The following is a 127,125-nucleotide window of genomic DNA, read 5'->3' on the forward strand; positions in this document are numbered from 1 at the left end:
AAGTTACAATATACAAAACAGAAAATACATAATAAAAATAATCAAAACGATTAACAATACAAATGTATAGACACTCATAAACACTCCCCAATGAAAGCCCCTGAACAGTTCTCCAGCCCACAAATCCAAATCCAAATTAACATGTAACATTTAACAACAATTTTAAACAACCTAACCCTCCAAATAAAACAGCACCCACCCAAGTTTTAAAAACCCCATCTCCTTTAAGACAATAATTTTAACACAAGGGGGTTGGCCCATGCCCTTGTTCCTCTCCTGAAGGGCCTCCACCAAAAGGACAACACCCCTTTAGTGTTGTCCTTTGCGGGTAGCGCTGCCCCAGCAGCTGCTGCATGCCTAGCTGGGGCAGCAGATGTCCCCAATGCTGCTTGCCTGGTGTTCTCAGGCTGAAAATCTTACTGACAAACACACCTGCACACAGAAAACAGAAAACAGTAGCTGTGGGGGCCATCACAAAAGGTAAAGGGGCTGGGCCCCCTCTGTCATTTAAACCCCACTCCAACAGACAGTTTGGGAGCATGTTTTAATGTTTCCTGATCCGATTTCCATATACAGTGGTACCACTGGTTAAGTACTTAATTCGTTCCAGAGGTCCATTCTTAACCTGAAACTGTTCTTAACCTGAAGCACCACTTTAGCTAATGGGGCCTCCTGCTGCCACCGTGCCACCGGAGCACGATTTCTGTTCTCGCCCTGAAGCAAAGATTTTAACCTGAAGCACTATTTCTGGGTTAGCGGAGTCTGTAACCTGAAGCGTATGTAACCCGAGGTACAACTGTATGTGCATCCTGTTTTCCCTTTCTGGAATAGAACTTGCTTCCAAAGTTACGTTAAAGTTACAAGTATTACGTACTAAAAACCCCAAAACAATGAGTCATACTGTCATTACATCTATGACGAAAAGGAAACAGGAAATATAGCTATCCTGAAACTGATTTATTTTTTTGAAATATACTGCTGCCTGTTCAATTTTTCTCCTAAGTAACCTTTCTTTCCCCTGCTTAAAAGGTCACCCAAAACTGCAGCAGGAACTATAGCTCAACGCAATCTGTACTGCAAGAAGAAACCAGTTAATGCAGTATGAGCTTGTCTCTCAGGACTGACGGCTGCCAACCAGAGCTTGTGACGGCACACCACTCAGTAGCAGTGCCATTGTTGAGTCCCTGCGTATCACAGAAGTGATCTTCGTTGGATTACTGTGGTGAGGGAGGCCACAATCAATGCTTGGAGAAGTGCCACAGGTTCATTCGTACCTACTTAAGCATGTCAGAATGATACCTGTGAGGGGCAGGTGTGGGAAAAACTGGGTCGCAGCAGCATTTCTACCCCTGGGAACTTTGATGGGGGGGGGAAGAGGCGAGAGCATGACTCTCTTTTTTATATAATATATTTTTATTGGTTTTCTAATACAAAAACAAATTTATACATTCCATACATCTTAATTACATCTTACTTCTCTTTTTTGACTTCCCTCAATTTGTCTGAAATTCCTTCCCTTTATTACTTTTTACACATTTCTGCCGTTTTAACCATTTCCCCTCACAGAGCTTCCTTAAAACTTACAAACGTAATTTGATTATCACTCAGGAGAGCATGACTCTCTGTTTAGACACCACTCTGTGCTCATCTCTCTGATGACTCCTATTACTTGTAACCTAGCTAGGCATAAACACTTTCTGAAAACTTTAAAAAATAAGATTTCTGTTAATAATGAACATTTATAGTATTCAGGTTTGAGGTGTATGTGTGTCCCTCCCCACCCCATGCATGCTGCTGAGGCAAGCAAATTGGCTCAAATTGCTTTCGTTTTCTCAGACAGCCTTACCACAGCCCTGTAAAATAGGCAGTGGTACCTCGGGTTACATATGCTTCAGGTTACTCTGCTAACACAGAAATAGTGCTTCAGGTTAAGAACTTTGCTTCAGGATAAGAACAGAAATCGTGCTCCGGCGTCATGGCAGCAGCAGGAGGCCCCATTAGCTGAAGTGGTGCTTCAGGTTAAGAACAGTTTCAGGTTAAGAACAGACCTCTGGAACAAATTAAGTACTTAACCCGAGGTACCACTGTGCTCTTATTGGTATGTTGCCAGAGTGGGGACATTTCTGAGGGATAGAAATGGCAAGCATAGCTAAAGCCCGCTAGAGAATTCATGGCCGATGTAAAATTTAAAGCAAAGCCTTCCCAGCACATATCTTCATCTTCACTTATACACCAGTGTTTCTGTTTTGCAGGGTATTCACACCTGAGGCATCCAATGTTTTCTGAATTAAGATTAGAGGCACATTTCACCAATGGGATTTACTTTTAGAGAGGCCCAGTGGTCAAGAATATGAACAGGACCATACCAGCTGGGTCACAGATTCCAGAGCTAGCAGCCACCCATTCTAGAACCAGGTCTAATTCTAGAACCAGGTCTAAAAACAAGCAGCCAACACTTAACCAGCAATCTAGTCATACAAAAATGGTGCCATTTATTCCCTTCCATGACACCACAACATCCCCATTGCAGTGGTTTTTATTTTATGGTTGAAAAGATGCTGAAGGGAGCTCCAGCTTTGTTGCCTGAAAGACAAAATGCATCCCATTAAATTTAAGACACTGTTGAGTCTTGGTTGGGGATGAACACTTGCCTCCGTGTTCCAAGTCGTTCATTTCCTTGGCCTTTGGTGTTTTGTAGCTTTCAATACACCTCAAGGAAATGAGAGCAATAAAGGAACGCCATAAACCTTCCAACAAGCTGCTAAGAATCAGGTGCTGGTGGGCTTTCTCCCCTCCCCTGAAATGACCTTTTGGTGGCCAGAGCACAGATGCCTCCCAGGAAGGACATCTTTTCCACCCACTCACTTCCAAGCCCAGCATGCTCCAACCACCATCAACACACCGTTGCAAAGGGAAATTTGCTTCTGCTGGGCAGTGGGGATGAATGGGCACCAGTACAAAGAAGGAGATCATGTGCTCATTCATGCATCAGCTGATGCTTTGATTTCCCTAAAAAGGTAAAGGTAATAGACCCCTGACAGTTAAGTCCACTCACCAATGACTCTGGGGTTGCAGCGCTCATCTTGCTTTACTGGCCGAGGGAGCCGGTATTTGTCTGCAGACAGTTTTTCCGGGTCATGTGGCCAGCATGACTAAGCCGCTTCTAGCGAACCAGAGCAGCGCATGGAAACACTGTTTAGCTTCCCACCAAAGCGGTACCTATTTATCTACTTGCACTTTGACGTGCTTTCGAACTGCTAGGTTGGCAGGAGCAGGGACCGATCAACGGGAGTTCACCTCGTCGTGGGGATTCGAACTGCCAACCTTCTGATCGGCAAGCCCAAGGCTCAGTGGTTTAGACCGGTATAGGGTGGGCGTCACCTAATAAGTCCTTTCAGCAGAAACCCTGCATATGGAGATTTGCTTGTGAAATGGAGTGTCTTCCCTTCTCTTCCCCGCTGCCCCCTGCCTGTGTGTTCCCACAAAATGGCTCTGGGAGGGTCAGGAGAACCCCCGGAAAAGCATGCTGGGATGGAGTCTCAGAGAGGAGGGACTGTTCCATCTGGCAAGTTGAGCCACTTGCGCTGACAGAACATTCAATAATAAGACAACACTGAATTGCTCCCATAGGGTGTACACAATCTCAAGAAGAAATTTTCAGACAAAAATGTTTAATAGCTCTAGAACGTGTGGATTACAGGCAACTGCCCATTTGCATGGGGGTTGCGTTCTGGGTCTTCATGCCTGTTGATGGACCCTGTTCCCCCCCCAACCCCAACCCCCCACCCTGCCCCTGTCTCGTTCCACCCCCTTTTTGGGCCACTTCAAGGTCCACAGAGATGAGTGTTTGACGGTCACACCTCAATCAGATGCACGTAAAATAGTCGCTGCCTGTACGTTTAAAACCACACACCAGCACTCAGGCACCATTGATTCTAGACTAAAATGTGTGTATGCAGTATCAAGCGTCTGGAGTGAGAAGCAACTGCTGTCCTTTTCAGCTGTGCCCCAGATTGCAGCCTGTTTATTTTGTTCCATAGAATTCAATGGAGGCCACTGAGTCCCAGGCATGGACGTAGCCAGGATTTTTGTTGGGGGGGAAGACTTTTGTTAGGGAGGGCATAACCTCAGTTAGTTAAGTATTTTTATTGATTTAGGGGGGCACCTGCCCCCTGCCCCCTTGGCTAGGCCCATGGTCCCTAGCCAGCCCCTCTCCCCATAGCTTTTCCCTCAGCCCTTTTTCACCACGGTGGTCACTTGAGAGTATGATGCGTTAATAAATGCCAAGAAGTGATGAGCATGCCTCCCCAATCCAACATATTCAACAGCAATCCTAAAAACATGAAGGTGTAAGGCCCATAGAATATACCAGGACTAATTTCTGAGTAAACACACACCTGTTTGCAGGTTTATTCAAGTGTGGGTCAAGATGAAATGGCGAGGGAGTCACCTTAATAATAAGATGATGAAAGGAACAGTGTGAAACACACTTATTTATTTCCAGAATGTATGAATGTGGGAAGAAAATACTAATTCCTCACCAAAGCCCTGCAATCATTGCATACTGAAAATGAAAACATTTACACCCACTGTATTAATGCTGCAAGGGACTTTTTATGTGTCATTATGACAGGTGGTGGAAGGAGCGAGCCGCATTCCATTGAGTGAGCCTGTCCCTGGCTATGCTACTGGTGTTGGCCCTCTCACTGGTCAGAGCTGAAGGAGTTAAGGGGCAGAGGGATTAGGAGAGAGACCCGGCTGGGGAAGAGGAAACAGGTTTGTAAACATAACTGAAACTTTAGGTTAATTTTTTTAAGTAAACAAAGGGATTTTACTCTACTGAAACATTACTGTTTACAACTTCAGAAAGAGGTACATGTAATTTTCACCTGTGAGCCTATATATATAATGTATCTGTATCTGTCTAAAAAGTGTTAGGAGAGGCAATAATTTTGAAATCAAACGGAAACAGAAAGAAACTAGAAGACCAAAGAAGAATTAATCCTAATCAAAGAGGGACAGTCAATTGTGGACAAAAGATGGACTTTGAGAAAGTCCCCAAAAGAAAGCTCAGCCAAGCAAAATCTAAACTGAACACTCAGAAAAATACCAAGATGAAGAATTTAATGATAATCACCAAAACAAAAAACACCACATGACAACTAGAGAAGCCAAGAGAAAATGAAGGAATATGAAGGGGGTAAATCAAGTTTTGCTTATTTTTCAAACTAACTAGTCTTTGGATGTAAAAAGGAGCACATGAAAGCACATAGATGGATATGAAGTTTGCTTAAAGGACAGTGAAAAATGGGTAGGGGAAATGGAAAGTTTTTCTTTTAAAAGGCAGCTGGAGAAGCCATCTGATGTTAGGGAAAGTGTGAGGTTTTCATTGCTGAAGCTAGAAAAGCCAAGATTGGGAAGACTTTAGCACAGGAAAGACTTAGAAGTAAGAAATGTTGGTGGATCCAGGCTGATGAAGTGTAGCTGGTAACACAATAACTGAAAGCCCTTTGCAATGTTCTTAGTACATGTAATACTTTGATAATAAGTTTTTTACTGAAGCCAGAAATAGGAGAGATGAGAAGGGAGGGATTTTGGGAGCATACTGACTTCTTGTCTCTTGCTAGAAAGTCTGGAAAGTCCTTGTGTGGACTACCTTCCGGAGGTTATAATAATAATATTATTATAACTTATTATTTATAATAACTTATTATTTATACCCCACCCATCTGGGTTTCCCCAGCCACTCTGGGCGGCTCCCAAATATTTAATATTTATTTATTTTAACATACTATAAGTTCTTTGTTTTTCATCTAGCCCTGAGAGTGGCATCTAGCATCTGTAACCCTCCCTTAGAATGAGTGTGCCAAGATTTTGGTGGCTAGCAAGTGCCGCAGGTAGCGGCAACAGAAGCACCAGCAAAACGCACTCGTCACAGATCAGAATATTTTACCTAATTGGAATCTATGGGGTGACGTGTCGATTCCAGTGTGGAAAAGCAAAGAAGGCATTTTGAGGATGAAGCTGCTGGGGGGGAAAATATAAGGTAGAAAAGGCATTTATCCTGCAATATCAAGTGTAATTTGGACCGTAATTTGGATCTGGAAATAGAGTCAAAGGCCGATTTCAGGTCCATAAAGGCCACAAATAGTTTTCCCTGTAAAGGTTTTAGTATACTTCTCAGCTAGGAGGGACGGCGCTAGGCAATGGTCTGATGTTGAGTGATTGTCGTAAAAGGCGGCCTGAGCTTCAGATATTATGTTATTGTCATTCAGAAAAGTTGTCAGTTTGATACAGAGAAAGCGGGCATACAGCTTTCCTATTATAGAGAGCAAACCTATAATTAGAAGGCATGTTTGACTGACCTTTCTTAAAAATTGGGACAACTATTGCATGTTTCCAACTGATCCGTACTTTGCCTGAATTGTTAACTGCTGTAAAAAGTGCCGCAAGAAGATGGGCCCACCAGTGCTGGTTTGATGTGATCAACTCATCTGGAATAAAGTCGTCTCCCGGAGCCTTCAGGTTCCTAATTAATGCGTAGGCCTCTTCTACTGTAACTGGGTTCCATCATGGGAGCAATGACATTTCTGCAGAATCTTCATCATAAAAGCAGGGGAGGAGTTCAAATTGTCTGTAAATATTTTTCTGAAATGGTTTTCCCATACTTGGGCTGGGATGGCATAGCTAGGGGCTGGGGAACTGTTACTTAGCATACCGGATACCAATTGCCAGAAGAGTTTGACTTCATTATTTGGTGAAGCGTTCAGTAACAGGGACCAGGAATTTTGTTCAAACTGCCTTTTTTGTGGCCAAAAGGGTTTTGTACTCTTTTCTGATATTTAAATAAGTTGGAGGTAGATAATTTAAACCAGTGTTTCTATAAGCCAAATAAGAGTCCCTTAAGGCTTTCTTCTTCATGTGGCACCCTTGGTCAAACCAGTTGCTTTAACAATGTTGGGCTTCCTGGCTAGATTTGTGTTCACTGAGACCACATCCTGCAAGTACTCAATGAGATTTCCGTAAGCCGCCAGGGAAGAATCTATTGAAAGAGCATTAATTATAGTTGATCTTAAACTAATTGCAGTTTGCGAATTCAGTCTGGTCTCGGCTAAGATAGCCAGCTCAGGGGTCCATTTTTTCCTACGCTTTGCTGACCCTTTAGCTTGACCGTTTATCTCTTGTTCTATGTGTGACCTCCAATTGAGTTTTGGCCTAAGATGGAGAGAATCAGAGGGAGACGATCACTCTCAGTTCTGTTATCAATATTAAAGTTTTTGATTGATTTAAAGGTCTTCCTGTTTGTGAGACAATAGTCTACTGTGCTGGCTCCATTAATATTTATGAATGTAAACTCTCCTTCGCTGCCCAAAGGAAACACCCCATTTACAATCATAAGGTAAAGACTTACTGTATCTCAAGTAGTTCTCAATGCCAGCTGATGATGAGGGCTTGGATTGATTGGAGTCACTCCGACTGCACAGACAATTCGGCAGCAAAGGCTTTAATTCTGTGTCTTCAAAAACATGCCTCAAGATAATTATATAATCCTGTAGGCAGGTCTTGTATTTCAGAAGTAGTTTTGGAGTAACTGAATCAGAGTGTGATAATAAAAGTCTAGAATGCTGAGAGTCCGATGAAAGCAGGTTTACCGTGGTAAGATTGTCACGCTGGATGTTTAGCAACAGTTTGGAATTTCGCTTTGCACTTGCGATTGAATTCCAGAAAGGGAGCAGACCATTAAAAGGGTAAACATCGAGAACTACTTGAGAGCTTTGCAGGATTAGTTTGCTGTTTTCATGTTTGTTATTCTTTCTGTAAGAGGTTTTACGGGTTCTGGCACAAGAACAGCTACACCCCTGAGTTTGAAGATCTTGTTAAGAGCGCTGTGGCCAGACTCTTGGGTGGCAATAGGACTGTTCTGGGTCGCCAACAGCGCCAACTCAGCCAGGAGGGACACTACCTTTTCTAATTTGAGGTTAATTTCCTCTACCATTCTTGCTGTTAACAAACAGTGGTCCGCAAGTACAGTACTTCAGCATAAGGTGGTACACCCTCAGCTGTTTTGTTTGTTTGTTTGTTTGTTTAATCTCATTTTCTGTAATATTGGTGGAAGGTGACTGGGGACAAACTAGTGATTCTAGATGTCTCTCTTCTGCCCCTCTAGATTAATGGCTCATCCAGATTCAAATAAAATGGTGGTCAAAATGGTATTCCATGACTGAAGGACATTTAGGTGAGTATCCCTTGGTTGGCCAGGGTGAAAATCTCTGTTGTGTTCCGTCTGCAACTCATTGTTCTAAGACTCTTTCAGGTTGCAGTGACTGAGTTGTCAGAAGAGGGCCTATTCCATGTCATCACAATGAGGTTCACCTGCAGGTAGGAGAAGACTGCTTCTTTTGTTCCAGCCCTTCTCTCCTTTTGTTCCAGCTCGTCTTTCCGTCAGGTTTCTCAGAGTATCCCTTACATGTCTAGGGGGAAATCTCTATTGTGTTCCATCTGCAACTCATTGGGCTAAGACTCTTTCAGGTTGGGGTGACTGAGTCGTCAGAAGAGGCCCTGTTCCGTGTCATCACGATGAGGCTCACCTGCAGGTAGGAGAAGACTTCTTTTCTTCCAGCTCTTCTTTCCTTCAGGCTTTGCAGAGTTCCGTGTACCTGAAGTGAGAGTCGCCTACACTTGGACAGTGCTGCTTTAGGTAAGTTCACATTGCACCACTCAGTCGTCTGTTTTCAAAACAATGTCTTTTGTATTGGTCTCTCCTTTTCCTCCTTTTCTTTTCTGCTGCTCTCTCCACAGGTCTCTCCAAAGAGCTCTTCTTAATATCTTAAGGTTTTCTTTTTCCTGAGAGAACATTCACAGAATGTTCTCTCAGGTTTTGCTTTTCCCCTTGTTGCATTGCTCAGAAAAAAAGCAAAAGACACTGGTGGTCGGTGCTCCTGGTTCCCAGGACGGGGTTCAAATCCCTGCGGTGTCCATGCTTACTTCCAATGCAACTGCCATCTCTCTCTATTCCTCTCTATCCCTCTCTGTCTCTCTATCCCTCTCTATCCCACACTGCTGAAATAACAATTGGCTCCCTTTTTCTTAAGCCAAAGTGTTAGCAGGGGAGGGTGGTGACTTCAGTGGCTGAGCTTGATTCTTAACTCCACCATTGCACCAAAGGACCATTTCAAGCGTCACTTTCCTGGCAATGTGCTGTTGCTGGGAAGATGCTCACTTGATGCATCGCTGGTTGTGTGTCTCGGTCGGCTGGATCAGGTGGCTGCTTCCCCTCCTAGCGTTCCCAGTCACTGGTGTGAGAAGCCTCTCCATGGATCTGGTCTGCCTGCATTCCAGACTCTACTGGAGGAGCAATTCTCCCTGCAAAGGTAACAGACAAGGTGGCCTTATGGGGAAAACATGCTGGGGAGCTTGCTATGTAGGGTGGTGTTTCTGTTTTTTAACAATTCATGATCAATAGCTTCCCAATCTTCTGTCAGTAAATGGTGGATCATGAAGCAAGGAGAATTGGGAGGAGACCTGGGCAAGGTGTGAGGCAGGTGCAGATGCATCTTTGATTACAGGTGTTCTGGCAACTTAGAAAGCTCAGTGTCTATGTTTGCTTGCTTTCAGATTGGCAGGGACAACCAAACTATGGTGCAAGGAGGCCTCTCTTTCAAGGCCAGATGTGATGTGCTTTCTCATAACGGTGAGTCTGTTTTTGGAGGTCACATGGCAAGCCTGTAAATTAAAAAGATATTTTTGAAATAAAAAGTGTCAACAGAGAGATTTCCAGTGCAACCCTATGCATGTCTACTCAGGAGTAAACCTACTTGGGTTCAAAGGGACTTATTCCCAGCTAAGTGTGTGTAGGATTGTATCCTTTATGATGCATCAGACTTGGTCTAAATCTGCTTTTAAGGGGACTTAAAAATACTTGAGTAAATATAGGATGCAAAGATTTTTAATAAACTTGAGGCATGAACCGTCCAAAGGTAAGTAAGCACTTTTGCATCTCATTCGCTTTAGTGAGAGAAAGTCAAGAAGGTGTTTAATTCTTCCATGGACACACACTGCTTACATTGACCTGGATTGGGCCCTTGCATTTTTCAAATAATTACTGACAAGCCCAGGAAGTCCCCAAGAATGGTGTCATTTAGTCACGATGGAGAATGATTGGCTTTTTAAAAAGCAGGGTAAAGGGAGGTTAACTGTAAGCGTTACAGCAAATGTTCACTTATAGCCCTTGCCATAAAACTAATTAACAACACCATCTAATAATAAATCAGGTTTTAAAATCCTGAGTCCTAGTGTGATCTTCCCAGAGCATCCCTGTGATCCATCATTGGCTCCAGGCAGAGGACAATTGACCTTTCGAGAGTCGAAGAGATGAGGCAATCAGGGATGACTATGACAGGAGCGCAGGAAACGGAATCTGAAGCAGAAAATTGCTCTCACCATATTACTAACACATCTAATTTGAGGACATCCTGGCACAATCAAATTCACACAGAGAGACATGCAGGAAAGGGATAGAAAACTGAGGAAGATCTGGTTGTTTGCGGGAAGACTTCCTGGGACTCTGTGTGTGTGTGTGAGAGAGAGAGAAATGGACCCACAGGTCTTGCGAGGGGCCAGACCTGGTGATTAAGGCTTTGGTATTTTATAGTGCCCCAAACTCCAGCCTGGGAGCCAGCAAGGCAGCGGTCCTGTTGGTTATGTGTATCTGCCTGTCTGTCACCCTGGCAACGAGGCCTAGCTCTAACCTTTTCCCCTCTCCGGCCTGCCTAGCTGATAGCTATTCAATCAAACTTAAGTACCCATAAATACTTTGGAGGGAACTAGTCAGATTACTCCAGGAATGTAGGTGTATAATTTTATCCTTCCAGGCCTGACTAGTGGTTTAGCACTATTTTAAGCAAACCTTCATTAGCAAAGAGAATGGAACCCTAGTCAAGAACAATTATTTGGGCACAAGCTAGCAGTTCGAAAGCACATCAAAGTGCAAGTAGATAAATAGGTACCGCTCCGGTGGGAAGGTAAACAGCGTTTCCGTGCGCTGCTCTGGTTCGCCAGAAGCGGCTTAGTCATGCTGGCCACATCACCCAGGAAAACTGTCTGCAGACAAACGCCGGCTCCCTTGGCCAGTAAAGCGAGACGAGCGCCGCAACCCCCGAGTCGTCCGCGACTGGACCTAATGGTCGGGTCCCTCTACCTTTACCTTTATACAAATGGAAGACTGGGAAAAACTATGGGAAGTAAATTTAAAATTTACTAATTGTATAATTCTGAAAGAGAATTATATGAAAATGATGTATTGATGGTATATAACTCCTGTGAAAATTGCTAAAATGTATAGAAGAAGTTCTAATAAGTGCTGGAAGTGCAAAGAGAAAGAAGGCACTTTTTACCGTATGTGGTGGAATTGTAAAGTAATCAAAAACTACGTACTGGGAAATAATTTATAATGAAATGAAAAAGATGTTTAAAATAACGTTTGTTTAAAAAACCTAGAAACTTTTTTGTTTGGCATTACAGGACAGAACTTGCCAAAAGAGTGGAAGAAGCTATTCATGTATGCTACAACAGCAGCTAGGAGTTTACTAGCCCAAAAATGGAAGAACGGCAAGCAAAACTGATGGACTATGCCGAAATGCCGAAGCTTATGGGAAAACTCAGAGACAAGGACAATTAAGACTTTTTAAAAGACTGGGAACCGTTTATTGTAAAGAAGTGGACTCACTAGCAGGGTTTGAGTAAACACTTACAATTAAGGGGGAAAGTGTATAAGTTAAGGAGCGATCATTGGGGAAATAATAAAATGTAAGATGTAATTTGGAAAGACATGGTACAAAATGATAAGAATATAATAATATTTTGTTGAAAGATTTTAAAATTAAGGTAAATAAAACAACCAGAAGTAGCAAATATTTAAAGAACCAGAAGAGGAGGTTGGGGGAAGTCAAGGGAGGGGGACAGAATCTGGATTTATGAATTTTCTATTGTGCTTACATTGATTGTGTTGAATATAAACCTAATAAAGCTCATAAAAAAGAACAATTATTATTATTTATTATTATTTTATTTATACCCTGCCCATTGTGTTGGGTTGCCCCGGCCACTCTGAGTGGCTTCTAACATACAAATAATAATAAAACATCAAATATTAATAGTAACTATCAGATCCTATATAAAAAGTCACATTAACTTTAAAATAAACAACTTATACCAAATAAAACAATATGCTCTTTCTCTTCTCCCTGGTTAATAGCTGCTCACAAAGCTCCTATGTTCTGGAATCTGGTTTTGGATGCCTAGAATTTTGTAAGTCAAGCACCTGTATCCTATGACCCCTAAGAGTGTTGGTCTTCAAGCACCCACAATTGGGTTGCAACATGATCCAAGGTGGGTTGAAACACGAGCACTACCACCATGAAAACAAAGGGTAAATATTAAGAAATGGCTCCCCAAATGCATGTTTGAGTTTAAAATGGGTCCTGGATCTGCAAAGGTTGAAGAGGCATTTCCATGAGTAACCTACCGGTAATTATCAGTTTAGATAATATAAGCTGCTGTATAAATTACTATACAAATTATCCAATTAACTACTTGTATCAACTGCATGAATGTGACAGTGGATTTAAACTTGTGGGCCTAACTTTGCAATCAGTCATTTTGCTATGTGCTATCCTTGGGGACGCGGGTGGCGCTGTGGGTTAAACCACAGAAGCCTAGGACTAGCCGATCAGAAGGTCGGCTGTTCGAATCCCCGTGACGGGGTGAGCTCCCGTTGCTCGGTCCCTGCTCCTGCCCACCTAGCAGTTCGAAAGCACGTCAAAGTGCAAGTAGATAAATAGGTACTGCTCCGGCGGGAAGGTAAACAGCATTTCCGTGTGCTGCTCTGGTTCGCCAGAAGCGGCTTAGTCATCCTGGCCACATGGCCCGGAAGCTGTACACCGGCTCCCTCAGCCAATAAAGCGAGATGAGCGCCGCAACCCCAGAGTCGGCCACGACTGGACCCAATGGTCAGGGGTCCCTTTACCCTTTACCTTTATATGCAACCACATATTTGAAATGAGAAACTGAGGAAACCCAAAATGGTTCATAGAGGACTATGAACTGTCTAGTTTGTGATGGTGACAAACAATAATCACTGTTTTGACTAGCATCTTTATTTCATTGCTTTTTTAAAAAAGTAAATAATTTTTTATTGATTTTTTTTGTGATGGGAAAGAAAACAAAACACAGACCACAAACTGGTAACAAATTACAAAACAATGGTACTGTACAGGTAAAGCATGGAATACAGAGTGAATTGAAACACAGAGATGGGTAACAGGTGTGTGGGAGAAATACTAACCAAGGAACAAGCTGGGAGCATAATTATGAGACCAGGTTGATAAAATAAACCAACACTGCTTGGCCCCAGAAGTTGCATGTGAACTACAGTGGTACCTCGGGTTACAGACGCTTCAGGTTACAGACTCCGCTAAGCCAGAAATATTACCTCGGGTTAAGAACTTTGCTTCAGGATGAGAACAGAAATCGCACGGTGGCAGCGGGAGGCCCCATTAGCTAAAGTGGTACCTCAAGGTTAAGAACAGTTTCAGGTTAAGAATGGACCTCCAGAATGAATTAAGCTCTTAACCTGAGGTACCAGTGTAGTATTCTGCTGCAGGTGAGGAGATGTAATACACTGTTAGGCATGTTAAGATTGGAATTGTGGTTCCCCAGTGACCTTTGATGGCCTGAGACTTGCTTTTAAAAGTGTGGCATATTTTATGGAGAAGTGCTGGAGCTGATTCACAACCTGCACAGGGAACCCCAGATCTGCCACAGAGGCTGGAGACTGATCATAGTTAAGAGATAGAGAGGGAGAGCGCTACAGTTCGGAGCATCATTAACAAACTACAGAAGCATCTGTCGTCATGGTGCACACACAATTAAGTTGCCTCATCCTCACTGTTTTTGGATTTCTCAAAAGGGGTTACCCATTCTGTTTCCTAAAGGTGAGCGTGGGATTAGTATTCACACCACAAACACAGGTACGCCTTCCAAGCCACCTTCAACTTTCATCTCTCCCAAGCAGCTCTGGCTCCCAGGTGACTGTTACCTGTGTGATAACCCTGATTTGTCATAATCACATCGTGCAATTGTGGGTGTACTATATATATATACAGTGGTATCTCAGGTTACATACGCTTCAGGTTACATACGCTTCAGGTTATAGACTCCGCTAACCCAGAAATAGTGCTTCAGGTTAAGAACTTTGCTTCAGGATAAGAACAGAAATCGTGCTCCAGCGGCGCGGCGGCAGCAGGAGGCCCCATTAGCTAAAGTGGTGCTTCAGGTTAAGAACAGTTTCAGGTTAAGAACGGACCTCCGGAACAAATTAAGTACTTAACCTGAGGTACCACTGTGTGTGTGTGTGTGTGTGTGTGTAGTGAAGATCTTATTTTTCACATTGTAACATTTATTCTGAATCATTCTTGTGGCCTTTTCTTGAACCGTTACAAATATTTCCATTCTTGGCATCCCTCCGCCCCCGTTTTCCTTTTATATTGCTCAGGAAGTCAGAGTTGCCATCTGGCTAATTTGAAAGCAATTGTTTTTTATGGCCTTACCAGTTGTTGGCTTGCAGGCTCTTTTGGATGCTCAGGTTTATTTATTTTTCTAGGTTGTTTTTCCTCTCTCTGCGGGTGCCCAGAGAAATCCTAAAAGTGCATGAATGTTAAGGTCAGGAGGACAGACAGTTAAAGGGGACCACACACCATCTTTTCTCTCTAACCCTTTCCTTTTTGAAAACCCAGCTACAAACAGACAGTAATAAAACATTGTGATAGGCAAATCCCTGAAAATCGGTCTCACTGGTGCCAACACACGACCATTTATTTTTGTGCTGCCTTAACATCTCTGTCCTGCCTCCTAGATCTAATGTCTTCCCCCAAATGAATAGATATAAATGCAAAAACCCAGACAATCCTTAATGAACATACACAGCAGCCGATCACACAATTATTCATTTATTATTACGTTTATAACCTTCCTTTACTCCCAAAAAAATCATCCAGTGGTGCAGAAGTCCCCAAATTAACAGGAAAGTCCCCAAGTTAACTATCCAAGTGGGATATCCTGAAGGAATTCCACAGCAGAAAAAGTATTGGCCCTTGCGTCATCTGTCTTTCTTAAGATAACATTAGGGAGCACAGAGTCTCCCCAGCATATCACAGGCCTAGTAGTTAATAAGGTAGAAAACCTGTGTTTGGACTGTACTTTTTCAACTGCAGGTGGGTATACCCTCCCTCACGAGGAAAAAAAATATTCTTATGCATAGAAGACAATTGTGTCAGGGAGATGGGTGGTAAGAATCATTCAGCTGATACTGAGTTTTCTATATGGCGAAACATCCAGTCACATAAGCTACAACATGCATTCTGAAGTGGCTACGTCCACTTCAGCCCAGCTGGATGATTGATTGATTGATTGATTGATTGATTGATTGATTGATATGCTGGCCATCTAACTGGGTTCCCCCAACCACTCCAGGTGACTCCCAACAAATCAAAACACAGTTAGACACCAAACATTTAAAAACTTCCCTATAAAGGGTTGCCTTCAGATGTCTTCTAAAAGTCAGGTCATTGTTATTTCCGTTACATCTGACGGGAAGATGTTCCACAGGGTGGGCACAACTACTGAGAATTCCCTCTTCTCTGGTGCCCTGTGGACACCTAGTCCACAACAACGTTATAGTCCAGATACAGGTTTACCACTGCTGGAAAAAGTAGGGCTTAGGGTACAAAGGGACTCTTATCTCAGGGATTCCGAGACTTGCTAAGCTTCTTGTTCCACTTGGGCTGCTAATCAAAGTAGGGAAGTACCAGGCATTTCCTGTGTGCTGTAGCTGTCCATGCCCTACCTGGTCTGGGAAGTCAGGTGATGCTGGAGGACCATTCTCATGGACGGTCTTTCCTCTGATCAGCCAGTTGCTTAGGGAGATCACCTGGTGCTTTAGCCTGTGTCTTTATCCCCACTGTCTGCACCTTCCAAGGTATCTTCCTACATTTAGCCTGAGGTGTAATGCATTCCTCCAGTTATTCTGGACCAGGAAGTAAACAATCCACACTAGGATTTTGAACTGGGCCCCTGGGTACCAAATGGGAGTCTCTGCCTTGTGATCAAAACATCAACTGCACCTGTGTGCCTGGTCTTTGAAGGCTGCCCTATAAGAGCATTGTGTGATGGATATCACTGCTTGGGAGCAAACTGAAGAACCAGACTACCTAGTCATGGATGCTTTCGCTGAGATCCCTACATTGCAGGGGATTGGACAAGATAAGCCATGGGATCCCTTCCAACTCTACCATTCTATGATTCTATGATCTTAGACGGAGGACCGGCCTTGGGGCCAAGCCTGTAGACTCTGTTCTTCTGTTGTAATGTATGCTTGTCATTGGATCTGAACAGCTTTATTCCTCATGCTATGAGAAGCCATAAAAATGAAGGACTGAAGCTCATGATGGCCGTACATCCATCAGCTTTAGAGATGCAAAGTGGCATTTCCGTGAGTAACCCAATTATCAGTTTAGATCATATAAGCTGCTATATATAATTAGCAGCCACAGTCTAGGGCATCGACTGCAGATGGCCCACAATTGTTGTCTGAGCTCATTGACAATCAAATTATTTGCACTTCCAGATTTCTGTTGAGGAAAGGTTCAAGTCACTCACCCACCCCCGTACAAATGATGGTGGAAGCACCTTTCGTTCTGGCCTTCATTGCTTCTGATATATTAGATGATGAAGCAGAAGCGAGACATTTTATAACCCAATGTGCTGCTCTGGCTTCCATCATTTTCAGTGGTTAATATCTCCTTAGAGAGTAGGGCTTTTCCAGTCAAGACGCTGGAACTTCAGAATGCACTTCCTTCGGAGATTGGTCTGGTTTCCTCCAGATGTTGTTTGACTACAAGGACCATCGTCCCTGATCATTGGCTGTGCTTGCTAGGGCTGATGGGAGTCAGAGTCCAACAACACCTAGGCTACCCCTGGAGTAGATGATGGGGACGACGACAATATGCTGTGCCTGAGGCGCAGATCCACACCATACATTTGAAGTACTTCCTGTACACATACCTTCCCCAAAGAGTTTTGGGAGATGTAGTCTTCCCCACACAGAGATACAAACTACAGCTCCCAGGATTCTTTGAGGGAAATCATGTGTGCGTTGGATGTGCTTTAAATACCGTATTTACACGAATCTAATGTGCCATCGAATCTTACGTGCACCTCAATTTTCAAAGCCTTGAAACCAAAAATGTATTTCTATGTTTATCAAGCTTGCAATCTCATCTAATGCACCATAAAATATAATGTGCATCCTAATTTTTGTGACGTAATTTGCCCATAAAATGTGCATATTACATTTGAGTAAATACGGTATGTGGCGTGGATCTGATCGCAACAGTGTCGTAGTCAGTCAGAGGAGATAATATTCTGAGCTGGGTGGATATATAGACTAAGCTGGCATGAGGCAGTTTCTTATGACCCCTGGCGACCTGCCCCTCATTGAGGGGTCCCCAGTGTGTGAGCATGCATGCTTATGTGATGTGTCTCTGGTAAAGAGTACACACACACACACACACAGGTCCTTGCATTGCAAGCCCTCCCTCCATATCTTTCCTCCCTGTCATAATTCCATTACAGATGGAAAAATATGTTTCAAAGAGGTTTTAACGCTCCAAAACACGACCAACCATTCCAAGTCTTATTGACAAAGTGATGTAGAGTTTCTGCACAAATAATCTGCATGGAAAAGGCAAAAACCAATTTAAGAGCGACTTGTGAGCATGATTTAAATTTAACGTGACTTGTGAAGAAATTGTAAAACAGGAGGGCTGCAATTTATCCCCCCACAACACCCCCCTGCCCTCTTTTTAATTCTCTTCCTTGCATAATTTCCCCCTTTGCTTTCCCAGACAGACTTCATTAGCATCTCCCTCAATTACTATCGGTGTACCCTGCAGAGATGCTATTAACATCCCCACTTTGCTTGGGGACTTGAGTTTTATTTAACAGTTGCTTCCGTAGTCACAGGAGAATTTCGCTAGGCTGCTCAATGTCTTAGAGGGCTTTGCTGGTGGTTGTGATAATGCGAGTCTCGAATAATTCAGGCAGATGAAATCCAGAGGGCATAGTCATGACAACAACAACTACTACAGAGGCCAGGGAGCAGGCCCCAGCTGGAGAGAGGGGACTGAGGTTGCCAACCCAACTGTAATGTGTGTAGAGGATCTAACACAGTTTAGGACAGCCCCTTCCCATTTGCAAACTCAGCCATCTTTCAACAGCTGCAATAGAAGCACCATCACGTTTCAAATGGTGGACAGGCTATGAGGCTGAGATAGGATGGAAGCTGGTCTTAGGCCATCGTGAGTTCAAGGTTAAAGCGAGATTTGAATGGATGGGGGCTTTCCCCCCACCCCCAGCATACTTGGCAACGCTACAGCAGTTCTCTTGGCGTGCAGATATTAATTCAGATCACATTGCTGAGGGCAAAAGAACCACGTCTATCAATTCTAGAGTGGCTCTGGGATTTACAACCAGCCTCTAATTTGACTGGAGCTGAAGCTGTAAAATTGGAGCTGCACTTCCAGTGCTCAGAAATAAATTCTACTGAAATTGGGGGCGGGGTGGTGGTGGTGTCCAAGTAAATGCATTCGGGCTGAGCTGCCAGTCAGCCGAGATCCGAGCCCTTGACTGTGAATCAGGTTGACAATTACAAACGGCGTACATTTCTCTGCCTTAATTCAAGGGATCTATTGACATTTCATCATACAAATCTTTGCCAGCCTTGACAATTCATTTCCCCCGGAATCCCTTCCTTGATTGCCTCCCTGGCGGCAGCGATATAATAGGCAGCTCTTTGGATTAGCTGCGAAGGAAATGAATTGCCCTTAAGAGTAGCTTTCCGTCCCTTATAGAGGGTTCCTTCGGGGCAAATAAAAACACCTCTTCCTGCTTTTTTAAGACTTTGGGCAAAGACAGGAAGAGTATTTAGGGACATACGCTTAGGGTAGCATAACCTGAAACATTTCTCTGATGAAAATAGGGATGTCCCATTCCACAATATTTAAACCCCATACATCTTAATGGGTTGCCCCAGCCACTCTGGGCAGCTTCCAACATAAATAAAAACATAATAAAAAAATTAAACATTTAAAAAAACCCTTCCCTGTACAGGATTGCCTTCGGACAGCTCGGGGGTTGGATAACTCCATACCCTCCAACATTTCTCCAATGAAAATGTTGTTGTTGTTTAGTCGTTTAGTCGTGTCCGACTCTTCGTGACCCCATGGACCAGAGCACGCCAGGCACTCCTGTCTTCCACTGCCTCCCTCCCGCAGTTTGGTTAGACTCATGCTGGTAGCTTTGAGAACACTCTCCAACCATCTCGTCCTCTGCCGTCCCCTTCTCCTTGTGCCCTCCATCTTTCCCAACATCAGGGTCTTTTCCAGGGAGACTTTTCTTCTCATGAGGGGGCCAAAGTATTGGAGCCTCAGCTTCAGGATCTGTCCTTCCAGTGAACACTCAGGGCTGATTTCCTTAAGAATGGATAGGTTTGATCTTGCAGTCCATGGGACTCTCAAGAGTCTCCTCCAGCACCATAACCGGCAAGCCACTCCAGTATCCCTGCCAAGAAAACTCCATGGACAAAGACAACAGGCCAATGAAAATAGGGACATCCTAAGGAAAAGAGGGACATTCTGGGATCAAATCGGAAACAGGGATGACTTCTCAGAATCAGGGACGTCCCTGGAAAATAGGGACACTTTGGGGTCTGTGGTAGTTAAAGCCCCTTTTATTGATGGAAGCTGCTGCCCCCTGATCTCTGTAGCTGGACCTTTTTTGTGGCACTTCAGCACTTTTGCAGACAAAGTTTAAAAAAAGGCATTTCCTTTGCACAAATTACCGCCTGAACTCCAAAGACTGCTAACCTTCTGCTTCCTTTGCTGCTCAGGGTTTTACAGCCTTTTGAGCAGGATGACCTTTCGAAAGCCTTTTTCTCAGCCTTTGGTATCTAAGGGAATTCCTTACAAAATCCTGTTGGTGGAGCGGGGGGGGGGGGACAGCTGTAGAGAGTGTGTCTCCCAGCGGTCCCGCTCTAGGAGCCTTTCTGCACCTGAGGCAGGAGGAGGTGGTAGAATTATGGCCTCCACCTTCAGACTTCTGGCTGGGCAGCAGAGTGCATGTATCACCACCATTCCTCCAGAGAACTCCTTACATGTCACAGGTGAGCACATCAGGAAGAAGCCCCTGCAAGAGTAAAAAGAAAGAAAGAAGCAGGGATTTTTTGTTGTTGTTGTTATGTATTCAGACTGGCTGCAGTTCTCACTCTGGGCCACCAGTATGCAAATGAAGGATTGAGAGTTGATTTCACTGATTGGGTAGTTAGTTGGAATTCATTACTGTTAACTGAGAATGATAACTGATTACTGTTAAGATGTGGGTGAACATATCAGACGACACAGCGATTCTTCAAACAGCTCTTGTTTATTCCCAGGCCAGAACAGAACTGAACTGAAAGGTTCAGCCAGCCTCCTTATATAGAGCTCCACTACAACGCAACAGTAACAACTTTCTGTAACTATCCAATCACTGAACGTCACTTTCAATTCCTTATTTGCATATGCGGACCTGAGTGAAAACTATCTACAGTATCCACCTGCTGGCCCAGAGTGAAAACTTCTGTACATAACAATTACATTATTTGGGCAGTCTGGCGATTCCTTTGTAATGGTAAATACTCAGTTCCTGAGTCCAGGTCACAGGCATGCCCTATTAAATGTGCCCTTAAAGACAGGATTTGTAAAAGAGACAATGGGGAGATTTCCCATTTCCTTCGACCTTGCAGAGAAATATTCGAGGTCATTTTGGGAGAGAGAAAACGGTTTCAGGACTTTTCTGTGGGTTTCAGACATGCAGTTCACATATTTGTATGTGTTTGCCTGGTACATTTATGAACATCTATTTTATATATGAGACGCGGGTGGTGCTGTGGGTTAAACCACAGAGCCTAGGACTTGCCGATCAGAAGGTCGGCGGTTCGAATCCCTGTGACGGGGTGGGCTCCCGTTGCTCGGTCCCTGCTCCTGCCAACCTAGCAGTTCGAAAGCACATCACAGTGCAAGTAGATAAATAGGTACCACTCTGGCAGGAAGGTAAACGGCGTTTCCATGCACTGCTCTGGTTCGCCAGAAGCGGCTTAGTGATGCTGGCCACATGACCCGGAAGCTGTCTGCGGACAAATGCCGGCTCCCTCGGCCAATAAAGCGAGATGAGCCCCGCAACCCCAGAGTCGGTCACGACTGGACCTAATGGTCAGGGGTCCCTTTACCCTTTATTTTATATATATAAGACCTTAAAATTCTTATAACAATGTGCCTATGGATTTTGACTGAAGAGATGCAAAGTGATAAGTTCACAAATATCTGGGCTTGTTTCCAGTCTCGGCCTAGTTGAGGGAAAAGAGATTACAGCGCCATTGGGGGAGCTTTAAACAAGGACGAATGAGGAGGTGACCCTGCTCCTATTTGCCATTCCACCTACACACACACCCCGCAAATGCCCCCAACCCCATATTATTCTGCCATGGTAAAAGCACAGTTGGGCGACTGCCTTAAGCAGTATCTGATATATATATTCCTTCTATCACATACTCCATCAAAGTTATCTGCTGCCAAAATTAGATTAGTTCTGCTTCCGATCCTTTCGGGGAAATTTGCTGTGTTCTGCTGGAGTCACAGAAATGTTTCTCAGGAATGCTGAGCGCTGCGTAAAAATCCAGCGGCTCTTGTGTAGTGCATGCAAGCACTCCCAGTCACTGACATCCCAATAGATCAGTCAGTAGAGCATGAGTCTCTTAATCTCAGGGCTGTGGGTTCAAGTCCCATGTTGGGCAAAAGATTTCTGCATTGCAGGGGGTTGGACTAGATGATTCTCCTGTTCCCTTCCAGCTCTACAATTCTGTGATGCAGTGTCCCCTGACGTGTAAGATACGCATGCAGTTTTGCAACAATGGCATACTGTATTGTGTGATCTGTAGTATTCGCAATATGGAACCCCTGAATCATCATGTGGCAAGCAGATGCATGAGTATGTTTCAAGTGCAGCACAAGAGCTTTAGTGGAAAAGTAATTTAAAACATGGGATGCGGGTGGCGCTGTGGTCTAAACCACAGAGCCTAGGACTTGCTGATAAGAAGGTCGGCGGTTTGAATCCCCGTGACGGGGTGAGCTCCTGCTGCTCGGTCCCTGCTCCTGCCAACCTAGCAGTTCGAAAGCACCTCAAAGTGCAAGTAGATAAATAGGCGGGAAGGTAAATGTGTTTCCGTGCGCTGCTCTGGTTCGCCAGAAGTGGCTTAGTCATGCTGGCCACATGACCCGGAAGCTGTACTCCGGCTCCCTCGGCCAATAAAGCGAGATGAACACCGCAACCCCAGAGTCAGTCATGACTGGACCTAATGGTCAGGGGTCCCTTTACCTTTACCTAATTTAAAACATGTGAATGAGCTGACATAACAAGACAAGAGGATATCTAGTTTTAGACATATTCATGGGGGCAAGGTCCATCCATTATTGTTTTCCAGTAATTAAATGGAGCCTCCAAGTTCAGAGGCAGTATATCTGTGAGTCCTGGATACATTCTGGCAATACATAGTGGAATAATCTTATCAAGGATTTGAATTATAACACATTAGGGTTTCCATGGGCAAAAATGTACAGTCGAACTTTTAATAGAAGCTTTATATAGGGATGTGGGTGGCGCTGTGGGTTAAACCACAGAGCCTAGGACTTGCCGATCAGAAGGTTGGCGGTTCGAATCCCCACAATGGGGTGAGCTCCCATTGCTCGGTCCCTGCTCCTGCCAACCTAGCAGTTCAAAAGCACCTCAAAGTGCAAGTAGATAAATAGGTACCGCTCCGGCGGGAAGGTAAACGGTGTTTCCGTGCGCTGCTCTGGTTTGCCAGAAGCGGCTTAGTCATGCTGGCCACATGACCTGGAAGCTGTACGCCTGCTCCCTCGGCCAATAAAGCGAGATGAGCGCCACAACCCCAGAGTCGGTCACAACTGGACCTAATGGTCAGGGGTCCTTTTACCTTTACCTTATATAGGGTTGCCATATTTCAAAAAATACAAACCAGGAGGACACCCCAAAAGTTGTTGAGCTTTGACTTGCCAAAGATCCAGGACAAAGCGCCGCCTATCAGAAATTCCCCCTGGATGTCACTTCCACCTTTGAAATCCTGGTAATGTCCAGGAAAATCTGGACATATGGCAGCCCTACTTTATAAAAAGTTATGGTGGGCAAGAAGGAGGAGGAGGAGAAGGAGGGGGAGGAAGTAATTTCAGAATTGTGCTGTTCTTTTATTTCTTGTATTATATTTTTATTGTACAGACAAAGGACCATATGCCAGAGTGGCTAAAAAAATAATACAAAGGCCTTTACAAATTTTAAAAACCACACAAATCATGTGAGTGAAAGTATGGGCCAGAGGGAGATCCAATATGACACTGCCAGAATAATGTGGTGAGGCTGATCTCCCCTGGCTAAGATTCTTGCTCAGACAGAAACTGTGCAATTCCTTAGGGTGGGATATTTCATTAAAATAATAACAATAAAGAAATGGTGCAATTCCTTGGTGGCTTTGTCAGCTGGCAGATGCCATCGTGCCCTTTCGCTTGTTTCCACATTCCTGGGGCGTGTGGCCATTTGGAGCAGAGTTCTGACAGGGAGTGAGAAGCAAGCATGATCTGCCTTGCGCAACCTAGCCTGCAATCCTAACCCCACTTACCTGGGAGTAAGCCCCATTGAATTCAGTGGGATTTGCTGCTGAGTAGATACAGTTAGCCTTGCAGCCTTGGCAAGGAAGCCTTCTTCAGTAACCAAGTTTATATTAACCTAGGGGTGGGGAACCTCAGGTCAGGGAGCTCAATGCGGCCCTCGAGGCCTTTCTGTCTGGCCCTTAGAACTGTCCTCAGGCCACCCCAATCATTGTCCCTGCTTTGCATCCAGAGTTTTTGCCTGGCTGGAGTGTGTTGCTGAACTTTGTTCATGCCTCCTCCTTGCCTGGATAAAAGGTGTGTGTGTGTGTGTGTGTGTGTGTGTGTGTGTGTGTATACACACACACAAACTATCCCAGCATCCAAAGTTAAGATTTGCATTGGTTACTCTGCCTTCTTTTACCTCTTGCTGCCCACAACAGGCCCAACCCCATTTATTCCCTCCTGTGGGGGTTTCACTATCTCCATGTCAAAGGCCCGAAAGGGTCAAGTCCAGGCAAGAACTGCTGGTCCAACCTCAGCGGAGTCAAGTTTGGGATGAGAAAAATGCAAGTGTTTGCATGACTATGTAATATTGATTGAGGCAGGGTGCTTTTGGGTGTCATCAAACTTCCCTGGGATAAACAGCAGGCAGCAGGACAATTTTGCAAGGTCCATATTCACCAAGCACATGGCAAGATGATGGCAGAGGTGATCAGGTTCACTTTGTAAGAAGAAAAGAAAAGAGCGATGAACTTTGCTACCAGCTCCTTCGTTGTTCTTGAGATGTCTGTTTTGGGAAAATGCATCAGGAATATCTTTTCTCCACCCCCCCCACTCCTACGGCAAAACTAAATCTACTCAAGGTAAAGGTAAAGGTAAAGGTAAAGGTACCCCTGCCCGTACGGGCCAGTCTTGACAGACTCTAGGGTTGTGCGCTCATCTCACTCTATAGGCTGGGAGCCAGCGCTGTCCGCAGACACTTCCGGGTCACGTGGCCAGCGTGACAAGTTGCATCTGGCAAGCCAGCGCAGCACACAGAACGCCGTTTACCTTCCCGCTGGTAAGCGGTCCCTATTTATCTACTTGCACCCGGAGGTGCTTTCGAACTGCTAAGTGGGCAGGCGCTGGGACCGAACGACGGGAGCGCACCCTGCCGCGAGGGTTCGAACCGCCGACCGTGTGATCGGCAAGTCCTAGGCGCTGAGGTTTTACCCACAGCGCCCCCCGCGTCCCTAAATCTACTCAAAGGATCTGCCAAAGTGAAGGTAGGAGTGCATACCCAGAGATCAGAGCTCACTGCCCACCCACTCCTGCCCCACATTTGCAGCTTGAGCTGGCCTCCTTCCACACTTCCAGAGAATGTTTGATGGACAATCTGGTCTTTCTTCACATGCCCCACGCTTCTCATGACCCACATTCCTCCACCTTTTCACAAATGTATCTTGAAAGGAATTTGGTAGGTTTCTGCAACCATGTCCCTTGTTGCCTTATATCTGAAAACAACAATATTGGGATCATTCTTTTTTAAAAAAATTGAAATGAAATTGAAAAGTGATATGAGCTGGTGGTGAGATGTGAGAACTTAGCTGGTCACTATGGCTCAGAGTCAGCTTCTGCTGCAGACAAGCGGAACCAGTTTTCCCAGAGCTCAAGTCTGAACAGAATTAGGTATGTCTGTTGAAAGTGGGGCAATGCACTTCCAGAGTGCAGCGACTCCCTTGTTTATTTATTACTAAATTTTGGTTAATGTCAGAGTGATGTGGCTTCTAGGAACTGGCAAAAAGCTCCTTGTTCTACCACTAACATCTCCCATACCTTCTTCTTCTTCTTCATATCCCGCCCATCAGACTGGGTTGGCTCAGCCACTCTGAGCAGCTTCCAACATATACAAAAACATAATAAAACATTAAAAAACTTCAGCCTTCAGATGCCTTGGGTATTGGATAACTCCAAACCCTCCAACATTTCTCCAATGACAATAGGGACGTCCTAAGGAAAACCAGGGCATTCCGGGATCAAATCTGAAACCGGGACGTCTTCTGTAAATCTGAGACGTGTCCCTGGAAAATAGAAACCGTTGGAGGGTGTAATCTCCTCCCATCTGCTCTGGGTGCTGCTGCAGTAGCTATCACAGCTACAGAGGTTTTTTTAGATCAAATGTTGGCCAAAGGCAGAGACAGGGTAGATTAGGTTGTATTGGCCCACTCAAGAACAGAAGCGGGCAGAATCTAGGCAGATCACAGCTGAGGATCATGAATCGGTAGCTCCAAAAGTGAACTCAGTGACAGAATATATTTTCCTGGTTGGCTCTCAAGAGCTTGATTTTAAATACAGTGGTACCTCTGGTTACAAACTTAATTTCTTCTGGAGTTTGAGAACCAAGGTACCACTGTATATAAAAGCTATCGTGGTACATATTAAATCTATATACATCTATATGCTTTCGCTTCAGACTGGAAGTTCAACAGGTTCCTATTCATTATAGATTTGTGAGCGATGTGGCTCTCCCTTCTCATACGCACCTTTCTTTACTTTCCCTGAGAGACTGATGAGAACTCTGTGCACACTATAATTACTAGGTGCGGAAAGGAACCTCCTTGCTTTGTGAAATTTCAGTACGAATCCCCGATGTAATTACTATTTATGGTGTACGAGAGAGTAACACATCACTGTGGCAAACCACGTGACTTCCTAAAACCTAACTGCTATGAATCGACCTGAACTTTCCCATCGCCTCAACAGAGTCAAAGTCGCTCCCTCGGGGAAAAAGAACGCAAGCTAGCTTATGACAGAAGTTGCAGAACAGGTGCTGAAAACATTCTCACGCGCTCCGAGGTTAATAAGACAAGGCCTCAGCATGAGATCAGGCTTTCTTCAAAGCGATAGCTGACATTTCTGTAAGGTTTGTGTGTTTATGTGTTTGTTCTGCTCTCCAAACGAAGACATATATATTGTGGGTTCAGGTCAGGAATAGCAAGGACGATAAAAAATGCACAGACACCCAGCAATTTCAGGTTTCACTTAAATCTAACCTGGCAATTAAACGTTAAGTAATGTAATATTATCTATACTGCCAGATAAGCATAGATTCTCTGCTCCTCAGAAATCCTGACTGCTTCATTTCCGTGAAAATATTTACTAAATTATGTCTTCATCCGCACACGCCTAATTCTGTTTTTTCAGTGTTTCAGGCTTTGAGCCAAAGAGTTATTTAGCTCTTGATGTTTGGCTTACACGCACCTAGCCAGGCAGCTCCCCAAATAAGAACCTAGAAGTATTCTTTTACTGGCTTCCTCACTATAGTCTCTAGCCAGACATCTGAGAAATATCTCGGTTTGTAGCAGCTGCAGAAACAAGGGTCGTGAAGCTCAACACTGAATGCTTGAATGCAGCCAACATTAAGTATTTTTAAGGACCAGTGATTTTACGGGGAGACATCTAAGTATTTGGATTGTGTCCCTGTTTGGCCTCTATCCATCGTTACTTTCTACAAAAAAGATGTGCCAGTTCAGAAGCCTGCCACGAAGCCATGCCCTTTCCAGATGTCAAAATCCTTTGGAAGGTCAGTTCACATGGGCTTTCGTGTGCTCATGTGATTCAGTCTCCTCATTCATGAACGAAGTGCCGCCTAGGACTGAGTGTGCCTTTAAAGTGAAATTAAGGTATTAAAAATGTATTGGGCAACATGACATCTTAATTAAATAATGCAATAGGAAGATCATCTTATCCAGGGAGTTTTTGGTGAGAAGCCAGAAGTACAGATTATTCAGTCCCACGTTCAAATCTCTCTTCTGACAAACTCTGAAAGCGCAGAGACCTCTGGGGTGTTTTGTTTTGAATGATTACTGTGTCTCAGCTTAGGTCCAAATTAAAGATAACAGGAAATGTGCGTATTTTGTGTATATATATTTTTCTTGGTTAAATAGCAGCAAATCAGGACAATTGAGCGGGGGAAACGGATGGTTGTGGGCAACTCTATCCTAGAGTGTGGTGGTCCTGGTGAAAGCCTGTCTCCTCCAGGAGTGAGTTGCCATTAGCCCCATACTGGCAAGAAATTGGGAAGCAATCTACTTAATTTGGGTGGATGTGGACTAGGCAAAATTGGCATCATAAGGCATCAATGAAATAAACAATAAGAAGATTTATTCAGTCTCAGGTTCAAATTTTCTTCTTATTTTATAGGACAGTACTTTAAAATATTAATGATTAAGTGGTATACAATAAAATGCAAGACCAACAAATATAACCACTCAGCAGTGGGGGGGTTTTATGGACAACCCAAAGTTGTTGTGCTTTCTTTACGGGGGGAGCTAAAGATGTTTTAGGTGGGAAACAAAAACACTTTTTTTGTGGGGGGAAACTTCTCCTCCCAATTGCCACGCCGCCGGCATGGCTGCGGCCCCATTACAACGTTGCCTCCGTCGCGCTGCCCGAAGCCTGACACTACAGCTACAAAAGAGGTGGCGGAACTCAGTTCTGGCTGAAAAAAACACCACCCTGCCAATCAGTAAAGTATTATAAATACTATTTAATACGACTAGAATAGACTGGAAAAAGTCGAGCTACTATCCTAACCATGCCCCATGGAATTCAGTTGCTTTTACTCCCAGGTAAGTGGCGTTTGGACTGTAGTATCTAAGCCAGGAATGCTGAGAATTTTAGAAACGTGCATCGAAAAGTAAAGATTGGCGACACATGACTGATGTCAGGGCGGAAGTTACGCGACAGATGAAAGGGCCAAGTCCTCCCCGCCTCACCCGCTTCCCACTTCACTGGAAGCGGCTTTTTCCTGTTTAAAAAAGGTGACGATGTACCAATTCGGGCCTCTCATTTCTACCGGAGAAGCGCCCCGCCAAGTGCGCGCGCCCGTTAGAAAGCCAGAAATAACCCCAAACCCGGAGCCAGGATGTGCGCGCAGCTGAGGCCGCGACCCGGCGCTGCTTTCCACGGAAAACAAGAAGGGCTTTCCTAAGAAACTTGACGCAGCAGCAAACAAACGAACCAAGTGCTTCTCGGATGACAGAGAAAGCCAGGAAGCGGCCCCTTGAATTGTTTGGGTGGTTCCCTATCGCCGCCGCCCCTGCGCGCTCGGCTTCCCATTCACAAAGCCTGGGGCCGCCGCCAGTAGAACGCGCCTCCTTCCTTTCCCTCCCGCCCCTCCTCCTCCTCTATTATTATTATGAATGGAACGCGCGCACAAGCGCCGGGGCCGCGTTCGATCCCTCCCATTGTGACGTCGCGCGTTCCATTCAAGGCGAGCGGAGGCAAGAATGGGGCCCGGCGGCGGGGAGAGGGAAAGCCGAGCCGGGAGGGCGGGGCGAGGTAGTAAAAGCGACCCTCCCACGCGCTCCGGAGGGCGCGCGGCCAGCACCGCCGTCGCCACCAGCGGCAGCAGCAGCTGCGCTTCCTTCTCCGCGGCCGCGCTAGGGCTGCGCGCAAGAGGAGCGCGCTAAGGCCCGTGTCCCGCAGCAGCAGCAGCAGGAGGGAGAGGGAGGGAGGCTGGGCGGCGGCGGCCATGGCGGAGCTGCGCGAGATGGAGTGCGTGGGGCTGCAGCGCCTCCTGCACGGCGGGGGCTCCGGCCAGGGCGGCAAGTGCCTCCTCTTGGACTGCAGACCTTTCCTGGCGCACAGCGCGGGCCACATCCGCGGCGCGCTCAACGTGCGCTGCAACACCATCGTCCGGCGCAGGGCCAAGGGCTCCGTCAGCCTGGAGCAGATCCTGCCGGCCGACGACGAGGCGCGCGCCCGCCTCCGCTCGGGGCTCTACTCGGCCGTGGTGGTGTACGACGAGCGCAGCGGGCGGGCGGACGCGCTGCGGGAGGACAGCACCGTGGCGCTGGTGGTGCGGGCGCTGCGCCGGGACGCGCAGCACGCCGACATCTGCCTGCTGAAAGGTGAGCGGGCGGGCACCTTCCTTAATTGGCTCGGGATTTTATTTATGTTAAGTGGCGAATTAATAGGTTGAATTTCATAATGGGAAGATCTAAGGATGTTTAAGTTAAATTTTATAAGAACTGTGATTTGGGAAACCGTTAAAATCCAACCAAGGAAGTCACTTAACAATGTTAATAAGTGTACTTTTTTAATAAGGCTATGACTTATGTTTGTCTTATGTGTTTCTTTGTTTATAATGTTGTGAAAACCAATAAAAAATTTTGGGGGGAAAATGAAAGGTGAGTGGGGGGTGGCCCAAGACCTCCGGGGAGAAGGAGGAGTTGCGTGGACCCAGCCAAGGGCGCGCAAGGATGGGTCACGGCTGTTAACCAGAAGGTTGGTGGTTCGAGACTACCCAGGGGTGGCTGTGAGCAGGATTCCTGCAATGCAGGGGGTCGGACTAGATGACCCTCGGGGTCCCTTCCAACGCTACGATTCTGTGAATCATGCCTGCGCACTTCTGTGTTGCCCGCTCGTGTAGTGTTTAGACGGGAGCGCCTCTTAGGGCAATGTGTGTCTCCCACCACTTGCGACTCCCATTTCAAGCCCTGAGAGTGGGAGCTTCCCAACCTGGCTTGAACCCCGGGAACAACACTCTCTTGTTAAGTTATTGGAGGAAGGGCTCGGATTGGCTCCCCAGCCCTCGCCTACTCCCTTCCCTCCCCGCCAAACTGCGCGGGCGATCCCTTCCCCATGCAGGCAGCTCCACCTAGTAGGAAGAGATTTCTTTCGGCAAGAGACAGCCTTGATTCTGTCCTTTGTGCAGCGCCGTGCACTCTGCGTGTGCCATGCATTAGTGGCGCAGGCTCTGTCACCGTGAGGTTTCACACCCATTCTCCTTCCCTCAGATGTGCTTCTTAAATACTATGCAATACTCAGGAAAAAAAGAGGGAGTTATTATCACCCTTTGCAACCTCCTTCACATCCGTCGCAGCCAGGGAGTGCGGGTAGCGGGGGTCTCTTCCACGGTCCCTCCTGGTGTGGTCTTTGGAAATAGTAAACTGAATTGTATCCGGAGGTTGCTTCCTGCCCATCTGACCTGTCATCTGGGCTGTGTGTGTGTGTGTGTGCACGCGCATGTGTGTGTGCATGAAGGCTGCTGGTGACCTTTTGAACTGCAAAAGCTCTGGGTGGGTGGAAAGATCCTGCTTTATTGTCCCGGGAACGGCCTCTCCCTTCTCGGGACTTAGGAATGCGTCCTCAAGGATAAAAAAAAGGAACAAAGCAACACACAGCCTTGATGCCATGCCTGGGTATATGTCTTCATGTGCCCTGGAAGGATATTTGCACCAGTTTCTGTAGAAAAAACGCTTTTGGTGGCACCATCTCCTGAGAACGATGTAGATTCCAAGCTAGTGGAGGGTTTTTCTTATTTTGCAAATGTGCGAAGCTGCATTTATAACCCTGGTCAGGGCCTAACCTTTTAATGAAGGCCATGTTTTGAGTTCTGCAAGGGCTGAGAATCATCCACAGATAGCATAGGTTGTCTATGGCTGATGAGTCTTTTGCCTCCTCTTCCTACAGCAGAGGCAGAGGGAGGAGCTGATCTTCTCCCCTTGGGGCATCTCAGCTGCTCCCTCCCAGTTGCCTGTGCCTTGGGGACCTCTGCTGCTTACTCACATGCGGCATGGTTTGGGGACTAAGATGGATTTGCAGGCAGGAGGTATTCTGGAGGGCTGGTGATTTGGCCTCCTTGTGCCTATCCCTGATCTGTTCTGTCAGATACAGTGTGGTCCATTCAGCCGAATATTGTTGCCTTTTGACCAGGCCTTTGGCCCAGGTATTTCCTGGAAAGGTATGAGCCATGGTCTCTCTCTGTGTTTCAAGTCGCTTTTGAGAGTGAGGTTGGCTCAGAAATAAACAAATACAGTACTTGGTTGTGATCTTAAGCCAGTGGTTTGCAAAGGTTGTGCTGAATGTTGCTGCTCTGGCAGTCTGTGAAGAACAAGCAGTATCTTCTTCCTTTCTGCCTTACCCCATGATGCTTGAAAAAATTCTGACTACATCCTTATGGTCTAAATCAGGCATAGGCAAACTCTGGCCCTCCAGATGTTTTGGAACTACAATTCCCATCATCCCTAGCTAACAGGACCAGTGGTCAGGGATGATGGGAATTGTAGTCTCAAAAATATCTGGAGGGCCAGAGTTTGCCTATGCCTGGTCTAAATATTTCTGGAATTTAGTTGTTGCAGAAAACATATCACGTAAGTTACAGGTCTATGGGACAGGTAGATCCACATAATTTCTCTTCAGTATGGTGGGATTTTATTTCATATAGTTTTGTTTTAGATTTACACGTGTCTCGCCACGTGACATCTAGAGAAATATGGTTGTCATGATTTTCGATTGAGTTGCTATTTAATATGTTTAGGTTTGGTATGCAGTGCTTTTAGTTGGAGACATTATTTAACTTTTGCTCTTGTTTACCTGTCTCTGTGGTTCCATAATAATTTGAAAATGAATAAAAAATACATGAAAAAGAAGATACCGATTTAAAACTATGATGCCATATATCCAGATTATTGGTTTCTTTTGGGGCTTTCACTGCATCAACTTTTACTGCTGAAGAGGCAAGCTGCTGTTCCGTTTTATATTTTAGCATTTGTTTTAATTGCTGTGTTGGGGACCGCCTCAGTGTATACTGGGGGCTAGTGATTGGGTAATTGACTGCTCCGAAAGAGTGGGTCAAACAAAATAACAAAAGATCCTTTGCAATTTCAATTGGGCTCAAGGACACATTTGGATTTTGAGTGAGTGCTGTGGGCACCACACTCTCCTTCCCTCTGTTATCACCTCCCCTCCTCTCCCGGAAAACTCATGCTCACACACATAACTTTTCTCTCTTTGCAATTCCAAGTGATCTTGGTAAATATCTGATCTGGTAGCTTAATCTGAGTCTTGAAAAGCAGGAAGAACAGAGAGAGGAAGTGGGAAAGAACGGCACTCTTTTGACTTCCCCTTTCAGCTCTATGTACTATTCAGAGGAGAAAGAGATAACCGCCTATCACCAAGTGGAGAGGGGGGGCTCTGAGACTTTGCTGGTGGGAGACTTTAAAGCTGTGTTCACAGATTCCCCATTGGCAACCCCAATTGGTTTGGTACAGAGGCCAAAACAAGCTTGCCTGTCACGGCGAAACAAGAAACCATATTCCAACAAATACAATGAATTATCACAATTTTTAGCGATGTTAGGGACTGTTTCTGTGAACGATTCTCTTTTTCAGTTTGCCTTTTGCTTTTAGCCTTAAAAATTACGGTCAAACTAGAGTTACAAAAGTAGGGAAAGAGGGAAAAATAGAAATAAGTTGTATTATACACAAACAAAAGTCAGCTTTGAAAGGCATTTGTGCGGAGATTAATTTCTCAAGCATGATGGCACCTTTGGATATTTGACAGTGAAGAAATAATCAACAGACAATATTTGATCAGCCAAGTGACCTGTGTGCAAATCTCGGGTGATCATCCAGATTGCTGTTTAAGTTTTGGTGTCTTAGGGCGATGGATTTGTCACTTAACCCGTGAATCAGCTGAGTGGCTGTTGCTCTGAAGCTCCATGGAATTCCTGTCTTTCCTTTGACTCAGTAGGAAACAAAGTCTTGCAGAGTGACCATGTGCCGGCGATTGCTGGAAAATTGTGACACCGCCATGAATGGGTGAAAAATCATGGAAAAGCTTGTGATTGCAACAGTTGTACGCAAGTGCAATTAAAACGTTTTGGGTGTTGATAAGACCAGATCTGGGATAGATCAAGTGCAGAGTGGTTTGAAAATCCCCAAATATTTCAGAGTAATTTATATTAACAGCAGCACACAGAGTCCTGCCTCCGCACAATTCATGCTTCACAGCGGTATAAAGTTTAAAGTGAGTGTTCTCTCAACCGAAGCAGATAATTAAATGAGTCTTTAAAAATTTGATACATATCACAAGGAATATATTTTAGCTTGTTCACTTATCATTATCTGTAGTTTGGCAATGATGCTCTAGTAGTGACATGTCCCAATCTTAAATGCTGTTGTACATTTTGAAGCTAAGAATAAACCAACTGAGATTAGTATTTTTTTAAATATATGGTTGCCACCAAGTTTAAAATCTTGGAAACTAGAGAGGTGCATGAATAAGTGTTTGAGTGGTTTCTTCAGAAACTTTGCGTCTTGTGGGCAGGGACTAAAAGCATTGGAAATACAGTAATGTTCAAATTTGCACAGTTCACATAATTTATTCAGGACACTGAAATTGGTTCAGCTTGCCTGGGTACAGAATTTGATCTTTAAGTATGCAACAGTACACACAATCCTGTTTATATCTGCCCAAGTTAAAGGGCTTTTTTTAAATTGGAGAGTAGTAAATGGAGCAAATAGAGTCTCTTGTTAAGGGACGTGGGTGGTGCTGTGGGTTAAACCACAGAGCCTAGGATTTGCCGATCAGAAGGTCGGCGGTTCGAATCCCTGCAACGGGGTGAGCTCCCGTTGCTCGGTCCCTGCTCCTGCCAACCTAGCAGTTCGAAAGCACCTCAAATTGCAAGTAGATAAATAGGTACCGCTCTGGCGGGAAGGTAAACAGCGTTTCCGTGCGCTGCTCTGGTTCACCAAAGCGGCTTAGTCATGCTGGCCACATGACCCGGAAGCTGTACGCCGGCTCCCTCGGCCAATAAAGCGAGATGAGCGCCGCAACCCCAGAGTTGGTCACGACTGGACCTAATGGTCAGGGGTCCCTTTACCTTTAGAGTCTTTTGAACATCATACTGAATAAATCTTCCTTACTCAGGCTGGTGCATTTTGTTTGTTACTTGGTTAGCCAGTTCAACAGTCACACAAAGTCCTTCTGTTTCCAGTCATGCAATCCTTTGTATGTTTGGTACCTAGTTAGATCACCCTTGGAGAATCATCCCTCCACCCCCCAATTTTTTTTAATTTAATTTAAAAATTCAGTGGAAAAATGAAACGAAGGGGAAAACCCAAAAGAAAAAAGTGCTTGTAGCTGATAACAATACAATAAATGTGTATATTAGTAGTAGGACTATTCCAAGGAATGTAAAATTATTAACAAGTCATTCTAATTTTTATAAATGCATTCCAAATATCATTATATTTATCCATACACAATCTGCATCTAAAAGCAATCTTGTTTGTATGTTGAGAGAGTTATCGTATCTTCTATTCATTGATCAAAGGAGGCCATAGTATTATCTCCAATGAATCGATATCAGTCTTTTGGCTGCTGTCAAACCTCACTTTGTTGGTATGTGGTTTAGGATAACACTACCTTTGGAGAATCATGTGTTCATGAGAGTCATGAGACCATTGGATTGCAGTTCTCTACACAGAAAGGTTCGTGTAACCCAAGTACTGAGTGCGCTCATTTGCATGCAGAATGCCAAGCAAGAAATTGATGGTTAGTTTTTGCATGGCGAGACCCAGAGCACCACCCCATGTCTTTGATAATGAAACATAGAGACACCAATATTTGGGGTTAATGGGATAAATAAAGCCACAACTTTATTGGTTACAGATGTGAGCGGTATTGGCCTAGGCATTGGAACCGAACCAGCTGTATCTGACTCCTACCCATCATGCAGGTAGTCTCATAAGGGTCAACCAGTAGTAGCGGGAGCCCTGTTGATGTACATCAACTGCGAGCTCCCCCAGGGTCCCCGATGGGGTCGTGGCATGGCCCTAGCCCATACCCGGGCTTCGGACAGGATCCACACCCCCGGATCCCTTTAAGGGAATAACCTTAAAGAGGAGGTCAGGTGAAGGACACAACCTCCCCTCCCATCAACCAGGTGTACCAGTGCCTAACCGCCAAATGCAGTTGATGCGGGTGGCGCTGTGGGTTAAACCACAGAGCCTAGGACTTGTTTATCAGAATGGTCGGCGGTTTGAATGCCCGCGACGGGGGGAGCTCCTGTTGCTCGGTCCCAGCTTCTGCCAACCTAGCAGTTCGAAAGCACATCAAAGTGCAAGTAGATAAATAGGTACCACTCTGGCGGGAAGGTAAACGGCGTTTCCGTGCACTGCTCTGGTTCACCAGAAGCAGCTTTATCATGCTGGCCACATGACCCGGAAGTTGTACGCCGGCTCCCTCGGCCAATAAAGCGAGATGAGCGCCGCAACCCCAGAGTTGGCCACAACTGGACCTAATGGACCCTTTACCTTTAACCGCCAAACCTTACAAAGTTGTGACGATTGCTACAAGACAGGCGAAAACCACATGGCTGGTACCAATTTGCCAAGTGGGAAAATTCCTACTGGGCCCCCTCAACCGGCGACCAACCGTAGTCCATAGCAAGGCCAAGATGGCGAATGCATGAAAATAGGGTGGGAGGGTGGGAGATCCGATGCAGGAGCCTTGTGGTGGTTTAAATCCGGTAAGCCATGCCGCATGGTCTACCTGATTGGTCGGCCATGGGGTGTGATGTGGGCAGCATCGCCACCCCCACCCCCCGCTGTACATGGGGAGGACTTGTGGCCAGCCTGCAACTCCGGCCCCTTGGGAAGGTGAGCGGTTTTCCCAGAACAAAGTTTCTGATCTTTGTGGGAACGAAGGATGTTGAGGGCTTGGCAAAAGAGGAATGCGTGAAGAGTGGGGACAGACTGGAAGAAGACATTTCTATGGTAGAAGTATTGAGGGTCAAGGGCTGCAAGAAAGTGTTGAATGGAAAGAAAGAAACAACAACAACAATCTTTACAAAGCAAATCGTTACAAAGCAATACACAATTCATACAGCCTACCTCCAGGTTAAACAATCATTTTGGTCAGAATATAGGGATCATTGGTTCTTGTTGAATGGAATTTGCAGGATCCTTTGGAATGTGTTGGCTGGATCCAGTTCCCCAACCCTCTACACCAATAGTGGGAGGTATGTTGCAGCAAGGGAGACCAGGACATCTTTTCAATGGGACCTCAATGTTTTTTAAAAGGGGGGGCTTTAAACAATGATTTGGGAACCTCCAAATTTGGATAAGGAACTTGTTTGTTTGTGTGTGTGTGTGTGCATGCAATATTTGTATACCGCTTTTCAACAACGAAGCTTAAAGCAGTTTATAGAATGGTAATTTTAAATGCCTATTAAAAACCATCAATGAATCTTTATTACGGTCCAGAGACCCAACAAATCATTACAAATCAATACACAATTCATACAGCCTACCTCCAGGTTAGACAAGTATTTTGTTTAGAATATAGGGCTCATTTGTTCTTGCAACCACCAATAAAAACTTTGCCACTGCTAACGTTCTAGCATTTGTCCGGTCTTCCAGCAGGAACCTGACATAGTGAGCCTCTGATTTTCCCGGGAAAGGTACCAGCAAGGGTAGTATCAGTTCAGCCCTGGCTTGCTCATATTTTGCACAATGCAACAAAATATGTTTTATGGAATCGATGTCTTGAGCACACGAGCAAAGTCTGTCCTGGTAGGGAACTCCTCTCAACCTGCCATCCAACACTGCAGAAGGCTATTAAAAATAAATAAAACTTCAGAACATATCAAAACAAACCAGCAAAAGGGAAGTCCCTGAAGGAAAAAGTGTAGATACTTGAAAGGGCCTCGTGTGGTTTGTGAGTCAGATGAATGCAGAATACCAGCCAGATAGGACCCTGATAAGTGCAGTGTTTGTACCTGTTTGAAATGGCAAGAATAGAGAGATTCCTCGGCACTCCATCAATCAGGCTATGCAGCTCTTGTGATACTGGGCTGATGAGCTAATGAAGTCACATATCGTGACTGTCTTGCACTGTGATCGAAGTGGGCCTTCTGCCCCTGCTCCAAAAATATCCAGGGGTGGTACTAATCAAGGAATGTGAGCATTTTTGCCCGAGGGCTAGGTTTGTGAGTGTGCTAAAAAAGTTCGGATTGACAGATTGCGAGTTGGCATGCTAGCCAGCCAGCCTTTGTGCTTGTCACTGAGCCCCATCGCCTTCCTCAAGTCCTCTGGCAGCTGCAGAGAACTCTGAAAATGGGTGAGTGAGACAATGGTCTCCCTCCTCCCAGGTTCTCTTGCATGCTGCTGCTTCTTCTTTGGCAATCACACGTAGCTGATTGGGAAAGAAGGAATTGGCAACAGCAACCAGAACGGAATTTTACTTTTGACTATAGAGTGGTACCTCAGGTTAAGTACTTAATTTGTTCTGGAGGTCCATTCTTAACCTGAAACTGTTCTTAACCTGAAGCACCACTTTAGCTAATGGGGCCTCCTGCTGCCGCCACACTGCCAGAGCATGATTTCTGTTCTCATCCTGAAGCAAAGTTCTTAACCTGAAGCACTATTTCTGGGTTAGCAGAGTCTGTAACCTGAAGCATATGTAACCTGAAGCGTATGTAACCTGAGTTACCACTGTACATGCAGCGCACAACTTTGTTACAGTGGTATCTCTGGTTAAGAACTTAATTCATTCCGGAAGTCCGTTCTTCACCTGAAACTGTTCTTAACCTGAAGCACCACTTTAGCTAATGGGGCCTCCCGCTACCACCATGCAATTTCTGTTCTCATCCTGAGGTAAAGTTCTTAACCCAAGGTACTATTTCTGGGCTAGCGGAGTCTATAACCTGAAGCGTCTGTAAACTGAAGCGTCTGTAACCCGAGGTACCACTGTATTACCAACACAGACTTTTGACAAAAAATAAAACATAATGGAAGCATCCCCAGTCGAACCACTGGCACCTTTTAGACTATGTCATTATCCAAGCTAAAGATCACTGTGATGTGGTCCTTACCAGAGCTATTATGAGTGCTGATGACTGCTGAACAGATTGATACGTTCCACGGCGGCTATTAAGATCTTGCATGCACCATAGAACTGAGCCCAAATTCATGCAGGGCTTTGGGGACAAAGCAACAACCAACAAACCTATGGTCACGTAAAGCATACTCAATAAACACATGAGACGTAACCGGCTGTGTTCTTGGATAAATAAGATATACGATTCATAGTATCAAATTGTAAATTTCAACAGAAGTAACTCAAAGTTCAACCAACGAACAAAGCAGAAGACCCAGTGGATCAGATCATTCTATAGTCAGTTCATTTGGGGCTATCACTGCTTTTCTCTTCTTCAAATCCAAAGCAAGGTCTTCCTGTGCTCTCTGCATGTGCTGCAGAAGACAGCCAGGGCACAAATTCCTCCCGCCCCAAGTTACCGTATTTTTCGCTCCATAAGATGCACTTTTTCCTCTTGAAAACTAGGGGGAAATGTCTGTGTGTCTTATGGCGTGAATGTGTGGTCCCTGGGGCTGGGGGGGTGGGCCTCCCCCGCCAGCCCCACAAGCTCCAGGAGTGGAGGCAAGGCTGCACGCAACCTTGCCGCCGCTCCCCGACCTGTTCTGGGGGCTGGGGTCGGGGGAAGCTCAGGCTTCCCCCGCCCCAGCCCCACGGCTAAAAACAAAGCCAAGGCAGCGAACAGGATCCATCCCGCTCGCTGCCTTGGCTGCTGCCAAAGCCGCACATAGCCTCTCTCGGCTGGAGAGGTTGCGCACGGCTAAAAACGAAGCCAAGACAGCGAGCGGGATCCATCCAACCCGGACAGATTTCTTTTCTTGATTCCCCCCCCCAAAAAAAACCTAGGTGTGCCTTATGGTCCGTTGCGCCCTATGGAGCGAAAAGTATGGTAACTTCCCGTTTGCAGTAAAACGCCATGTGCTGGGCCAAGCAGGGGTGGACCGGGGCGCTCCAGGTGCCATTCCAAAAGGGGGAGGGCCAAAATGCCGACCCCCCGATCAGCGGCACCCCCGGGGCATGCAGCGTTCACCCTGCACCCCCCCAGCCAGTGCACCACGCCCCCTGGGATGCGCGCCATGCCCCCTGGAACGAGTGCCGCTCCAGGTACCAGAGCAGGTTCCTTCATTTCTGGGGCCAAGCCCTTTGAATGCAGCAGAATCAGTCCCCAGAGGGGAGAGAGGAGCTGTTGGCCACCTGGCAGCTGGATTTGTGGGCCTCTCAGCAGGTGACCTGTGGATGTGGAGAAAACAGCACTTTTTGTTAAAAGATGGATAGCATTGGAGACCTCCTGGTCTGTAGGAAACTATGAAGTCATCCGTAGTAAATAGAGCTTGGACAATATTTGAAAATGCAACGTTGGATTCAGTGTTAGAAATTAGCCAGGCGCCAGGAGCGTTTTGCGACTGCCATGGGTCCCATTGCAAGCGCATGGAGATCTCTGGCAACTGACACCTCCAGCTCCTCCTGCTTTCTTAAGCAGGTAAACAGAAGAACTTATTTATTGCATTTATAGGCAACCTTTTACTCCAAGAAATACATGGTTCACCCCCCTCTGCAGTTAATCCCTACAACGACCCTGTGAGGCAGGTTAAGAGGCTGCGATTGGCGCAAGGTCACCCAGTAAGCTTCATGACCGATTGGGGGTTTGAACCCTGCTCTCCCAGGTCCAACACTCTTTTAACACTGGGATGTTGCTTATCTTTCAGGCGGCTATGAGAGATTTCACTCGGAATATCCAGAATTCTGTGCAAAGACAAAATCTCCGACTGCTGTGTCCGTTGTGGCGACTGCAGAGTACCTTGAGCACAGCTGCAGCTCCTGTGGGACACCGCAACACGATCAGGTTGGCTTTCCTGAGCTTATTGCCGTTTAAACCCTCGCCCTGTCTGAATTGTCAATATGAATTCAGTCTCCTGGGTTGGTGTATTATCCGTAAGAATGAAAGACAACCTGTCTGTCTTTAAAACAACAGAAGTCTGTTTTTGCACTTTAAACAGGATCTCTGAGCCCTGGAGAAATTGGAATATTTTAGAAGTGGGGAAATGGCCTGGCCTAATTTGGATAGTATGAGAACATGGATCAGGCCCATGCAGTCCAGCCCCTGGTTCTCACAGTGGCCAGTTGGATACCATTGAGAAACCAGTGAGCAAGACCTGACTATACGTTGTGTGTGGCCGGACTAGTTCTCCCCATTCTTACTTTGTAAAAAGATGCCACTCTAATGTGGTGGTGTCAAAGTAATGCAGATGTGCACCTGGCCATGTGTCTTTCAGTCCAGCAAGGAGAATGTCCAGGAACCTGCTTCTCTATATAGATCTTCCTTGCTGGGAGAAGGTGTACACCTGTTGTTTGCTGAACAATGAAGATGTTTTGGTACACTGTTTGGATGCAGTGGCTTCTAGTCTAGCAGGCCATGGAGCCATAAGGTTGCATCCAACCAACCAAGTTATACTTGGCGTAGACCTACTATAATTAGGGAGCCTAAGTTAGTCATGTCCATTAATTTCTAGCTCCCAAGGGTGACTAACATGGGAGACAGTCAATAGCTATTGTTATTTCTTGTGTGGGTGTTACTGTCATGCTGGCTGACACACAGTTGTAATTCAAGAATGAATGGTGTAGGGATTTGAACTTGGTGGCCTTCCTTTGCTTAGGAGTAGAGCAGGGATAGTCTAGCCAACACCCGCCAGATATTGTAGGTTATACCTCCCATCAACTCCAGCCACCATCCCCAGTCGTCAAGGACAGATGATGGAAAATGCAATTCACAACATCTGGAGTTCTTTGGAGTGGAATCTCCCAGGCCTTCCGGGACTAAAATTTTGTGGAAATGAACAAAGAACCCGCAAGTGTACAGTGGTGCCCCGCAAGACGAATGCCTCGCAAGACGAAAAACCCGCAAGACGAAAGGGTTTTTTGGTTTTTGCGTGGCTTCGCTAGACGAATTTCCCTATGGGCTTGCTTCGCAAGAAGAAAGCCCATAGGGAAATCTCCGGGGACCTCTTTTAAATGCTGGCGGTGGGGAGCAAAGCCTTTCCCCCCCCTCCGGCCTTCAGAAAAGGTCCAGGAAGGCCGGCGGGGGCCGGAAGGCTTTGCTCCCCACCGCCAGCATTTTAAAAGCGGTCCGGGATAGCAGGGAAGCGCTTCCCGCTATCCCGGACGGCTTTTGAAGGCAGGCGGGGGGGAGCAAAGACTTTCGCCCCCCGCCGGCCTTCAGAAGAGGTCCTGGACCTCTTCTGAAGGCCGGCGGGGGGCGAAAGTCTTTGCTCCCCCCTGCCTGCCTTCCCGGGAGAGCGGAAAAACGCGCTGCGATTCTCCGCTCTCCCCGACGGCTTTTGAAGGCAGGCAGGGGGGAGCAAAGACTTTCGCCTCCCGCCGGCCTTCAGAAGAGGTCCTGGACATTCTCCGCTGTCCCGGGGCGATTTAAAAGCCCCCGGGAAGGCAGGCAGGGGGGACAAAGACTTTTGCCCCCCGCCAGCCTTCAGAAGAGGTCCAGGCTGGCGGGGGGCAAAAGTCTTTGTCCCCCCTGCCTGCCTTCCCGGGGGCTTTTAAATCGCCCCGGGACAGCGGAGAATGTCCCGGGGTTTTTTAGAATGCTGGCGGGCGGCAGCGAAGGCTTCGCTGCCGCCCGCCAGCATTTTTAAAAACCCCGGGACAGCAGAGGCTGTCCGGGGCGGTTTTAAAGTGCTGGCAGGCGGCAGCGCTGCCGCCCGCCAGCATTTTAAAAAACCTCGGGACAGCGGAGAAGTCCTCTGCTGTCCCGGGGTTTTTTTAAAATGCTGGGGGTGGGTAGAAAAGCCCTTATCCGCCCCCCCCCAGCCTTCAGAAGAGGTCGGGGGACAGACTGTCCCCGGACCTGGTCTGAAGGCAGTTTCCATAGGAACGCATTGATTGATTTTCAATGCATTCCTATGGGAAACCGTGCTTCGCAAGACGAAAAACTCGCAAGACGAAAGAACTTGCGGAACGAATTAATTTCGCCTTGCGAGGCACCACTGTAGTTGCATGAATCAAAAGGGCTAGGTTTTATTAGGAGAGTTCAGATTTTCAATGAAGAGCGAAGTTTCAGAATGGGCATCTTGGCAAACTATTATTAAGTGACTCCAAAGCCAGTTAACCTTGCTGCAGGCGTGCTGTCGGCAAGTGATACAGAGTCTTGTTTGGGATAGCGGCATAATGCTCTCAAGAGAGACAGATGCCCAAGACCTGATTAGAACTTGTGTGCTCACCATTACTCAGCAAGCTAAATTGCATCACTAAATGCAATTCAGAGTGATATTCCTGCTGCACCCTTTTTGTTTTGTGTTTTTGCTCAGTCACTGTAAGCCTACAGAATATATAACACCACATGGTATAGCCAATTCCATTTCAAACCCCACAGGTTTGAGGGGGAAAGCTGGGGTCCCACAGCTTTAAGATCAGAAAGCATCGAACATAATGCTATTGTGATTCTCTGGCAACGATTGAGAATCACTAGAGAATTGTGAATGGGGACAGTTGCTTATTTGTCCCCTTTGTGAGTCGAGTAATGTCACTGTCATTCGCCAGATGTGTTTTGTGGAGCTCATGAATTCTGTGAGCATCACACTTCTCTGCCGGTTCCTTTTCCTGTTGGGACTCCTCTTCTCCCTCTCTCAGTGATAGTGATCCCTCTCTTTTATCCTTTCTCGCTTCCCCTTCCGGAGAGCAGGGTGGCCCCGTGGAAATCCTTCCCTTCCTCTTCCTTGGCAGCGCTCATCACGCCGCCCGGAGAGACATGCTGGATGCCTTGAGGATCACCGCCTTGTTGAATGTTTCCTCGGACTGCCCAAACCACTTTGAAGGACATTTTCAATACAAATGCATCCCAGTTGAAGACAACCACAAAACCGACATCAGCTCCTGGTTCATGGAAGCGATTGAATTCATAGGTACGTTCATCTTGGCAGGTTGGGTGGTGAGGTAGAGGAGATAGTGGGACACAGGCTTCAAAACCGAAGCTTGTGGGTCCAGCTCCAAACAGTGGAGCAAATGTTCAGGTCTCTAGCTGCTAGAGTAAACTAGAGGAAAATCTGAGCAGGCCTCAAGCCACGTTTTGTGGTCCACTTGAGGGGCCATGAAGGGACGCGGGTGGCGCTGTGGGTTAAACCACAGAGCCTAGGACTTGCCGATCAGAAGGTTGGCGGTTCGAATCCCCGCAACGGGTTGAGCTCCCGTTGCTCGGTCCCTGCTCCTGCCAACCTAGCAGTTCGAAAGCACCTAAAAGTGCAAGTAGATAAATAGGTACCACTCCGGCGGGAAGGTAAACGGCAGCTATCAAGATTATAGGTACCACTCCGGAGGTCCATACTTAACCTGAAACTGTTCTTAACCTGGAGCACACTTTAGCTAATGGGGCCTCCCGCTGCTGTTACGCTGCCGGAGCACAATTTCTGTTCTCATCCTGAAGCAAAGTTCTTAACCTGAGGTACTATTTCTGGGTTAGCAGAGTCTGTAACCTGAAGCGTATGTAACCTGAAGCGTATGTAACCCGAGGTACCACTGTAATATGTTAAAAACTTACATAACCTTGCACAGTCCTGGGTGTCGAAGGATTCTTGCCTGTTGAGATTGCTTCCTCCGTGTTCTGACCCTTCTGCTCTGCTCCCCCCAGACTCCGTGAAGGCCTGTCACGGCCGCGTCCTAGTGCACTGCCAAGCAGGCATTTCCCGATCGGCGACCATCTGCCTGGCCTACCTGATCATGAAGAAGCGGGTGAAGCTGGAGGAAGCCTTTGAGTTTGTCAAGCAACGCCGCAGTATCATCTCCCCCAACTTCAGCTTCATGGGACAGCTCCTCCAGTTCGAGTCCCAGGTTCTGGCTACGTCGTGCGCCGCCGAGGCCGCCAGCCCGTCGGGGACGCTGAGGGAAAGGGGGAAGAGCTCCTCCACGCCCACCTCCCAGTTCGTCTTCAGTTTCCCGGTCTCGGTGGCTGTGCACTCCACTGCCGTCAGCCTCCCGTACCTGCACAGCCCCATCACCACTTCTCCCACTTGCTAGAGGCGGCCTCTGTGGGTTGTGCCCAGGGGTAACCCGAGGACAGAAAGCCAGGCAGCCCCGTTGGCTACCGATAATGGCAATAACGTACTCTGCCCACCCAGCAGCCAATCAGAGTCCACCCAGAGACAGAGCAATAATAGCTATCCTCGCAGCTGGAATATTCGGGTGGGGAGAGGGCTGCAGCATGTCTTTTTGTGGCAAGATGACTTACCTCATTTTTTAAAAGTATATATATATAATATATAAAAACGTTTGAAATTGTGAAATCGTCACGTTCTGGTGTGTGGGGAAGAGTGAGGGAGACGCACGCCTTGAGACAGGAGGGACTTCACTGTGTTGCCAATGTTCCTCTTGGTGTATTTCCCCAGCTGGTTCCTGATGGCGTATATGAGGCCTACAGCATGGGGTTTGAGGCCACAGCTTCTCAAAGTGCCTGGTTTTTGGTTGCTGCTATTATTATTTCTTCTTATTATTATTTATTAAGAGGCCCAGGGTGGTTTTGAAGTAGGAGAAAGGGGTGGCTATTACCTCACAAAGCCGTTTTTGGATTCCACCGAAGCAGCTCTGTGTAAAAATAATCGGATCGAAAATGCCTTCTGTTTTGGCCAAGAGTAACAAACACAGTTGTTTAGGAAATGTTGGTGTGGAGCTGGAATCAGGACACCCCACCCACCATATTCAGTGTGGGATTTCCTCATGGTTGGCACTTTCGGTTACTTGCCTAAGCAGTGCCCTTCCTGCATGCATTGGAAGGAAAATGACCCTGGTTTGGATTTTGGGTGTCCTGTTTATATGGACCACTCTGTGGTTCTAGAGGGGAATAAGCTACCAGCCTTGGCAAACCTGGTCCCTCCAGATGTTGCGACTGCACTCCCCATTATCCCCAGCCAATGTGGCCAAGTTGGGGATGATGGGAGTTGTAGTTCAGCAACACCTGGAGAGTGCCAACTTGGTGAAGGCTCAGCTAGCTTATGTGGCCTCTTCTCCCTGGGTACTGCATGGCCCGATCCAATATTGGTTTCACCAGCATCTAGGGTCTCCCCAAACCTGAAATCTATGCCCTTTAAAAATAATCCTAATGGTTTTTCAAAAAAGCAGTTGGTCTAGAAGCGAAACATTCTAATCAGCTATATTGCTACACGTAAGCAGCAGCAAAATTGAGCAATACCTGTGTGCATCAGACTAGCCCTCCAGTAGAGATGGAGAGGAAGACCACCTCTTGGAGGGGTAGGCAGAGTAAGATGCCCAACAATAAAAAGGCAACTTCACATTGATTTTTTGGCTCTCGGATTTCTTGATGTTTACCTTCTGTGAGGTGCAGGCAAATATGGAATCACCCCTTTACAAAAGGAGCAGGGAAGAGCCGATTCACAGAGAACCTCAGTACAGATCCAGTGCGGGGACCCTGCAGATGTTGCTGCATTGGGAAGGGTTGTTGGAAATTGTGGTTCAGCAATGTCCAAAGACCAACGTTTCCACACTTGGTACAGATGGACCGAGTATTGTGCTGTACTGTTTAGTTACCTTCTGTCCAGAGAGGGGAGAGTTGCAGCAAGATCTCCAGCAGCTTTAAGCCTGGTCCTTCCTACTACTGACATGTGGAAGAAAATTTCACAAATCAGGGCCTTTCTCAAGCAAGATGTGTTTTTTTAAGTTTGATGGGTTTCCTCTGAGGTTTGCGTGTTGCAACTTCAAATATTGAGGCACTATTTTATTATGTGGGGCAGAAGAACAGTGTGGATGTGTTGGTTTAATTGGATAAAATAGCAAGGAACTTTCTTCTGTATCTGACCACATGGTAGTGTTGGAAGAAGCTGTGCTGTGAAGGAATATCCTGCAGTGAAAACTCCTAGGGCATAGAATCATTCAACCCCTGGCAGTGCAGGAACCTGGCTTAATGTGGGGCTCAAATCCACAACCCCCAGATTAAGAGTCTCATGCTCTACCGGGTTTGAGGCTATTTGGTAGAAGAAAATTCAGTAGTCGAAAATTTCAAAATCCAGTTGGATTTTGAAATTTTATTGGAACGAGCATAACTTCACAGCTGATAAGCAAGTTCTCTAGAAGTCATTGTCAGAATTTACAGGGATATTTACAGGGATATTCAAGATGGCGACCGGCACTCTACTAATGTGAGCCCGTTGATTTTATCTTTTTATCTTTTTATTCTCTCTTACCCCTTTTAAAGACTATTTTAAAGACTATCTTATTTCTTTTAAAGACTCCTTTTAAAGATTATTTTAATGAACATTGAGCCCAGATAAATTTAAGCACCTCACCGCGAAGAGTTTACAGGAAGATTCATGGGCTGTTCTCACCACAAGTTTGGAGGCACAGACGGAGCATAATTTAGTGTTATGCCGATAACCTTTGGCACACTACTCTTCCTTGAATAGGATACTTTCAAGGAAAATACTCCCTCGACTCTTTGAAAAACCTAGGGAAGATAGAAGAGCGAGGTAAAGGGAGAGATGACTCAGCAATTCAACAGCCCTGCTGAAGCGAGGAGGGGGGTTGGAAAACGCTGCAGAGAATCTGAGGATTTAGAGGAAATGGCATGTTTGCCCCTCACCAAGCAAACCAAAATCAGCGAATTCTTTCATGGAAAAACAAAGGATACTTTTAATATTCCAACCTCGAATAGCTTCTCTCCATTAGCAGAGATAATAGATAAGGAAACTACACCGAAGGAACTTTCCGCTAAACAACCCACTGACCCCCTAAACAACACCATCATGAGACCAAAAGGTCCCAAAAAGGTTCCAACTATTCAGGCGGAAGACTGCATCAGAGAACAAGAAAACCATCTCTCTGAATTACTACTTGAACACTCTACCACGCTAGACCTTGTGGCTAAAACCGTGGACTGTATCTTTAAGTACATAAGAGACATCAAAGGCTCTTTAGAGAAGATCATATCCTTTGTATCCCCAAAAGTTAAGGTCAGCCCCGTAGACGTTTTACCGGAGGATAGGGCCGAACCAACACCCAGAGTACCTGCCCTACTGCGCTCAACTCCGCAGACTGGCTGCAAATTTGAAAATGAACAAACTATGGAAGATCTACACACCACATCTTCCTACAATCTTTCACTACAAGCCACTAGACTTTGTTTAATTATCCTCCCCTTCAAAGGTCAGGTTGTTAACTGGTCGTCTATACATGTCGCAAGAAGGCATCTAGCTGAGCTCTTGGGCATAAATCCCCTTTCCATCGATCTAGAATCCACTGTCCACATTTACAGCAAGCCACACATGCAGAGGATACTGCTCACCTTCAAATCTAAAAAGTTTCCAACTTATATGATGTCCCTACGAAGCTCCCTGACTAATTTTGGAATTTTTATTACAAGAGTTTTTATCAACACTAAGATTTGCCCTCTTATACCCTACCTTCCAGCTAAAAGGAAAGCAATTAAAAATGAGGGCACCCCACCTACTACGAGCTCTACCTCTCCACCCTCAGACTTAATTAGTTGGACAGAGACCCCCATGCCCCTCCTATCAAAGGCTACTCATCTAGAGAATTCGATGGAGCAGGAGTTACTTGTTTCCTTCTCCCATCTCCCAAAAGCCGAACAAACAGAGATAACGGACAGACTAGATGAGTTATTACTCTATCTTCGCAACCCTGAAGACCTAGCGCCCATAAAAGAGGCAAACACTCCACCTAACTTGGAGCGAAAAATGGAATATGAATCTCCTCAGGTCACGTCAGAACACCCCCCCCTACTCTGCCCAACTGAAATCCACGCCGAAATCGCTGTGGCGCCCCTAACCACATTACCGGAGCCTTCACCACCCAATGGCTGCATCTTCCACGACTCCGGGAAAGTCCTAGATGCTATTGAAGAGACAAAATGACTCTCACCTCTATTACTATCCTGGAACGTTGCTGGGTGGCAATCGAAAACAATGGACAAAGACGTTCTAAGCTACGTATCACAGTTTAAGATCATCCTGCTCCAAGAAACCTGGATGCAAAATCCTTTCGATCTACACAATTATTTTGCTTTCCACTCCTGTGCCTCAATTGGCCCCAAAGGCGGAAGACCGGCGGGTGGTCTGAGCACCTTCGTATCGATAGATCTAGGAACCTCCCCCACCCAATTGAAAATCGATAAAAAATGGATTTTGGCTGTGAAAATATTCTCTACCCACTTTAAGATCATATGCATCAATGTTTATATTCCCCCACTCATGAAACAAACTGATCTTAAAAACATCTGGAACGAACTGGAAGACTGCATTCTCCTTGTCTCAAATAAGTTTCCCTCTGCCTCCCTAATCATTGGTGGGGACTTTAATGCAAGGCTAGGTCATTCAGACGAACAACTAATCAACGAAAGTGGAATGGGTCCCCTAAATGCTAATGACGAACACTGGCCCCTATTCAGGTGTCATTCACTTGACCCAGTTACCAATTTCGCTGGTACATGTCTCTTTCTAATGGCACTTAGATTAAACCTTGTTATTTTAAACGGCCTCTCCTCGGGAGACTGTCCTGGCCAATTTACTTATTGGTCAGGCTTAAGGCATTCTGTTATTGACTACATCCTTGTCTCCCAAGAACTCTTTGATGAATATATTGAATTCACTGTAGATATAAGAACCGAAAGTGACCATCTCCCTCTAAATCTTAAAAGGACTGAATTTTGGGAACCCTCTAGTTGTGGGCTCACCCCACAGACCTCTGATCCTAATGTTCTACAACAAATAGGCAGATCCAGAATCAAATGGTCCCCTTATGTTAATAACAATTTCAGCATTTGGACACAATCAATGGAAGGTCAACTCCTCTGGGCTGATCTGACCTCCAACGATACTGAAGAGCCCTCCCCAATTGGCCATTATAACACATTAATCCGAAAACTCCAACCGCTATTGTCAAGACTCGGGAGATCTAGCCACAATGCGTCCCCTACCAACAAAAAATGGTTTGACCGCGAATGCATCCAGGCAAAACTTATACTCAGGGAATGCTTTAAGGTCTTCCAGCAAAATCCTAACCCTATCACTAAATTAGAGTTACAACTTAAAAAAAAGAACTACAAAGAGTTACTAAAAACCAAAAAAAGAACCGCAGACTCTCTCACCTGGCAGGCCCTCATAAAAGCGTCAATAGAAAAAGACAATACCAACTTCTGGAAAATTATTTCCAGCCAAACCAAAGCTCCTAACGAGGGCACAATAATCCCTGCAAACTCATGGGAAGAGCACTATAAAGTGCTGTTTAGAGAACATCGACCTTCTGCGCTGCTTAACATCCCCTTAGACAATGATACATCATGGCCCCCAACATCTGAAACTGAAATCACTTCGTTAATTCTACAAATGAAATCTGGCAAAGCCCCAGGAAGTGATTTCATTGTTGCTGAACTTCTGAAAGCGCAAATAAACTGGTGGGCCCCGGTTCTTGCAAATCTATTTTCACATATAGATAAGACAACTGAAATCCCTAAAGATTGGGGACTGGCTATAATTGTGCCTATATTTAAAAAGGGTAACCCCTCTGACCCATCTAATTATAGACCAATTAGTCTTCTGAATGTGATCTGCAAACTTTATACAAAACATCTATGCCTAAAATTATGTGAATGGTTAGATCATAATGATTTACTAGAAATTGAACAAGCAGGGTTTACATCTGGACGTTCCACTATTGATCACTGCTTAGTGTTAGATTATTTTGTCTATAAGTATGTGAAACATTGGAAAAAGTCACTGTATGCAGCCTTTGTGGACCTAAAGGCAGCATTTGATTCGGTATCCAGGGGTAGGCTCTGGGCCAAATTGGCCAATATGGGTATTAACAGAAGGTTATTACTTCTGATGATTAAGCTTCATGAGAACAACACCCTCCAGATAAGACTTGCACAGGACGGCAGACTCTCTAGAGAAATCCCAGTCCAAAGAGGAGTTAGACAAGGATGCCTATTAGCCCCATTTTTATTTAACATCTATGTTAACTCCCTGGTCACATGCTGCCGTGAAATCGAAACCCACCCCCCCGTGTTCTCTAACGGCAGAAAAGTACCAGTTTTAATGTATGCGGATGACGCTGTTCTTCTCTCTCAAACCAAAGTGGGTCTGAAACGTGCCTTAGGAAAGTTTAGTGACCAATGTAACACTGAACTGTTAACAATTAACTTTGCCAAAACCAAAATTGTACATTTTAACCGCTCCTTCAGGAAAGATAATTGGAGCGTAAAGGGAAACGCCATTGAACAGACTAAGACCTTCCAATACTTAGGCATTACTTTCTCTTACAATGCCAAATTGTCAACACACCTGACCACATCAGCTATATCAGCAGGAAGAAGTGCAAATGCCATCCTTAGATTATTCAGAAGGAAAGGAGCTGGCTTTCTACCGATGGCCCTAAAAGTTTTTCAGGAAAAATCTTTAGCCCAACTCCTATATGGCACTCAAATTAGCCCCTCTGTCAACCTTAAGACCCTTGAAACAGTACAATCAAAATTCTTAAGATCACTATTTGCCACCCCAAAGTGTACACCTAATGCAGTCTTAAGGCAAGAGGCAGGACTACCCAGAGTGGAATTAAAAGTCTGGGAGCAAGCAATATCCCTCTGGCTGAAAATCCATTACAATCCTAAGGGACTGTTACCTTGCTTCCTGGCCGCAGTTCCCTATCCTCCTTGGCTTATGCAAATAACTAACAAGATCAAACAAATTGGCCTAAACCCTGAAAATCTCTTTCTTGGAACTCAGAACAAGGCAAAGGCAATTATCACTCAGAGACTTTACGATGTCGAATTACAACAAGAAGACGCCCTACTCCCGGAGACATACAGATGTTTAAAAGCTTGGCCTAACTTTACAGCTGCCCCTTATTTAACTAACATCACTAACGAAGCTTATAGATGGGCTTTCTCCAGAGCCCGCTTTGAGACAATGCCCTCAGCAGTGCTGTACGGCAAATTCACGCGGGTACCGATCCATGCACGCCTCTGCCCCTGTATGTCTGATAGGGTAGAATCTGTTACACACATCCTTCTGTCCTGCAGATTTTATAGTGAAGAGCGAGCTCGACTTATCTTGCCGCTTTTGTCAAAATTCGTACCCCTACGGCATTATTTGGAATCCTCCCCCAAAATTCTAAGAAAATACCTTCTGGAAGATTCCTCGGGCTCAATATCATATGAGGTGGCCAAATTTTGCGCTTTAGCAATCAGGAAGCGTAGATTTCTGCTGTTGAATGGCACATAGCGAAGTTCCCTTGTGTAATCTTTTTTCTTCTTCTTCTTGATGTTCTTGTGGATCTCCTTTTTGTTTGACCTTGTGATGTTTGGTGTCGCTGGCTTTTGCCGCAACAAAACTTGGTAAACTTGGTAAACCTGGACTTCTGAAGCCCACCCCATATTGCTGTGTTAACCGATCTTTTAATTTTTCTTATAAATTTTTACTCACCCATTATCTATGCCTAATTAAGTATTCTATGTATATGTTTGGTTCTTGCTCTTATTTATTTAATAATTATTCACTTAGATTCATACTGTTATGCTACTTATTTAGATGTTTTGCTTATGCTGGTCTATGACCGTAATAAAGAACTTGACTTGACATTGTCAGGCTGGATGCTGAAGCTTATCCCCTTTTTTTAAAAAAACCAACATAAAGCCCTGCTGTTACTCAGCTCTTTCTTGTGTCTTCAAAATTCTAAAAAAAATACGTTGCATACTTTTAAAAGGAGCTTGCAGATCACATATTTTTCCGTTGCTGCTGCTTCATGTAGTGTGGGAACATCCACAGATGATGATTTATTGATTGATTTTATATACCACCCTATACCTGCAGGTCTCAGGTGGTTTGCAGTGTTTCCCAACCTTGGGTCTTCAACTGTTTTTGGACTACAGTTCCCATCACCCCTGACCACTGATCTTGCTAGCTAGGGATGATGGGAGTTGGAGTCTAGAAATAGGTGGAGACCCAAGGTTGGGAAACACTGGTTTACAGAATAGAATCAAAATATAAAGCCACAAAATCCATCAGCAAAATAAAAACAACAATCCAACAATGCCCCCCAAAATCCCCACATTTTAAAAGGGCATAGGACAAAGGATCTGCGACGCTGACAGATGCCCTGTGTCTCACCACTTCATAGTGTTCATATCAACAGGCATGGTGGAGGGGCACTAAGCTACTAATCGAACAAAGAAACATGTCAAATATGTCTATTATCCTAAGGCTGAACTTCACCAAACTTGTATACTGCAGGGTGTAAAAGGCAGGAAGCACGGCTTGATCAGGGGTTAGCTGTGCTCACTGTGATTCTCTGAAGGATTCAGACCAGCCCTTCTTTGCCCTCAATATATCCGCTCCCTAAACATGGGGACTCAGTTTCACCCGTCACTCACTCATGGCTCCAGCATTGTGTCCAGGAGTGCTTCTTTTCGTCAGTCCGGAACCTGCTCCTGATCAATTTCAACTGCACAAAGGCTTTCAGTAATACTTGCAATTAAGCCATTTATTTCTGAGAGTTGATAAACATCGGCCTACTTCTCCCTTTTTTCCCTCCCCTCCCCCCTTTAAATATCCTATTCCCCTTTTCATTTCCCGAACCGCTTATTTTCCTTGTGCTGCAGAAAATTTTATACTTCAATTCCACCGATTGTTTTTTATTTCAATGGGACTTTCGTGCAGAAATCTAGTACACTGTGGGGCGTTTGTTGTTCCACCACATCACCTAAAGAGCAGCCTCCTCTGTATTCCAGAGAGGAGGCAACCGGAAGTAGGCCAGATCCGTAGCTGTTTTGTTGTTTCAGATGTGGTAGCCAGCTGCTGCCCTTTACCACTAGAGTGTCAAGGCCGTCAAACAAGGAACTCCCTCCCTGGGGGCGCTCTGAAAGAATCTGTTGCTGCTGCTTCCCTTTTGCACCAGCCTAGCAGAAAGCCCACTTTCTATATCCTATAGCAGACCAAAGAGGAGAGAGACAAAGTTAACTTCAGTCCCAGTGCACAGGACTCTGGAATTGTGTGACTGTGTTGTTCTTGTTCATAAGACAAAAGTCCAGGCAGAAGGAGGTGTGTCACAGAAGGAAATGGAAGCATAGGAAGAAGCTACCGCGGTGCATGTTTTCTGCTCCTTGCTAGGTGACCATTCTCTTCAAAATACTGTATTTTTCGCTCTATAAGACGCACCAGACCACAAGACGCACCTAATTTTTGGAGGAGGAAAACAAGAAAAAAAAATCTGAATCTCAGAAGCCAGAACAGCAAGAGGGATCGCTGCGCAGTGAAAGCAGCAATCCCTCTTGCTGTTCTGGCTTCTGGGATAGCTGCGCAGCCTGCATTCGCTCCACAAGACGCACACACATTTCCCCTTACTTTTTAGGAGGAAAAAAGTGAGTCTTACAGAGCAAAAAATACGGTACTACACCATATACAACTCCAATCTGTTGCTTAAAGTGGGGTGGGGTGAGGGGAAAGGCTTTTTTCCCCCCAATGGGATTTAGGCAATGTTAGAAAGGGGTGGAAATGCTCCCTTGCAGATTGTGTGATGGCTCAAATAAAACCTGCTGGGCTTCCCTTGGTTCCTCACATCCGTACATTCTGCTGCTACGAATGCTTCACCCCAAGTGCAAAAGCCAATTTACAGCCCCCAACCACATGTGTCCCCCTGCAAGCAAGCCTTAAGTGAGAAAGCAAATTGGCCTGTGCCCTCTCTTCTCAGCTCATCTAAGTATGGAATGATTACACTGAAGTCTTCAATTTTCAGTCCCAACGCTTTAAATCAGACTTACACTCATGCCTCCTAGCTATGCTACTTGCACAGGCACTGCCTAGCTTGTTCTCTCCGTGGCCAAAGGATAGGAAGCAAAGATACCTCCTTGAAAGCAGGTGGCTCAGTCCACTCACCTTTATGAATGAGCTTTTGATACACCTCCCACCAGTGCAATAGCCCAAACTCCCACCTCTATATTTTTATGTATAGGCTGTCTCAAATGCATGTGTGTGTTTTAGGTTTTCAAGTGTTTAATTTATTGTCTGACAATAATCATTCGAAATAAATTTCCAGTAATGGTCTCCTTTCATACAAAGTAATAAGAGGCTCTTTGGTCCTGCTTGGGTATGGTCTTGGAGAGGAAAAATGGCAATAGTGAACCAGCTGGTTTATTTGAAAGGAATTTGCTATTCCTCATTTTATCAATGAACCCTAGCCGACACTGGAACACAGTTTAAGGGGGATGGAATGAGGCTAAAGTGGAGAGGTGTAAAAATTTGCACCATAAAACAAAAGGCCCTTACATTATTTCTTCTGCACTTAATGTATAAACAGAAAGACCATTTACCCAGATAGTACAAAGCTGAGCTATGCTGCAGAATGAGTGTCAGGAAAACCAGGCACTGACTAAACTGTACAATGAGGTGGATCAACCCTATCAGCTTTAGAACTCCTGTACCTTTTAGATATCTGCTTTACTGCATATGTAATTTTCACTAAAAATAGCTGCACCTGTCATAATTCCTTCACAGTCACTATTGCAGATTAAAGATCCTTGAAGTTGGATGACTGCATTATTATATCAGCAATTACCCGTGCAATATTTTACTACTTTATTCTGTTTTTTTTCTTTTTGGCTAGTCCTAGGGAGAGGCAAGGAGCCACACAAGACAAACCCTCCCACTAGCTTCTTACAGATTTATCTCTTCCTGTCTTCTGAGATTTCAGAAAGCGTTGCTCACGCTGTAGAATAAGCTGTAAGAACCAGAAAGTTTAAAAGAAATGAAGTGAGCTTCTGCATCCCATGCCACACATTGCGGCAATGTGGAAAGAATAGTGAGGTACACACAGCTCTGGCAACAACCAGCCTTTGGAGTAATCAATTGAAGAAAGTGGTACAACCTTTGGTGCCTCTTAACACATGATAAAAACCGCCTAAAACGTTTTTAAAAAGTGTGTTTATTGAATCTTAATCTGTCACAAGTACTTATAGGTCAGACATTAAGTTAAAGCACAGTAAGATCTAAGTTGTTACATTGGCTTTATGCAAAATTCCATCACATTGGTTAAGTTAAGAGACTCTAAGATCCTCTTTTAGCAAGAGGGGGGGAAATAAACATCCCAGTTCCAGGTCACAAACAATGAAAGGCCATTTTGGGATTTCATATGTTCTTCTATGGCCAACAGGTATCAAGAACACAAGGCTAGCTATGCAAGCAAGTTATACAAGGGGGGTTTTTTTTGTTTCGTTTTTCAATGCAAAGCTAGTAGTTGGTAGTGCCTATGGAAATAACTAGGTGTTAAAGTTGTTAGGAGGGTTGTATACACAGGTTGATGGCTACTGCAAAGTTGCCAATTGCAAAAAAAGGGAAAAGAAAGTTGAGATTGCATTGTAACAGACAAGCTTTTAAACCCTTTAACCAGTAATACTTTGAACTGAACCAGCACACACACAAATCTACCTTCTGGTTGATCAGTAAGCTACAAACACAAATGAATATTCACCGCCATAGACACATTTCAACTTCAATGCATAATTAGTCTTCTTTCTCCACCTTCACAGCAACAAACCACAAGGACCATGATAGGAAGTGAAGGTGAAAATATTACCGTCCTCTGTGATCACAGCCATATTTTCCTCCAATAAAAACATTCTTTTTATTAATATGAAGAAAACCCAACTCTGTGCTTCACAAAACCTCTAAGCAGACATGGTGGTAACCTGGGTGAGATTCCATTCTAAAAAAATTAAAATTCTGCATCCAGTTTCTGCAGTTTGTCTAAATTACCATATATACTCGCGTATAAGCTGACCTTTTCAGCACATTTTTTTATGCTGAAAAAGCCCCCCACGGCTTATACTCAAGTGAGGGTCCTTTCGGGCTGCTTGTTCTTCCTCCGCCGCTGCCACCACCACCAGGTTTGTGGTGTGGTGATCCGCCTTATACTCGAGTCATTAAGTTTTCCCAGTTTTTTGTGGTAAAATTAGGTGCCTCGTCTTATATTTGAGTCGGCTTATACACTAGTATATACGGTATGTACTAAGCAAATATGCATGATCTTATTTCCCATGTGTTAACTATTTCATGTAATTCTACAATTTTCCATTATTTGTTCTACCTTTGTATTAGGGAATAGCAAGGAGCTATGAAGGATACTGAAGTCCTAGCCTCAATTTATGGAAATTTTATTCAACCAGCCCTCTGACTTCAGCAGACTACCGTATTTTTCGCTCTATAAGACGCACCAGACCACAAGACGGACCTAGTTTTTGGAGGAGGAAAACAAGAAAAAAAATATTCTGAATCTCAGAAGCCAGAACAGCAAGAGGGATCGCTGCACAGTGAAAGCAGCAATCCCTCTTGCTGTTCTGGCTTCTGGGATAGCTGCGCAGCCTGCATTCGCTCCATAAGGCGCACACATATTTCCCCTTACTTTTTAGGAGGGAAAAAGTGAGTCTTATAGAGCAAAAAATACGGTAATTGCCCACACAGTATAAAGCACCAGAAAACTGTGTTTTGGTGCAGGTGAGGTTAGCAGGAATCCTACACCCAATACTATCCTGCAACTTTTTTCAGTGCTACTGAAGAATCACAGAATACATGTAGCTTTGCTCCTACTGGGTACAATCCTGGGGAGCCATTTCTACATATGCAAGGAACCCAACTTTAGGAGAATTCCTTTGAGAACAGTTGAAGGCTTCTGTCCCTGACATTGGCTGTTGCAGCAATAACTACGAATCTAGTTCCACTTGCATGCATGAAACCAGCTGGGAATGGGAGATTTATACTTGGGAGTGTCAGAAAGCACCAGAAGTGGTATTGATATTAGTATGCACAATAATCAGATGTATGGTGGGTGGAAACATTAGAGCTCATATTCATATGGACATTTTAACATTTGAGACCAGGATTGCTGCCAGCATAAAATGCAGCAGTCTTCAGCCACCAATTTCATGGGATCTATTCACATTCACAGCAGCCCACACACCATCGCCTGGGGAGCAGGGAAGGCTAGGCTTCTCTCGCAGCAATTTTGTTTGCAATGCGAACTTCAGCGGCCATGGAGACAGCTCTCACATTCAAATACTAAGGCTTCCATGTGACAGAACCTGACTGCAGCCTCTGCCCATGCTGAGAAGGCTACTGTAAATGTGAACTAAGGGAACAAACCAGCTCCATTTTATCCATCAGCCCCACAAACATGGCATTTTAATTTTTCCAGTCATTATTTAATACGTTATTAAAATGCTGCCAAGTATACTACTAAATTAAGCAGATTAACAGCACTGAAAACAGCACCCAAAGTTCCCCCCATGACGGGCTGTAATTCAGTATCCTGGCAGACGCTTTGATGTGCAAGGCCGGAAATTCAACACCCTCCCCATCCACGGTGGTAAAAATATTGACTAGCTGGTGATTCGCTATCCTTTAAGTGGTACACCAAAATCTCCTCCGCTTAATGGTAGCCCTGCTAGCAGATCCTCCTGCCAATCTCTTAAGAGCTGGGACATATACAGGCATCCCACTACTTAATGCATGTCCTACTTGCAAGTGGCCATGTATAGGTGCAGCGCTGGGTAATAATTAAATCGTAGAATTCTAGAGATGGAAGGGACCCTGAGGATCATCTATTCCAACCCCTTGGAATGCAAGAATATTCAGCTGTCCCAAAAGGGTGACCGAACCTGCAACCTTGGCGATATCAGCACCACAATCGAACCAACTGTGCTGCCCAGGCTCTTTAAATAAGTCAATTAATTAAATAATTCAATTCAAACCTGGGAATGATGGGAGTAGGAGAGACCTCGTGGCTCGCAAGGAGACTCTCCCCGGAGCCTGAAGAGGACGTCAGTGAAAGCAGAGGAAGCCCTGAAGAGACTGGAGACCCAGCGGGGCTTTGTTTACGCTGCTCAGCCGCGCAGGTTAGCACAGCAGCAGCAGCAGCAGCAGCAGCAGCAGCAGTAGCTTTCCCTTGCGTGCTCGAGCCTCTTGCCAGTGCCAGAGGTTCAATTCTAGTTGTGGATATTTTTGGATACAGTATTTTTGGCATGGATTGAAGAGACAGCAGCAGAGAGGGCATTTAAAGGGTGTTTAGAGGGCGCTGCCCACTTCACGCAATTTCACTTATGCGCATTGGGCCCCGGAATGTAACCCATGTGTAAGTGGGAAGTTGCCTGTATAAGGAAGATCCAGTACCTGATCTACTCTCCTTCTTTTGCTTTAAAGTAGGATTTTTCCCCATCCTTCTTTTTGGGTCATTCCATTGCTCTAAACTGTCCTGTGGACCCGCAATAAAAAACACAACCCCTACAACAGAGGCACATGTTGCTTTATTCCTGCTGCTGGACTTACAGCAGCTGGGGAGAGGCACAATTTAGAGTTGGAAACAGCACAGTACAGTTCCCGGCAGCACCGTTGCTTCTATCAAAATCAGAATCTCCTATGACTGGTTTAAAGCAAACAAAAAATGCATACACATCTTCAGGAGTTCAAATCATAGCTCGTGGAATATTCATGTTTTGCCCCAAGATCATGAGGCCCAGATAATTTAGCCAGAAAAGAGGGACTTGCCATCTTTTATTATCCCACCCTCTTCAAAAAAAAAAAAAACCTGCTACAATTTGTCAGGTTTCCCTGGAAAGAGGAAACAGCTATTCTTAAGAGACTTCATTGAAAACATTTTTTTTTAATGGTGCAGATCTCTTTTCTACCAAATATTCAACGTGACATTAAAAAAAGGCAAATTCTACAAATGACGTTTTGTTTCTTGCAAACCCCATTTTCGGCAAACAAATTAACCTTGCTGCTGTAGCAGCAACATACCAGTCACTGAAATGGTGTGACTTGAGGCATCCAAAAATAATCACCATGGGCTTTGTCACACATTTACATCTGCAGCTATATACTAAAAAATGTAGAATGCAATGTGATAAATGTCTCGTTCGCCAAGACATGCAACATACAAGTACACCTGTCAGGGATCTGCAGATAATGCAATGGCATTATATAATGTTGTGTTTCTATAATGTTGTGACTGAGGTCTGTTAACTAAATTCTGAGGTCTCTCAACCCAGTGAGTCAGCCCTCACTCTCGTGAACTAGTAGCCCTCGTTCCCAGGGTAGGATGAAGCTAATAAATTGTGCAATGTTTATAGCATTTTCTTGATCCATCCTGTAAGGAGTGGTTTTTTGGGTTTTTTACCCAATGGCCAAGGAGATACTGCATTTATTTAAATATAACACAATTCTTGTTACTTCGACTTCACAGTTGGAAGGAAGGAGTGTGCTTATGCCCAAAGCTCTTACCAGGCCTTCTCCCCAGAGCAAGTAAGATGTTGTACTGAAATAATTACTATGGAATTTATTCTGAAATAAGAGGGTTTAGGAATCCAGTCTGTGAGTTCTTTGGGGCAATACCAGCTCCTGTATGAGAGAAAGGTGGCTATCATTTTCTTCTGAAGGACAGTAAACACCAGGTGTGCCTTTCATTTTTCTAAGACTATCCATGTTAGGCTTTGAGATCTCTGAAGACTTGGAGCAAACATGCAATGCGTATTTTTCAAGGTCCGACCAAGAAAGGGTTAACAGAATCACGTAACTACAAGACAAAAGCCACTGCAAATGGAATTCCTCCTACAGCACCTTTTACTCTGCACAAAACATCAGTTACAAAACACGGGCAGTTTAAAAGATCGGGGCCATAGTTTGAGAATCTGGCTGTTAGGACTGAAGATGAAATCTAAAACATCCATTAGGTGAACTCGCACATTGGAGGAGAAAGACAACCACAGAACTGGGACTTCTCTCTCCCGAGAGAAAGGAACACTGAACTTCCACATCCAAGTTAACCATTTAACTTAACTATGAAGTACGGCTGGGTTACGACTAAACAACTACGTGAAGCTGGCGGAAAAGTCTTTTAGCTTGCAATGCAGTTGCCATATCCCCCCAGCTATGCTTAAAAGCATAAATCCCAACATGAATGGTAATCAGAATGCTAACAGTGAAGCCCAACATGCCTTCTTAATTAAAAGAAAAACTATTTTGGTCAGCTTTGGCCTTCAAAGTCCTACTACACTGTAAGCCAACAAACCCAACGAGACTTAAGTGGCCATGGACAACAGAAGCAAAGGGAAAGGTTCACAGTTGTCAAAGATTGTTTCATCTGGTCTCTCTTAATATTAGAAGTCATTTCGTCAGCTTGAATCAAGTACTGATCTTGACCAATGTCAAAGTCTACATGATTATTATTGGCAAAGACATTTTTTCCAAAAGGTTTTTTGGGTTTTGTTCTTGTGCTTGCTGTGTCAGCAGGTAAGATTTTTTTTGCCACCATTTCCAAGCAGATGCCAGTATATGTTGTAAAATAATTGCCACAGTCTGCTGTTGTTACTCTAAAGAAATAATCATAATAAAATCTTTAATGGAAGAACTGTAATTTGAGCAATTCAACCTTCTTTGGCTGTTGACCTCCTCAGACTAAAGATTTTACAAGGTTATATTTCTACAACAAACACTGCAATCTCTCTGTTACATATCCTATTTATAAACCTCTATTGCTACTTAATTTTCAACCTCTTCCTTTCTCCCCTAAAGCTATTTTGCATTGTTTTGTTTTTTTTTTTAAAAAGTTGCTTCTCTTGGAAAAATTATTTTTTTGTGTGGCTAGACCTCTGAAAATAGACAGGTGGGTCACAAAGAGGCTTCTTCACATACAAACAAGATTTATGGGGACAAATTTAATGGAGGGAAAATAACTGTCAGGCTTCTGGGATTAGATAAATGCAAATACGCTACTTGATCAATTGGTGCTTTAAAAAAAAAAACCCAGCACAATTTGCACGTCAGAAGACAGAACATGACTGAGACCGTCGGCAATGTAACAGTTTAGAATTTATTCTGGTTGTAAGCTTAAGGACAATTTTCACTTTCTCACAGCTCCTGTGTGGGAAAGATTTTTCTCTCTTGGATTGTACCAATGGCGGGCTCCTGGCTCACCCCTCCCCCCCCCCTTACTGGTTTGTTTTCATGGAGAGAACTACATGAGATGTCCAGTTCAAACAACCACTGGGGCTTTTGTTCACTTGCTCATTTCTCCCTGTGTTGTTAAGCGCTGGGATGGGCAGAATGAGCAGTATCAAGGTCCATTGCTTGACCTCTTTCCAGAGAGAAAGCGATGACTGAAACATGCCATTAAACACAGGTTCCTCTGGCAGATTTATCCGTTTGTGTTCATCCTAGCAAAGTAACTCATACATTTCAAGGACAGGGGTGTTTTTAAAATGAGGTTGCTACATGAATACTAGTATGAACTCCTCTTATCGAAAGAGGAACTCAAGAAGGTCAAAAGGACAGGTTTCTACCCTGAAACTACGCTTCTAGTAACATAAAAAAAAGAAGAGTTCATAAAAAGTGCAAAAAGAATCCCAAACCAAAGAACTAGATCTCTAACACCTTCTTGGACAAGAAATTCCTATTGCATTGTTCATTGATTTTAGTCAATTTGACTTTGTGCAAAATATATCCTCAAGAAGGGCCTGGCTCATTTTCGTAACACAGTGGGCAGGGGGGTGGGGGGAGTAAAATAAATAGCCAACTAAGGACTTTTCGAAAAGACAACCAACTCTGAAAAGGCGACATGGGTTCAATACAAGCTATGCACACATCACACAACCAGAGCAGTGGCGTCAGAATTTATTTTTAAAAATATGGTCTTGACCTAGCCCTGCTTGTTAAATAATGTTCCCAAACACCCAGATTGAAGCAATGATGTCGTCACACACATGGCAACTGCAGGGAAAGTGAGCCTGAGATATGTTGTTAAAAGGCAAACCTTTGTAAACATTTCCTCAAAAGGAATAGTAGCAATTGAGTACGTATCCGTTACTCACATCTGTTTATAGAGCAATGCTTTATAAAACACATACAGCTTAGTTCCAGGGTGACAAGCATTTCATAAAACGTTGATGTTTTGAAACTAATGTCATCCATCCAGTCCGTAAGTTATTAAAGTCATCTGATTTTTTTCACCAAAACAGCATTTACTAGGTCTTCTGCTCTGCGGCCGTTGCTGTCTGTGAGGGAGTATCTGGCTTTACAATTTGGTATGTAATCAGATACTCGGGGTAAGCCTAAGAACAAGAAGATAAATACAAATACAGATAAATTATGCATTTCAGAGGTTCAGAAAGAAATCACATTTCAGCCCACTTATTCCACCCCTCCCTATGATGATGATGATGTATTACTTGTAACCTGCACATCTGGCTGGGTTGCCTCAGCCACTCTAGGTGGCTTCCAACATCCATATATATATGGATATCTATCTATCTATCTATCTATCTATCTATCTATCTATCTATCTATCTATCTATCTATCCTGGCCAACCAAGACAGCAAACTATAAATGTGCTGCAGGAAACAGCATTGTCACTCTGACAGTACACTCAGTGGATGAGCATGAGGCAGCCCAGATGGACGTTAGTGACACGTAGGCAGTGCGCATCAGTTGACTGGTACAGTCAATTAGCACATCAATCACCCAGCTGTACAGAAGCCCCACGTACACTGCTTACCTGTTCTCCTCTATAGATAACATACTCAGCATATGCAAGTCCATTGACGCTTGGCCGGCCAATGACTGAATGATGCCCAGGAGGGGCATGGGCCATTTTCATGGTGCTAAACTGCAAGAAGGATTTCCCCAGCGTCACACGACAAAAGAGCATTTGCCTGAAAGGGGGAGGAAAACAAGATGAACAAAGCAATGTCACTAGCAGGAAAGAAGGAATGCTTGGGATGAGGAGGAGGAGGAGGAGGAGGAGGAGGAGGAGGAGGAGGAGGAGGAGAAGAAGAATAGTAGTAGTAGTAGTAGTAGTAGTAGTAGTAGTAGTTTGGATTTGATATCCCACCTTTCACTCCCCTTAAGGAGTCTCAAAGCGGCTAACATTCTCCTTTCCCTTCCTCCCCCACAACAAACACTCTGTGAGGTGAGTGGGGCTGAGAGACTTCAGAGAAGTGTGACTGGCCCAAGGTCACCCAGCAGCTGCATGTGGAGGAGCGGAGACGCGAACTCGGTTCACCAGATTACGAGTCTACCGCTCTTAACCACTACACCACACTGGCTCCAGTGTGCAGCTACCTGAAACTTTTTAAGCTATTTACTTCGAATGCCCAAAGTTCTTAGAGCAGTCAAAAGTTGTATTTTAGGCTGCATTTATACAGGCTTTCTGGCTTACTATAGGTTATCTAGAAATGGCAACACGCTCTCACATGCTGCCCAATTGCTTTGTGTGAAAAGCCACAACTAGCAAGCTAACAATAATCCATGGCTTCAGAGTGGTTAGCCAACGACACATCATGACTAAATTTTTACTGAGGTGAAAAAGAATTCAGATTTCCCCTGTTTCAGGATTCATGATTAAGGGAGAAATAAGATGGCTAACCTAGGAAAGCAGGCATGGCTAAGGAGCAGATCTGATGAAAGTCCTGTGTCAATAACTAGCTCCCCAAGCTGTGTCTACTTGCATGTTGGACTACGGCCAAAGTGGCAGTGAAGCCAAAACTTTGTTATCAGCGGTTTTATTTAGTACACAGAATTTGTCAGTGTGCACAACAGAAACATTTCTCCGGGTGAAAGACCTGACAAGTTTAAAGCATTTCCTATTTCCAGTTTGATGCTCAACCAGCACTTTTCCTCCCAAGAACTCTTAAAGAAAAAACAACAACATTACATTTGGCTGACGGGGTGATACAGGTCACCAGAAACCCACCTGTGGCAGATGTAGCAAGATCTGTCTTTATGCGTGGGGCAACCTGTGCCTCCACCAATTCCATATACGTATTGGTTACTTTTAGAGGAATTTTCTGCAAAGTAAATCCCAGCTCCAAACATGCCTCCAATGTATGCGTGCCTTTCATCAAATCCTTTGTGAATAATAGCATTAATAAAAGGGGACCCTGGAACAGAACGTAAAACACGTTGCTTATGCATGTGGTATACAGCCTCCATGTTCAAATGCAAATTAATTAAATCAAATTCGGAAGCAATGTACAAATGGGTAAGAAACTGCACTGGAGATTTTTCAAGTACATATTTATGATTTCCATATATATGAGGAAACGGTAAGCTTCCGTACTTCAAATTTTGCTTTGTAAGCCATTCTCTGGGATTAGATAGCACCGTCACTTACAGCCAGAGTTCTGAATTTCTACTGATTAAGTTGTTGGACAAACCACCAGTGTTGGAAAGAGTTTGGGCTTGTTTGCAAAGAAAGAAGGAAGGCTCTTCTCCCCCTCCCCCCACACTTGTACAATAGAAATATAGTCATTCATACTACATGGCTAATACTAAGGCTCAACCAATCTCTTTCTCTGATAGAGACTGCCAGGGGCGTATAGGAAATCTCTGAACACCACCAGCACCAACATGGACTTCTGATCCTTTTCAACATCTGCCACCAATGAGCAATAGCATTTGTTAAACTCTCCAGAATCTTTGGCAAGCTCCTTTGACTCCAGTGGTAGGGTGCCTCTTCCATCATTTTCCCTGGCACCCTACTTTTAACTAACAGAGGAAGAACTGGGGGTGAAGAAATGATGTCAAAACAGAAAACTAATGTCCATTAATTTCAATGGGCATGCTGTGTGTGTGACTAACACTGGATACAACCCAAAGGGAACAAAAAACACAATTTATGGATTGAAGTTACAAGAAAGGAAATTCTGATGAAACATCAGGAAGAACTTTCTGCAATAAGAGCTGTTTGACAGTGGAACAGACTCCTGCGAGAGGTGGAGGTTTTTAACCACCTGTCATATATGAAGTAGCTCAGATTCCTGCATTTCAGGGGGTTGGTCTAGATCAGGCTTCCTCAAACTCAGCCGGCCAGATGTTTTGAGACTACAATTCCCATCATCCCTGACCACTAGTCCTGCTAGCTAGGGATCATGGGAGTTGTAGGCCAAAAACATCTGGAGGACCGAGTTTGAGGAAGCCTGGACTAGATGACTAGATGAGGCAAGGCTACTCACCATGAAATAACATGCGTTCATTGTGGTGGTTATGGTTTTCTTCTGAGACCTCTTTCTGTCTATGACAGAATCTCTCCCTCAGCTTCTTATTCACCACCTTTTGAATCTTTAAAAGGATAAAAGATAAGCAATAACTGAATCAGAGAAACAGAACTCCGGAGAAAATGTTTACATATAAACTGACATTTTAAAAGTATGTGGGATTACCTTAAATAAAAGAAAACAGTATTACTAAACATAAGGGAGATCTTAGGGCTGGCTCTCTTTGTATGACACTCCACTGAATGAAAGAGAGGAGAGGTCATTTTTCCTGCAATCCCATGAAAAGGCGCTCCAGAGAATTGGGGGATCCTTCAGAAAAGGAAGGGGAATTGGTACTCAGAGCTGCAGCAGGAACTGGTGAAAACTGCATTCCCCCCCCCTCCTCCAGTGGGAGCCCCTGTTGAATTTGGGTCATGTGCACAAACAAAGGGAGGCATCATGTTCACAGAATGTAAATCTGGATCCAACCCATAGACTACTATATCACTGCAAAAATAATAATAATTATTATTATCCCCTTTTGTAGCTGCAGCTTCACCCTCCAGAATAGAAATACTTAACACTCTCTGGAGAATATATGTTAGTAGATTAAGTACAATGTAGTATAATTCAGAGAAGTAATGTCTTGGACCAAAACACATTTGGCCCCAAGGAGAAAAGGCATTTGGCAACATTATTCCACCGGGTTTCAAAGGCTGCTGTGGCACTCTTTCTAAACTGGAAAAGCGGTGGGTGCTGCTGCAGGTCTCTTACCTTTAAAGTGGATAAAGGCAGGAGCAACAAGCACTCTGATATGGAAAATGAGCACCATTGAACTGGTTTCTCCCAACCTTGAAGGGTCATAAGCAGGCATCCCCAACCTGCGGCCCTCCAAAAGTTTTGGCCCACAGCTCCCATGATCCCTAGCTAACAGGACCAGTAGTCAGGGATGATGGGAATTGTAGTCCAAAACACCTGGAGGGCCGAAGGTTGGGGGTGCCTGGTCATAAGACGCAAGTGAAATAAGGTCAGGAGGAGCACTGGGCGTGATTACTTACGAAGATCCTGAACTGGAAATATATTAGCCTCGTGAATATATGGCTAAACTAAACCACCTGCTTGTGCTCCCTTTTCACCTGCTTCCTTAATTATGGCCCCCAGTCTAAAAGGTCAGTATAAACAGTAATGTTAAGGCTTTCTGTTCAAAGCTGCTGCTCAAATTCTCAACAGTACTCCATCCATTCCTACGATCGCTTTATTTAGAGGACCTAAGGGTCCTCTATCCTGCCAGGCAAGGATTTCTTTATCAGCAAAATTGGTAGCTGTTTCATACAAAGGCTTTCAAAGTCATTGACACTTACCCTGATGACATTATACCTGTTGAAGATCCCCCCTGCATTGCCACCATCTCTGTGTTCCCTGATGGTACTCTGCATCTGTAAAACAGTCAAGTGGTATACAGTAAGACACTCAGAAATACTGCCTGCATCTTAATCTGGTGTTTACATCTATTGCCTTTTACGTTCTGTGACTGTGTGGAGGGGGAGCAAATACAGAAGCCGTGTTTATCTCCCCAGCCCAGAGAGGAAAGCTCTGAATAAACCTTTCTTACTCTTCTCCCTATCCTTCTGAGGAAGGAGGCAGCAATGGAAAAGAGAAAGGTGGGCATTTCTGCAATTTTTTTCTTCAGTAAAAGAATGAGTAAGAGATAATGATGCCCACAGTCTTGTTTGTTACAGAGAAGGAACTTTCCCATTCACCTGCTCCATGCCCAGTATAATGTGGAAAGGAGGCATGTTTCTGAGTTGCTCCCATCCTCATTTCATGCACCTCCTTCAATTAATATAAGCTCCTATCTGCTCCCAACAAGGTTCAACCCCTCGTGGGGCTGTAAGGGCATCTAACCAGATGAGCACAGCAGATAAAGGGTTGAATACTGTTTCCCTTTAGTGAATGAGAACTTGAACTGAGTTACGGGCACTGAGAAACCTATCAGGCTTACCACTACTTGCTCCCCTGTAACCTTGTTGAGAGCGGGTAGATAAACTTTTACTCACTGAAGGAATTCTTTCTTTTTCATATCTAGAGACCATCTTGGCTGTGAGTCCTGGAAGACCTGCTTCCTACCTGGCAGGGCTTTTTCTACCTGGCCTAGGAGGGCAGGGCCCTGACTGACTCCAGCTACAAATGTATTAACAACAACAAGTTATCCAGCAGCCTTAGCATTTGGAGCATTTAAAACATAAGACGTAGTAATTAGGAATGCTCATTTTATCTCTAGAGGGTGAGAAACACGAAGCATTCAACATAGCCCTAAGCCACGGCATGTTTAAAGTACAACTACACAGGTTTTGGAAACAAGATGTACAAAATTAACCCTGGGATATTTTGCAACTCTATCAGCACAATACAAACTGTATTTACAAACACAGATAGGCTCCTGTCTGCCAATGGAATTTTCCTCCAGGAAAAGATGGATTCAAGTGTATAAAGGGAGAAACAAAATTTCACGCCACAACCTTCCATCTCCATGTATTGCTCTGTGTTAGACTACTTGTGTCTTTCAGGAAATTATTTTGCGTCCCACATTGCAACAGACAGGTATAAAGTACCTATTTCAGAAGGTTTAGGTAATTAGTAAATTAAATTACTAGTCCCTCTACTGAACGATCGGGTGATCGCCAACTTTCAGTTCTCTATATGGTGTGGAAGCACCCTTAAGAAGTTTAATACATTCACGAATGAGTCAGTCCCAAATGTCTTTACAGATGTAATTACCTCTTCTTCCACAGATTGATACTCTTTGTCGTCAGGAGCAAGGTCTATCAGGATAGTTCCCTGGCTGACACAGTGAAAAGTCAAATAAGGATTGGTGCCTGAAATACAGAACATGCACATTGAAATACTGCATCCATTCTACAAGTAATTTATATTCCACAGCCCTCAATTCTCTTGATAATACATACTGAACAAGACCTTAGCCAAGTGCATGTAACATGCTGACTCCCTGACCGCCGTTAAGAGAAAGGGCTTTGGAAATAGGTTGGCAGGGTGGTTCCTTGGGACCATAAGAGGAATTGCTGTTTAGAAGGGGCATGGGAGGGTTTGGTGACAAGCGGCGCTTCCAACACTGTGGCAATAGGAATAGCTTGATTTTGTGTGAGATTGGTGTCATGACTTAGGCATGAAGATAAAACCCTCTCATTTCATTTGCATTTTTTAAAAGAGGTTTATATTTTATTCTGGTGCTCTTTTCCTTGTTGCCTTCAAGTCCATCAGGCAAAACTGCTGTGCTCAAGCCTAATAGAGATTAGGCTACAAGAATGAATAGATAGAGTTGCCCAGATCGCTCATTACCTAAGGACCTTCCTGAAAGATTTCTATAGCATATTAAGGATGGCGCTTACTGTCTGTAGACAAAGCTCCAATTGATTTTGATGCAGGATGCTTTAGCAGACTCACCTTGCTGCCCACCTAGAAGTCTCTCTACACCTTTTATCAACTTATGACGATGCCCATAGGCATTGATGCCAATTTCTTTCAGCTCCTCGTGTCCCATGTCTGCCAGTACATCCAACGTAATCTGAGAAGCACAGAAAAGAACAAAAATAAGTATTTTATGTTAGGACAGGGATCTGTCTTTTTGACTGATTTACCCCTACTGAAATGAATGGGAAAGTAAAACTACCAATGCCTATGCTGATTGGAAACTAAAGTCCAAAGGCCCCTGCACAAACAAAACTAGCTGCATCAGTTCCTCCAATCTTAGACAGTATCTCCTACTATTCTAGGTGTATTATAAGACTAAAAAATAGTGGAGCACTACTTTGGAGTGAGCAGGATCTTACCTGTTCTGTTTCAAAGATATCCCGAAGATGTTCCAGACCAAGACTCTTCAGGAACTGACTGATGTTCATGTCAAGTCCAACAACTACAATAAGAGACACAGCAGTGTGTTTTTCACAAAAGGATGCAAACACATACTGAACAATGTACCAGACATCAATTGCAAAATGCAATTTTTAAATGCAAAAACTAATCCATCTTTGAGAAAACTTTCATTGAAAGTAGATTGAGGGGGAGAAACCTAAATATGAAGAATTATTAAGGAATTCAGATGAAGACTAGGTGTATTTCTGCTGAGGCGTTTTTTTCTACAAAGTGGATTCCAAAAGCAGGTTCAGAAACTTTGATTCACAGTTTGTGACATTTAAACTGTTAAGTGTAGGTTAATGCTACAGAATACTTTTGAAAGAAAACTAAGCAACTGCTTCTTTTATAAGGAATTGCATGTTCAATGCTTCCTGCCTGCTTTTCTATCAGTATCACCCTATGATATTGCATGAGGAGGCCACTCATAACTGTCAATAGTTAAACTACACGAATGTATTAATCCCCTCTTAACGATCACCACTATTTCTAAAGCCTTACAACTTTGGTTATATTTTCATGTATTCCTTTCTACAAGTCAAACTTCCACTATAGGCCGAAACAAACAAACAAGCAAACAAACAGAACACATCTTTCACTAATTAGAAATATATAAAAAAACACCCAGGAATCAATTGCTAACAAAAAGTCAGGAAGATTATTGATTCAAAATGAAATTTCATTTGATTAAAGCAAATCCTTGGACTCTGTAATTTATTTTACAGCTGGACCAAATAACGAAGCAAATTTATTAGGATAATGTGAGAGATTACAGTAGTCACAGTGCAATCCTACATATATTTGTTTTTACTGTTGTAAACTGCTTTGATACATTTTTGTGATACAGCGATATATAAATATTTTTATGAATAAATATAAATAAGTCCCACTAGGTACCAGGGGGCTCACTCCCTAGTCAGTGTGCACAGGATTGCAGCCGCTGAGTGTTTCGCGCTGTCAGCAAACTTACCTTCTCCTTCTTTTCTTTCTGTTCCTGCTGCTCCATCACCAGCATTGGACGCCCCTCCCACTGCTATTTCTGCCAGAGGTCCTGCAAGGTTGTCTATGCTGCTGGCAGCAGAGAGGCAGGATGGAGTTGATGCTGGCGAAATGATAGAGGCACTAACAACAGTAGCCTGAGGTTTAAAGCAGGTTGGCAAGGCCTCTGGGGGCATCGCATCTATCAGCAAGGCTCGAATATCATCAGCCTGAAAACATGAAAATCACATATACAAAAAAATAATAGTTAGAACCAGCGTTCAATTGTTTCTTGAAGACGTACCCCGATTAGATAATTTTTATTTCAATATTCGAGCTGTTCTTTAAACTGGCATTGCTTGTGAATGTTAAATACCATCAGCCCTGGACACCAAATTTGGAAGCATTAAGTTCTGCTGTTTCAAAACAGTGAGATTATTTTTACGCATGTTCACATTTCAGGTGCCATCACTTGGTTTTTAAAGTTGAATATAAAGGTTCAAGGAGCAGGGTCAAAATCTAATTTACGGTGGAAAGCAATCGTTCAATAGTAACCAAATGAATGAACACATCGTGAATTTGCCTGGACGAAATGTTGGGTTTACAAACAAAGATGCAGAATCTGTATAAGATTCATAGTTCTGCCTGCTCTTCATGTAAAACAAGAGAATTGTAGTATAATGAATCATGTGCTGGATTTGGGCTGGAGAGAAGTAGGCCCATGTCCCTACTTAGTCTTGAAACTCACTATGAGGTCTACCTGACCTTGCAAGGTTGTTTGAGGGGATAAAATTGGGCCTACTTTACATATGCCACCCTGAGCTCCTTAACAGAAAGGTCAGGATATGTGGCTGATTACCGTATTTTTCGCTTCATAAGACGCACTTTTTCCCTCCTAAAAAGTAAGAAGAAATTTTGTGTGCGTCTTATGGAGCGAATGCAGGTGGGAGGCAGGCGGGAAAAGCCCACAAGAGCCACACACACGATCTGCGCGGCTCTTGCAGGCTTTTGCGGGAGACGGGGGGATTCCCCCACCTCGTAGAAAAGCTCACAGGAACCGTGCACCCTTTAAAGAGCGTGCAGCTCTTGGGGGCTTTTCCCCAAGGAGGGAGAAGGAAAAGCCCCCAAGAGCTGCACACACACTCCATGCGCTCTTTAAAGGGAGAACGGCTCTTGGGGGAGGCTGCGTGCAGCTAAGCCAGAAGCCAGGACAGCCAGCAGGATCACTGTGCTGCGATCCCGTTGGCTGTCCTGGTTTCTGGGATTCAGAATATTTTTTTTCTTGTTTTCCTCTTCCAAAAACTAGGTGCGTCTTATGGTCTGGTGCGTCTTCGAGGGTGAAAAATACGGTAAGTGAAAAGCATGCTACTGTACTAGTTAGTGATCTGCAGCATAGAAATAGCTGCTGTTGCTTTTTCAGAATGGACTTACTGTAGCTAAATCCAAAGGTGTCTGGCCTTCTTGGTTCTTCATCGTTGGATCTGCTCCATGAGCTAGAAGTAGGGCACACAGCTGCGTCCTTCCTTTTTGTGCTGCTTCATGCAATGGTGTAAATGCCCATTTATCTGTGGCATTTACACAGGTATTGTACTTAATCAGCAAAGCAGCTATATCCACATGCTGCCGGCGGGGCGAGAGAGAGAGAGATAAAAAAAAAGAGAGTAGAATAGCAAGCAGGCATTACCCATAAAGGAAGTGCAAAAGAAAGCATTCTTAAATGATGGGTTATGCATTTATAAGTCTTGGATGGATGGACGTATTAAGTGCTGGAAGCTCCTTAACATACTTGCAGTATACTGAGGCTCCTGCAGTTCTTCAGTTACCTGGAGTTTCCCTAAAGTGGGCTTTTCTTAGTTGCAATCAATAAGCAAGCCTTTTCCCATTGCTACATAGGAAGATGGGAACAGAAGAAATTGAAAAAGGCTTGCTTATTGATTGCATATATGAAACAAAGGGAGCAGGATAAGGTGGAAACTAGGAACTTGTCCTCCCCTAAGACTTTGATCTGGATTTCACCAGTCCACTGGCAAATACTGATGACTATTTATCAAGGGGTAACTTAGCATGGTAGTCATGTGATCACTAGAAAACAGTCATGTGCATTTTTCTGCCACGTCGTGCAAAGAATCAACATTCCCCTGCTGATCAGATTTTTGGCCAGGTGAAAATTCTCACCCCCAGCTTATCAGATAGCTATATGCATGCAAGGAACAGTTTCGGTAAAAATGATCTATTCACCCTATTTCAATTAAAAGTCCTGGAAAGATATTTCTGTTTCCCATCTGACAGGCTTTCCACTTAAAGGGAAAACTGCAGTAATTAGAAGCTACCGATATACTCTACACCTATACCAGTTTTAGCAAGCTTTTATAGTATATTGCTGCTGCACCTTCTCTGGGGGTATAGATTGTGTTCTTCATTATTTATTGCTGTTATTATTACTTGCTGGGGGTTTTTTTCTTTCTTTGTTTTGCATTGTAAGGTGCCTTGATAATTCTACAGAACGGGGGAATAAGAGTCTTGAAAAATCTATACATTAATGAATAATGCTTACCCCATAGGATGCTGCGTTATGTAGTGGAATTAATCCTCCTTTATCTTGAGCGTTGACATCAGCACCGTGCTCCAGAAGATACTCAGCAACTTCCAAATTATTGTAACCGGCTTTATGAAGAAAAACAAAGCATCAACGGAACATCCAGCGGTTAATAGAAAAATCGCTTGTATTTTTAATGGAGAACCTCTCACTTCTTGCTGCATTCATGTATGATTCTTTAAATAGCTGGGACTGTTTCCAAGACAATTTTTGGGTGAATAAATTATGTGGCTGTGATAAAGGAAGCCTGACAAACCACTTACCAGCAAGATGCAGCGGAGTTGAGTTTCGTCCCTGGGTATCTCGGCAATTGATGTTTTCTGGAGAACACAATTTCTGAACTCGCGCCAGGCAGCCCTTCTTGGCAGCGTCTAACAAAGCTGCGTCACCTCGCAGCAGGTCCTGTATATCTGTGTCTCCCTCCTTCACGAGGTCTAGAGGTGTGTTGCCATCTCTGTTCTTTTTTGTTGGATCTGCTCCATGCTATAAACAACATTTCTACTGTTTACTAGCAGAAATAAAATGCAGGGTGGCTAAGATTCTGATTCCTTCACCCTCCCCACAGGACCCCAAAAGCAGAATAGTATATACTGTTTACAGTTTAATATTTCTAGATAAGTAAAACCAAAACAGGTCTACTCAAGAGTGCAACTCACAGTGTATACCCCTCTAATACTATATTAAAGTAATGCAGTACCAAAAGAAAGAATATATAAATACCAGCAGGTGTTACTTAAAACAGACCCTAATGTATTTAATAGTATATGCCAGTAGAGAATACGTAGGCAAACGTATTTTAACATATACCACACATTCAAGATAAAGAGATGCATTTTCCCTCACTACTCAATAAATTATTCTGTTATTCATTTCTTAAGCCTAAGATTAGCACTGTGTGTTACGTTGAGTGTTACGTTATTCTGCCTTGAAGCTCATAAACTCTGTGAAATCTCCAATCAATAATTATCCCACACACCGCTCCCTCTTTCAGAAGAACCATAGGAAAACCTTAAAATCCAAAACTCAATCCACTACTGTTCTTCTTATCTTCTCAATATTCCCTCTTACAAACACATATCCTTATAAACACCCAAATACCCTTTGTTGGAAGATCTAAGTATTCACTTCCTTGTGTTTTATCACAGCACAAGCGAAGAGAATCTCCTTTCAATACCGTACTTAAACCGTGAGATTCTGGTGGCTTGAAATGTGTTCACTGCAACAGAACTAAATCTGCTTTCTCTTCCTTAATCCATTTACTTATTTTACATCTTTTAACCAGATTAAATAGCTCATTAGGATGAAAATGAATTGGTCCAGGCTGCAGCTCTAGTTATACTTCATTGCATGTGACTAGTCAGCCCCAAATGAAGGTGTGCATCAAGAACCAAGCAAAATGTCCAGTTGGGAGAACTTTGACCCCTGAGCAGTTGATGACAAGCCAAAGCTCTGGCAGCAACTTGATAATACTCTTTCAAATCAGTCTTTGGACAAGTCTAACAATACCACTGGTCTATCATCTTTCTACAGGGAGGCAGGTGGTGCTGTGGGTTAAACCACAGAGCCTAGGACTTGCCAATCAGAAGGTCGGCGGTTCGAATCCCTGCGACGGGATAAGCTCCCATTGCTCAGTCCCTGCTCCTGCCCACCTAGCAGTTTGAAAGCACGTCAAAGTGCAAGTAGATAAATAGATACCGCTCTGGTGGAAAGGTAAAAGGCGTTTCCGTGCGCTGCTCTGGTTCACCAGAAGCAGCTTGCCATACTGGCCACATGACCCGGAAGCTGTAGGCCGGCTCCTGCGGCCAATAAAGTGAGATGAGCACCACAACCCCAGAGTCGGTCACGACTGGACCTAATAGTCAGGGGTCCCTTTACCTTTTACCATCTTTCTGGTGATAAGATGCCCTGATGTCTTTCTATATTGCCTCTCAGGGAGATCTCCAAGCCAAGGACCCCCCCCCAAAAAAAATCCCTCTTCTCAGGGCAAGTCAGACAAGCTGGGAGGAAGGCAAGGCAAACAGAATAAAATGAGAAATAGAAAACGGTGGAAGGTACAAACATTGCCTGAGACTGTCTCCAGGAGTAGGCAGGACTGAAAACTGGGAGGGTGCTCTCTCTCTCTCTCGGTAAATTACATAGCCCTGCCTTCTGAAGTGAGTGGGAGGTGCAACCCAAACACAGATATCCCTCCACCATTTCAGGAAAATAGCATTATGCTAAGAGTCCTTACAAGATGAATATCTTCACTAAATGGTTTGTTCCACATATAACTCAAAGAAAAGGAAGGAGGAAAGAGAAAAGAAGAAAAGGTTTTGTAATTATTTTGATTGCTTCTTCTTTAAAATTATCAATTCTCCTCAAATAGGCCCAGTAGTAAAAGCAGATTTTATAATTTTCATACTAGCTTCCTGAAGACGTCCCTTTAAAAATACAAAAAAAGAAAGGCTTGTGGGTAGAGACTTTCCAGAACAGAAATGCTGATACCATGGAAACTGTGAGAAGCCCATGAAAGAATATTAATCAGTTAGCCACAAGTCTGACTACAGGTGTTGTGATTTTTCAAAGAGAAAATCCTGCCCTTGCCCTGAAATTGCTTCACAGCAGTGCAGAACTAGAGGTTGACAGCTGCAGGCACAACTTCATATTGTAAATAATTATCTTGATAATTTGATGGAGGAGGACCAGGAAGAGACACTCCTTCCCCCACTAAGCTGGTTCCTCCTGCAGAAATAGACTGCAAAATTCCTCCTGCAAAAATAGCCCCAAATAGATGTTCATTACAAGCACCTAAGTCTGCTCTTCCAAAAGCTGTGGGGGTAACAGAAAGATGTAGAACCCATTCACATGGTCAGCAATACAGCAATACTATATAACTGGTGCAGGGCGGGTGACACCCCTTTCTTTGCTGAGAAAAAAACTAGAGAAGGGGTATTAGTGCCCTTCTTTAAGCTCCCCAGAATAATATGGATGACCACTGTTGGAATGTCAAAATGGTGGTCTGGATTAAAGAATTGTTCCAATTGTTCTCAAGGCAGAGAATCCAGTAAATAGAGAGTCTATGCTTTGAACATTTTAAAAATGCTTAGACAAGAGTCAAATGGCTTCCCACAAGATGCAAGTGGAAGAAACCATTTGAAGCAAAATGGTGGACTTGCACATGCTCACTTTAATACAGTGAAGCCAAAGTTGTGACAGTAAGTTTACCAAAAGGAAATTTTAACAGTCTGGAGGGAAGGCTTTGATGCAATGCATATCTTTCTGCAGACATAAGGAGCAATTTCCTTTTAAGTCCAGAGTCAAACCTATGAAACACCAGTTAGGGACTCAAATTGTTTTCACAATGGTGGCAATTTGAGTGATACATGACCTTTATCAGATAAAGGAGGGTGAGGGGGAAGAAAGGGAGAAAAATGTAACTAAGTTGTAGAAGGAACCACTTCTGTTAAGAGCATAAACACAAATACTACATTTAGAAATTTAATATGCTGCCTCTCTGGCCCCAACAGATTTACTTCGAAAATTTGTCCTAATTATTGCAGCTAACATTCAATGAATTAGAAACCAGAAATTATGAGTTCAGATTTTTCCATGGCATGCTGCACATACAAACTACTGATTTTATTTGCAAAGGTATGCCAGTTTGCAGAGATACTATACAGGCAGCCCCATGTGTGACTGTGTATACACGCATTGCGCTGAACCCAGAAGTGACCTGGAAACGTCATAAAGACGCCACTGAACCATCACTAAATGAGTGAAATGGTAGAGGACCAAGGTGAATCAGGGTGTTTGCAGGCTTTTTCAATGGGTATGAATTATGTTTGATTTCATCAATGCGCACAGGGCCTTGGAACGTAACCCCCGCATAAACGGGGGGGGGGGCTGCCTGTAAATCTGAAAAAGAGTACCATGTCTAACCTATAAGTACAAATACAATTGCATTCATTATGTAATTTTAATTATCCTTTCTGATCTTATTTTCATAGAATCATGAAATCATAAAATCCTCGAGTTGGAAGGGACCACAAGGTCATCTAGTCCAACCGCCTGCTAGACCTGAGTGATTTATCACCCAGGAGCAGTATGAGGAACAGACCATGATGTTGGTTTCACTCAGTGGTATATCGCTGGTGAAACCACCACTGCTCCCGAGTCCCTCTGCTAGCAACATCCACTGGAGGGACTCAAGAATTCCTTCCTCAAACAGGCACTGCTAAAAGAGGGACTCAGGAGTGGCGATGGTTTCACCGGCGATATATCGGCGGTGAAACCGCCATCCCACTCTGCTCTCATACGATGGAGAGGGAGAAACAAGCTGTATCGGTGAGGTACCGATACACCTTGTTCCTCCTTCTGCATCTTTAAACTGCTCAGCTGAGGAGCGTGCAGCTGTCCTTGCCTCAGTCGAGCAGTGAAAGGAGCCCTCAGTCCTGCGCTGGCTCCCGGAAGTCGACGGTGGGGTGGGGGCTCTGTGAAACTGCTTGGCTGAGAGGAACACGGTGGCTACTCCCCGCAGCAAGCAGTTAAAGGAGCTCTGATGCTCTGCCCACTCACAGGCAAGCGGGGAGAGCACTGGGGCTGTCTCAGCTGGAGTGGGGAATGTTCCGTCCTCCCAGCTTAGCTGCGCAAACAAGCTGCATTGTCCCAGCCCACGAGCCTGGATGAAACTACCTCAGCTTTCAAGGTGAGAGCTGGGGCAGTTTCACCCGGTGTCTCGCGGGCAGAGGCCAATGCATCTTGTTTTTTCAACGTTGCAGTATATCGTCAAACCACAATGTTTGGCTGGCGACACACCACAACGTGGCAAAGCTGGTATCACCCAGCCCTACCCCTTGCAATGCAGGAATCTGTTGCCCAACATGTGGGCAACCCTCAGATTAAGAGGCTCATGTTCTACCAACTGAACTATTGTCTAGCTCAGAAACGTTGCATGCGGTACCACGTGCCACAGGTTTCATTAGATGAAGGCTCTTTAGTAGAAGAAAATTCAATAGTTGGAAAATTTCAAAATCCAGTTGGATTTTGAAATTTGATTAGAACAGACAAAATGTCACAACTGGTAAGCACGTTCTCTAGTACTCATCGTTAGGCTAGATGTTGAAGCTGATCCCCATTTCTTAAAAAATAAAGCCCTGCTGTTACTCAGCTCTTTCTCACGTCTCCAAAAGTCTAAAGAAATTGTAAGTTGCATACTTTTAAAAGGAGCTTGCAGATTTCATATTTCCCCTTTGCTGCTGCTTCATGTAGCGGTGTGAACTTCCACAGATCGGCGACGTTGACAGATGCCCCGTGTCTCACCAATAACTCTGCCACTTCGTAGTGTCCATATGAACAGGCATTGTGGAGGGGCACTAAGCCACTAATCAAAGAAAGAAACATGTCAGCTTTTAACATGTCAGGATCTAGAAGTAAAAATTGTAGTTATCCTTCAAGATAAATCAGCATTCCAAATGATGGCATCAACTGTCTCTGACAAGTGATGGACCTCCAAACCTTAAAAATTATATACATTTAGTAAAAAGGTAAAGGTAAAATAGGTAAATGGCCCCTGGTCGGTTAAGTCCAGTCAAAGGCGACTATGTGGTACGTCGCTCATCTCGCTTTTCAGGTTGAGGGAGCCGGAATTTGTCCACAGACAGGTATCATCAGAACATTGATGAAACGCAACCCCTTTTCCTCATGAGATCCAGAAGGAGAAATCTGGTTCCAAAAAAACCAGCATCTGGCAGTAGTGGACAGGGCAAACAGGTTGAAATTTAATCAAGAGTTTGCCTTTGTTGGCTGCTAAACTGGAGGATATAAATAGAACCCCTGGACTGTGGCCATACAGCTGAAGAATAAGGTACTGAAAAGCACAGAAGCAAAAGGACTTGGAAAGCAAGAAGCTATTCTATTCAGACACAAAACCGTAAATTGAATCCCAGGTTACCCTTTATCCTTTGCATGCACATCCGCTCCGTGATGAAGCAAGTACTCCACGACTGACACTCGGTTATAACCTGCAGCGAAGTGCAATGGGGTTGAATGACGCCCCTCCAGATCCCTGCAGTTCACATTCTGAGGACTGCAAAGTTGCTGTGAAACGAAAATTGAAAGAGAAAAACATCCATAAAGGAACTCGTGAAAGAGACCTTTTCAAGCAGTTACCACCTTCTCAAAGTGTAAAAATGAGAGGAGGTTTCATTGCCGCTGCTTATCTTTTCCTTTTCTTTTTTTGCCTCAGTGGCTACTGCCATGTCCTGCCTTACAGATGCAAATTCCTGAATTGCTTATTTAAGTTTTAAACCATGAAGTGACTCTTTTGCAATAAAGAACACCAATTCAAAATGTTTTTGAGTAAGACAGGATTTTTAAGTCTACTCACAATATGCCATGGGTTTATCGTGATATCCAAGCTGGTCTGTGAGTCATAACTGTCTTACTGTGCTCTGTTTGCAATTGTGATTGATTTAATCCCACTGATTCTAAAGCAGTCAAACGCACCTGCCCACCAGCAAGCGGCATTATCATGCACCCAAAATGGAATCATCACACACGAAAGGTAGGGCTGATTTTGATGGTGCCAAATACTTCCTCCTATCTTTTTAGGCAGATCACACAAGCAATGACAGTAATACAGTGGTACCTCGGTTTACAAACTTAATCCATTCTGGAAGTCCATTGTTAAACCTTCCCTAACGAGGCCTCCCGCCGCCCTTCCACCATTGAGATTCCATTCTTAGACCGAGACTACTTCCGGTTTTGCAGAGTTCGTAAACCAAATCGTTCATAAACAGGACTGTTCTTAAACCAAGGTACCACTGTATAGAGGAACACACTGGGTGTTATTTGCTCCAACGTACCTTCACAGTTTCCAAGTCTCCAGCTTTAGAGGCTTCCAACAGTCTGTAATCCACATCAGATGTATGTACAGGAGTGCTCTCTACACAAGAGACAAAAAAATTATAAACAGGTTGAATTTATAGAAACAACTTTTAAGAAAAAATATGAACTGCAAACCAGGACGAGACTCTTGATCTCAGTGGGTTCAAACCCCACATTGGGCATCACAGGGGGATGCACTAAATGACCCCCGAGGTACATTCCCACTTTACAATTCTATAAATCCCACCTTCCCCATGAGTTCAATGGATCAACCTAGACAAGTAATTACATGTCAGCTGCAGTCCCCATATGAGGAACATACTGGGGCATACCACGGGGTTGGAGCAACTCTCTAATTAGAAAATGTTATAACATTTGAGGATTTCTAGCTTAGGGGGGAAAGTGAGCAATGACTGACTGATGGATTGGATTTCTATGCTGCTTTTCATTCAAATGAATCTCAAAGCGGCTTACAAACAATACAGAACAATAACAGAACACCGCCAATACAACATAAAATATATAAAATAATCCACAAATCATCAACAAAACAATTATAATATATAAAACACTATTAACAAAACAGCAACTAAAAAAGAAGCCGAACATCACCCAATTACAGCATAATATTGTATGAATAATCAATCAATATGGCATTTATAATCTATAAAGCATTAACAAAATAGCAATAACAATAAAATAAGCTAAGCACTGTTGAGTTCATGGACTCTCCATGCCTCATTTATGCTTCCCAGCTACTGGCAGAGCACAGTTGTGCTCAAGTCTTGCCTGAGGGCTTCTTGTAAGCATCTAGTTGGCCACTGTGAAAACAGGATGCTCAACCAGATGGGCCCAGGGTCTGATCCAGCCTAGCTGATCTTATGGAGCTGTAAGAATTAGCAACAGTAAAGCACTTTGTAATGTGTTCACTGTTTCTGATATTGAATTTCAGATTGTTGCAACCCATCATTGCATCTGCCGGTGAAGTTCGGGTAACTAATGCTAATTATTTCATGGAAGTGACAAAGGGAGATGTTTGTTTTGTTTACCACCTTCAATCCGTAGATCTCAGAACGGTTCACATAATAAATATACTACATAGAAAAACACAAAAGACATAAAAACAAGAACAAAAAGAAAAGAAAACCCAAGAAATCTAATGGTGTCTGTCTTCTGGCAGGCTGGACACTACTGGCACATATAGATTCCCCTTCCACAGATTTCAGGGGGATGAAGGGGAAGGAAGAGGAAGGAAAGTTCCACTACATGATCTGAAGTCTGATTGCATGATTGTGGACATTGCACAAAATAATGTGCTGGCTGGAATTTTAAATATATGGATATAAAAGGTTAATTGGCTTTTGGTGTGGTAAACTGGATATTTCTTATAACATACTTATTTTCTTAAAGGGATATGTTTCTCTGAAAAGAATAATAAAGCATTCAAGTGGAGCTGCAGCTTTTATTACTAGAAGCTATGATTTTAAAGCGTTTATGTCCTGATCTGAACAGCTGGGCAGGGTTGTTGCATTTACCATTCCTCTCTCTGATCCCCCAGCCAGAACTGTGCATATGAAGATTCTTTGTTGTTATAAAAGCTAAAAACCCCAAGATTGGTCATTCATATTTCCAGCTGTTAAATAATCCCAGTTCCATATGATCTGTGGTCTTAGAATCACTTTGGCTTTGGAACATCAAAAGCAGCTCTCAAAAATTCACCTAATGAGTTAACTAACTGGGAAGTTTCCCATTTGCCTAGCCCAAGGGCAAGTAGGTACATGATGCATGTAAAAGATTCAAAACAAGCTCAGTAAAGGAAATCATAAAAAAGAGTCTGGGAGGCAGGAGGAGGAGAGGGAGAGGGAGTGGGTGACTAAAGTATCAAGAAAATTGACATAATTAAACATTGGAAAGAGTTCCCAGGTCTGAAATTAGCTCATGCAGAGCTTGTCATCCCGTTTACAGTGACTTTTTAACAGTCATTGTAAATAGAGTCACATTGTTTCAGTGTGTCATTTTGTTTATCCTTTTCAGTCGCTGCCTTGAGCCTCATTTGCAAAGCAATTTTATTTTAATTAAAATAAGAACCAATCAGCCTTTCCTGCAAATTACAAATGCACATCATTGGTTATCATTATCGTCTGAAAGAACACCCACCATTCAGTATCTGCTGCACTGCTTCGTTGCCCATCTGCGCTGCTGTAAAACCTTGTAAGGAGATGATGGAGGGGTCCGAACCATAATTCAGCAGGAGGCGACATGTCTGCAGGTGACCTGCCATAGCAGCCCTATGCAAAGCTGTTTGTCCAAGTGTGTCTAGTGCATTCATCTGAGGGGGAAAATATATATATATGTGCTTAACCCAAGCAGAGCTTATAAATGCTTTACAATCTACCTTACCTCACAATCTGTGGATGGAAGGGAAAAAGTTAACCAAGACTACAAGACACTAATTTCATTACCCCTCCTGCTGTGTTTAAACAGTAACACAGCAGGACAATAAAGGATCAATTAAGTCCTTCCACGTTCCTTTGAAGGCACATTTATTTCATAGGAAGTAGGTGATTAACGGAAATTGTTACCAAGGTAAAAAAATTAATGGGGCTACCATAAATTTAAATGTACAATAAGCACATTTATTTAACTGTAAAATAAATACATGCTTTCCAATTCTGCTGACAAATTAAATAATATCCAGTTACTGTAACAAATGGAAACATAAATGCTAGATTTATATGTGAAAATGTGTTTTGGGAGAGTAAGGGGGCAGCTAGCATTTAAATAGGGTTTCGGTCTGACGAACCAGTCTACGTTTTTGTGCCTAGAGGAAGGACTCTCCCCTGTAGTCAAAATAATCAATCTGAGAGTACAAGAACCTGTCTGGCTCAGAAAAGGGGGGAAAACTGAAGAGCAGATCAAAGTATTGTACATACAGTAGTACGTAGCAAAACACTAACTCGAGTTGCTGAATATTCTTCAAACAACACACATAACCCAACTCCCAGCTCTCCTACCACTTAAGATGAACAATTTGCCCAGATATGAAGGGAACTTAAGCAGAAAGGGGATCCCTGTAGATAATTGATTCTCCCCTCTAGGCATATACGTCTGGCTATAATATACAGACCTCCGTATGTAGGAGCAGATTCACTAAGGGTGGGTTTGGCTACCCTGCTTCCCTTGAGAAGAGCAGAACTTCACAGGTAAATTCAGAATTTCTCAAGGGGAGGGCAACAAGCAGTGCATCCAGGGTCAGAAATCCAACAGCCGTGAACCATTTGACATCATCCCAGCTATGTGAATAAGGACACATCCTGCAAAGCTGTCTTGGAGTTGTCAAGCTCTTTCATGGTATCTGAGGTGTTATAGCTAGCAGTCTTGGGCCAATTAACACTTATACCTGATTTTCCAGATTACTCTTGGAAGAAGAGGTTATGGCAGGGAAGTACAAAGTTAACAGCATGGCTAATCTGCCTTCTGGGCATCAACTGGTTCTCCTCCTACCTGAAAACGTATGCTGAACCTCAACAACCTTGTTGGAAGAAGAGGTAAAAAGACAGATGATCAGTCCTCAGAACTGAATCAGATCTGATCAAATATCTTTGGGCTAAAGGCTTACTCCACTGGGGTTAACCAAGCCAATCTGGATGAAGGTTAAAAATGAACCTTTTCCAGTGTTTTTCCCCTTGTGGGCAGATGGGTGTTTACATAAGAGAATAGTTTCCTTCCTTCAGGACTGATTTTTATCAACTACCACTCTATCTGTGACATATGCATTTTAGCTGCCATACTGTCTGTCCTAACCAGCACACACTGCATTCCTCATTTATGGGAAATGAGAGCTAAATTGATAGCTCCAAGTTCCCCAAGTGTAGGTAGAGGTGGCTTCTTAGAGACCTTGGCCAGAAGGCCCTCACCATGCAGACCCAAATTTCTTGCCTGAAGTATCTGGTTCCTCCATATTAAATTTATATCAAGCAAAACAAAAACAAAAACCCTTCAAACATATCAATTCAGCACCCTGCAAATTTCAAAATCTGTAGTTCACCAAAATTCCAACTGACCTAAGTAGAACTGGCTGAGAGCTAACATACCAAAATGACTATTTGCCTGGTATGGAATGAAAGCTTCATTCATCAGCCCACTGCTGGCTTCCCAACGATATATACACTTAAAAGTTACACTGCTCACTAAAGCTACACCAACCCCTCCCCAAAAAACTGTGGCCGTCACATTGATTGTTGTTGTGCATGTTATGTTGATGCAGTGATGAATTGCGCTGCAGACTGTGAAGAGCTCTTTCAGCTTACAAAGTGACAGGTCTATCAGCTCCACCAGACAGACATCAGCGCAGACCTGATAGTCACATGTTTTAAACCTGCTAAAATAAGCAATGCTAACATCACTTTCAAAGTCATGTTGCCCAGGTCTATCAAGCAAGAGTTTGCCATTGGAATGAATTTTTTTCACTACATCCAAGTCCCTTCCCTATGTGAAATGTTACTGAAAGTCAACATGGATGTATGTCATTGTTCAACGAGCAATTATTTTTTACTTCAGCACTTTTTACTGCTCCTGTGTGGCAATGCAGCACTCGCACCTATAACTGTCCTATGTTTTGCCAATCATCTGTAATAGCTCAGCAACTGAAGACTATTTTGACAGGGCCTCTTATTACTGATTTCCTTCCTGTTTTGAATTCTCAGTGTTTCCTAAATCCTTACTTTCTAGAGGTAGAGGATAGAAAGGTAGAACATTTGGACGTACATTTCTCATCTATTCTCTCCAATGTATGGTTAGGAGCTGTGGGTGAAGGCTTCTTTACTGGGTTCAAAAGACCCTGTTACTCAAATAATCTCATTTTCCTGTAACCCATTGGCCAGATACATTATTTTAATCAACAAACAGGATCCCCACTTCTGAAATTTTATTAGATGGCAATTTGGGGAAGTCATTTAATTAGCAGCCTGAGTAAACAATTTTGCCATTTCAGTGAGCACAAAGGCTCTTCTCTAAAATGTTTCCCCACAGAAAAAAGGTAACAGCTGGTTCAAAATTCTGGAACATAACACACTACACATTCACGATTCGGTATATCACTGTATTTTATGATCCTATTAAACCTGCTTGGAACAAATACAGAAAAAGAGGTCTGGAGAATAGCACTTCTATATAATAGATTCCTAAATTAAAACGCATCTGTCTGACATAATTGAAGAATTGTTGATATATGTTATATCTCTCTAATAAGATATAATAAAGAAGATGTACTTAACTGTTTGGGGGTTTGAATGGAAACCACAAACTCTCTCTCTTCCCCTCCTCCACACTCAAGGTCCCCTTAATCCAGGCCATACAACAGCCGCCAAGAAGCCTCAAAGGTTGCACTTAAGAACTGCAAATCTGGACCCAACTCATTTAAGAACAGGAGTCACCATTGCTACTATTGCAAGGCCTGGTACTTATTGCAAAGCTATGGACTTTCCAGCTTCCTGAAGCCTTGGTACCCTTGGGCCTTAGCGACTTCATTCACCTGTGCCAACAAGGCAACCACTTGTGAACTGCAACCAAGATCTCTTTATCTGAACTTCTCTATTTAATACTCTCAAATAATAAACTGACCATACCTCAGCCCAAAGTATGTCACCATATTTCCAGAAAAGACTCTGAAGAACCCCAAACACACAGAATCAGAAGTATAATTCACCATTCAGGAGTTCAGTGATTCCCAGGATTTTCTGCCCATGGACCACTTGAAAATTACTGATTGTCTTGGTGGGCAACTTAAAGGTTTGTTTTTTAACCTGTTAAAGAAATTGTAATGCACGATGCTAGATCTTTATTTGTATTTTTATGGCTTCGTTTATTTCTTATATTGTATTGCATTCTGAATGCCACAGAAATACAAAATGTGGTACAATACAAAAAAAAAAGAAGCAATAGAAGACAATTAAAAATCAATATGAATGTGGACATGCAGCATGCCAGTTGAACAAATCTCATGGGTTGGGGACCCCTGGCAACATATATGAAATCCTCACTTTATAAGCAGTCTTGAACCTTGCACTTTAAAGAAGACATAAAACAAGTTAAACTAACAAGAGTCTATACTCAAGTAAGAAAGAAGTATATGTAACAACATTTATACATTAATTTATGAAATTGCACCTCTGTGTTTTAAAGAAACAGAAAAAGGAACTTGAAAAGGACAGCTAATGAAAGAGCCTCAATGACAATAATTTACCCAATAGGCTTTGAAAAACATTATTTTATCTTTGAAAAATATGTAAACATTACATGCGCCCAAGCACTCTGGATATCAGGAGCAATTTGAATTAGCATTTTTATTTGATTATACACTGGTTGGTTGGAACAAAAAGATGTAAATTTAGACCAGACAAAAGTGGGTAGATTACGAGTTTTGTGGCCCAGCTGCAGCTAGGGCATTAGTGCCAAACAATTAAATGGGCGAAATGTAGCTGTGATGGTTCAGTGCAGAGATAGTTAACAGGTGTGCTGAAAAAAGGCATATTGCAGCTCTCCTTATTCCATAATACTCAGTATTATCATGGTCTGAGCTGCAGACTTCAGATGTGAAAGCACCCTATGATTTCCTGTCTAATATCAAAGCTCTCATCCAAATTGAATCTTTAAAAGCTTGGCAGGAAATTATACAAGGAGAACATTTTATCCCGGTAAATTCTTCAAAGGCAAGGCAGACTTTTACCAGGATCATATCAAGCAGAGATTACAAAGCCAAAGAACTTATGACAAACAAGCTTCTTCCAAAACCTCATGCTAGCAGATCCAGACTTCTGTTCAGATGTCTGGAAAGGAAATGCGTGCAAATAATTACTTCCAACTATCAAAGTTGGTATCAATGAAAATGTAACGACTACATTTGTTTGTGTGAAAAGAGGCAAAGAGTTGAACCCCCACTGTTTCCATAGAGCCACAAAGAAATATCAGAGCAAATGTTTCCCTAATTTTTCACACCTGTAGGACTAGCACACAAGACCACAGGTATAATACAGTGTGTGGAAAATTAGGCATAATCCAATATTTACCTTTGCTCCATGTTTATGAAGAACTTCCATAACATCGTTGTGAGCTCGTTCAGCAGCAAAATGCAAAGGTGTCATGAAACTAGTTTGGAAAAGAAAGATACAAATAAATAAGTTTCAGAATGCGTCCATTTCATCTAAACACAAATCTTGCTGTTTTAAAGAAGAAAACATACTCTTTATTCTTCTCATTGACATTCGCTCCTTTCCGAAGCAGTAACTCAGTGACTTGTTTCCGTTTGGGGTGAAGGGAAGCCACAGCACAGTGCTGCAAAAAAGGCAATGTAGGAAAACTTAAGCCAAGGGTTAGAACATGGAAAACTGAAGGACATGCTGGAAATACAAGATGAGAAGGCTGCAGTTAACCTGTATAAATCGTAATAGTGTACAACAAGGAATTTGCTTCTTAGGATGTAGGACTGGTTCAGGGATTCAAAATGGAACTGTATGCAAGTGATTGAAGTTCAAGTAGCCCTTCAGGCGCCAGAGTAATTCCCTGTGCCAAAGATGCAATCTGCTACTTAAATGGAATCACGGCTTGCTTCTTCTGCAGGAACCGCCACAACAAATTGACAAGCAGAGCTCCAGCAATGTCCATAGTTCCATATGCATGTATCCTTTCTGTGGACACCATGTAATATATAAAATACAGTGCACATACTGTACTATCATATTTTGAACTTGTTCTCATGTGAAAATCTTAGTACAAAAAAGTGCACTTAGAACCTCTAACAGCTTTTTTTGGGGGGGGGTGCTGAGGTGTAATGCAATAATTTGGGGGCATCAATCGTTTTCCATTTCCCTGGAGTAAACATGAACTGTTGCTTCTACTCCATATGCATTTAGTACAAAACTATAATAGAAAGCACAAGATGTTCTGGGATAGGTTTTACGTATCCCAGAGATTGGCAGGGATGGCCCACCGCGCTTTGCCACCTGAGCCAAAACAGGAAGGTGCCATGCGTCCCCACGCCAAAGCCTCACTTATTAGGGTTGTGTGGCTGTGGCTTCCAGCAAGATCTTGCAAGAGCCCAGGGGGACTTTGTGGAGCTCTTGCAAGGTCTTATCAGAACGTGGAAGCCTTCAAAGGTACTTCTCCGATATTGAGGGAGGGTGAACCTTGAGTTCTGCCACCTGAGGCATGGACGGGCTGGTCCTGGGAGAAAGAGAACTTGTGGCCCTACAGATGTTACTGAATTGCAACTCCATCATTCCTGACCACTGGCCATGCTGGCTGTGGCTGGTGGACGTCTAACTTTATCAGGAGGGCTACAGGTTCATTATCCCTAGGTTACAAGATCACACACTTCTTTGGTGATGCAAGCGTAGCCCTTAATCATAGCAAACAGTGGCAAGGGAATTCGAGCACCAATGAGGAGGGGCTGGTGAGAAGGACAGTATGATCCCTCATCTTAACCTCAGCACGGTCGCTGTTAGAGGACATACTATGATATATTTGAACTGGCGCTCTACAGTCGTGTCTTTCCAACTGTGGAAGTATGAAACTGTTTCAACCATTTTGTCTATTGTTTTTGGGTTATAAAATGGCTGCTTTTCGCTCTCTGTTCTATAACCAGGCAAGCTCAGAAGTTCACTGCATGAAGCAAACACGTGAGGTGCAAATGAAACCTAAACATGAATAAGACGAAATCATGGAAAAGAGAATCTCAAGCAGAATTCTACTGCCCTTCTGACTGGTCACCTGAAATAATGTGTGTAAGTAAAGCTAGCAAATGGAGTTTAGAAAGACACAGTGCTGGTGAAATAGGAAAGAGCTGGACTCAAAAGAAGGAAGCTAAAGGACAGCTACACATCCAGATTCCAGGAACAGAAGATGCTGAACAATGAGAGAGATGGACACTGCCTGGTAAAAGTATCAACTTGGGTAGGGAAATAATCTGGACTAGATGAACGTGTTTTCCTATTTATTTTCATTTTATTTTCTTTGCTCAAACTGTTTCAAATCATTACTGTTGAATAAAGACCTTCATGATTATTTTTTACATTGCCGCCTTACAAAATCTTTCACAAAATCTAAATTTGGGTTAAACGTGTAAGAGGCATTGTAGTTCACACCATACTAATTGCCTTACCACACTACTTGATATAGAAAGTTCGCTGGGCCACTAAATAAATTCCAGGCGTTAAGGACTGTTTTAGTGGAGGCAGGCAGGTTATCCACACTTGGTGGCAGCAGTAAGGATAAAGGGAGGAGCTAAATTAGTTGGTTTGCTTGCCTCCCTTGCCTCTCACAGCACAGGCTACATACAGCTTGTGCCATCGTGCCTACAGATATGCAACCTTTTTTTTTTTTTACTCTAGCAGGTTTTGAAAGCTGCTGAAGCAATTACAGTTGTAAAAATACACGATGTACTGAGGGATCAAACTATTCATTTCAAAGCAGACAACTGAAAAAAAACATTTAATTCTGAATGGCAGAATTCTCAGATCCCTGCTAAAATGGTGTAAACATGAAAGAAGATGCTTACTACAGGTTCTTCCTTAGCTCAGCATTAAGTCAATGGCAGGTCAAGCATCATTAGCTATGTGATGGGCTGAACTAGATTTACCTTGAAAACGCCAGTCTTAACTATGGGATAACTTCAGCCACAATTATGTATACAAAACCTTACATGCTGCCTAAAGCAAGCAGAGTGACTCTTATGCTCTCACCAGTGCTGTCTCATGGGACTGTGGCTGCTTGAAATTAATGACCTCCAAGGCAAGTGTCTTCTTTACTTTGGCTAAGTCAGCTTCTCTTGCTGCTTGTAGTAAGGAATGTCCTTTGAATTCATCTGCAGGGGAATAAACAATATTCATGACTGTCAGAATTATACAGCATTAGCTTAGGAAAGCCAAACAACAGTTAAGAGGGACAATATAATTCCACATAGTTCACCAAGAACTGTCCTATTGCGTTCTCTCAAGTGAAGATTGTGAAGACAAAATAACATTCTTGGGCTGAGCGGTAAAAGGGGGGTTTCTATTTCAATGCTACTCAGCCTAAATGCAAAATTAGTTTAGATGCCCAGTAACTTGTATAAATGCTGCCTAAAGGACACACACACACACACACACACACACACACACAACCACACTTCTGATCTGCCAAATATGTTGATAAGAGAAGATTAACAAGAAAAAAGGTTGCAGGGAAAGGCTTCTGAACTGACATTTAATGCCTGAAATAAATTAGAATGTTGTCCCAAAATGACCCAAATTTTGTGACACTAGCGAAATCTATTAACACATATGAAGCAGATATTGTAAGGGCAGTAATTAAGTAAATATTACACAACAACTAGCATGGTTATTCTCAGTTTGCATGATTTATTACATAATTTTCATTATTTCGAACAATGTATTCTGCTTCTGCTGGTCATGATGAAGGATGCGAAGGAACCCCAGGCCCTACCCTATGACTGCTCAAAATGTTACACAGCAATCCCTCTGAGATTTCACCAAAAATGCCCACATCAAAATGATCTTTGCAACTATCTTTGCAAAGATAAAAAAAGAAAGTTGAGGTTTCCAGGGAGTTGAATTCTGTGATCAATATCACACTCTGTAGAGCACAAAGAGCCCTTTCTAGATGTGAAATACAGTATTTTGCACCCTAGTGATACCTACAGGTAAGCCTCTCTTTCAGCTCAGGTGTTGGGGCCATGTCAACAGCACTCTTTCCATGACAGTTGACCAACGTTGGATCTGCACCATGGCTGAGTAACAAAGAACAAACTTCCACACGATTCTTAGAAGCGGCTTCATGTAATGGGGTAAACTGCCAAAGATCCATTGCATTAACACAGGCACCGTGCTAAGTAAGGAAAGAATAAGAGTTAAACTGTACAAGTCCTTCTATGTAGTGTCAGTACCACAGTTAACTTTCAGTGCTAAACAGAATAGGTGTTATCTAATTAAACCTTTGATTATAATGAATTGATATTTTAATACATGTTCAAATAATATGTACTTGATAGAAAGAATGTGCTCCAGGTTTGTTGCTTGCAAATGTTTATTGAAAGCCCAGAGTCTCTCTCAGAATATGATGAGATTACAGAGTTAAAAAAATAAATAAATGTCAGTTTCAGTAAGACTTGGTGTAGCATAGCAGGTAAAAAACATCCTATGTTGAATCTCGACTAGCCATAAACAGTGGTTGGCTTGGGGCAAGTAATAGGTTGTATCTAATTTAAGATTATTGCCTTATTTCCACTTCCACAACAGAACTTCCTCCTCCAACTCTCCAAATCTGCTTGGGGTGTCTCTCCCAAACCTTCTGGAGCAGATATATATGGGGCTGTGAGGGGGCATCATAGAAGGAGAAGTTCCATTGTGTGAGCAGAAGTCACTGCAATCACGTAATAATTTAGCTAGACGTAACCCAGTTGCTGTAATATGGTGGAAATACTCTCCTATGTGTGGAATGTGGACCAGGTCTAGTTATTTTCCCTTAGTTTTTAATAAGATGGCATAATAGAAAATATTATGGACTTCAGTAAAAAGGCCCCCATTGATTTAGCAAATTTATGTGTTATGGATGGCATAACACCTAATTTTTACAGTGTATTATTCAGAGGTGTAACATTTCAGAGGTGTGACAAATATGTCACAATCACACACAAATTCAGTTAATCATATGCTATTGTTTGAAAAATGGCCTCATTGATGAGAAATGTGTGTCCCTCAAACATTGTTCTTTCGTTTGTTTGATCACACAGAAAGACCCCCACAAGCCATACCGTATTTCCATACATATGCTTTACACAGCAGCTAAGGACATTTATATTGCTATTGCCATGTTTAGTTCACAGGATCTGCAAGGCTGCTTACACAATTTAACTTAAAAATACAAATAACCATACAATAAAGAACAACACACAAATAGTAAACACGACAGCACACTACATGTTAATTATTTCCTTCAATTAATTACGTGACATTAAGGAATTACTTCTCTTTAACGTTACCTTCAACAGCAGTTCTGTAACTTCATAATGTCCATAGGAACATGCATTGTGGAGGGGCACAAGTCCACTGCAATAAATAAAGCATTAAAATGACATTACCTAAAAAGCTAATAATTAGGCAACTTAGAACCAAATTGGCTGCAGCAAGAGAGACATTTAAAGATGTAAAATGTAATTTAACCTCAATAACATTATTATTCAAACAGATGCTTGGTCATAGATTCTAGCCAGGTGCAGGATTTTATGAAAATCTGAGCATGTAACAAAAGCAACACTGCACTGGCCAGTTTCATGCAGGGTATCAGTCACGTGATTCAGGCCTGCACAAGTGGGAATTCTGATGCACAGATGAGAAGATTGCTTGAACTCATCCAGGGAGGTGGCACAGCAGCTGTTCCACACGACCAACTTTTAAAATCCTTTCTGAGCCCTAGGTGAAGCCACTTTTTAAAGCACTTTGCTATATCTTATTCCAGCATTTGAAATGCGCCTCTTCCTTGCCTTCGTACAAAGGTTCCAACTACTTCACAAGCAAGGGGAGAGGAGCTTTAAAAAAAATACAATTCCTGAATGCAAAAATGAGGTCAGAGCACAAAGGAAAGCTTTAGAAGAACAGAAAATTGTTACAATAATCTAACAGACTAATTTGTAAAGGTGTGACAAATAAAAATATGGCGTGGAAACACCCCGACCACACTAGAAAAAAATGCAGTAGGAGATATGAAAAAGTCTTAAGATATTTCTGAATTATTCTACAGCATTGTTGTTTATCTCCCTTCACTTTCCACATGGACATATCTGTCAAGTAACCACTATACCTCTCCCAGAATGCAATTTGAAAACGACTGCTCTAAGGCATTGGGGGGGGGGCTGCAGCATGTGATACTTAATCAATTCTGTGATCTCAAAACTATACTCCAAATGTACATCATTGTAACATCTACAAGATTTGAAATGCTTGGGAGACTAATCAAGGTTTTACTGTTGCCCAAAGGATAAGCCTTTGTTAAAAAGGTAAAGGGACCCCGACCATTAGGTCCAGTCGTGACCGACTCTGGGGTTGTGGCGCTCATCTCGCTTTATTGGCCGAGGTACCCTTTATTGGCATACAGCTTCCAGGTCATGCGGCCAGCACGACTAAGCTGCTTCTGCCGAACCAGAGCAGCGCACGGAAATGCCATTTACCTTCCCGCCGGAGCGGTACCTATTTATCTACTTGCACTTTGAGGTGCTTTTGAACTGGTAAGTTGGCAGGAGCAGGGACCAAGCAACGGGAGCTCACCCCGTTGCTGGGATTCGAACCCCCAACCTTCTGATTGGCAAGCCCTAGGCTCAGTGGTTTAACCCACAGCGCCACCCGCATCCCTCCAAGCCTTTTTTAGGTACCACTATTTAAGAGGCCCTTTCACTAGTATCCACCTGCTTTACGAGCGCTAAAAAAGCCAGTGAGTTCATTATACTGTCTTACATACCCCTTATCCTTCGCATGGACATCAGCACCATGCTGAAGCAAAAGCTGGACTATCCGGACTCTGTTGTATCCTGCAGCCAAATGTAACGGAGTAGACTGTAAGAAAAGGCAGAAACAAAAAGAATGAAATTAAGACTCTTTCCTTGGGTAAGGCAAGTTTCCACACAGACAGATACTGCAGGCAGAAATGGCAACTCTGGCTAGGGAGCAATTACAAAGCACCTTCTATGTTCTGCACAGATTTCCTATGGGACCCACCTCACATGAGCATCAGCCACAAAACACCAGAACAGCTTGCATGCATAAGCTACTTGAGGTGGGCATAGAGATAAACGTATCCTCAATAATATACCCCTCTCCTCTGTTTTCTCTTCCCAGTCGATTAAAAAAATTCTTCTGGCTACTGCCTTCTCTGTAGCTCCCTATTAATCTATCAAAAGTGCATCCTTTACCCACTATTTAACCATTAAAATACGGTCTCCATTTTGAGTGTGTTCATTTGCTTTCTTTCACAACAAAAGAGAAACTGGCTACTTTCATCTTAGACAGAAAAAAACATTTACAAATGTTTGATCAGTTTATACGTTTAGTTTAAAAGGCTACATCACAGATCCTGTTATAACATCATTATATATAACATATGCATTTTATCAACAGACTGAATATTTCCAGTGACATATCTAGCTACCACTACCCAAGAGATCAAGTTTTTTAAAACTGATGTCAAAGGTATTTAATCTGTTGAACAGATGAATTGATTAAAAGTGGTTGCCCTACTTTCAACTTCTCTCACTGACTGCAAATACCAAATCCAAGTCTCAACTTAATTAGCATTCTCTAGGTTAAATCAGTCTAGCTTCCCCCAAATTAATGAAAAACGCTTCTTGCATTCCAGCTTTGGGGAAATTAGCCCAGACTGTTTAAGTGACCCTGCTGTCCCATCATGGTCCTCTCAGCAACCAGGAAGTACAATTACAGTTGCCATGGCAAGCAAGAGTTTATATCTGGTGAACAGAATTAGGGTGTAGTTTCTGGCCAGTTTAAGTCCCAGGAGTCTTCTTCACACACTGAAGGTGCATCATGTGATTAGCATGTCTGCACTGAAGAAATTAAGAATGAGCAGCTGCCATGTGTAAGCTCCTTCTGTGCCTTGCATGCAGTGCTAGCCTTTGGCATTTACCGTATTTTTCGCTCTATAAGATGCACCAGACCATAAGACGCACCTAGTTTTTGGAGGAGGAAAACAAGAAAAAAATATTCTGAATCTCAGAAGCCAGAACAGCAAGAGGGATCGCTGCGCAGTGAAAGCAGCAATCCCTCTTGCTGTTCTGGCTTCTGGGATAGCTGCGCAGCCTGCATTCGCTCTATTTCCCCTTACTTTCTAGGAGGGAAAAAGTGACGTCTTATAGAGCAAAAAATACGGTATTTATTTTTCTTTAAATTGTCAGCATTCTCCCTGCCGGCAGCTGTGTTACATTTCCACGCCAGCTCCTGCTTCTGGGAGCGGCATTTTAAAACCTCTTTTTTTACTTCCCTCCATTTTTTTATTTCCCATTTCTGTATTTGCCTTCATCTGCCACTCTTCCCTGTGACTTCACCTCAGCATAATTTTTCTCCCGTCTCTTTGGCAGCATCTACAGCAGAGGTACACTCAGAGCAGGACTCTCCCTCACACCTCACTCCAGAAAGGGGGAAACAGTTTTAAGCAAATTGTTTAAAGATAAACACCAAGGATGAAGATTCCCTGCCGGTTTCATGCAGGAAAACTGAGGTGCTCTTAGGGAATAGCAGGTCACCAGAAAACCTGGAGTGGACATCTTCTGTGGAGGGAAATATGGCGATCGTAGCCTTTTTAGCTTTGGTGTTGAAAACAGTGCTCTGCCTATGGAAAGAGAACTGCAGAAGGGAGAAAGTATTTTGATTGTAAAGCGTTTATACCACGACACCACCAGTCAGTTTCCAATAGATGCAAACTGGGTATCCTAGCACATCTAATCTGTATCAGAATCAGATGCAAAAAAAAAAACATTCTGGCAAGAGCTCCATAAGAGAAGCAACCAAATATATTACACCTGTGTTCAAGAACACACATTGCTCATCAACCTCAGGGGCTCAAAAAAGGTTGGTGACCCCTGCAGTACAAAGAAACTAGTACCGATGTAATGCAAAAGGACAGTGTGATTGTCCTAAACACAGCCCTTTTAAAATGATAAATATAATGCCTTAAGCATTATTTCATTTGAGGGTAAACATGAGGTGACTGGTCATAGGTAAACGGTAAACAAACATTGCTATAGTCTGAATTGTTGAAGCTGAAAACAAACTGCTTTCTTTCCATCTACGGAATTCCCTAACTCTTCCTTCCAAATATTGAACACCTAAAACATTCCAAAGTGAAACATTGCACTCCTTGAGTTTTCAAATCCTTATGTCTAAAATAATTTAGTACCTAGTAGTGAAAAATCATCATCATAAGCCTTGCAAAACAGCTTTCCCACCCTGCATTTTCAAAAGGAAAATGGACCATTTACAATCCTATTAACATATCCCCCCAAAAGAAAAAAGACATTTAACTATTTTTTTTGGTTACTTAAGAAACTTTAATGATTAGAGTTTTACTGGCATCACGGTTCCTCTTTTGAAGAAAAGTGTAAGAATTTGGCACTCTTTTGTAAGAATGTGTACATTAGCAGGGTTTTTTTACTTTACAGATGAGACAAACAATGAAGGGCTTAAACATCACAAGAATGACAAAAGAAACCTTTTTCCATGCTCAAACTGAAAGACTGTTTTTTGTTTTTGTATTAGTATGTCTTACATTTATATGCCATCTTTCTTTCATGGAACTGAAGAAGGGTAGTAAACAGTGCCTATCTATCTATCTATCTATCTATCTATCTATCTATCTATGAAGTCAGTGTGATGGTGACTGGCTAAGATCACTCAGTAAGCTGAATGGCTCAGTGGCATCTTCCTTGTATTAGTTGAACGCTCAGTCTAACTATTATGTCACCTCTGCTCATACCACAATGAGCCTATCACTTCCACAGGTATTCAAGCATTGTGAATGATCCCCTTTAAGATCTTTGTGTAAACAAATGAAGATTCCTTCCTGACTGTAGAATAGTGTACTGATTTCATCTGCGGACTAATGGAAGCAGTCTTGGCGCAAGTTATTTAGGGTGGTTATACAGAATGCAATTGCTGGGTTTGACGAAAATCTTCCAGTTTGCATTTCAGTAGGTAACCAGTAAGAGTGAACTTTCTCAAATTACTTTGTATTTAAGGGTAAGAAAACACACAATGCTTGGAAAACAGAAAATCATCTTGTGAAAATCCATTAACTTTTCCAATTGCATCATCATTTAAAAGCCAAACAAAAGCAAACATTGTCTTCTAGAATCCTGTTTGTGGTAGTTAAATGTAAACACAATGGGAAACTAATCCAAAATGGGGACTTGAGTTTGTTTCCCTCAAGAATTACGACTTACAGCCTGTAAACAAAGAATGGCTTTGTACAGTATATAAAATGGTGAATAGGAAAAACAAGTGACTTCTAATATCTGAATTTGAACTTGAACTAACTAGTATGGTGCAGTCACTCTATCTGTCCTGAAACTCACTGGGTCACCTTGGGCTAGTGTCTCTCAAACTACATGTACCATTACAGGGCTGCTGAAGGATAAAAGGGTACAGGTTTTGGACAAAGAACAATATCTGATACCCAAGTAGGGTAGAATATATGAATAACCAAGAACAGAAGGTAAGAACTTCCTCTCCCCCCCCCCACATGAAGTGTCCAAATACAGATGTGCCTAGTTTTCTTTTCAAGTTTATACAAACGATTGCCTGGCTATGATACATCATTGTAATTATATGGATTTATAACAGCAAAGTGAGAAAGGAAACACTTGCCCTATTTCCTCTCACATGCAGAATTGAAAAGGCTTTTAAGACTTCCCGTGCTAGTCATTTTCCCACATTGCATACAAGGCAACGGCAAGAAGATGAAATGGCTCCCTCTCCCCAGGTGATAGTTAAGGAAAGTAGTGAAATACTATAAAGGCTCTGTCTTCTGAAATAAGATGCACTCAGTTGGCTCATTTGTATCTGCAGAAAGCATGATGAGTTATTTTTTGGCTCTGCATTGGTCTTGCATCTCCCTATGGGCCTCCATTTATGTTTAGGGGCTTTGTTGTTAAGTATGCACAGCATGAAAAGGAAGTTAATTTCTGTATCAAGCTGCTTTTATTCTCCAGTTTCCAGCACCATGAAACAACACTGCAGAAAGTTCCAGAAACACACTTTAACATGACAGAAAGCAAACAGTTAAGCGAGTCCAGAGATCCGAACTTGCACTATAAAGGTTTAATGGGGTGAGGGGCAGAACTTGTAAAAGAATTAGCAGTCTGGAGAACTGCAGATCACTAAGGGCCAGTCGGGACGCGGGTGGCGCTGTGGGTTAAACCACTGAGCCTAGGACTTGCCGATCAGAAGGTCGGCGGTTTGAATCCCGCGACGGGGTGAGCTCCCGTTGCTCGGTCCCTGCTCCTGCCAACCTAGCAGTTCAAAAGCACGTCAAAGTGCAAGTAGATAAATAGGTGCCACTCCAGCGGGAAGGTAAACGGTGTTTCCGTGCGCTGCTCTGGTTCGCCAGAAGCAGCTTAGTCCTGCTGGCCACATCACCTGGAAGCTGTACGCCGGCTCCCTCGGCCAATAAAGCGAGATGAGCGCTGCAACCCCAGAGTCGGCCACAACTGGACCTAATGGTCAGGGGTCCCTTTACCTTTAAGGGCCAGTCTACACAAACAGATCGCACATTGAAACCTTTTCTGGTCTAAACTCTCATCCAGTGTAAACAAACACTGATGACAACCCTCAGAATCTCACTGCTTTGAAGTAAATAAATTAGCAGATGTTGTTATGATGTGTTTTATGATGGTTTGAGCACCAGCAGTAAAGCTGGAATAAGTAACTACCATTTTAAATGGTGTATCAGTAACCACTAGAGCTGCTGAGGTAAAAGGACTCTGGACATCACTGCAATGATATGGAACCTGCAGCCCTCCAGATGCTGTCAGACTACAACAACATTATCCCAGACCATTGGGCCTTGCAGGCTTTGACTGGTGGGAGAAGGAGTTCAGTAACTTCTTGTTTCGTAGCCTTGCTGTATATGACTGCTTCCAAAGGGATAACTGTGGTTCCATTGCTGCCCACTATAAAAACTTCCCATATGTCACGCAGAAGCATTTATGCAGAGCTAAGCTTTAAAAGATCTTTTTGGAGAGTAATGCAGAGGCAATTTATTTTAATGCAATATTGTAAAAGTTGTTTGGTAATGTAAAATTGAGTTTGTATCATTTTCTTCTGTATTGTGTCAACACAATATACATAGTTTCTCTAACTGAATTATCTAATTGAATTTATTTTTCCTGGTGTTCCTGTTTAATTTTTTAATCTTTGATGAGCATATTTGCCATTGATTTCCTGCCAATATGTATCATCACTTGGCATTCTGAATTCAAACACAGATACTAGCCAATTCTTCATTTACAATTCAATTCATTGACAGATAATAGGGTCATGGGTTCATTAGAAATAATACAAAAAAACTGCACAAATGGATTCTAAAAATATATAGGATGACTGATAGGATTATTTATAGTATCTTGGAGTTATTTTTTCCACGCAAAACCCCAACCTCTAGCTGTTATTAATAAGCAAAGACTATTAGGTACTACAACTTCAGTAGGATATGAGCTTGAATGATAGAATTCAACAGTATATATGTTTCTTCAAAATTCTATACAATATTCAGTGCTGAAGATTTTATTGAAGAATTACAGCCTTTTATAACTGTAAACAAAAAAGTGCATCCTCACATTTCAGCTAAGCAATTAATGTTGGTGCCTAGAACCAGCTTGTGTTGCACAAACACTAGTGTTTTCAGTAATGACTGCTGTGCACATGAATCTTTCACAGCCAGCAGTCATTACTCTGATGACTGGGATTGCCTGACCCAAAATTAAGGCTTGCTCCTAGGTTTCTTATTTAGGCATGCATAGCCTATTTTCCTATATCAACGATGTTAAGTATCTGAAGCTCAAACCATTTTACCCATTTATCTGAACATAATAGAGAGAGGTAAAGGGTGTGTGTGTGTGTGTGTGTGTGTGTGAGAGAGAGAGAGAGAGAGAGAGAGAGAGAGAGAGAGAGAGAGAGAGAGAGAGAGAAGGGGATTTCCCAGATAAATTCCAAATCCACATGAGGGCAATCCTTACTAGGCCAAAAGGTCACTCCCCTGGTTAACGCCTATCCTTTTGGCCTATTTGGATGCTTAGAAATGGAAAGATGGCAGAACGTAACCTGGTACTCAACCTAGGTATTTCCTGCCTAATATAGTGGAGTCTTGAAACCCATAGATGAAGAGTGGGATTCACCCAACCAACCTCAACGAAGAACAGCACATGGAGAGTCATCTGGCAAGCTGATATGCTTGCATAGACGGAACATTTGCAATAGTGCCATGCTGAATTCTACCTGAAGCCAGCTGTTGATTTTGGTGGCTTTTAGGGTGGATTTAATACTAATGGTGAAACCAGAGCAACGAGACACTTATCCAATTTGGTACACTACTGAACCTTGGGGATGCCAGATGAAGGAAAGGAGCAAAAGGCTTAAGCAGTATCACAGAATGAAACATATTGAACGGCAAGAGTCTCAAAATCGCATTCCTTTGGTCAATGCAGAAGCCAGCAGCATTCCCCAACCCCAATCAAGGCTCAAGGTTCAAAAGCATTGCGTATGCACTGTTCCCTATGCGCTATGTGACTTATTCCCAGACAGAAGCAAGGGCAATCGCTGCACAGGTGGATATCTGTCAGAGTCCTGCAGAGTTTTGAATCTTTGAGATTATGCTTTCAACAGAGAAGACGTGAGCCATTTTGATAGGGGAGAGAACTGAATGGTGCCTTCACAGTTACAGTAATAGATTAAAAAGAACTAAGCATTTGCTGACCTGTAGGGATACCCCAAGATCCATCACATGGTAGGAACAGTTCTTAACAGAGGAGCTCTCAACAGTAGCTACCAAATATACTCATTATATAAATGTTTTGTTGTTATTAATAATAATTTTATTTTTGTTTTGAATAGAAATCTGTTGGTTTTGATCGGATTATCTGCTACTGCATCTCAATTGTTTTAAATACACTGAACTTCTTTCCTTTGTATTTCCTTTCAGATACATTATATTCCTGAACAATTAATACTATACTTGATGGCATATTGTTTTGGTCCTCGTTTAACTATCTGTGGGGATTTAGCTACACAAAAAAGTTCTGCTCAGGACTTCTATATTAAGAATACTGATTATAAAAGAAAACTCTTTAAATAAACACACACAGTTGCATATCATCACTTAAAAGACTTCCCCATGCTATCAGACTAAGAATACAGTACTACAAATCATCTGAATAAATCCTAAATATAAGTTGCTTGCACAGACAGTTCTAAGGAGATTCAGAAGTACTTAGTTGCGGACAAATGGGTGTGGGGATAGTGTATACAGTTCATTGTGACAGTAAAACCAACTGATGGTCATTCTAACATATAAGTAAAAACAAAACAATATATATAATCATACACACACACACACACACACACACACACAATGCATGCCGTCAAGTTTTAAATCAGTACAACTAATCAAGAATCTAGTGGGTATAATTTTAGCTCAGTTACAGATTATACAGACAACATTATTAAAAAGAAAGGGCATGGTCCCATAAAATATAAGCAGTTATAAACATTGAAATAAATGGCACTTACATGAGCCTTGCTCTGTAGTGTTTGTGTCAAAAAATGCTTGAACTGGCCCTTTTTGCATTGCAAATGAATAAACTTATTTTTAAAAGATTTAGCTCCAAAATAGACAACTGGGAGACCAAGGGCCACAGCCTGCCCCAGTTTTTATGAGTCTACCCTCTCCAGCTCAGCTTGGGCAGGAATGATCCAGCCTTGCAGGCCAAAGCAGCTGGTCATCCCTGTTTGAGACTAGGCTGTGAAGATTTTGGCAAACCCTAAAAATAGCCACCGAAGGATAAGATTCCTAATCTGTGTGGACCTGGGTCAGTCCCAAGAGCAAATTCTAGTATACCAATTACAAAATTTCAAAGCTAAGCAGTGAAATTAAATGCACATTATGTAATTTAAGAGAACATGTCATGAAGTCTGGCTGGTAGCCTGTCATTGTAGGTTCTTCCCTTCCCCTTCTAACCCAATCCATTTCATTCAACATCCCCGTTATGTAAAGCTGCAGCCAGACATCAAAAGCATAAAAATATCAAAAGTTAAGAGAATTCAATAGGCACAAATCATACCGATATGGAATTAGCTATGCTAAGCATAGTAGTAGGGGATTGGACTCCTACCTTTCTTAACTGAACAATACCACAAAAAGGAAAATACTAGACAGACTGCTATTTTACAGCTATTAACAGACCAAACATGCAGTTTATTTTTATAGCCGAACTATCTGAAGCATAGCCCAATAGTTGACATTTGAAACAAATAGCATGATTTCAAGTGCACGCTCCACTGCCTCTGTCAATCTGTCACAAGCCATCAATATTAGGCATAGCATCATTTAATTTCATAGTTAACAGACACGAATTACAACACTTCCAACATAAGTGATGGATTAAAAATATTTTCAAATTGACAAGGCATGCAGGTTAGCTGTCAGGGGTAAAAATGGCAAAATGTGTTAAATATGCACAGACTTACTTTTCGCCCATCACTTGCATGGCAGTTCACATTTAAAGGTGTCAACAAAGCCATTAGTTTTTCTTCATTACCACTCCTGCATGATAGAGAAGAAAGAGGGAGAGCCCCTTATAAAATATTTGAAATGGAATTTCACATTATATACTGCTCTATATACTGGCATGTTCAAAGAACCACCCAATATGCATTGCAAATTGCAAAAAACAGACACTTGAAACATTTCCTTTAAGAATACACCATGTAAAAGATTAACATCAATTTAACATTTAATTTATATTTTACTTGGTTTTATGTATCTGCCGAAAAGACGTTTCCCAAACACCTATTTTTGTTACATTCCTCAAGACACTATAAATAGCTTCAGAGCTCTTGCTCAAGGTTTCTTATGATGGGCTTTAATAAGAAAACGCGAAATATGCCTTTCAGGTATAAAATAAAGAGAAAATGTCCTAATATACTGTTTCTTTCTAAATTTATCGCTCTAAACATAAATGAAATTGGGAGTACATTATGTCAAAATGCAAGCACCCCCATCATACTGCATGACTACAAATAAACACATTCTTTTGCTTTTTGCAAGTGGCTAAAATCCAAAGCAAACCCATGCTAACAAGCCTTGTTTATCTGCATAATTTCATAATAGGGTAATGACAGAATGACAGCGATCATAAAAGCCCATTTTTCATCCCGGCTTCCTACATCCTCCCTTCAAAAACCATTTGTATTCTGAGCAGCACTTACCTAGCAGCTTCCAGGAGTTCGTCTTTCTTGTATTCACCTAAATGATTGCAAAATATCATGCTGTTAGCATTTGGCAGAAGACAGATTAAGAAATGCAGCAGGAAGCAAATACAGAATTAAACAGAACGGGGGAGGGGGGGAGAGTGAGCCCACACCCCGCTGGGTGATGGAGCTGTGACGTTAGCCAGCTTGTGGAGGCAGCATCACCAGTGCCTTGGAGACGGGCAGCAAACTGACGCAGCTTCTTGTCCAATCCTCGGATGAAATGGCTTTCTTCAGACAACCAATGAATGCTAAACCTGTATCTAGAAACAATCCCTCCGATAACAGCATGGCAGCTCAATACAATGTCTCCTCCCCCACTTTTCCTATTCACTGTATCACGGCATACTAGCATAGCGTGAAAACGTAAGAAAAAAGGTAAAGCCACAACCCCCTGAATCCCTTTCTAGCTTGACAGTATCTTGCAAAACAATTATTTTACGTCAGAACTTCCTGAGCCTCTGCCTCATAAGAGCATGCTCCTGGCCTTAAGGAAAGCAATGCATCAAAAGAGATGGGGAAGGGCAAAAGCATTCAGAAAGCTGCACTTAAAACCTACCATTAAAAGGTTATTTGGCTGTTTTCGTATCTTAGGGCAAAATTCTAAATGCACGTCCTGAACTCTAGCTAAACTCCCAGTTCAAAGGGTTCTGTGGAATATCTGAAGCATTTTTTATTTGAAGAGTATTAGGTCTTCAAATTTTAAAGTTGCAAAAACCTGAACTGGGAAATGCTGAGTACACCTCAATTTAAGAGCCATAAAGTCAGGAAATTACAACTAAAATAATCCTCACAATAGCAGCTACAGTATCCAGGCCATCTTAACATTGCCCTTTCACTCTGCAGGTCACTCACAGCAATATCACAATTAAAAACCATTGCAGTTTACAATTATGGCTAGCAACACGTCCATTAAAATCACCTGCCAGGGACAATTGCACAAATCCACACGCACGGACACAACTACTGAACGAATGAGTGTTAAATCAATGTGGGGATACTTGGAGAGCACACTCATAATTTCTATTCAATGGCCACAGATACACAACACTAAGCCACACTGTGTAATTTGTCAAGAGATCCCATTTTACTCCTTCCTTAGTTGGTGGGCAAACAAGCCATGAAGTGGCTGTCTTAACATCATGTCTTAATCAGCATTCATGATTTGTTTCTCTCAAACAAACCAAAAACAAAACATGGGCTCCTTTGTTGCAGTTTGAGAGAAACAAAGCACAAATCCTTCCTCAGAAGTAACTCTATGAGTTTGCTTCCCAGCTCAACGGAGGAGGAAACAGGAGTATTCATTGGCAATACAGCTCATACATATTATATTATATTATTGGGCTCAGTGTTACATGCAAATACAACCTCTATCTGTGAAGAATAAATACAGACTTGCCTTCATAGGATTCAACCTATGAAGTGGCCTTACAGTGTCAGACTATTGGCCTAGCTAGCCCATCATCTCCTGCCAACCTAGCAGTTCGAAAGCACGTCAAAGTGCAAGTAGATAAATAGGTACCACTCTAGCGGAAAGGTAAACGACGTTTCCGTGCGCTGCTCTGATTTGCCAGAAGTGGCTTAGTCATACTGGCCACATGACCCAGAAGCTGTACGTCGGCTCCCTCGCCCAATACAGCGAGATGAACGCCGAAACCCCAGTCGGTCACAACTAGACCTAATGGTCAAGGGTCCCTTTACCTTTACCTAGCCCATCATTGTCTACATTGACTATCAATGGTTTTTCAAGGCCTCAGGCAGAGATGTTTTCCAACCCTGCTAGCCAAGATCCTTCAGCTCAGGGGTGCCCAAACTTTTTTCAAAGAGGGCCAGATTTGATGAAGTGAACATATGTGAGGGCCGACCAAAGTTTGTTGAGCTTTTTTTACAATTTTACCCCAGGACATATACTGCCAAGGGGGCCGGATTAAATCGACCGGTGGGCCGGATTAGGCCCCTGAAACAGACTTTGGACATGCCTGCTTTAGCTGGAAGTCCCAGAGACCTTGTGCATCCAATGTATGTCATCTAATTCTTCCCATACTGTAATATCACCATAAGGACTAGAGGGAGATACAGTTTTATTCACTCCCCCTTACACTGTATTTTTGCTCCTTGGTCTTTCACAAAGAAAAAAGAAATTCAGAACATGCTGCCTGAGTGCTAGAGGGATTCTTGGGTGTGTCCAAGGACTTCTGTGCAACGAGTAAGATTTTTTATTCTTCTGAATAATGGATAATACCATATCATAAACTAGACAGGGTTCTGCTGTTCAATAAATTCCCCTTAGGCACGTGGAACTAGTCCAGCTGTTACTTTGGATCCTGGCCATCAGTTACAACCTTGTATGAAGCACCTAAGTGGAAACACTAAACATTACTATTCACATGCAAATACAAACTGCTAACAATGCTAGAGAGATATAATTTCTTTATTCGAAGCAGATAACCCATTATCTCTAGGTGTAATACACACGCATTTTGAGGATCATTGGCATTCCTGCTTTACATTCAACAACCTTGCTAGTACCACAACACAAAACGAGGTTACAAGCATGTTTCAGACTTTACCATATCCTGCTGAAGCATGAATAAATTGGAAAGTGCACAAGCTTCTTTGTTCAATCTGCAGAATGATTCCAAAGAACTACATTATTATTTGCTGGTTGCTTTTTCACAAAAGTGACACAAAGCAACTTGCAATATAAAAACAAAACATTAAAGCCAAGTATAAGAACAGGAATAAAATAAACACCTAAAATGTTCATCCATAATACTGTACACAGTACACAGATGGGTGGATCCAAATCAACCCACGCCACTCAAAAAATGAGCATAAGAGCCTTTCCCCTACAAATTAAAAAGCATTCCACAAAAAGAAAGCCACCACCGAGAAGGCCCTCAGAGGGGGCACACAGACATGAACCTGAGATGATGAATGTTGGGTTCAGACTGATTCATGTGGAAGAGGTAGCTCTTGGTATACTGAGGCCCTGAAGCACATAAAGCTTTATAGGTCACAAACAGCATCCTGAATTGAGTCCACAAACCTACTAGTACACAATGCACTTGTGCCAAGATTGGTGCTATATGATCAGTCCATCTTGCTCTGGTCAGCCATCAGTCTACTGAATTCTACACCAGCTGCAGTTTCCAAACAGTCTCCAAACGTAACCCCACATATGACACATTGCAGTAATCTAACCTATTGCCAGGACACAGACCATAGAAGTCAGGCTATCCTTATCCTCATAGGGGTCTAGCTGGGCCTGCAACCAAAGCTGATGGAAAGCACTTTGACCACTAAGTCCATGTCAGTCTCAGACAAGCGTAGTGGTTCCAAAAGCACCCAGGAGCTGTGCAACTATTCATTCCAAGGGAGTGCAACCCCTATCCTGAACAGGCGAGGGCCCACCCAGCCAATCTAGAGAACCCACCAATACTTATTTGGATTAAGCTTCAGTTTATTGGTTCTCACCTAGTCCATTGCAACATCTAAAGGAGAAACAGATCTGCCTATTATCAACATATTGCTGACAACCACTCCCAAACTCCAGGTGGCCTTACTCAGTGGTTTCATGTAGATGTGAGTGGTGTTGCCCACCCCAACTAGGGCATTCACTCCAGAATAATAACATACTGTACCATAACACATCTTGAGAGATCAAAGAGAATTAACAGGCATACACACCCCCTTGACTTTCTCCTGACAAAGGTCATTATACAGGGTGACCAAAGCACTTTCTGTGTGAAAACCAGGCCTAAACCCCCATTGATATGGTTCTAGAAAATCAGTTTCATCCAATAGAGCTTGGTACTGGCCCACGACCAAACACTCAAGAACCTTCCCCTCAAAGGGGACATTAGATAATTAATGTTTTTGAATCCACTGAGGATTTCTTAAGGAGTGGTCTTACAATCACCTTCTTTAGGTAGGTATGGACTACCCCCTATTTGCAATGAGGCATTAACCACCCCCTGGCCCAGCTGGTGATCCATTAGTTGCTATCAGCAAGAGCACAAGTGGATGACCAAAGCAAACCAAGCACTGTAATAGCAGAGCCAAGATCCTGGCAGATGCACAAGACACACAAGGCAAACAAGACACACCAAGCCACTGTCCATTCTATTGCCTCCTTTGGGCAATGTAAAAGGCCCCATACTACCTGGAAAAGCTCCGCCAGACAACACAGTGAGGATGCAATGGAAGCAGCAATGTATGTCTTCTTCACTAGCAAAGATTAGGCTCGATAAAGAGCACTCACGGGTGTTTGATTGTATTAACCTTAAGTTTTGCTCCACTTGCCTCCGAAGAAGCCATCTCCCACCTTGCTTCATTGCCCTGAGCTCTGGTGTATACCAAGAGGTTAGAAGAGCTTTATGAAGCAAGAGAGGATATTTAGGGCTGATAACCTTAACAGACCAAGAATCCTTCTGCATATTCCACAGATCAGCCAGGGCTTCAACAAAGCATCAACTGTACCCATCAGAAAATCCCACCCCTGCCCCGCTGGCTCCGAGTCATCTGAAAACCAATTTGCTCCATCAGCCTCCAAAAGCAGACCATCCAAATAGGGCCCCTGCCTCTGCGGAGAAAGTAAGCTGCTGAAAGTCAAAATCTCAGCAACAAGTGATGTAGTCATGACAAGGGACTGATGGTGATATCCTCCACTCTCAGATCACTCTCTTCCTAGCCAGCCAAAAAAACTGGATCCATGAATTAATATATTAATATATGAAAGGGCAGCATAAAGATGGTTACAGCTACGAATGGCAGAATTATTTGTATACTTAGGCTTTCAGGAAACACTTGTTTTACATATGTATGTTCTAGAAGAGTCATGAATTAGGATATGTAGACAATGGCAACAAAGTGCATTGGCAGATTTACCCAGCAACTTACACTCACACAGGTCTTAAAATGGAGAGAATCAAAATATACATATTTAATACTTCAGTGAGGAATAGCTCAGCAACAATGCATCTCTTTTATGGCAATGGTGATCACTCAGTAACAATACACATTTCTTTAGTGTGAGGGAATTAGCCAATTGATTCTAACCACAACTAACCTAACAACATGCATACAAGAAAGAGCAAGCACACAGGGTGTAAGAGAAGGAAGGGTGAGGTGGAGGTCAGTGCTGCTTAAGGAAGAACAGTAGTGGACTCATTTGTCTGTGGACTCATTTTACAAACTAGGGCACAGTTATGAGCAGCTGGGAAGGGAGGACCAGAGGGTGACATACAAAAACCTCTCTCTCTCTCTCGGCATGTTGAACCTGGGCATGTTGAAGCCAAGAGCAAGAACAGTAAGCAAGAGGAAGCCCTTTAAAAAGGTTTCTTGGCAACTGGAAAAGAGAACTCTCCTTCAGCCATCAGGAGGCAGGACTATATACAGGACTATATACAGCAGGCTTCCTCAACCTCGGCCCTTCAGATGTTTTTGGCCTACAATTCCCATGATCCCCAGCTAGCAGGACCAGTGGTCAGGGATGATGGGAATTGTAGTCTCAAAACATCTGGAGGGCCAAGGTTGAGGAAGCCTGACATAGAGCAAATGTGCCCAAAGGAGCAGAAACCAGATGTAGTGGAGGAAAAGCAAAGGACAACAGGTACTGGTCTTGCAGTTTGAGTGATTCAGTAAGTGATTACAGTAGAGTGGATCTAGGTAGATAGAGTGGATCTAGGCAACCATAACATTTTTTACTGGGAAACCTAGAGTTTATAGCCCCTTGTAAACGAAGGCTTTAGAGCAAATTCCAAAAGTGATTTGATACAAGAAATGCATAATTCCTGGGCAGTCATGTTTTCCAATACCTGTCTCCTGGTGTATCTTTTGCTCCAGGATGCTTAGTTTGGGCAGAATCGAGTATACACTTCCAGAGTTAAAACTAAATACATTACTTTCTGGTAGATGAGCCACCGTAGCCTCTAGAGTGCCCTGAAAAATTGTGCCCCAGGCTTTTAAAACTCATCTACCCATGTACTATCTGAAACCAGAGACACATTGGTTGCCAGATGTGAAATATATTGGCATTATTTTCAGTTCTGCTAACCCACTACTACTCTTGATTGAGTTTTCTTTTGTTGCTTTAGGTGACACGGCGACTCTTTGATTAGCCTGATTGGATTTTAAACCGGAATAATGGACCTGAAGGGGCACTTGTTGCACTGATGGCTAACTGGATTGTACAGCCCAGGGTCATGTCCTGCACATATGACTTGCAACATGCACTCCCTTGAGATGCCCAACTTAACTTCTTCAGCTGCTTTTCCCCTCAGGCAGGCCTCCAGCAGCCTCCTTGTCTTCTCTTGCAAAGTGAATCACTGAAGCCATTTTTAAAACTATAGAGACATATAGGAAGTACTGGAGTGGAGCGTCTCCCAGGCTCATGAGTTGGCAGCATGCCAACAGAACTGAGGAATTAAGGCAAGATGCACCCAAAAATTGTAAGCTATATCACTCCACAGAAGGGCAAATGAAGAACAAGGTTGCTGGCTTTAGGGTTTGTACCAACAACCATCAGGGGGAATAGAATGGCCATTCACACACACACACACACACACACTAAAATGTGCATGTGCCAATATGTATGTATAAATGCACATTTAGAAGCAATTACTAGAATTTTTTTTTAATCCAATGAATCTCAACATTACAAGGAAGGCTGAGACCAGGTGGCCTAAGCCAGTGTTCCCCAACCTTGGGCCTCCAGCTGTTTTTGGACTACAATTCCCATCATCCTTGACCACTGGTCTTGCTAGCGAAGGATGATGGAGTTGTAGTCCAAAAACAGCTGGAGGCCCAAGGTTGGGGAACACTGGCCTAAGCAATCAAGATGTTAAACTGTTGATGGGCAACGTCAAGGCCCTTGTCTCCCTTCTTTGAACAAGATGATTGGACGGCCCTTCAAACAAAGGAGGATACATGACCATGCTTGCTGGATAGGGAGGGATTTCTGCCTTAGCTCAATGCTGGGGATAGCCAATGCTACTACAGGAGTGTTAGAATTGCAGCAACATAATGAAGGAGAGACCTGCAGCAGTGATGGCTTTGCTGCAGGGAAACAACCTGTTTGGCATTTTATCTTTTGAAAATGAGAGTGCTGAAGGAAAACAATCTTAAAGTAAGAGCACTGCTAAGGGGTACCTGTATTTTATTTAGTGTGTATATATCTTGCCTTTCTCCACCATACAACTCAAAGCTGATTACATCTGTTTCCTAGATGCAGTCCTGCTTGGCTTCAGTAAGGTGGCTATGCCATGTGCCTTTGAAAACAAAAATGACCAGGGCACAGTCTAAAAGCCTCCATGAAGATTCACAGTAAGGTAGATGAGCACTTACCCCTTATTAGACTTTGGAAACATTATCTAAGCATTGAGGTAGGTGGTATTTTGTCATTTATCCCATACCTCAGAGACCACCACCTTTACCTATATCAGCATTTAATATCATTGTGATAGGCACTTTTTCATGTGCCGCCCCTATGCAGTTAAGACATCTGCAGTCCTCTCTCCACTCATCAGATTATTAGTATTGCGGCAGGAGAAGGGGAAAACTGCATCTCCATCAGAGCACCGGTTGAACAGAGTCTTAAACCTCTCCATTCACCCCAGTGCTGTATTTAATTATTTTTGTTTTTGTCATTGCTGCCAAAGTCTGTGGGTCTTGGGGGCAGGGGAGCAAAGAGATAAGTAACCTGGGAGTGTTGTTAATTAATTAATTAATTAATTAGCCTTTATAAACTGCTTAATATATTAAAAATATCCTTGGACAAGCAGGGACCCACTGGAAATCCACAGTGCTGGACAGGGCACTCGGGAGCAATCGTGTCAACAGCCCAGCGCATCTCGCCATTCTATAGCAACACCAAGACCTCAACATGATTGTCAACTATGACTTCTGGAAAATCTGCCAAAGCTTTCGTGCACCTGTCAGATTCTGTAAGTATCCAGGGGCCGGCCATCCTCATGGGTCCCTCAACTATGCAGTGGGGATCTGCGCTGCAATACCAAGCTACAGATGATGGTCTGACCATTCCAACAGGGTTAAATCACACACCACCAACAACAAAATAATCCAGACTAAAATCAAGGGTATGTCCTAACCATGTGTTCAGCCAGTGACAACGTGGGACAGTCCTATGGTTGTCACTGAGTTGAGCTGGCCCAGAGAGCCTTGTCACGTATGCATTTTGTACAATGTACAAAGCCTAGATCCACATGCATTTTGGACAATGCAAAAGAATCATATCAAAACTGCTCTATCAGTTATATCCACACCTTCTGAGCTCATGACAATGAAGTTGTGGATAAACTGTGGCTGCACCAAACAAACTACCATAAAAGTCAAACTTGGCCAGATATAAACTCAATAATGCCTATCAGAGATCTATTTCCTATAAAAAAAAATCTGAAGCAGCATATTACAAGATGAAAAGTTTTATGTTCTGTCTTAATCTAACAAGAAAAACAGACAGTGATGCCATAAATCTAATGCAACACAGTGACTTTTTAAAGCCTTTTGTGCTGTGCTATTTGTGACAGTAAATTGTTATAACACTATGCCAACTGCTTCTCCTATTGTCAACAGGTGATGCTAGATATCTGGGTTAGTGCAGCAGAATGGAGACGGAACAGAGGAAGGGCACACAGTTGCATTTTTAAAATTCCCGAGGCTTTTTTGGTAATATTTGTGTATGTAAACATTCCATGGTATCACAGTAAGTTGACCAACAACTGGGGTTGGGTGGATTAGAGCTACCAGGAGATTTTTAACACAACTGTAAGATGTCACTATTGTGATTGTATATAAACAAGCAGTTCCTGTATCCACAGCTCATTACTCTATAGAGAAAAGAGGGGGAATATGTGATAGATTTTCACACGATCAAGATTGCCAGAGGTCCTTGAGTTGTTAGAAGAAAGCAGGCAAAAACAACTTGCCCCAAGTCGTGGCGGGAAATATACCTGTATATAAAGAGATATGCTATAACTAGAGACAACAATACAGAAATTGCAAGGAAGTAAAAGACAGCTGAAAACAGACAGTTGAACAAGGGGCCATGGGAGGAGGAACAGAAATAGAAAAGGCTTTTACGGAGTGATGACAGATCAAGCAACAACACTACAAAGTCCACAATTCACATTCACATGTTCATCAGCACCCTTCAAACATATGTGTTAATAAGTTCTGAATCATGCCAACTACCATGATTTCTAAACTCATTCCCATTCATCTCAACTGGTGATATAGCTTAAAAAGGTTAAGTATTAACATTGATATGAAACATTGGTCATTCAGCAGATTACGTTATGCATTTCCATTAAGATGTCCACTTTAACTTCTTTGCAAATATTTATGCTGAAAATTCGTTAGTGTGCAAACTGCCGTTTTGATATCTAAATGTAAATCCATATCTTATTACTGTCTCTAAAAAATTTGTTATGTCTAGACTCACACAGTGAATTATAAATATATCACAGGAAAGAGTACAAGCTCTCCATCAGCTATGTCCTCGCAATCACCTCATTAAAAAAAATGCAAGCTGCTACAATTTTCTGCAATTACATGCAAATCAGCAGCAGTTCTCTGGTTCACGGTTGTAATACACTCCTAACATCACTGCTTTTACTGCTGAAGATGTTGGAGCCAGGATGATTGACCATTTATTGCTACAATTCTTTGCAGATGATAACATCTAACATTTTAATTCAATTTGCTAGGTCACTGTAGCACATTCCACTGTCTGAATAGCAGCTGCTAGCATGTTCATAGAAGATTTTCTCTTCAAAGGGGGATAGCCAACTTGTCAGGCTGTAAAGGCAGACCAAGTCTACCAAAATAATAATTTGATCTCCAATAAAATGTTGCCCCCCCCCATTTATAGTTCACTATTAATTTCATTATATAGAATTACAACCCAACCACCCACTCAGAAAATTCAGCCCAGGAGGGGGTGTTGATTTGGAGCCATAATTTAACATTCCTCCTCTTTGCCATAGACCCATTGCATGATGTTGCTGTGGGGTACCATTATTTAAAATGATGTGGTACATTTTCAAAGGGATATCCTACTAGCCACTGCTTACAATAGAAATGAAAAAAAATGGTCCAGTGGCATTTTAAGCCTATAGCAAATGTATTAATAAAGGATTGGTGGGTTGGGTTGGGTTGAATGATATCCTGGGTCCCTCCAGGCTTCTGGTTTTATATCTGTCAAATGAGATTCTGCAGCAGAAGGTACTGCTAAAGCAGTCAAACCAGTTTATTTTGTTAAGCACCCTTTGCACATTTCTAAAGATCTGCACAAGTACATGTATGTTGACACAGAAACAACTAGCTAGTGATGCTTTGAGAAGGAGGAAATACATTTCTCTCCCACTGCTTTAGGAGTGAGGGTGCCAGTGTAATGCAATCTCCAACCAATGTGAGACACTAGGGAGTGCCAGTGCTTACCTTGGGTTTTGATTTCTTAGAATGAAGGTCACAAGAGAATGCAGTGTCTTTGTGGATATATGATTTTATTTACAGAGAGAGAAAGAGAGAGGCTGAGCATAAGGTGGAAGGACTTGCAGCATTAACAGTCAAACAGATCTTGTTCCCTCATTACCCATTAGGTTTCCAGGTAATCCCTGAAAGCCATAGCTTTGAACACAACACATAGAGCAAGTCAAGTCTGCATGTCTTCCCACCTCCAGATGAGACTAGCTCTCATCTTTTGTTCACCACCTAGGTAGCTATACCAAGATGAATTGGTTTTAAGTGTATAACAGTAATATTGCATATAAACATCAAGGAATACCAAGAATGATACATCTGATGAAGACTATTTTGGCCCAAGAAAGCTTATGCAATAATCTACAGGATAGTCCTTAAGGTGGTAGTACTGTTCTTTTCATCTTACCTACAAGACCTGCTCTCTGCTTTGCCAGCCTATTTCCACCTGCCCTTTATCGTCTATGACTGTTTAAAATTTTCGTAACAGACTGAACTATGTAATTTTGGGGGGGAATTGCAGCCACCTTGAGCATGGCTTAGCTGTGGAACGGCTGCATATGAATAAACCATGTTTTGATAAAATTGCACTATGGCCTTACTTTAAAGGGCTGTTGTGAGAATAAAAGAATATAGAACACTTTGGCAAATTTAAAATGCTACTCCAAGGAAGCTGAAAATAAACCAAGAACCGTAAGTCGCACCTTGGCCAATATAAAAACCCTTACCTGCGATTCCTCACTTATTTCTACCCAAGTTACAATACTGCCAATACCTCTTAGCAAAACTTCTACTTTATTATTTCAGAACAAGATCATGAGGAATTATGCATACATACATGTATTTGATGGGTATTGGCGGGGAGGATGTTCCTGGGGGCAGAGAAGAGGAGTGAGGAACCTGTGACCCTGTTGGAGTGCAGCGCTCATCATTTGTCATCATTAGTCACACTGGCTAGAGCTGATGGATGTTAAGATTCCAACAACATCTGAAGATCAAAGGTTCCCTACCCTTGGCACAGAAGGTTTGCTGTGTTCATCAAGTTACAAACAGCTTCTTTGCTAGAATTCAGAAGTGTAACTTTTACCCATGACCTATCAGCCTGAGTTCCTCACAACTAAATCCACTGCATGTTTGCCAAGTTCTACGGGACTGAATGCTTTGTCCAAGGTCTGTAGATTAAAACTCTGATAATTAATAAATCAACATGTATTTAATTGGACAGCAGAAGGCTGTTAGCAGTTATTTGTCACTTGTAGGAATATAGTAAAGGTAAAGGGACCCCTGACCACTAGATAGCCGTGGCTGACTCTGGGGTTGCGGCGCTCATCTCGCTTTACTGGCCGAGGGAGCCAGCGTGCAGCTTCCGGGTCATGTGGCCAGCATGACTAAGCCGCTTCTGGTGAACCAGAGCAGCACACGGAAAAGCCGTTTACCTTCCCGCCGGAGCGGTACCTATTTATCTACTTGCACTTGACGTGCTAGGTGGGCAGGAGCTGGGACCGAACAACGGGAGCTCACCCCGTTGTGGGGATTCGAACCACCAACCTTCTGATCGGCAAGTCCTAGGCTCTGTGGTTTAACCCACAGCACCACCTGCGTCCCTTTGGAAGAATATAGATTAGCCTATAACAGCTTTCGCCATCCTGGTGCCCTCCAGAAGGTTCACCAGGCTGGCAAGGGCAGACCCGCAGCATCTGAGCACAGGTGAGCAGAGGGTCCCTTGGGATGTACAGCTTCCAGAAGTGATGCTATCTCCCCTCCCTGAATCTCCCTCCCTCTACCCCTCAAAATGCATGCTCCTACTTTGTGTAGCCTCTAATGGGGCAGGGGTACATTTCCAAGATCCTCAAGCACAACCAATGTAACACAAATGTCAAAAAGTAGGTATTTTAGTCTGCTACATCAACAAAATACCAACCTATAATAAAACTAGTTGCTTCTGTGACACATTTTAAAGGTTGTATTTTAAGGTTGACAAAAGTGGCAAAATCTACACCTACCCTTTTTGTGTGAAATAAGTAAGCTAGGGAACACTGGAACAGTTTTTGAGGAGGGCTTTCTCCCTTTCCCCAGCAGTTATTCCTTGGGAACAGCGGCATTGCTAGAAATCAGTCCACAGCCTCAAATCTTTTCCAGAGTTTTTCTGGGTGGGTAATGGAGCTGAAGAAACTGAATTGAGCAGGGTGATCTTTGTTACTGGGTAATGTAAAAATTTGAGGAATAAATTAAGATTAACTATAGATGATGGGGTATATGTAGGGAAACCAAAATCATTTGGAATGAAATCAGTTGGGAAATTAATTGGGGGTAAATACACTGAAGAGGAATGATTGGGGATCATCTGGGCTGGGGTGCATGTTAATTAAATAATTTATATGGGGTGATTTGGATGGGAAATTAGTTGGCTTGCCTTCTGCGGCATTTAAATTGCAATTTGCGTCTATACAAATAATTTAGCATATGTGTGCCTATGGACCAGTGCCCTTAATCTTTTTTAAGTACCCAGCAATGTGCTTGCTTGGGAACATTTGCTTTTCTTTTCCCTTTGTTATAAGCTGGTGAATGCACATTTTCTTTCTCCTGTGAACAGATGTAGTATTAAAAATTCACATTATCAGGATTTTCATTTCTTTGCCAAAACATAAACTCCTTCATTAAAAACAGATAAAAGACTGAGAGGGAAATTAAACTGAAGGGTGATATAATTAACAGCACAAAAACACTTAAAACTGAAAATAGTGCAGGTCTATACCTTTCACAGCAGATTCTCTCACACACCAGCATCACTAAAGCTAGGAATAGTCGGTTCGTGGCACGCTGCTTAATTGAGATTTGGAGTACATCTCCAGGTATTACTCTCAGAATAAATGACTGGGAAAGATCTGTCTGAGGTCCCCAGGTAGAAACTCGACTGTACAAGGCAAGGTGAAGTATTGAGTTAACTTCTATGTAACTCTTTAGGGTTTATATGAATCTTGAGTCTTCCAAACGTAGTATCAGAGGCCTCAGTGGCTTGAGTTCCATGTATTCTTTCACCTGGATGTGTGATGTGCCCAGGGGTCTTTATGAGTGAGTTCTTAGCCCTCTCTGAACCCCAGCACATTGTAGGGGTCACTTGGAAGACCAATTTAACTGGACATCTAAATGCCTCACCTAATCGTAAGGATAAAAATAATAGCCCAATGGATTGTTAGCTGCCACTATCTGCCGAATTTAGTACTGTACGACTCTAACATAGCTTAGCTAAAAGGTCAAAGCAAGGGTGCGAACTGAGGTGCTATAGGAGGCTGTTCATAATCCCTTTTGATCAGATCTTATCAATTGTACTTTAAATAATTTGATTTATTAACAAAACATACAGAATTCACTATTGCAGTCTATTTAAATAAATAACAGGAAATTGTCTTAACTTCTGGAATTTCCCTAAGAACTGACATAGGCTGATGACTTGTCTTACATGCTACAGCACTAGCTGAGCCTAAAATCAGCAATCTCTCTACCTTCCTGGCAGATGAGCAGCATCAGACTGAAGAATTCACTAGCTGCAATTGAAGACATAGGATCTGATTATGCATTTATAGAACTTTGCCTATGAAATTGACACAGTGGCCTAAACTGTGTTGGAATGTTGGCTTGTGTGAAACAAAAGTCAACCCTCATTGCCTACTTAGGAACATAGAAGGCAGGAAGAAACACTGGGGTCTTGGAAAGCAATGAAAGGTGGTCCTTCATCTTCCTATCTGTGATCTTTTACCCTCTGTTTTTCAGAATGCATTTCTAGGTACCTTGTGGAGAAAAGGGATGTAAACAATTTGCAATATAGATATGGAGCAATTCAGCCATATTCCTGACCAAGCAACGTTGTTACTCCAGGAATCAACAATAGCACCTTTCTTTTAACAAACAGTAAATGCTAACAAAAGTACTGTAACTGATATGTTTCTAGTTGCAACCCAAATTGTTGGCCTGGTGTATTTGTGCCATATCAATATAATGAAGATGTGGTGCCAAAAAGAGCACTCTGGCTAAGCACCGTCTTAAACTACAGGCTACAGAGTTAAACTGTCAGATCCAAAGTGCAGAGAATTTTTTTCAGAAGCCACAAGCTGCTGACAAATAACAAAGACATGGCATAAAGCACTAACCAAGGTTATCAAGTCTAGCAGGACAGAACTAGAAAATTTTCTCTAAGGAATGGCCAAAACTGACTAATTTATTTGGTGTCATTAAAAAACATTTACGTTATCATTTCATCTGCTCTAATTGCATGGGTCCCAGGTGCTCGGCTCCACACCCTTGCTGTAGAGGATTTTGGTGGGAGCTGCAGTAACACCCTAAAGGGCAAGGGAAAGAAATGCTGCCTTAAATAATATTGGTTCCATATGGACTCCATGTAATTTCTGTTCCTGTACTCGATTTGAGCATGATTTTAGCTTGAGAACCTTTTGTAAGCTGCTTATGAAAGTCTTTCAGAGCTGTAAAGTGGGATATAAGTATTCTAAATAATTATTTTTTTAAAAAAAATTATTCTGATGAGAAAAGTCATCAGGGATTCACATAATTTGCAGACTCAAATCTTTTCTTTCCATAATAATTCTAGCAAGCTACTGTGTCATCCTCACGTGAATAAAAAGCCACCCCTCATTTCTATTCCCCATGAGTCTCAAATGACTTCCTTTTTGCTTGCAAGTGAATAAAGAAAGAGAGATGAGAAAATTAGCTATATTCCTAACATTTCATTCAGTACTCTGTCTTTTACAGCCTCAAAATGTGAGACTCTCTCAGGAAAGACAGTGACATCATGATCAATCACCAAAATAGAAATATAGGTTTTAGCTTTTCATCCCTTGCTACAGCTCCTGAGCCCCTTTAAACAGATATGGAAAACTGCAGACTTCATTTAATTTCAATCAGCATATTTGGTCATGTAAACTTTTAGACATGATACTTTCTCTTTAATTCTACAAATGATCATCAGTTCCTTTCTGTATATAAGTTGTAAAGGATTGAAATGGTTTATAGTAAATGATGTAAATATATAGAAAAATGATATCGTTATCACTACAGTTCAATCAAAATACATTAACTGCATGTTAGTTGTAGAGTGCCGTAAGGAAGTACAACAAGCAACTTTATGAAATTTTATGAAATAAATAATATTTATAACATTTGGTCCTCACTAAGTACTACAATGAAATCTGTAAACATGCTGTGTACATTTGTGCTGTTTTATAGTAGAAAAACTAAGGAGTAGTTTAAGAGACTGATTACACACAGTAAGGTAACAAGAACCTGAATACTTCTCACCTGTAAGTACAGCTTTTGCAGAGGGATCTGCAAGATCCAAGGCCGACTTCCCATCTGTGTTTCGAATATTTGGATCAGCTCCATGCTGCAGTAGCACTGTGCAAAGAAGGAGGAAAGCTCTGAAAACTGACTTGCAGAATGAATACATTGGTCATAAATAGTCCCAGTAACCATATAATATATTACACACAAAAAAAAACACAAGGTCACAATTAAGAGAGCATCTCCCCCTCCATTTTCACATTTCAAATGACTTTGAAACATGTTTCAAAAGTATCTTATCCAGGGAGAGGAGGGGGCAGTTGTTGCTCAAAGAAAAAAAAAGCAGTCCCATTTGGCCCATGGAGTTAGCCCTGCAGTTCCTGAACATCAAGTATAGTTGTCTTACATCAATTTGCAGTGCCATCTTATACATGTCTACTCAGATGCAAGTCTCATTGAGTTAAACAGGCCCAGCTACCAGAAAAGAGCCCACAGAATTGCATCCCTAGTTATCTTTTTTTCCAGAAGGCTAGCAAGCTACAAAGACTTACCAGACAATTATTAGACTGTAAATCTGCACAGGCTATACAGTACATAGAATAGTGAGGTGGTAGCATAGCAGTAACAGCAAGTTGTCTGACTCTGGATTACTAATAATGCTGACTTTTGTTCAGCTCAGTTTTTCATATATTGGCTATTACATTCCTATACAGATGAAAGCATGAAACTAAAGCAATAAACTGAAGTATTATGCAGTGTTTTACACTAGCAGGCAGCCATGTAAATTTCTTTTTCTTTCAAAAGGGATTCCAGATAATCAAGGATCATGCTCACTTTTCCTTTTTTTCTCCCTTTTTCTTTAGGGTGAACAAATAATATAATTCATCTGACCAAAATCCTTCATTTAAAAAAAAATAGAAATTTGTTGATATAAACCAATACAAAAATACCTTAAAAGTGAAAAGAGACCTGAATACAAATGCATGCAGAAATAGAAAAAATAAAAGGAAAAATACAATGGGAAGGAAAACTTGAAAACAATTGAGAATTCAATACCGCATTCAACTATCACATATTTAAAAAGGGTGTGTGAGAGAGTCAATTCAGCTCTCAAGAAAGCCTCTCCACAAGTTTACCTGCAGGGGGTTTAGTGGGCTGTTCAATAGAGTTAACATTAAAAAAAACCTATACCATGTCAAATAAAAAAGATATGTTTTTAATAAACACTTAAGGACTCTCCATTTATGTGTCAGATATTCTGATCTTTCGCTATCCACTCCTCTCAGGAAGGAGATGATTTGGACTTCCAACAGAAGGCCACTAACAATCTAGCTGCAGAAAAAACACAAGAGGTTTATGCAGGATGGGCAAGTTGGTCTGGGGATAATACCTGTGAGCTGATAATGGAGATAGAATCAAAATCCTTCATCAAAAAACAAAGAACCAAGGAAGTTGATGAACAGCCAAAACAAAGATTGTATCAGTTCAGTTCTCTGTATATTTCATAATAGTTTGCTGAAAAATATAGAGGAACTGATGTAAAGAGGCCTTTTCAGACATTCTGTAGCACCTGAATATTTTTGCTTTGGTATCAGTATTATTGTTACAAGATACTGTATTTACTCGATTCTAATGCTCACCTTTTGGGGGCCAAATTAAGTTGCAAAAATTGATGTGCACATTAGAATTGATGACACATTTACATTTGCCAGCAAATACTTTTTTTGGTTTCAAGGTTCTGAAAACTGAGGTGTGCATTAGATTCGATGGCGCATTAGACTTGAGTAAATACAATAGTAACTATAGGCCCATAAGATATGATACTATTTAAAACCACTGGGGGGAAAAGACATATTTTTGGAAAGATGCACTTACCAATACACACGTCTATCTTGCCTTTGATAGCAGCTTCATGGAGAGGAGTATAGTTCCAGTTGTCTCTGGCATTTGGATCTGCACCCTGACACAGCAACAGGCTGACTACCTCAGCATGACCGAATGAACAGGCATTATGAAGAGGTATCAATCCACCATCGTCACGAGCATGGACATTGGCTCCTGTCTGCAACAAGTGTTCCACTACATCCTTTCTTCCAAAACCTGCAAAAATATGTAATTTAAGAAAAACCATTAAAATGTTGAAATATGCGGAATTTAGAACAAACAAATATACATATAGTCCACCTAGTACATTGTGCAAACTAAGACTTAGATTGCATTCATGAATATGGAATACTATTTTCTTGTTAATTTCATGTAGTTTAGGGTAGCTCCGTCCTACCTGTTTGTACCAACAGAGGACAAAACTACAACAGTAAATACATTTTTCATTGGCATCTGTGTATTTGGTGGTGGTTTTCAAGAAGTAACCACAGGAAGTCCCAATCTGGACTAGGATCACACAACATGTGGACGCAGATTCAACCCTTTCCTCTATTGAAACAGCCCCAATGAAATCCCTGATGAAACTGCCATTTTAGCAAGTTCTCCTTCCTATCAGTCTAAATAACAAAAATGTTATCCATGGTATAAGAGCACTGAAAAAGTACTGTTCTAAGGCACACCTTTGGGTCATATGAGTAATTATTTTAGTGCAGGTGAGGACAGACACAGAACTGAAATACCATGCCATAAGGCTAACAATGCTCAAGAAAAGGGGGCAGCAAACACAAGATCCCTGCTTAAGAGCCCAGTGAAATGCTTAATATATCTGCTTCTCTATTTCTATAGCAAAAGATCTTCTGCAGATGGCACAGTTCTTTTGGTATTCTCCAATGGGATCCAGGTGACTTATTGACCACGGTGCTGGTAAATTGCGTCAGCCTCCCATACCCAGCCGAACTTCATGATACTTGCACCTTCTTTTTTACTTTGAGTATGCCCAGTGTTTTGTTTTTTTCTGAGGCTGAGGATTCTTTGCATCTGAGATTATGAGCAAGCAGCATCCCTTACTGCATAATCTCAGCCCGAGTACAAAACCATAATTTTAAATCAATAGTTCTTACACTAGAATATTTAACCCAAAAAAACCTATGAGATATGTGGAGCACTAGTGTTCTCTTCACACAGTTCACCACTTTTTAAAAAAAGGATAAAGAGACCCCTTTATTTCCAGTCTCATCTCTTGAAGGTTTTTAATTCAGCAATAGCTCCAGTTGCTATTATGTGCACTTGTAATCTGACTTCATCATTTCTGAACACAATTGACTAAGGATGGGTATTGTAACCCAAACGAGACAGCGCCAATGGCTTTAATAATGGCACTTTTACTTGTCTCTATTTCTACAACATCCCAAAAAGAAATGTGCCTGCTCTGTAGTTATGAGCTCCACATTTCTCTGCCTTAAGGGTTGAAACCCCAGAACATATACCAAACTAACTTTTAACTGCCAAGAGCACAGGATTACAGTAAATTATCTACTGGATTTGACTAAGATTTTTATTTGCAAATTGTCCTAGTCCAGAAGCTCTTGGTGGCTTACGATGCCATTTATGTAGACTGTGGAAAGAATGCAGATTGGTAAGAATATTTGTACTTGGTGTTGCACTTGATTAAAATATCTATATCTATATATATATAACAGTGATCAAGCTTGCTAGAGCAAATAATGATTTTTTTGCATAGGGTAACAAGGCCTGGGGTTCATAGTCTGGGTGCCCAATGCTGTATTTTGAGTCAATCTGTAATTTTAGTGTATCAGACATGTTCAGCTTTCTTAGTTATTGGTCAATGAAGGCATGTATTTCAAACTGCCCAAAGGTTACTGATTGGGATTGTCTGGTTTTGGCACCGGCATATAAAGGAGACAAACAAATTTCCAGTTTTATTCCTTTGGTACCCAACTATCATGTTTTTCATAACACTGCACTGGTTTTGATGGTGCACTGAAGAAAAATGTTTAAGTCATCCACCGAGGCCCCCACTCATTTTCAAAGGGTCCATGACAAGTTTGAAATCTGCTGTCCTAGACAAAATAATTTTTAAATTTTAAATAATAATGCAAATAGTGAGTAAAATTGTGCCTATATAAAAAAAATAAGTAATGCAAGCAAAAATATGAATTTGATTTGGGAAAAACACATATCACATCTAAGCTAATAAACAGCAGTTTCCAATTCTTGTCAAGATTGTCTGTGAGTTGCAAGACAGAAGGTGACAACAAGGATGCCCTTCAGAAATTCTTAAATTTGATAACTAGTGTGGGATTAGGGCCACCTATGTTTGGGAGAAACCTACTTGAAAGAAGGAATAGCTATTTTGGGGAAAGAAAAACTTGCTTACTCCTCATATTGTTCAGCTGCTAGAGTGAGCTACAAGACGTTTTGTTCAGAGAAAAGGAAAAAGAAAAATTGGCCCACCAGAAGACAGTCATCCGTGTCGTGCAGGAGACACTACACCCCCCCAACTCTTCTTCCAATTGCTCAGGGCATGCTTCCCTCCCCCCCCCCCATTCTATCTCACAACCACCCCATGAGGTAGAATAAGCTGAGGGGGCAAGCCAGCGAGCCTCATGGCTAAGTAGAGATTTGAACATATGTCTCCTCGAAGAGGGGGGACCTGCACCAGGGATGGGGAACTTCTAATCTATGAGGTACTCTTGAGAGTCCCATGGACTGCAAGAAGATCAAACCTCTCCATTCTTAAGGAAATCAGCCCTGAGTGCTCACTGGAAGGACAGATCGTGAAGCTGAGGCTCCAATACTTTGGCCACCTCATGAGAAGAGAAGACTCCCTGGAAAAGACCCTGATGTTGGGAAAGATGGAGGACACAAGGAGAAGAGGACGACAGAGGACGAGATGGTTGGACAGTGTCCTTGAAGCTACCAGCATGAGATTGACCGAACTGCAGGAGGCAGTGGAAGACAGAAGTGCCTGGCGTGCTCTGGTCCATGGGGTCACGAAGAGGCAGACACGACTAAACGACTAAACAACAACAACAACAAATCTATGAGGTGGATGCAGTCACATGTTTAATCTCAACCACCCTCTAAGCATTTCTAGGGAGCCACTTCCTTCCAGAAAGGGCCAGCGGGTACAGCAACCAACTGAGTGCTGCTACTGGAAAGGGCTCCAAGATTCCCTCCTCACCAGTCTTTCCTGCTCCAACAGAAGTATTAATTCATAGAAGGAGCAGGTGTGTGTCTTCAGTCGCCCCTCTCTCTAGGAGTGGTAGTTATATTGTTTAGGCCAGGCATGGCCAAACTTGGCCCTCCAGATGTTTTGGGACTACAGCTCACATCATCCCTAGCTAACAGACCAGCGGTCAGGGATGATGGGCATTGTAGTCCAAAACATCTGAAGGGCTGAGTTTGGCCATGCCTGGTTTAGACCATACACTTGATCCCCACCTGAGGAGCTAAGCAAAACCCCAGCATTATCTTCCAGCCGTTACAATATATGAACCTATGATAGTTATAAGAGAATAGAATACAGTTAATTACCTGACTAATAGTTGTGTGCAGCCCCCAATTGATTTTTTTCTGTGAGTCAGTTGCCCTTGATACTAAAAAAGGCTCCATGAACTTGGCACAGAAAAACACCCTAGGAAATCCCAAGCTGAGCTCCTTAAGGTCAGACACATCCTATTTGTCAGCTCAGCAAATCTAATAAATACCAATGGGATTTGCATCAATTTTTTCATGTAACCCTTTTAAACCAACTTTCTGAACACTTTCTTCAGTTGACATAAATCCTTTTAAAACCGTGGGTATTAAAGTAAACATTTTATATGAAGTAAACACCAGATACTGGTCTGATGTCCTCTTGAATCTAAAAGCTACATAAATATGGATTGTATCTAATGTTAAGTCATATTCAGGCTAGACCCTTTGAAATTAAAGTACACAGCCAATTTAGGTCCATTCATCTCAGTGGATCTACTCTGGGTACCACTGAGTTGTATACACCTGCCAGGTATGATCTTCCTGAGATTCCTGCGTTGCAGGGGTTGGAGTAGATAACCCTCAGAGCCCCTTCCAACTGCAGTACAGATGTGGACTTGTCCTTTTAGTGTGACTTTCAGAAAAAAATCCTAAAGTCCTCAGCTCTAACTAAGATACACAATACTTTTGAGAAAAGAGAAGCATTAGTTCTATACTTATTAGGGCCTCTTCACTCATTACATGGCAACAAAAGCTGAAGTTTGCCAACAAGAACACACTAAATTAGGAGGTGCAGACGCTGCTGGCTCTCAGACAGTTCTCACAACTAGCCTATTTATTTATTGAATTTCCATACCTCCCTACACCCGCAGGTCTCAGGGAGATTCACAGGATAAAATCAGAATATAAAACCACAAAGTAGATAATCATAATAAAAACAACAACCCAATAATCCCCCCCTTCCACAATTAACTGCTCATGTGAACAAATCTGTTTTTCAGTGGTGGCCTTTTCATTTGTAGAATCCTCTCCTCATTGCATTCTAAAATGTAATGCTCATTTCGTGGGACTTCTTGCTCCTATTGTGTTGTAGGATAAGCGTTTTAGGAATTTTGTATTGCACATCATTTGCTAGATTTTTGGCTTTAAAAATCTTTATTTCTTATTTTATCTTGTTAAGTCACTTTGAGACTTTTTTGCTACAAAGTGACTAACAAATAAAGTAACATGCAAACTCTCCCTCCATATTCCGCAAACTCAATAAACCACACTGTACTTTTGTAGACAAGAGCAGCGATCTCACACAAGTTTATCACCCCAACACTAAACTGGTCACACAGAGTGGGCAACTCATGGTAGCAGTTATCTGCAGAGAAAAATAGCAAATTCCAATTCACAACAACTTACACCAGTCTAAGGTATCATAAAAACCTCAACCACAGAATGCAGTGGTAGCCAACGTGGGGCCCTCCAGATGTTTTTGGACTACAACCTCCATCATCCCTGACCAATGGCAAAGCAGGCTGCGGCTGATGGGAACTGGAGTCCAGCAATATCTCAAGGATAACACATTCACTACTCCTGTGCTAAAACCTGTACCAACAGAATACAAGTGGTTGCCTCATCAACATTTTACAGTAGACACCTGAAATATTAATAGCAGTAGTGTTGCAATATGTGAAGTGGTCCTTAGAAGCATCCGATGCTTCACCTTAAATTGACATCAAGGGCCTATGGGCCTCTAGTCTACACCCTTGTCCTTTAAGAGGTGGCGAATGAAGAACTTAAAAAGCTCATGACCATTCACCTCTCCAGGGTGGCTTAGTTTATAGCAGGCCCACAGTCAGAGAACTTTCAAGGCCTTCTTGTCTTCCCTCATCACCCCTGCTGTGAGTCCAATATTAGCAGAGAGAGAAAGAGAACAGATGGGCATTCCTTCTGGGCAGCTAAGTAATCACCAATTCTCCCTGCTATTCCTTTGGGGGGGGGGAGTCTGGGCAGAGGCAGCTCTTACCTGAAAGGATTTGTTCCTCCCTGCTGGACTGCCCAAACAGAGCAGGAGGAGGCAGCAGCAACTCCTCCCCTTGCTTACTTACTTACTAGGCCCCATCCTCCAGAGACTACCACCCACAAAAAAGGGGAAAGTGAATGAAAAAGAGCAGTGGGGTGGATGGCTGCCCCAGGGAGGCAGCAACCATCACCTCCTACTGTTCAGTTGCACATTTCCCCCCAGTAGGGAAGTGGAAATCTTGTGTCAGAGGGCCCAATCCTCCCAGTCGAGCAGCCCAGAGAGAAAGGGCCAAGTAGGCAGAGGCTGCTCCTGGAAAGGGCAACTACCGCTCCATGCCCCTTCCCTCGCTGCCCTGTGTGGGACACACACACATACAGGATAGGTGTGTGATTTCTGCGCAGCCCTCGGACTCTGGGCCGGAGGAGTTGTTGATCCAGCCACTACAGGCAGAGTGGACCACAACAAGCAGGGTGGAGGCCCACCCACCCAGCAGCAGGAAGCCAGCTGCCAGGGTGTCAAATTATAAACAGACAAGTTTTCTGCCCTCTCTGCAGAAATCCCTACTGTATTTTAATGGTTGCTTGGAAGCAGCCCAGAGTGGCTGGGGAAGTCCTGCCAGATGGGCGGGGTATAAATTTATTAATTATTATTATTATTATTATTCTTAAGAAAGTAAATAGCCTTTCTGCCTCTTCTGCAACCATGTACAGATCCTGGGGAAGTGGAATATTGGGATGCAAAAGCAATGACAAACCTAGACAGCATCTTAAAAAGCAGAGACATCACCTTGCCAACAAAGGTCCGTATAGTTAAAGCTATGGTTTTCCCAGTCAGTAGTGATGTATGGAAGTGAGAGCTGGACCATAAAGAAGGATGATCTCTACAGAATGGATGCTTTTGAATTATGGTGCTGGAGGAAACTCTTGAGAATCCCATGGACTGCAAGAAGATCAAACCTCTCCATTCTGAAGGAAATCAGCCCTGAGTGCTCACTGGAAGG

General features: G+C 43.0%; 2 protein-coding genes across 2 annotated transcripts; one reads left to right on the top strand and one right to left on the bottom strand.

Annotated features, from left to right (window-relative positions):
• Positions 1 to 29,045: 29,045 nt before the first annotated feature.
• On the top strand, positions 29,046 to 45,748 carry DUSP4 (dual specificity phosphatase 4). The gene is made up of 4 exons (XM_081894598.1): positions 29,046 to 29,701; positions 40,163 to 40,299; positions 43,147 to 43,366; positions 44,089 to 45,748. Exons 1-4 carry the CDS (start codon positions 29,323 to 29,325, stop codon positions 44,472 to 44,474), a joined length of 1,122 nt encoding a protein of 373 aa, XP_081750724.1. The 5' UTR covers positions 29,046 to 29,322; the 3' UTR covers positions 44,475 to 45,748.
• A 9,633-nt stretch (positions 45,749 to 55,381) lies between these two features.
• On the bottom strand, positions 55,382 to 120,830 carry TNKS (tankyrase). Its single transcript, XM_081893946.1, has 26 exons — positions 120,608 to 120,830; positions 118,751 to 118,846; positions 102,899 to 102,935; positions 102,158 to 102,233; positions 93,369 to 93,463; positions 91,897 to 91,963; positions 90,557 to 90,743; positions 89,600 to 89,721; positions 87,103 to 87,194; positions 86,930 to 87,008; positions 82,020 to 82,191; positions 79,841 to 79,920; positions 78,928 to 79,073; positions 78,192 to 78,357; positions 73,262 to 73,481; positions 72,957 to 73,066; positions 71,834 to 72,022; positions 70,395 to 70,632; positions 69,343 to 69,425; positions 68,957 to 69,077; positions 68,273 to 68,370; positions 66,856 to 66,930; positions 65,474 to 65,579; positions 64,213 to 64,399; positions 63,016 to 63,172; positions 55,382 to 62,571 (listed from the first exon to the last, which is right to left on the bottom strand). The coding sequence occupies exons 4-26, from the start codon at positions 102,209 to 102,211 to the stop codon at positions 62,485 to 62,487; spliced, it is 2,931 nt and encodes a 976-aa protein (XP_081750072.1). The 5' UTR covers positions 102,212 to 102,233; positions 102,899 to 102,935; positions 118,751 to 118,846; positions 120,608 to 120,830; the 3' UTR covers positions 55,382 to 62,484.
• Between the last annotated feature and the right edge of the window lie 6,295 nt (positions 120,831 to 127,125).

Source organism: Podarcis melisellensis (assembly GCF_964234715.1).
Source record: "Podarcis melisellensis genome assembly, chromosome: 17".
NCBI classification, from domain to species: Eukaryota; Metazoa; Chordata; class Lepidosauria; order Squamata; family Lacertidae; genus Podarcis; species Podarcis melisellensis.

Bases quoted from the DNA above. Each gene is read 5' to 3' on its own strand.
- TNKS (XM_081893946.1), bottom strand. From the start codon at position 102,211: ATGGCTTTGTTGACACCTTTAAATGTGAACTGCCATGCAAGTGATGGG. The intron at 82,192-86,929 runs GTAAATATTGGA...TTTCCCCCTCAG, and splicing joins TTCATAAACATGGAGCAAAG to ATGAATGCACTAGACACACT. The intron at 69,078-69,342 runs GTAAGATCCTGC...TGTGCTTCTCAG, and splicing joins ATATCTTTGAAACAGAACAG to ATTACGTTGGATGTACTGGC.
- DUSP4 (XM_081894598.1), top strand. From the start codon at position 29,323: ATGGCGGAGCTGCGCGAGATGGAGTGCGTGGGGCTGCAGCGCCTCCTG. The intron at 29,702-40,162 runs GTGAGCGGGCGG...CTTATCTTTCAG, and splicing joins CGACATCTGCCTGCTGAAAG to GCGGCTATGAGAGATTTCAC. The intron at 40,300-43,146 runs GTTGGCTTTCCT...TCCGGAGAGCAG, and splicing joins GGACACCGCAACACGATCAG to GGTGGCCCCGTGGAAATCCT.